We start from the raw sequence: 144,179 nt of genomic DNA, 5'->3' as shown, positions 1-144,179 counted from the left end.
GCTTTCAATTTTTCACCATTGAGGATAATGTTTGCTGTGGGTTTGTCATATATAGCTTTGATTATGTTGAGGTATGTTCCTTCTATTCCTGCTTTCTGGAGAGTTTTGATCATAAATGGATGTTGAATTTTGTCAAAGGCTTTCTCTGCATCTATTGAGATAATCATATGGTTTTTATTTTTCAATTTGTTAATGTGGTGTATTACATTGATTGATTTGCGGATATTGAAGAATCCTTGCATCCCTGGGATAAAGCCCACTTGGTCATGGTGTATGATCTTTTTAATGTGTTGTTGGATTCTGATTGCTAGAATTTTGTTAAGGATTTTTGCATCTATGTTCATCAGTGATATTGGCCTGTAGTTTTCTTTTTTTGTGGCATCTTTGTCAGGTTTTGGTATTAGGGTGATGGTGGCCTCATAGAATGAGTTGGGAAGTTTACCATCCTCTGCAATTTTCTGGAAGAGTTTGAGCAGGATAGGTGTTAGCTCTTCTCTAAATTTTTGGTAGAATTCAGCTGTGAAGCCGTCTGGACCTGGGCTTTTGTTTGCTGGAAGATTTTTGATTACAGTTTCAATTTCCGTGCTTGTGATGGGTCTGTTAAGATTTTCTATTTCTTCCTGATCGAGTTTTGGAAAGTTGTACTTTTCTAAGAATTTGTCCATTTCTTCCTCGTTGTCCATTTTATTGGCATATAATTGTTGATAGTAGTCTCTTATGATCCTTTGTATTTCTGTGTTGTCTGTTGTGATCTCTCCATTTTCATTTCTAATTTTATTGATTTGATTTTTCTCCCTTTGTTTCTTGATGAGTCTGGCTAATGGTTTGTCAATTTTATTTATCCTTTCAAAGAACCAGCTTTTGGTTTTGTTGATTTTTGCTATGGTCTCTTTTGTTTCTTTTGCATTTATTTCTGCTCTAATTTTTAAGATTTCTTTCCTTCTACTAACCCTGGGGTTCTTCATTTCTTCCTTTTCTAGTTGATTTAGGTGTAGAGTTAGGTTATTTATTTGACTTTTTTCTTGTTTCTTGAGGTGTGCCTGTATTGCTATGAACTTTCCCCTTAGGACTGCTTTTACCGTGTCCCACAGGTTTTGGGTTGTTGTGTTTTCATTTTCATTTGTTTCTATGCAAATTTTGATTTCTTTTTTGATTTCTTCTGTGATTTGTTGGTTATTCAGCAGCGTGTTGTTCAGCCTCCATATGTTGGATTTTTTAATAGTTTTTCTCCTGTAATTGAGATCTAATCTTACTGCATTGTGGTCAGAAAAGATGCTTGGAATGATTTCTATTTTTTTGAATTTACCAAGGCTAGCTTTATGGCCCAGGATGTGATCTATCCTGGAGAAGGTTCCATGTGCGCTTGAGAAGAAGGTGAAATTCATTGTTTTGGGATGAAATGTCCTATAGATATCAATTAGGTCTAACTGGTCTATTGTATCATTTAAAGTTTGTGTTTCCTTGTTAATTTTCTGTTTAGTTGATCTATCCATAGGTGTGAGTGGGGTATTAAAGTCTCCCACTATTATTGTGTTATTGTTAATTTCTCCTTTCATACTTGTTAGCATTTGTCTTACATACTGTGGTGCTCCCGTGTTGGGTGCATATATATTTATAATTGTTATATCTTCTTCTTGGATTGATCCTTTGATCATTATGTAGTGACCATCTTTGTCTCTTTTCACAGTCTTTGTTTTAAAGTCTATTTTATCTGATATGAGTATTGCTACTCCTGCTTTCTTTTGGTCCCTATTTGCATGGAAAATCTTTTTCCAGCCCTTCACTTTCAGTCTGTATGTGTCCCCTGTTTTGAGGTGGGTCTCTTGTAGACAACATATGCAGGGGTCTTGTTTTTGTATCCATTCAGCCAGTCTTTGTCTTTTGGTTGGGGCATTCAACCCATTTATGTTTAAGGTAATTACTGATAAGTATGACCCCGTTGCCATTTACTTTATTGTTTTGGGTTCGAATTTATACACCATATTTGTGTTTCCTGTCTAGAGAATATCCTTTAGTATTTGTTGGAGAGCTGGTTTGGTGGTGCAGAATTCTCTCAGCTTTTGCTTGTCTGAAAAGCTTTTGATTTCTCCTTCATATTTGAATGAGATCCTTGCTGGGTACAATAATCTGGGCTGTAGGTTATTTTCTTTCATCATTTTAAGTATGTCTTGCCATTCCCTCCTGGCTTGAAGAGTTTCTATTGAAAGATCAGCTGTTATCCTTATGGGAATTCCCTTGTGTGTTATTTGTTGTTTTTCCCTTGCTGCTTTTAATATTTGTTCTTTGTGTTTGATCTTTGTTAATTTGATTACTATGTGTCTTGGGGTGTTTCGCCTTGGGTTTATCCTGTTTGGGACTCTCTGGGTTTCTTGGACTTGGGTGATCATTTCCTTCCCCATTTTAGGGAAGTTTTCAACTATTATCTCCTCAAGTATTTTCTCATGGTCTTTCTTTTTGTCTTCTTCTTCTGGGATCCCTATGATTCGAATGTTGTAGCGTTTAATATTGTCCTGGAGGTCTCTGAGATTGTCCTCATTTCTTTTAATTCGTTTTTCTTTTATCCTCTCTGATTCATTTATTTCTACCATTCTATCTTCTAATTCACTAATCCTATCTTCTGCCTCTGTTATTCTACTATTTGTTGCCTCCAGAGTGTTTTTAATTTCACTTATTGCATTATTCATTATATATTGACTCTTTTTTATTTCTTCTAAGTCCTTGTTAAACCTTTCTTGCATCTTCTCAATCCTTGCCTCCAGGCTATTTATCTGTGATTCCATTTTAATTTCAAGATTTTGGATCAATTTCACTATCATTATTCGGAATTCTTTATCAGGTAGATTCCCTATCTCTTGCTCTTTTGTTTGGTTTGGTGGGCATTTATCCTGTTCCTTTATCTGCTGGCTATTCCTCTGTCTCTTCATCTTGTTTAAATTGCTGAGTTTGGGGTGTCCTTTCTGTATTCTGGCAGTTTGTGGAGTTCTCTTTATTGTGGCGTTTCCTCGCTGTGTGTGGGTTTGTACAGGTGGCTTGTCAAGGTTTCCTGGTTAGGGAAGCTTGTGTCGATGTTCTGGTGGATGGAGCTGTATTTCTTCTCTCTGGAGTGTAATGAAATGTCCAGTAATGAGTTATGAGATGTCTATGGTTTTGAGGTGACTTTGGGCAGCCTGTATCTTGAAGCTCAGGGCTGTGTTCCTTTGTTGCTGGAGAATTTGCTTGTTATGTCTTTCCCTGGAACTTGTTGGCCCTTGTGTGGTGCTTGGTTTCAGTGTCAGTATGGAGGCGTTTGATGAGCTCCTGTCAATTAATGTTCCTTGGAGTCAGGAGTTCCCTGGAGTCAGGGTTTGGACTTAAGCCTCCTACTTCCAGTTATCGGTCTTAATTTTACAGTAGTTTCAAAACTTCTTCTATACAGCACCACTGATAAAACATCTACGTTAAAGATGAAAAGTTTCTCTACTGTGAGGGTCACTCAGAGAGGTTCACAGCGTTACATGGAGAAGAGAAGAGGGAGGAGGGAGTTAGAGGTGACCCAAATGAGATGAGGTGGAATCAACAGTGGAGAGAGTGGGCTAGCCAGTAGTCACTTCCTTATGTGCACTCCACAACTGGACCGCTCAGAGATGTTCACGGAGTTATACAGGGAAGAGAAGAAGGAGGCAGGAGACAGAGGTGGCCAGAAGGATAAAAGGGGGAAATGAAAAGGAGGGAGACAGATCCAGCCAGTAATCAGTTCCTTAAGTGTTCTCCACCGTCTGGAACACACAGAAATTCACAGAGTTGGGTAGAGTAGAGAGGGGTTAGGGAGGAGATACAGGTGACCTGGTGGAGAAAATGGAGAGTACAAAGGGAGAGAGAGCAGTCAAGCCAGTAATCTCGTACACTAGTGAAAAATGGGTCCTGAAGATTGGGTTCTTAAAGGTATAAAATTGGTAACAAATACATAAAAACAAAAATTAGAAATCTAGAGTAGAGTTTGGAATTTCAAAAATGCGATGTTAATGAAAAGAAGAAGGAAAAGAAAGAGAGAAAAAACGAACAAAGAAAAACAAACAAGGTCGTGAAAGTAATAAAGAAACTACAGGTACAAAATTGATAACTAATACCAAAAAGCAAAAATTAAAAATCTAGAGTAGAGTTTGGAATTTCAAAAATACAACGTTAAAAAAAAAAAAAAAGAAGAAGAAGAAGAAAAATAAAGAGAGAAAACAAACAAACCAACAAAAACAATGTCGCAAAAATTATAAAGAAAATACAGGTACAAAATTGATATCAAATACCAAAAAGCATAAATTAAAAATCTTGAGTAGAGTTTGGAATTGCAGATATACGATGTTATATAAAAGAAGAAGAGAAAGAAACAGAGGAAAAAAAAAAGTCACAGAAATTATGAAAAAAACTATAGGTACAAAATTGATAACATATATCAAAAGGCTAAAATTAAAAATCTAGAGTAGAGTTTGGAATTTCAAAAATACAATGTCAAAGAAAAGAAGGAAAAGAAAAAAGAAAAAAAAAAAAACACGGTCAAAAAATTATAAAATATATATATGAAGTTTGCTGAAGAAGAAAAAAAAAATAGGGTCTTTTTTTTTTTTGGCAAAGTAATAGTTATAAAAGTGAAAATTAAAGGACAATAGAGGACTTAAAAAAAATTTTTTTTTTAATTAAAAAAAAAAAGAAAGAAAGAAAGATTGATCGTAAAAATAGTAAAAATATATCTAGGTCTTTCTCTGGTTTTGTTGTGAGTATTGTGGGTTCAGTTCATTTTTGGCAGTTCCTTGGTCCGACTTATATTTCTCAAGATCTATAGGCCCCTTCCTATGTAATCCGTAGTAACCACAGGGTTTTAATCTATGGCCTGTAGCTTCCAAGGCGTTTCCCTCTGTTATAGCTTCTTCTGTTTGCTGGTCTCTTCAGTGTCTGGTTCCCGCCCTGACACAAAGGGGATGGTTGAGGACACTATTTTTTTTTTTTTTTTTTTATTTAGGCTCACTTGTTCAGCCGCGCTGTGGGGAGGGAGGGAGGGATGCTGCAAACAGATAACACTGGCGTGCGCTCGCAGTGCCTCAGCCACACTGGGTCTGCCCCCGCTCACGGCGCGTGTAGCCTCCCTGCCCACACTGCTTGGGCTCTAGGTTGTTCCGCTGGGAACAATCAGAGGCCGGCCCTGGGCTGAGCTCCCAGGTCCAAGCCGCTCAGGTTCAGGCACTCGGGTAGTCCTCAGAGGCGCAGACTCGGTTGGGCCTGCGTTTTGTGTTCTTCCCAGATCCGAGCAGCTCAGGTGATGAGGTGTTTGGCGGGCGCCAATGCTGCGACTTATCGCCTCCCCGCCACTCGGTTATCTGGGTGTAAAACCGGCGCACCTTCTCAGGCAGATGTTGACCGTGCAGACCCCCAAGAAGTTTTAGTTAGCAAAGAAGCCTGCTTACAGTTTTATAGACAGTGTCTCTCTGGGGCTGCGATGTCCCCCTTCCGGCTCTGGCTGCCTGTCACCGGAGGGGGAAGGTCTGCAGCCGGCTATAGCTGTTCAGTCCTTTGTTCTGTGCGCGGGCCTGGCGGTGTCTTAGGTTAGGGCTGGCTTTTCGCGTGGTAGATATCCCACAGTCTGGTTTGCTAGCCCAAATTATTTCGCTCAGATAGCGCTCAGGACATTCGGCCCGATTCTTACTCTAAGGGACACAGCCCGCGCCGCACTTCCCTGCCCAGCCCCCGCTTGCTAATGGCGTGTGCAGGCGTCTGCGCTGCTTCTCCGCTGGGGGAGTTACCGTAGGGCTCACAATCCGCGATTTTTAATTGTTTATTTTTTTTCCCCTCCCTTTTATGTTGCCCTCTGTGCTTCCAAAGCTCGGCACAGATTCGGCAGTGAGAGGGTTTCCTGGTGTTTGGAAACTTCTCTCTTTTTAAGACTCCCTTCCCGGGACGGAACTCCATCCCTCCCTCTTTTGTCTCTTTTTTTGTCTTTTATATTTTTTCCTACCTCCTTTCGAAGAGTTGGGCTGCTTTTCTGGGTGCCTGATGTCCTCTGCCGGCATTCAGAAGTTGTTTTGTGGAATTTACTCGACGTTTAAATGCTCTTTTGATGAATTTGTGGGGGAGAAAGTGTTCTCCCCGTCCTACTCCTCCGCCATCTTGGCTCCTCCTCCTCCAATCATAAACATTTTGACGACTACTATCCAGTCAACTTCCCTGGTGGCTCAGATGGTAAAGCGTCTGCCTACAATGCGGGAGACCCAGTTTCAATCCCTGGGTTGGGAAATCCCCTGGAGAAGGAAATGGCAACCCATTACAGTATTCATGCCTGGAAAATCCCATAGACAGAAGAGCCTGATAGGCTACAGTCCATGGGGTCGCAAAGAGTCGGACACGACTGAGCGACTTTCTTTCTTTCTTATCCAGTCAACAAATAGAAATAACCCAATACTCATGTACAGCAATAGAAATAAAGAAATTGTGTGGCTTTGTATAAAGAAACACTATAAGAATGCATGAATTACAACTACGTGGAAAACATGTATGAATCTCAGAAATATAATATTCACTGGAAAAAATAGACACATCACACAATTCTTTATAAAAGATTAAAAAACATTAAGATTAATCTATGGGTTGAAAAGGAGAGTAATTACCTTTTGAGGATGGTATAGTAACTGATTAGGTAAATGAGAAAAGCCTTAGGGTCTTAGTAATATTTTTAATTGAGTTATAGTTGCTGTACAATATTATATAAGTTATAGATATATAATATAACGATTCACAATTTTTAAAGATTATACTCCATTTATAGTTATTATGAAATATTGGCCATGTTCCCTGTATTGTATAATATATCCATGTAGCTTATTTTATACATAATAGCTGTACCTTTTATTCCTCTACTACTATATTGCCCTTCCTCCCTTCCCTCTCCCCACTGGTAACCACTAGTTTGTCCTAGTAATAGTTTATTTCTTGATCTTAGTGCTAGTTCCATAGGTTTAGTCATTTTGCAAACATTATTATTTGCAATAATTTTTAAATTTTCCTGTATTTGTGTCATTTTAATAAATATGTGAAATAAATAACAAATATGAAAACATTTTGTATACTAAAAACAAAGCTTGCCATTTATAGAAAAGACAAAACATTAATTCATAACTGCATACAAGCACGCTAAGTCTCTTCAGTCTTGTTGAATGCTTTGCGACCTCATGGACTGTAGCCCACCAGGTTCCTCTGTCCATGGAATTCTCTAGGCAAGAATACTGCAGTGGGTTGCCATGCCCTCCTCCAGAGAATCTTCCTGGCCCAGGGATCAAACCGACATCTGTTATGTTTCCTGCTTTGGCAGGCAGGTTCTTTACCATTAACACCACCTGGGAAGCCCAATTCATAATTAGCAAAATTTTAAAAACTGAGTAATGCTCAATGTTTGAAAGAGTAGAGTGAAATAAACATTCTCGTACATTTTTGTGAAAATGGTAATCAGTTCCAATGTTCTTTATAGAAATTATGACACAAAATTTAATTTTAAGAGACTGTAGAGGAGCCATTAATCAATACAGCATCGTAATGACAGAAGACACACAGACCAATGGAACAGAATAAAATCCCACATATAAAATTACAGAAGTACAGCTAAATTTTGACAAAATTGCAAAGGCCATTACATCAAGAAAAATAGATTATTCAGCAAATGATGTTGTAATAACTGGACATTCATAAACAAAAACAATGACATTTGATTTAAATATTATATCTAATAGAAATTAACTCAAAGTCCATTGTATATATAAATATAAAAGACAAATCTATAACACTTTTAGAAGAAAACATAGGATAAAATATTCATGACTTAGGCACAAAGTTCTTAGCCATGAAATCAAGACATCATCCATTCAAAAGATATAATGAAGTTGTTTAAAATTAAGGAAAAAACTCACACTGCAAATTATTTTCTTAGGAGATGCAGAAAGCTTTTTAATTAATGTAGTATTCCTGAATATTCCTATTTTAATAAAGCTGTTTATTTTCAAAAAAGAAAGAAAGAAAAGCCATAGACTGGAAGGAAATATTTTCAAATCACATACAGTATCTCCTGAAGGACTTGTACCCAGAGAAAATGAATTCTCTAAAATTCCACAGGAAACAATCAGTCCAATCAGAAAATCAGCAAAAGACTTGAAAAACACTTTATCATAGAGGACAAAGGAACGGTGAACATTTCCAACTATATGTGCCACCATTAGTCACCAGAGAAACAGAAAATAAAGCAATTGTGAGATATCACTGCTTACTTGTTTGAATCAATTTTATGAACTATTGGCAACATCAGATGCTGCCAATGATATGGAGCAAATAGATCTCTCTTACACTGCTGAGTAATACACAAAATGTCACAGCCACTTGGAAGACAGTTTTGGAATTTCTAATAAAATTAAATATATACTTAACATATGATTGGGCTTTCCTGCTGGCTCAATGGTAAAGAATCTGCCTGCCAATACAAGAGATGTCAGTTAGATCCCTGGATCAGGAAGATCTCCTAAAGAAGAAAATGGCAACCCACTCAAGTATTCTTGCCTGGGAAATCCCATGGACAGAGGAGTCTGGCAGGCTATAGTCCATGGGGGTTACAAATGAGTTGGACATGAGTTAGGGACTAAACAACAGCAACAACACCATGTAATTATGTCGGGAGCCATGTTAGGCATTACTGACAAAATGGAGGCATGGCCCCAAACCCCTCTCCTCGTTCCGCAGGCACGGTCCAGGATGAAGGAGTTAGCTCTTGTGATTCTGGCTTGTTTCTTCCTTTCTTTGGTTGAGTTGGCTGGAAAGAATGTTAAGGTGCTTATTGTTCTTGAGAGGAGCATGAGAAAGCACAAAGCCTTGTGCAGCTGTGCCCAGAAAATAATCTATAAAGTAACCATTGACATTTGTTCAAGGATCTTTACAAAGAATTTCCCAGGATGACCATGTAGTCCGCAGCTTGAGGCCATGGGAAGGATTGTTATCTGAGACCTGTTTGTGAGGGAAATGTTTATTGGCAAAGGAAGTTTGCTGAGTTTAGGGTTTAGGAATAATTAAGAATAGCTAGAAGCCTTTTTAGGAGTTAGTGATCTTAAGATGCTAGGGGCAAACAGGATTTAGAAAGATAAGATATAAACTGAGGAATGTGGCTGGAGACAGTAAATCTGGGTGGGGGAAACTGAAAATGTCAAACCTCTGACCTAATGCTTTGGTCAAAGTATAAAAGAGAAACTGAAGGTTGAAATAAACATGTAGTTCTGTACTATGAGTCAGAGACTACATCATTGTCTGCTGATGTAGTTCTGTACTATGAATCAGAGACTACATCATTTGTCCTCCGACACCGCTAACCCCTTCAGGCTGATTCCCTGGCTGCCGGAGCTGGTCTCTGGCATAATTAAGCAATCCCACTGTTGTGGATTTATCCTAGAGAATGAAACTTTTATTCACACACAAAGTTGTTCATGAATTTATTACACCTGTTTGTAATAACCTAAACTAGATGGTATCTCAAATGTCCCTACAGTAGGTGAACAGATAAAGACACCATAGTATAGCCATACAATGGCATTTCACTCAGGAATAAAAAGAAATGTACAAAACATAATAACTTAAACAGATTTCAAGGGCATTTCCCTAACTGAAGAAAGATAAACTCAAAAGGTAACATAGTTTATGATTTTGTTTTCATGACATTCTCAACCTGACAAAATTATAGTGATGCAAAGCAGCTAAGAAAAATCCAGGTGCTTAAGTAGGTGGGTGGGTATAACTACTAATGGGCAATGACAGGAGCTTTCTTCGTGCTGATGGGGCACTTTGTATCTCCTAACTGTGCTGAAGTTTACATGAATCTACATGAGCTAATGTTTCATAGGAGTATAATTACCTTAGCCCCCAAAACAAGTACATGTAAAAACTGGTGAAATCTTAACAATGTCTGTTTTTGAATTAATATTTTACTAAAATCAACTTCATGCTTTTGATAATGTATTATGGTTATGTAGGATATTATTATTGGAGGAAACATGGAGAAGGGAACTTCTCCATGAGTTTCTGTATTATTTTTACATGTTCTTATGGAGCAAACTCTTTCCAAATAAAAATTATAAAATAGAACATCAGTTTAACAGTCCTTAAAGAAGAACAAAGCTGAAGAATTCATCCTAGACAGTTATCAAGATCTATTTTCAAACCTCTTTATTTTTAAATAAGTAGATCTACAAAAGTTTTTCAAAGACAGTGTATAGTCCCAATGTTCCCTCTTTCTCTTACACTAAGAAAGTGATCTCTACAATCCACTTGCTTATATAGTCAACACTAGTACACATGTAAGTAGTATAACAATTGCTAAGTCATATTTCTATAAGAATAAATTTACCAACTGGATTACAGTATTGGTATTCAGTTCTTTTTTATTTTTAGCCTTACAGTGTATGGATAAATTTTGATTTCTACAATTTATTTTTTATTATATATTTTTAATTGGAATATAATTGATTTACAATATGCTTGCTCCTTGGAAGAAAAGTTATGACCAAACTAGACAGTATATTAAAAAGCAGAGACATTACTTTGCCAACAAAGGTGCATAGTCAAAGCTATGGTTTTTCCAGTAGTCATGTACAGATTTGAGAGTTGGACTATAAAGAAAGCTGAGTTCCAAAGAATTGATGCTTTTGAACTGTGTTGTTGAAGACTCTTGAGAGTCCCTTGGACTGCAAGGAGATCCAACCAGTCCATCCTAAAGGAAATCAGTCCTGAATATTCGTTGGAAGGACTGATGCTGAAGCTGAAACTCCAATACTTTGGCTACCTGATGCAAAGAGCTGACTCATTTGAAAAGACCCTGATGCTGGGAAAAATTGAAGGCGGGAGGAGAAGGGGATGACAGAGGATGAGATGGTTGGGTGGCATCACTGACTCAATGGACATGCTGCTGCTGTTGCTGCTGCTAAGTTGCTTCAGTTGTGTCCAACTCTGTGTGACCCCATAGACAGCAGCCCATCAGGCTCCCCCATCCCTGGATTCTCCAGTCAAGAACACTGGAGTGGGTTGCCATTTCCTTCTCCAATGCATGAAAGTGAAAAGTGAAAAGTGAAAGTGAAGTCGCTCAGTCTTTTCCAACTCTGTGTGACCCCATAGACAGCAGCCCATCAGGCTCCCCCATCCCTGGATTCTCCAGTCAAGAACACTGGAGTGGGTTGCCATTTCCTTCTCCAATGCATGAAAGTGAAAAGTGAAAAGTGAAAGTGAAGTCGCTCAGTCTTGTCCAACTCTTAGTGACCCCATGGACTGCAGCCTACCAGGCTCCTCCATCCATGGGATTTTCCAGGCAAGAGTACTGGAGTGGGCTGCCATTGCCTTCTCCATCGATGGACATGAGTTTGAGTAAACTCAGGGAATTGGTGATGGACAGGGAGGCCTGGGATGCTGCAGTCCATGGGGTCGCAAAGAGTTGTACATGACTGAGAGACTGAACTGAACTGATTTACAATGCTTTTTACATATATGTATGCACATACGTATGTACATATGTGTGTATGTATATACGTATATATGTATATGGCTTCCCTGGTGGCTCAGTGGTAAAGACCAGCCTGCCAATGCAGGAGATGTGGGTTCGATCCCTGGATCAGGAAGATCCCGTGGAAAAGGAAACGGCAACCCACTCCAGTATTCTTGCCTGGACAGAGGAGCCTGCTTGGGCTATAGTCCATGGGGTCACAAAGAGTCAGACACAACTTAGTGACTAATTGAGCACGCATCCTTCACCTCAGTACCTTTATAGCCTTAAAAATCTAGTGTGGCTAGTCCAGGTCCAACTGCAGTCTCAGCCTACACTGCTGAGCTTTTCATTTGCTATTCTACAGCCACTTTGTCTCCTATCAGTTTCTACAGAGCCACAGTTTCTTTGACCAATAGTCCTTTCACCCACATCTATATTCTCTCTAAGATTTCCCTGATTTCTTAATGTGGTGTAGATCACACAATTAGTATTATTGATTCATTTACTTTTTCATATTACATTTATTGCAGTCTACAGTTCTATATTTGTGTATTTTATTTAACACTTCTTCTCTCTCCATTCTTCGTCTTCTTTTTTTTTTTAATTTATTTTTGACCACACTGCCTGCAGCATGTGAGATCTTAGCTTCCTGACCAGGGATTGAATCCACGCCCCATGAAGTAAAAGTGCAGAGTCCTAACCCCTGGGTCAGGGAAGTCTCACTCCACTCTCCACTCTTATGCTGGGAGAATTAAATACACTGTGAGAAAAGGGACTGACTATTTTCTATTATTTCACAGGGCTTGGTACATAGCAATCACACACACACACAAATTGTTCAGTGATTTAACTCTCAAAGGAGTATAAAATTAACTAGGCAGACAAAAGAGGGAAATTATTCCTGGGAAAACAAGTAGGAAGTATGAAAACTCACAAGATGAGAAGAGTATTGATGCTTTTGTGAATCGCCAAATAGTTTGATGTGGCCAGAGGTCAGTATGCACACAGTAAAGGACAGACAATATACAGAAAAGGTGGATTTGAGGACAAATTCCCAGAAAATCACCTAAGGATTACAGGATAAAAGGAAAGGGATAAGAAAAGTTAGTAAACACATAAGCATGTCCAGTAATGCATCTAATTCTTTCAAAAAGAAGGAAATACTAATATTTCCACTACTGTTTTCTAACTTATGAATGGATCTTCAAGTGAACAACAGACCATGAAAAGTGCATGTGTATATGAATGGAGAGTACTGTTAAATGTTTTTAATCAAAATAATTCTGGCAAAATTGCTGATGTGTAGAATCACTTGTGATCTTCATAACAATTATTTCTAAACAGGAATCATTTAACTAAACAGACAATTTCTTCAAAACCTTGGACAAAGGAGAATCTATTGTCTCTATATGATCTTGCCCCTGACAGAACAGCTTCTGCTGTAGCCCATAGCAGGTTCACTAATGTGTGTGTGGCAGGGGGTGGGGGTGGGGAGTGAGGAGTGGGGGAGGGGTAGGTAACTACTGTAAACAATCTAATTCCATTAAACCAGACGTACATAGAGGAATAACCAGACCAAGTCCAAGTCTAATGATTCAGTGATACAACCATTTAATTGAAGCTTTTCCACAAGAAGAAAATAGGTATTGTATAGCAAAGTTCAGTTCAGTAGCTCAGTCATGTCCGACTCTTTGCAACCCCATGAATTGCAGCACGCCAAGCCTCCCTGTCCATCACCAACTCCCAGAGTTCACTCAAACTCACGTCCATCGAGTCGGTGATACCATCCAGCCATCTCATCCTCTGTCATCCCCTTCTCCTCCTGCCCCCAATTCCTCCCAGCATCAGAGTCTTTTCCAATGAGTCAACTCTTCGCATGAGGTGACCAAAGTATAGGAGTTTCAGCTTTAGCATCATTCCTTCCAGAGAACACCCAGGACTGATCTCCTTTAGGATGGACTGGTTGGAACTCCTTGCAGTCCAAGGGACTCTCAAGAGTCTTTTCCAACACCACAGTTCAAAAGCATCAATTCTTCGGCACTCAGCCTTCTTCACAGTCCAACTCTCACATCCATACATGACCACTGGAAAAACCATAGCCTTGACTAGACGAACCTTTGTTGGCAAAGTAATGTCTCTGCTTTTCAATATGCTATCTAGGTTGGTCATACTTTTCTTCCAAGGAGTAAGCGTCTTTTAATTTCATGGCTGCAGTCACCATCTGCAGTGATTTTGGAGCCCAAAAAAATAAAGTCTGACACTGTTTCCCTGTTTCCCCATCTATTTCCCATGAAATGATGGGACCAGCTTAGAATGATGGTAAACATGAGTGGCTGCTGATCCTGGAGTTACTTCACTGTGACAATCTTTTCTTTCTCATCAAAGGAGAAAAGAGAGAATCATTGAGAAGCATACTACCAGAGAGAAGACTGAATTGTAACTGAGGGACCGTATTCATGAAAGGATCCTATGGAAATATTCTTTCCACCAGTCCCATTTTTCTCTCCTGGTAAACAGGGTATGGGAGTTTAAAATAGTCTGTAAGTTAAGCAGTAGGAAACGTGTCTCCTCTAAGTAGTCAAGGTCAAAATTTACCCCATCTAGTCAAGGGGAAAAAACTAGGCCCAAAATTAAATTCAAAGCTTAAAAGAAGCAATGTAGAGCAAAATATTTAAAAAATCAAGAAAGTACCTGCATTGTTTTACATATCTGTGTCATTCTAATGCACAAATATCATAGGTGATTTTCTGTTGCCTTGAATTTAAAGCTCATTATTACCCCCAGATAAACTCAATAGGAATATTTTTCATCTTTTCCTGAAAAAAAAAAGTCATGATTTTGTTACTGTCAGTTGCCAATAACCACATGTAACAGAGGAGGAAATAGTAAAAAAGTCAGCTGCAAGTGAGTTTTGCACAAATAACACATATTTTGTTGAAAGCTTCAAATCTCTGAATAATTTACTGCATCCTGACCACTTTTAATTTAGAGAAGTGTGAGGTAGGTGGCTCAGATGGTAAAGATTCTGCCTGCAATGTGAGAGACCTGGGTTTGTCGATCCCTGGGCCAGGAAGATCCCCTGGGGATGGGAATGGCTACCCACTCCAGTATTCTTGCCTGGAGAATTCCATTGTCAGAGGAGCCTGGAGGGCTACAGTCCATGGGACTGCAGAGTTGAACACGACTAAGCGACTAACACATACACACATGAGGTGATACCTGGGTCAAGTCTACAAAGCTACCACTTCATTTTAATTATCCCAAGTTAACAACTGGCCACATTGTCACATAATGTCAGCGAAGTCTGGACTCTAAATTATTTTAAATGATACTGAGATTTATATCTACTATATTCTTAAACTTCAAAATTGTTCATTATACCTACATATGCATAAAATAAACTTTACGGCCTTATTTAAGCAAACAAAACATAATTTGGATCATCCTAGTTGATAAAATCAATTTAATAAAATAATAATGTTAAGATATTTGAAATACATTTCTACAATGAATTACCAAACTCCTCTGTATTCTGCTATGTCAGCGTTGCCCTACAGTTTATGCTCTCTGATTTATACCTTTTCCTCTTGTTTCCCAGAAGCACAATTTCAACATCAGACATGGGTCTCCTTTGTGCCAGCAGGATCTCACTGAAAGTGGTTAGCCTCTCTGAGATTGGCCTGTTTCAAATAAGAATGTCCTCCCTGGACTCAGTTCAACTCTTTTTTCCTCAAAGATATCTCTTCTGAATGCTCTGCTCTTTCATAATGCACAGATTTCCTCTCAACAGTCCATAACGTACAGGTCTGAGACATTATCTTTCTCATTTGGCTCATACCAAATGTGATCATATGCATATAACACAATAAACTAGAATGAAATTAAGCTTTATCTCCATTACAAATGACTCACCTCTAGCTCTTAATAGTTGGGAGATGTTCTTCATATCATTAATTTCCAGCTGTGTGACCTTGGGGTCAAATGTACCACTCCAACTTTACATTTCTGAGATATGTTAGGAAGAAGAGATGTACATTATAAAATTCATGTAAATAAAAGTAAGATTATAATTTAACTTTAAATAGCTATAGGGAAAATTATCAGCATCACCGACTCAATGGATATGAGTTTAAGCATGAGTTTAAGGGGCCACAAAGAAGACAGGACTTAACAACTGAACAACAACAACAATATTTGCATTTTGTAGCAAATTTAACCAGCAAACACTAGGTTTGCAGAAGGTCAAGGGCTCACTGCTAGGATCTCTGTGGTTAAAAGAATGGGGAAGTCATACTATTACTTCCATAAACAAATTTATACTCTAGTTAGGATAATGAGGTAATGATTGAATTTAGAATGCACATTCCAAATGAGGTCAAATTGAATTAAATAGGATGATGAATGTAGTAGGTAATAAATTTTAAAATGAATTATAAACTTATAAGATACACAGGTCAGTAAGAAGTAGACATAGAACACAGAAAAGGAGGAGTCAAACGTTTGGTTAGTAAAGAACCTTGACCAGAGGCTGCAGCTCTGGACCAAGCTCTCTAGATATTTTAGATATTGAGAGAGAACTTAGAGGTTTCCAGTTTGAACTCTCATAAAGTAGGAACCGCCCCCCTCTGCAATCTCCTAAAACATCACACTGCTTCTCATTAAACTCTAACATTCCAAAGAGCTTATCACTCCCAAAATCACTGAATCAGTGTTGAGACAACACAACCTACAAGAGAGCTGTCCCCTGTAAAATGAGCCAAAATTTAGGAGTGAAATGCCTTGATGTCTTTGAACATATTTTGCCCTTGATCATCATGTCAGGATTTAAGCTTTATTGAGGGCACCTGCTATAAGCAAGTATAAATGGAAATTCTATGAAATTGACTAAATGAAAACAAAGAATGTAATCTAATCTGCTCAATCTAAATAGTTTTAATGGTAAAGGATATGGGAGTTTACTAGAACTGGCTTAAGAAAATAACAAATACAGCCAATAATCTGGTGATTATCAAAACAACAGCAAACGCACATGTTAAAAGAGAGATTCCATCAAAAACAGGGCAGTCTCCCAGAAGGGGAAGGCAGATGAAGGAGAGGTGCCGGGGCAGCCCACCGCGTGGTCAGTCGGCCGTTGGGTGGACGCCCTGGCCTTGGCGCCTCCGCCCGCTGTGTGGCCACGGGCAAGCTCCGCGCCCACTCAGCGGGTTATCGTGCCCACTCGCACCAACGTGGTTGCTAGCATGCCCAGCGGCAAAGTGAGATACGCAAAGCTCTCCAGCCCCGGCGGCGGACATATTAACAGTCAGAAGGAAACTTCACCTGCCAAAGAGAGCTTAAAGCCGAAAAGATGCCCAGGTGTCGTAAGACCTCATGTATTGGAGAAAAGCCGTACTGACATTCCTTTTAAGGCCATTGCCTGCGCCTTCTCACAGTTTTTGGTTGGTGCTTTTCTCATTATTACTGGCTGCCTCCTGCTGGCAGGCTGTATCAGCAAAGTGGGCGCCAATCGAGCCTTCCCAATCCTGACTGTCGGCATCCTGGTGTTCCTCCCGGGGTTTTACTACCTGATCGTCGCCTACAGAGCCTACCGAGGCTGCCCGGGCTGCTCCTTCCGTGACCTTCCGGACTTTGATCAATAGCCCCCACCCCAGCCAGAGGAGTCACAGGTAGGGGTGAGCAGAGTTGGAGGCATTGGACAGAAGTTGTGGAAATCTATGCTTAAGAATTAAGGAAATCTACCGTTTTGCAAATAAATACTTGGCACAACTATGGCCAGATTTTATAAATGCATCCTCCAAATGTTAATTGAATTTACAGTTAGCCAACTAGAAAGTTAAGAGAGGACGTGTTCTTTTTTTCTTTTCCTGGCCCTTGCAGAATCCCATGACAAATTTTTCCACTTGGATATGTATGGAGGAGGAATAGCAATGTTAATTGTGTGAGGAAATGAAAAGTTATTCTGTGAAAGCAAAATGTTGCCACCGCCACCTATTTAGAGCTGAATGTTTCTTTTAAATAGTCCTCACGGACAATTTTATTATGTCTTGTGGCAAATAGAAAAAATGCAATACATTATGTTAAATTTATTACCAAGTGATTTATTTGAAAAGTTTTTATTTTATCCCTCATATTAATCTCAAACTTTCTGTTTTATGGATGATCTTGATAAAACCAAATATCAATTGAGGAAAAATTAAAAGACCACTACAGTTTTGTTGTATGGAGGCCCTACAAGCTTTAGGGTCACACAAAGCTCCATTTAAATCCCAGAGGCAAACTTGCCAGCTGTATAAGCTTGGACAAATTAATACTCTGAGGCACAGTTGGGGACCATAATTCCTACAGTTTTGGGTTCTCAGTTCAGTTCAGTTCAGTTGCTCAGTTGTATCCAACTCTTTGCAACCTCATGAACCACAGCACGCCAGGCATCCCTGTCTATCACCAACTCCCAGAGTCCACCCAAACTCATGTCCATTGAGTCGGTGATGCCATCCAACCATCTCATCCTCTGTCATCCCCTTCTCCTCCTGCCCTCAATCTTTCCCAGCATCAGGGTCTTTTCAAATGAGTCAGCTCTTCACATCAGGTGGCCAAAGTATTGGAGTTTCAGCTTCAACATCAGTCCTTCCAATGAACACCCAGGACTGATCTCCTTTAGAATGGACTGGTTGGATCTCCTTGCAGTCCAAGGGACTCTCAAGAGTCTTCTCCAACACCACTGTGCAAAAGCATCAATTCTTCAGTGCTCAGCTTTCTTTATAGTCCAACTCTCACATCCATACATGACTACTGGAAAAACCATAGCCTTGACTAGACAGACCTTTGTTGGCAAAGTAATGTCTCTGCTTTTTAATATGCTGTCTAGGTTGGTCATAACTTTCCTTCCAAGGAGTAAGCATCTTTTAATTTCATAGCTGCAGTCACCATCTGCAGTGATTCTGGAGCCCAGAAAAATAGTCAGCCACTGTTTCCCCATCTATTTCCCATGAAGTGATGGGACTGGATGCCATGATCTTAGTTTTGCGTTCTAGTGGGGGTTAAATAAAAAATTCCATATCAACAACATAGCACATACGTGTTTTCAAAAGTATTAATTTCTCACTGTAAAATAGGGTTCTATAGAAGAATGCACTAAGCCATAAATGAATTACATCTATTCACCTCAAACAACATAGAAGAGCTGGCCACCAGAGAGAATTAGACTGCTAATCTGCGAAGTTACAAGTTTAAATCCAGACACAGCATTACTTTTTATTTGCATGAACCTTCTCTTGATTCCTATAAAAGAATAGGGCAGATCAAGGCTTTGTGGTGCCTAAATTTTCTATAATTTGGATTAAGCGGGGGGGGGGGGTCTCTTAAGAAATAGAATGCAAATTTGTGAATTCAGAATTAAATAGAGGGCTTATCAAGGGGCATATACAAGGGTGGGGCCCTGATGGGTAAGTCTCATTAGCTTCCTGATAAATTTGGCTGTTAGAGAAGGTGAAGAAAGGATCTAGAGAAGAGGACTGAATATGGAGTCAAGGCTGTGGCTCCAGAATAAAGGTAATATTGAACAAACTAGTAATATTTTCTAGAGAAAAGTATATCATCATATAAAAACAAATACTTTTTGAAGTGTTCTAATAAAGAACATAGATTGTGAAAGATAAGGAAAGGAGTATATTTTCTGGACAAAGAATATTGTCAATTCATAAAAGAGAAGGAAGATACTCTAGATGTGTTACTGTTAGAATAAACAGGATGTAGTCAAGTTTAAAAAAAGAATTTGGTGATCTTCCATGAGTATTATATTATTGTTCATACCTAGACATATACATAGTGAATGTGAAAAACAAATAAAGCTCCAAATATTAGTTTTATATTTATCAAATTTTGCTAAATAAACAGAGATAATATGAAATGTAATTTGTTTGGGCTTGGAGAGCATCATCATAATCCACTCTCTTATTAGAAACCACAGAATATACAGAAGAGTATATTGGGAAAGTAACTGGTAAAAAGTTCACCACAGCTTCAATATGAGTAATTAATATCAAAGAACAATAAATCTGTGCAACGTTAGCTAAGGAATGCCAATTCATGAAATCAAAGATCCAAATAAAGTCAGTAGTGGTAAACCTTTGTTTAGAGATGAACCTTATCCCAAAGAACACAGTTAGGCCAGTAAAGACATGCTATGAGAGCACGATCATACCCCAGAAGATGATACTAGAAATCCAAACATTGTCTTAACTCCACATGGTATGGATAGTATATGTGGTAACTTTATAATTTTAGTTTACCAAGTCACATATCTAACAACTCTTCTTGAATTGTACTTATATTTATGTGTCCTTTCTTTTGTTATACAGAGTTTAGACAAATTTCCTAGAACAACATCCTTTTGAAATGACTAGATTTCCAAGCAGTGCCTGACAGCCATCTGATAACAGTTAATTGGCTCACCAAGCTGAGTCATTGGACACAAGAGATGAGAGAGTGTAAGAAGCAAAACCCATCTCCAGACAGAAGGATATTTCTAACAACATTCTGATAGTAGGAGTTTATCTTTGATTTTGAAACAGAGCACAGTACTTCATTAATTTTTGGAAGAAAATCTTATTTCTCTGTCCTCCCAAGAGTGTGGGCCACAAATTCATAATTTACTCTGAGGTCTTCTTCTCTGGTTTTGAAAGTAGCCTGTTTCATGGTGGATTCCACAAGCTCATTCATCAGCTGATTTTCAAGAAATTTGTGGAACATGTCAAGTTTTAAAACCCGTACTGAATTGAGAATATTACCTGTCAAAATTTTAAACAGACTAGATGCACCTGCCCAGTAAACTTGAGTCCCATCATCAAGATTTGTGTGGGAGACACAAAGACAAACATCTATCCTGTGACAGCACGTTCAGCTTCAAATATATCATTTAAATGAATGTGGGGAAAAAACAAGACACTGGTCCTGGCTGAACAGGTGCTAGTATAGCAGTCAAATGAGCTTTTTTTCTATGCCGTCTCCTTTCTGCCTTTCCCTCCTCAAAATACGTTATGAAAGGCTCTATTTGACAAAGTCGTCAAGTAAAAGTATTGGAAAAACAAGAACAGAACAAAACAAAAAAGCAGAAAACAGGATCATATAGAGCTATACCTGGAAAAAGGAAGTGGGAAGTAGAGGAAAATGTTTCTAGACTTGAGTAGATCCAGCTCACACTCTAAGATCTTTCAAGTTAGTCATCAGTGATTGGGAATTTTGGGGCTCCCTCAAGTTAAGAAAGAATGGTTTGTGCATTTAACAATGAAGTGATATATTCCATTAAAACTGATCAGGATACACATCCTTTCTTACACCTTTCCTCTCTTGGGACACGTTTGGGAAAAAATTATTCCTAAAAAATGATAATAAATACTTATAACAATATTTTCTAGTGATTATTGATATATACACTGCTGCTGCTGCTGCTATGTCGCTTCAGTTGTGCCCAACTCTGTGTGACCCCATAGACGGCAGCCCACGAGGCTCCCCTGTCCCTGGGGTTCTCCAGGCAAGAACACTGGAGTGGGTTGCCATTTCCTTCTCCAATGCATGAAAGTGAAAAGTGAAAGTGAAGTCGCTCAGTCGTGTCTGACTGTTCGTGACCCCATGGACTGCAGCTCACCAGGCACCTCCGTCCATGGGATTTTCCAGGCAAGAGTACTGGAGTGGGTTCCCATTGCCTTCTCCAGATATATACACTAAAATATATTCCCTCCTACTTTAACAAAAAAGATAAGCTAAACAGTGGGAAAATATTTTTCTAAGTTCATGCATTTTTATCAATTGGCTTAGAAATCTACACTATTACAACATTCATATTTGATTAATGGATTCAAAATTGTATGTGCATAAATTTTACATTATACTAATACTGTTTAAATGTTTATTATGAGCACATATTATTTTTGTGTTTGAGAACTACTTTTAAGTACCCTGAATAATGAAAGTTTATCCTATCAAAAATAAACTATGTGTCAAATCCTGGAAGATGATGCTGTGAAAGTGCTGCACTCAATATCCCAGCAAATTTGGAAAACTCAGCAGTGGCCGCAGGACTGGAAAAGGTCAAACTACTGCACAATTGCACTCATCTCACACACTAGTAAAGTAATGCTCAAAATTCTCCAAGCCAGGCTTCGGCAATACGTGAACCGTGAACTTCCAGATGTTCAAGCTGGTTTTAGAAAAGGCAGAGGAACCAGAGATCAAATTGCCAACATCCGCTGGATCATGGAAAATGCAAGAGAGTTCCAGAAAAACATCTATTTCTGCTTTATTGACTATGCCAGAGCCTTGGACTGTGTGGATCACAATAAACTGTGGAAAATTGAAATAGATGGGAATACCAGACCACCTGACCTGCCTCTTGAGAAACCTATATGCAGGTCAGGAAGCAACACTTAGAACTGGACATGGAACAACAGACTGGTTCCGAATAGGAAAAGGAGTACGTCAAGGCTGTATATTATAACCCTGCTTATTTAACTTATATGCAGAGTACATCATGAGAAACGCTAGGCTGGAAGAAGTACAAGCTGGAATCAAGTTTGCCGGGAGAAATATCAATTACCTCAGATATGCAGATGACACCACCCTTATGGCAGAAAGTGAAGAGGAACTAAAGAGCCTCTAGATGGAAGTGAAAGAGGAGAGTGAAAAAGTTGGCTTAAAGCTTAACATTCAGAAAACGAAGATCATGTCATCCGGTCCCATCACTTCATGGGAAATAGATGGGGAAACAGTGGAAACAGTGTCAGACTTTTTTTTTTGGGCCCCCAAAATCACTTCAGATGGTGACTGCAGCCATGAAATTAAAAGACGCTTACTCCTTGGAAGGAAAGTTATGACCAACCCAGACAGCATATTCAAAAGCAGAGACATTACTTTGCCAACAAAGGTCCATCTAGTCAAAACTATGGTTTTCCCAGTAGTCATGTATGGATGTGAGAGTTGGACTGTGAAGAGAGCTGAGCGCCAAAGAATTGATGCTTTTGAACTGTGGTGTTGGAGAAGACTCTTGAGAGTCCCTTGGACTGCAAGGAGATCCAACAAGTCCATTGTAAAGGAGATCAGTCCTGGGTGTTCTTTGGAAGGAATGATGCTAAAGCTGAAACTCCAGTACTTTGGCCACCTCCTGTGAAGAGTTGACTCATTGGAAAAGACTTTGATGCTGGGAGGGATCGGGGGCAGGAGGAGAAGGGGACAACAGAGGATGAGATGGCTGGATAGCATCACCGACTTGATGGATGTGAGTTTGAATGAACTCCGGGAGATGGTGACGGACAGGGTGGTCTGGCGTGCTGCGATTCATGGGATCGCAAACAGTTGGACACGACTGAGTGACTGAATTGAACTGAACTGAATTAGATCTATAAAGATGTGAGAATGCTGAAATAATAGTAATTTGTGTCATTAAAGCAATCAGGTGAAAGTACTTTAGAGTAAGTCTCCAAATACTAAACTCAATATAAGATTAATATCTAACTGTATTAAAAATAATGATGTTAATCATAATACCACTATTTGACCACACATCCTGAAATTCTTACCACAACCCTTTATAGATGTTAGTCCCACATTTTTATGGATAAAATCTGAGGCAATAAGTCTTTAAGAAACTTACCTATGTTTAGCACATAACTAGTAAGTAGAGAGCCAGGACTGGAATTCACAATTCCATGTGTTTAAGTCCTGGCAAAAAGAAAAAAAGCAATACCAAAGACGGCAGTGGAATCACAACCAAAATCACCAGGCCCATGCCAGAAAATTAAACAGAAAACTGGACAGCTTTCTAAGTTTAGAGGGCTAACAACATTTTTCAGGTAATAGATTTAATTAATCCTGTTTTTACATAAATACCCAATAGATTTTTATCTTGTGAACAAACCCAAATGCCTCTGCAACCCTTCATCTTAAGAATTGCTAGCATTGTCTAAGATGATAGTAATGACATGGTAGAGAAGGACAGTGGGCAGAATGAAAAAGCATATCTTTAAATGGAAATAGTTTGTGACTATATTGTTAAACTATATCCCACATTAGCAAGAGCTATTTCAGGGAGTTATTAATTGTAAAAGTGTAAAGTGGCTCTCAATAAAAAGTTTGAGAGCCAGGAATCTATTTCTATAAGAAGTTCCCCAAAATAACCTGGTATCAAGTTGTATATTCATTGTCTGCAAAGGTGTTTCTTTCAGAGTAATTTGAGAATTATAAAAGAAATAGAATCCTCCCTTCAAGAGTTAAACAGTAATCTGGCCCTAATTTGAGAGTCTGTAACTCAGGAGCATTTCTCACAGAAAGACAAGACATATCACTATCAGGGAGCAATTGGTTTGTTTGTCTGAGATAACAGTGAGATCTGATTGAGCTAATGTGATAGGCTATTATGTATGTCAGAGGTTATTGAGATGCAATATTAGTTCTTTTTGTCTTTTTTGCATTCTTCCAGTATTTTTTATTCTGCAATGAAATTGGTCTACTAAATTGGCAGTTAGTAGAAACAGGAAAGCGAGAGGATAATGATATGTCCGTTTTTTGTCTACTTGATACTCATACTCCATACCATGGACAAGGAATAATGATGCTGAACTAAGCTCAGGTAGTTACGGTGTTAGCTTCCTGTACATACCAAAGGTTTTGTTTGTACACTGGGCATGTCAGTTCAGTTATAAAAGATTTAACAGTCAATTATATCTTATCTACAAGAAACCCACTTTAAATATAAAGACACATATCAGTCACTTCAATGGCTCAGTCATGTCTGACTCTTTGCAACCATGTGGACTGAAGCACGCCAGGCTTCCCTGTCCATCACCAACTCCCAGAGCTTACTCAAACTTATGTCCATTGAATCCATGATGCCATCCAACCATCTCATCCTGTCATCCCCTTCTCCCACCTTCAATGTTTCCCAGCATCAGATTTCCCAGTCTACTCCAATGAGTCAGCTCTTTGCATCAGGTGGCCAAAGTGTTGGAGTTTCAGCTTCAGCATCAGTACTTCCAATGAATATTCAGGACTGAGTTCCTTTAGGATGGACTGGTTGGATATCCTTGCAGTCCAAGAGACTCTCAAGTCTTCTTCAACACCACAGTTGAAAAGCATCAATTCTTTCGTGCTCAGCTTTCTTTACAGTCCAACTCTCACATCCATATCTGACTACTGGAAAAACCGTAACTTTGACTAGATGGACCTTTGTTGGCAAAATAATACCTCTGCTTTTTAATATGTTGTCTAAGTAGGTCATAGTTTTTCTTCCAAGGAGCAAGAATCTTTCAATTTGATGGCTGCAGTCACCATCCACAGTGATTTTGGAGCCCAAGAAAACAACATCTCTCACTATTTCCATTGTTTCCCCATATATTTGCAATGAAGTGATGACCCTGGATGCCATGATTTTAGTTTTTTAAATGTTGAGTTTTAAGCCAACTTTTCCCCTCTCCTCTTTCACTTTCATCAAGAGGCTTTTAGTTCTTCTTCACTTTCTGCCATAAGGGTGGTATCATCTGCATTCTGAGGTTATTGATATTTCTCCTAGCAATCTTTATTCCTTCTTGTGCTTCATCCAGCCCAGCTTTTCGCATGATGTACTCTGCATATAAGTTAAATAAGCTGGGTGACAATATACAGCCTTGATGTACTCCTTTCCCAATTTGGAACCAGTCTTTTGTTCCATGTACAGTTCTAACTGTTGCTTCTCGACCTACATACAGATTTCTCAGGAGACAGGTAGGTGGTCTAAGTATTCCCATCTCTTAAAGAATTTTCCACAGTTTGTTGTAATCCACACAGTCAAAGGCTTTGGTGTAAGTCAGTGAAGCAGAAGTAGATGTTTTTCCTGAACTCTCTTGCTTCTTTGATGATCCAACAGATGTTGGCAATTTGATATCTGGTTCCTCTGCCTTTTCAAAATCCAGCTTGAACATCTGGAAGTTCACAGTTCAGGTACTGTTGAAGCCTGGCTTGGAGAATTTTGTGCATTACTTTGTCAGTGTGTGAGATGAGTGCAATTGTGCAGTAGTGTGAACATTCTTTGGCATTGCCTTTCTTTGGGATTAGAATGAAAACTGACTTTTTCCAGTCCTGTGGTCACTGCTGAGTTTTCCAAAATTGCTGGCATATTGAGTGCAGCACTTTCACAGCATCATCTTTCAGGATTTGAAATAGCTCAACTGGAATTCCATCACCTGCACTAGCTTTGTTCGTAGTGATGCTTTCTAAGGCCCACTTGACTTCACATTCCAGGATGTCTGGCTCTAGGTGAGTGATCACACCATCGTAGTTATCTGGGTCATGAAGACCTTTTTTGTTTAGTTCTTCTGTGTATTCTTGCCACCTCTTCTTAATATCTTCTGCTTCTGTTAGGTCCATACCATTTCTGTCCTTTACTGTGCCCATCTTTGCATGAAATGTTCCCTTGGTATCCCCAATTTTCTTGAAAAGATCTCTAGTCTTTCCCATTCTTTTGCTTTACTCTATTTCTTTGCAATGATCACTGAGGAAGGCTTTCTTATCTCTCCTTGCTATTCTTTGGAACTCTGCATTCAGATGGGTAAATCTTTCATTTTCCCCTTTACCTTTAGCTTCTCTTCTTTTGTCAGCTATTTGTAAGCCCTCTTCAGACAACCGTTTTGCCTTTTTGCATTTCTTCTTCTTGGGGATGGTCTTGATCACTGCCTCTTGTACAATGCCGTGTACAATGTCTTGTACCTCTGTCCATAGTTCTTTGTGCAGTCTGTCTATCATATCTAATGCCTTAAGTCCATTTGTTCCTTCCACTGTATAATCATAAGGGATTTGATTTAGGTCATACCTGAATGGTCTAGTGGTTTTCCCTACTTTCTTCAATTTAAGTCTGAATTTGGCAATAAGGAGTTCATGATCTGGGCCACAGTCAGCTCTCAGTCTTTTTCTTTTCTTTTTTTTTTGCTGACTGTATAGAGCTTCTCCATCTTTGGCTGCAAAGAATATAATCAACCTGATTTCAGTACTGACCATCTGGTGCTGTCCATGTGTAGAGTCTTCTCTTGTGTTGTTGGAAAAGGGAGTTTGGTATAAACAATGTGTTCTCTTGACATAACTCTGTTAGCCTTTGTCCTGCTTCATTTTGTACTCCAAGGGCAAGTTTGCCTGTTACTCCAGTTATATCTTGACTTCCTACCTTTGCATTCCAGTCCCCTAGAGTGAAAAGGATATTTTTTAGGGTTAATAGTTTTAGGAGGTCTTGTAGGTCTTCATAGAACTGTTCAGCTTCTTCAGCATTACTGTTCGGGGCATAGACTTGGATTACTGTGATATTGAATGGTTTGCCTTGGAAACAAACAGAGATCATTCTGTCATTTTTGAGATTGCATCCAAGTACTGCATTTCGGACTCTTTTGTTTACTATGATAGATACTCCATTTCTTCTAAGGGATTCTTTCCCACAATAGTAGATATAATGGTCATCTGAGTTAAATTCACCCATTCCAGTCCATTTTAGTTCACTGATTCCTAAAATGTTGATGTTCACTTTTGCCATCTCCTGTTTGACCACTTCCAATTTGCCTTGATTCATGGACCTAACATTCCAGGTTCCTATGCAATATTGCTCTTTACAGCATCGGACTTCACTTCCATCACCAGTCACATCCACAGCTAGGAGTTCTTTTTGCTCTGGCTCTGTCTCTTCATTCTTTCTGGAGTTATTTCTCAACTGATCTCCCGTAGCGTATTGGACACCTATTCACCTGGGGAATTCATCTTTCAGTGTCCTATCTTTTTGCCTTTTCATGCTGTTCATGGGGTTCTCAAGGCATGAATACTGAACTGATTTGCCATTCCCTTCCAGTGGACCATGTTTTGTCAGAACTCTCCACCATGACCCGTCCATCTTGGAGAACCCTATAGGGCATGGCACATAGTTTCATTGAGTTAGACAAGGCTGTGGTCTTTGTGATCAGTTTGGTTAGTTTTCTGTGATTGTGGTTTTCATTCTGTCTGCCCTCAGATGGTTATGGATAAGAGGCTATGGAAGCTTCCTGATGGGAGAGACTGACTGAGGGTGAAACTGGATCTTTTTCTGATGGGTGGGGCCATGCTCAGTAAATCATTAATCCAGTTTTCTGTAGATGGGCGGGGCTGTGTTCCTCCCTGTTTTTTGACCTGAGACCAAACTATGATGGAGGTAATGAAGATAATGGCGACCTCCTTCAAAAGGTTCCATGCATGCACTGCCACACTCAGTGCCCCGGACCCTGTAGCATCCCACTGTGGACACACGCCTCTGCCAGAGACTCCTGGACACTCACGGGCAAATCTGGGTCAGTCTCTTGTTGGGTCACTGCTCCTTTCTTCTGGGTCCTGGTGCACACAAAGTTCTGTTTGTGCCCTCTGAGAGTCTGTTTCCTCAATCCTGTGTAAGTTCTGGCGGGTCTATGGTGGGATTAATGGTGACCTCCTCCAAGAGGGCTTTTGCCATACACAGATCTACTGCACCCAGAGCCCCTCCCCTGCGGCAGGCCATTGCTGACCCGTACCTTTGCAGGAGACACTCAAACACGGTCCTGGCTCAGTCTCTGTGGAGTCTCTGGGTCCTGGTGGGCACAAGGTTTGTTTGAGCCCTCTGAGCGTCTGTGGCAGGTAAGAGGTTTGAAATTTCTAAACACAATTTCACCCCCGTACCATCTTGCTAGGGCTTCTCATTTTCCCTTGGACATTGCATATCTTTTTTGTGTGGGGGGGATCCAACATTTTCCAGTCAATGGTTGTTCAGCAGTGAACTGTAGTTTTCGAGTTCTCGCAGAAGAAGATGAGCGCACGTCCTTCTACTCCGTAATCTTATGCCACGAACATCGCCAAAGACACACACAGGATAAAGTAAATGGATGAGCAAGAATGCCATGCTAACACTCAAACTCGGAGCAGCTATATTAATTTCAGACAAAGCTAACTTCAAAGCAAGGAAAATTATCAGAGATAAAGAGGGGTATCACATAATAAGGGATCAGTCGTCCAAGAAGACATGTGCTCAGTTGTTCAGTCATATCCAACCCATGAACGATAGCCCACCAGACTCCTCTTGTCCGTGGAATTTTCCAGGCAAGAATACTGGAGTGGGTTGCCATTTCCTTCTCCAGGGGATCTTCCTGACCCAGGGATCAAACCTGCATCTCTTGTATATCCTGCATTGCAGGCAGGTTCTTTACCACTGAGCCACCTAGAAAGCCCCCAAGAAGACATCAGTTCAGTTTGGTTCAGTCGCTCAGTTGTGTCTGACTCTTTGCAATGCCATGGACTGCAGCACGCCAGGCAAGAAAACATAACAATCATTAGTGGCTTCACACCTACAAGCAAAAAGTCAAAATACATGAGGCAAATACTGATAGAACTACAGGGATAAATAAGTGAATCCACTATTGGAGTTGTAGACTTCAACACTTCTCTATCAGAATAGATACAGCAGGGAGAAAATCAATAGGCACATAGTTGAAGTCAATAATACCATCAATCAACAGACTGTAATTGACAACTATAGGCCACATCATACAACAATAGCAGAACAGGCATTCTGCTTAGGCCCAGGGGAGAAGGCGATGGCACCCCACTCCAGTACTCTTGCCTGGAAAATCCCATGGATGGAGGAGCCTGGAAGGCTGCAGTCCATAGGGTCTCTGAGGGTTGGACATGACTGAGCAACTTCACTTTCACTTTTCACTTTGATGCATTGGAGAAGGAAATGGCAACCCACTCCAGTGTTCTTGCCTGGAGAATCCCAGGGACCGGGGAGCCTGGTGGGCTGCCGTCTATGGGGTCGCACAGAGTCGGACACGACTGAAGTGACTTAGCAGCAGCAGCAGCTTAGGCCCAGATGGAATATTCGTTAAGGTAGACCACATTCTAGGCCATAAAAGCATTTTAACAAATTTAAAGGATATAAGAAAATAAATATTAAAATCATATAGACCAGAATGGAATTAAACTATAAATCAATAACAGAAAAATAGGTGGAAATCTCAAAATATTTTTGAATAAATGAAAATATAACATCAAAATTTGGGGAATGCAGCAAAATCAGTATTTAGAGGAAAATTCATAGAAGTGAACACATATCAGAAAAGAAGAAAGATGTAAGTCATCTAAGCTTCAATCATCTAAACTTCCACCTTAGGTAACTATAAAAAAGGAGCAAATTAAATCCAAAGTAAGCAAAAGAAGAGAAACAATATAAATATAAATTAGAGCAGAAATTAATGAAATTGAAAACAGAAAATTAACAAGACCGAAAACTATTTCTATGAAAGAGTCAATCAATTAATAAGCCTCTAGCAAGGTTAAGTAAAAGAAAAAAAAGAGAAAAGTTGCAATTACTAATTCAAAAATTAAAGATATAATACCAAATGGCACCCCACTCCAGTACTCTTGCCTGGAAAATCCCATGGATGGAGGAGCCTGGTAGGCTGCAGTCCATGGGTCACGAAGAGTTGGACACGACTGAGCGACTTCACTTTCACTTTCATGCCTTGGAGAAGGAAATGGCAACCCACTCCAGTGTTCTTGCCTGGAGAATCCCAGGGATGGGGGAGCCTGGTGGGCTTCCGTCTATGGGGTTGCACAGAGTCGGACAGGATTGAAGCGACTTAGCAGCAGCAGCAGTGATCCTATAGACATTAAAAGGATAATAAAAGGCACTATGAACAAATCTATGTTTGTAAATTTGATAACTTAGGTAAAATGGACCAATTCCTTGAAAAAATCAGTCTGCCAAAACATACATAGACTTGTATATATAGGCAATTTCCTCATATATATATGTGTGTGTGTGTGTGTGTGTGTGTGTGTGTGTGTGTGTGTGAATCCATTGACTCAATAATTAATAATCCTCAAAAATAAGCCCAGATGGTTTCACAGGTGAATTTTACCAATTCTCTACAATCTCTTCTAAAAAACAGAACCAGAGAAGATACTTTCTGATTCATTCCATGAAGCTAGAATTACTCTAACAACAAAACCAGACAGACATTACAAGAAAAGGAAACTACAGATAAATACTTCTTGAGAATATAGATGCAAAAAACTCTTCCTTATCATCCCTTTCTCCTGGTCTTACCATCCTGCTCTGGCTTGTCAGTCCAAGGAAAAAGCCTCCATCACTTCTTCCAGCTTCAAGGGTGGAGAGAATAGAACTATGAAGGGGAAAAAAAATGCTATCCCCCCTTCAATCCTTGTACCAATTACAAAAAATAAAATCTCCAATTTATAATTCTAGCTTATCTTTCATTTTGTTTTTTGAATCTACTCCAAGAGCTCTAATCTGGGGCCTCTGACTTCAAGGAGTCCCTCAACTAGAAGAAATTACATACAACATTCTGTGTGTGCACACCCATGTACATTTTGGGAGGGGTAAAGATCCACAGCTTTGAATAAAGTATTGAAGAGGAGTTCTGTTCTTTTGAATTCATAACTTCTTCCATGAAGTTAGAATTTATGATCAACAAGTTGTTAATTAGAAGTTATACCAAGTATTAATTGGCTTGTTTTAAAAGAGAGATACAGAACAAATTAACATGAAAGACTTTAAATAATTTAGTTTTTAGTCAAGGCCAGGTATGTTTGATTCCATCCTCTATACATTCTTTTTGTTGGGGATGGAATAATTAATAGTCATAATCATGACCTTGCTGCTGCTAAGTTGCTTCAGCCATGTCCGACTCTGTGCGACCCCATAGACAGCAGCCCACCAGGCTCCCCTGTCCCTGGGATTCTCCAGGCAAGAATATTGGAGTGGGTTGCCATTTCCTCCTCCAATGCATGAAAGTGAGAAGTGAAAGTGGAGTCACTCAGTCGTGTCCGATTCTTAGCCACCGCTTGGACTGCAGTCCACCAGGCTCCTTCGTCCATGGGATTTTCCAGGCAAGAGTACTGGAGTGGGATGCCATTGCCTTCTCTGAATCATGACCTTAGATACTGCAAAATTATGAAATCACAGGTGTATTATAAAAGAAAGATTACATTATACTAATATAGTTTTAGGGTTAATTTGAATTTCAGTTATTAGAAAACAGGTAACCCATGAATTATCTATTTACATAGGGTAACCTTCTCATTGCCTTCTCCTTGAAGGTAATTTTCTGCCTACTTATCTGGCAGATTCCACAGGAGGGAGAAGAGGAAAATCAGGACTCCTTTGTTTATTGTCCAAAAGTCGCCAGTTTGGTTGGCACAAACGAGACACCTTTGATTTCTGAGTTTTGGACTCTGATGTTCTGCACAATGTAGTCTCCTTGTCACCTGAACCTCCAGATTTCCAAGGTCTTCACCTCGCCCTGACCCCCGTCAGTCTCTTCTTCGTTACACACACACACACTCTCTCTCTCTCTCAAACACACACAAGCTCTGTAAACGCATTCTCCCCCGCCCCCATTAATGTAAAACTCCCCCCTCAACGCTCAACTTGAATAAAAATATTAGTATCAGACCCTGAAAATTCTCCCGGGGCTCCTCCTCTGCGTCGGCCCAGTTCTCAGGTTTCCAGGCGGGCCTGATGGAGGGCAGATTAGATTGGCTGAGCTACTGGAGGAGCAGAGGCTCCACCAAATCACAAACCCAGGATTTTCATCCTTCTCGGCCTCCTCCCTAGACTCCTGGCAACAGGCGTGCGTTGTTTGTCTTAGGGGAACCCAGCCTGGGGTTGCTATGGAGACATGACGCTGCGACTTGCAGAGCAACTAGGACCCAGATATCGCCTAGCAAACCTAAGCAAAGCCAGTGCCCTGCGTTGCTGCCTTCCATATCTGCACGCCCTCTTCATCAAAACTTTTTTTTTCTCTTAACTCCTTCCATGGAAGATTCCATCCCCGTCAACCAAAAAATAGAACACCAAGAACTTGTGGAAACAGGGCGGCCGTGGGAAGAAACGGTAACTACTTCCCAAGCTCCTGAGCTTGGATTATCCGAGGCCCTAGAGTTGGAGCAGGGGCCAGAAACTGGACTCCAGCCCAGGAGCAGCCCTCCTAGGATGCCCCTCTCTGGAGCCAGAACGCCGGATCAACCTGTGGATGACCTCGTAGGACTACGCCCATCATTTCCATCTTCCGCATTTCAGGAGCTCCCTTCCACTCTTTCTCCCCTGGCTCTGGCCAGGCAGGACTTTATGGCACCATGGCAGTCAGACAACACCACTAGTGTTATTTCTGAAGCGGAGACACCTCATTTTGGCCATTTGGAACAATTATCTGATAAAGGTGGATCAACTCCTCATCAAACATGTCAATCAAAGGGAAACACCTTTCATCAATCTCAGCAAACTAAATATCCCCTGTATGAACTGAGGGATGTGAGCGACCACACCTCTAAACAGAAAGAGCTGAGATTTGACATTTTTCAAGAAGATGACTCAGACAGTAACTGTCATCTAGATCAGCCTGAGTCTGGGGCTTCTCAAGTGGCCCCCAGCATGCTTGAGATTGCCATTCAGAATACTAAGGCTTACCTACTGAAGACCAGTAGCAAGTCGGGCTTAAATCTGTAAGTCTTGGAGGAAAAGAGAGAGGAAAATTTGGCAAAGGGAGGGGTATGATTATCTTTGTGTGAGGATGTGCTTCTGTGGGTGAATGAAAATATATCTGAAAAGTCTGAATTAGTGAGAGAGTGACTTCATAACTCTTTGTATTGTAGGACTCAAGACAGGTCACTGGTGGAGTTTCTTTTAGCTTCTTTAAAGGTCCTAGATACACAGAAATAAAATCTAGGAATTATGGAATCTGGGATTTGAAAGAAACCATGAAGTATCTCTCCAGGATGCTTTTTTAAAAGGACTGTCTACCAAAATCTAAGCATTTTCAGTGCTTGTATGATGTGGTTTCAAGTCCCTACCCAGGCCAGTGCTGGAGGGATAAATTACCTGCTTCACCTGGGACTGTCCCAACTAAGCATGGCATCCTGAGAAACTTCTCAGTCCGAGGCAAATCAGGAGAATTCCTTGCTATACAGGCCACCCAAGTACATGCCATTTTATCCAGATCTCTTTTAAAATAACCAATGACCCAGGAATTTTCTGACCATCCTATTATAGCTAAGATTCAGATCTCATCATTGAGTCCAGATTTCTAGAGGTTCTTGCTTCCAGGATTACATAATCATAGGGTCAACAAAATTACAGGGCTAGAAGGGACTTGAGAAAACATCTAATATAATCCGCTTGCTTTTTAAATGAGGGGACTAAGTCATGGAAAAATTAATTTGCTCAACATTTCTCTGGGTACAACACCCTCTGACTCTTACCTTTCCTCCATCACTCTGCTTCAACCACATGGCCTCGTCAGTTCCAGTGTTGCTACCTTAGCCCAGATGGCTTCTTCCCTAAGTCCTTCTTAGTTTTTGCTGGCTGTCTTCACATCTTAGGAATCAGCTTCCATAGAACTCTATTATAACTGCCTGCTCTTTGCTTCATAGTACTTAAGGTCATTTATAATTGTATAGAGACTTACAGACTTATATTTAATGTTTGACTCTCCCACTAAAGTGCAGGTCCCCAGAGTACAGGGACCACTTGATTTTTGAACGCCACTATATATTTAATGCCTCGGAGAAGGCAATGGCAACCCACTCCAGTACTCTTGCCTGGAAAATCCCATGGATGGAGGAGCCTGGTAGGCTGCAGTCCATGGGGTCGCTAAGAGTTGGACATGGCTGAGCGCCTTCACTTTCACTTTTTACTTTCATGCATTGGAGAAGGAAATGGCAACCCACTCCAGTGTTCTTGCCTGGAGAATCCCAGGGACGGGGGAGCCTCGTGGGCTGCCGTCTATGGGGTCGCACAGAGTCAGACACGACTGAAGCGACAGCAGCAGCAGCATATATTTAATACCTAGCACAGTGTTATCAGCTATTTACTGACTAAAGAATTAATTAATTAATTAATTAATGGCAGTACAGGAGACACAGTCTAGACCTTTTAAATCTAGTTAATTCTCAACATGGGGGCTTCCTTGGTGATTCAGCGGTAAACAACTCCTCTGGCAATGCAGGAGATGCAGGTTCAATTCCTGGGTTGGGATCTCCTGGAGAAGGAAATGGCAACCCACTCCAGTATTCTTGTCTGGTAAATCCCATGGACAGAAGGAGCCTAGCGGGCTACAGACCATGGGGTCGAAACAGAGTTGAACACAACTTAGTGACTAAACAATGACAACAATCCTCAAAACAATTTGCTGAGATGCCTACTGATTAGTCAGCAAACATTAAATGAATGCCATTCAATATACGTATGTGGCAAAAGCTTGTAACTATTACTTGGCTTTTAAAAATATGAAGTATAATCTTAAAGTCTGAAGAATAAGATATCAGTTAATATATAATGTGAGAAGTCTTCACAAAACCCAAATTAAAATATTATTTATAAATTACTGTCTTTAACTATAATTTACTTAAACTTCAGGTATGTGATTTGCTGGATTCTACTTGAATTGCTGATATAAACTTCTTGTCACAATTCCCTGGGTTAAATAACAAGCAAGAATTTACAAACTTTGATAAAATGTCAATAAAGCTCATTATAAATACTTGAAAGTTCACAATTTAAAACTGAATACAAAACATAAAATGGGAAATTTTCTTTTACTGAATTATTTTATAACTGACATTGCTTAAATAGCTAAATTTAATTTAGTGTCCAAATGCTAAGTCTCTGAGGTGGTAAATGAATTCCGTCCATAATATTCACTATTACTTTCTAAGTGCTTTATAGCCTGTAGTTAAAAGTGGCTCATTGAAGATGAACTAAACTCCATATCTTATACACAGCTCTTATTTAACAACCATGAAAGCTATTTTTTATTGAAGTTAAGACAATTTTGACTAAAATACAAAATTGGTTCTCATTTTGTGGAATAAAAAGCTGCTTCCTTCTTTTCTGCCAGTCATAACATTTCTGTTCATTTATAAAAATAGCAATTTTTGGAGAAAGAAGAAGATATTCTTCATATATAATATTTGCAAACTGTCCTTCACATTTGTTGTGCATATAATTTACCTATTTTCCTTTGACATTCTTAAGATCCATTAGACAAATACAGATATTAAAGAAAGAATTAAATAACTAGGGCAGGGTAAAGATAGTAGGAATTTATTGAACATCCATTTTGTTTCACTATGATAAGGAAAGAGATATATTAAAACAACAAACAAAAACCTAATTTCAGCCCTGGAAGAACCTACTGCAGTTGCTGAATGAGAAATATGTAATGTACACAATCACACCACAGTGTATCAGTGATCTTAGAAAGGCCCAGTCCACACTGAGGAAAAACAGTTTCAGGAATAACCTGAGTGGTAAGGCTTTGAAGATTAAGTGTATTTTAAATCATTTCTTGAGAAAAATATGTATAGAACACCACAAGCAAAGGCTCTCAAGTCAGACAGCAACAAGATGCTGGACAGACATCTACCTTGCTGGGCAGACATTCTAACTGAACTAATTGTTAGAAATGAAAGTGGAGAGATATAGTGCTTATCCACTAGAGAGGTAATTTATGCAAGTCCTCACACTGGACAGAGGAATTTCTATCTCGCCTGAGAGCAGTTTGACAGGCATTTTGGGTTCTTCAGTAGTAAATTTCACGTTGAAAAACTGGTATCTTAAAAAGCACCTCCTAGCAGTTATGTGTAAAATGTAATGAATTAATGAGAGATTAGAGATTAATTAATGAATCAATAGAGAGATTAGAGGCAGCTTCACTAACTCAGTTATGAAATAAAAAGCTACAGCAGTGGTTTTAACAGAAAAGGACAAAAAATATTAGAGTGCATCACATTTTAATAAACGTGAGAACATCAGATGACATTTTGCTCTCCATTCGTTTGTGTGGGGTGGGTTAGGATTGCAATATGAAATGTATTTCTTGTAAAACATTTCTAAAAACACTGAAGTATATAACTGGCTTAGGAAATGTGAAAAGAGAATTGATCTTAAAAGAGTCAGCTGGATTTAAAAATCAAGTTGGATTTGATGAGGGGTAGGAAAGGGGGATGGAAAAGAAGTTATGTTAAAAGAATGAAAAATAAGCTTAGTCACTTTTAAATATATAACTGAGAGATTTTGATCTGAAATAAAAAGTAAAAATTGTAGCTGATGTAGAACATGTATCTTGCTGTAACATGTTTTTCTTTATTAAGCTAAATATTCATATCATATTGAAGGAATTTCTTAAAAAGTTCTAGGATAAGTTATTCTTGACAATGGTAAATCTCTCGTCTTTAGGTTGTTGAAGTTTCCTAAAAACCCACTGAATATGTATAAAATATTTCTTCAAATGCTTTAGACAGGGATATTATCTGGAATTTTCTCTTTTCGGGTAGATATGATCATCTTTCTGAAATGCTGACCAAGGTCTTAGATAAGCGTCCTGAAAATGCTGTGGACATCATTGAAAATATTAGCCAAGATGTCAAGATGGAACATTTTAGTAAAAAATTAGATACACTCCAAAATGAGAATGAGATGCTTCCAACCTATGAAATGGCAGAGAAGCAGAAAACTCTTTTTCTTCAGGGAAATTTAGAAGGAGCTGACCAAGAACTGGAAGATGAAATAGTAAGTCACTCTGTAAAATTGAATAGGTCAATCTTAACGGTTTTTTTGAGGTGAATGGGGTGTGGCTTTAAATTCATACCCACTGCCTTTTTATAGCTTACTAAATAGTATTTGCAACCTCATTTCACACCACTCATTTCCTTGGTTAGAGTTTCTTATGTTTTCACATTGTGTTTTAGTATTTCACAGATTTAGCTATTTTATGTTTGTGGGGCTAAATTCCTTGGTATCAGTGAAAATGGTTTCTTCATCTTTTATATTTTCCAAAGTGCCTGGGACAGCCCGAGTGCATAGCTGTTTTTTATTAAGTATTGTTGAATGAATGAATAAATGGCACAAATTTAAAATTTGGTTTTAAATCAAGATGCATATTTTCCCCTTTAATTTACTGGAAAAATTAAAATAGCTTCTAATGTCATTTGCATTTTCTTCCAAGGCTACTTCTTCATATTGTAACTTGACAGTATGTATATCAATGAGACATAATAGCAGAGAAATAAAAGGTTTCTTTTAATCCCCAAAGATAAATTGTTGAAAATATTTACCGAGAAAGTTGACAGAGATTAAAAGCTATCATTCAAGAATGAAATCAGCTGTATTACAGAAATTTTACCTTCAAATATTTCAAATCAGTATCTGCTTTGTTTCCTAATGCCTGCATATTTGCAATTTATTCTACTGAGTAATTTATACTGTACATCTACTGAGCTTCTATGTTCCATTAGTGTTAGGCTATTTAAAACTATTTGTAAGTCTACATACTTACATTTGTAAGTCTACATACTTACAAATATGATGTTTGGAGTAAGATACGTTCAAAAAAGGACACAGAGTTCAGTCAAGGAAAGATAGGAGGGGTAGGGATATACCACATGGAACTAATGGTAAAGAACCTGCCTGCCAGTGAGTTAGAGACGCGAGTTAGATATCTAGGTCGGAAAGATCCCTTAGAGGAGGGCATGGCAACCCACTCCAATATTCTTCCCTGGAGAATCCCATGGTAAGAGGAGCCTGGAGGGCTACAGTCCACAGGGTCACAAAGAGTTGGACATGACTGAAGCAACTTAGTAAACACACACACACACCCTCTAAAGCTCTGTAGCCTTCATAAGGAGACACAAATGACACAGTGAGATATAGAAGAGTCAGAAGGGACAAGTGATAGGTGTCAAGGATTTGACATTAGCTGATCTTTTCTAAAAATATCTTATTCAAAACACTTGGTTATGGAGCTGTATATAGCATTGACAAGTCTGGGGACAAACAGCATGTGGGGATCAAATATTTGTTATTTTTGCTTTTATTTCTTTTGCCTTGGGAGACTGATCTAAGAAAATATTGCTATGATTTATGTCCAAGAATGTTTTGCCTATGTTCTGTTCTAGGAGTTTTATGGTGTCATGGCTCATAATTAGGTTGTTAAGCCATTTTGAGTTTATTTTTGTAGATGGTGTGAGGGAATGTTCTAATTTCACTTATTTGTATGTAGCTGTCCAGCTTTCCCAAAACCACTTGTGGAAGAGATTGTCCTTTCTCCACTGTACACTGTTCTTGCCTCCCTTGTTGTAGATTAATTGACCACAGGTACACAGGTTTATTTCTAGGTGCTCTATTCTGTTTCATTGATCTATATGTCTATTTTTGTGCCAGTACCATGCTGTTTTGATTATAGTAGCATTTATAGTATTGTCTGAAGTCTGGGAGGGTTATACCTCCAAATTTTTTTTCCCCCTCTGGATTACTTGGTCTATTCTGGGTCTTTTGTAGCTCCAAATAAATTTTAGTATTAATTGTTCTAGTTCTATGAAATAGGGATTGCATTAAGTCTTCGGGTTGCAAGCAGTTCTCTTATGGATAAAATATTAATCACAATGCTTGTATTCCTAGGCAGAACACGCTCTTCCAAACATTATGGAATCAGCTTTTTATTTTGAACAAGCTGGAGTTGGTTTGGGCACAGATGAGACTTACCGCATATTTCTTGCCCTCAAGCAGCTTACTGACACCCACCCAATCCAAAAATGTCGTTTCTGGGGCAAGATCTTAGGTCTGGAAATGAATTATATTGTAGCTGAAGTGGAATTCCGTGAGGGAGAAGATGAAGAGGAGGTGGAAGAGGAAGACGTACCTGAAGAGAGGGACAACGGAGATAGTGAAGCTGATGAAGACGATGAAGATGAATTACCAAGGCCCTTTTACAAGGCCCCACAGGCTATTCCAAAAGAAGAAAGCAGAACAGGTGCCAACAAATACGTCTATTTTGTTTGCAATGAACCAGGAAGACCATGGGTGAAGTTACCAGCAGTGACACCTGCACAAATCGTTACTGCAAGGAAAATCAAAAAGTTTTTCACTGGGCGATTGGATACCCCCATTATAAGCTACCCACCCTTCCCAGGAAATGAGAGTAATTACTTACGAGCACAAATTGCCAGAATTTCAGCAGGGACCCATGTCAGCCCACTAGGATTCTATCATTTTGGTGAAGAAGAAGGAGAAGAGGAAGAAGAAATAGAAAGTGGGCGAGATAGCTTTGAAGAAAACCCTGATTTTGAAGGCATCCAAGTGATCGATCTAGTGGAATCCCTATCCAATTGGGTTCATCATGTACAGCATATCCTCCCTCAGGTAGGGGTTTTGCAATTCTCAGCCTATCAGCTAGTCAGTAAATATGTATTAAATTCTGTCTATAATGCACACAGTATATTCAAGACAAAGGCCTTCAGACTGTAGACAAAGACAGAGACAATTAAAAAATCTAAACACAAAGTAGTATATAATTGCCAAGTCATTTAGACCCAGGATCTTCAAACAGATTTTATTTCCAAATGGAAGTAAAATGGGCTTTATTTTATTTGGGCTTCCCTTGTGGCTTAGATGGTAAAGAATCTGCCTGTAATGCGGGAGACCTGGATTTGATCCCTGAGTTGGGAAGATGCCCTGGAGGAGGGCATGGCAACCCACTCCAATATTCTTGCCTGGAGAATCCCCATGGACAGAGGAGCCTCATGGGCTACAGACCACGGGGTCGCTAAAAGTCAGACACAACTGAGTGACTAAACACACATGGAGTATTTGGCAAGTTATGGAAGAATTTAGGTTTAGGTGTGTTGTGAAATTATTTTTATATGTTAAATATAAATGGGTACATTAATTTTGGGAAGAGTTCTTTTATTCCATTCTTATTAGCCAAGGACATTTTTTTGCATGAACAATAAAAGATTTTAACAAAAACAAGTAAAGTGTCATATAGTAGTTACATAGAACCTATTCTGCCAGTTTTTAATAGCACTTTATATATAGTAGCTCATTTAAAACTCACACTTGTATAAAAGACTAATTTCCTTATTGTATGGATGAGGAAACTAAGGCAGAAAGTTTAGGAAATGTCACAAGGGAAACAGATCTAATAAGTTTCAGATGTGAATGAGCAGAATGAATCCAGAGTCCACACTCTTAAAAAATCCGGTAAACGGTCTCATTGGCAGGTAGAATATCTTCACTATACTTTGATGTAGATAAGAGATATTCTTAAATATTTCTAGATGAGTTAATTAAATGAGAAATTATAACCTCAAAACTCCATACCTAATCTTATTATCACATTGTTGCTATTAATAATAATAGTACCTTACCATCGTATAAATTAGTAAAATGCATTATTACCTTTTTCACTAAGGTTTGAATAATTTTAATATATAAATACCCTGTAACAATATTTTGCTTGAAATAACGTAGATCAAAATAGCATTTGGTAAATATACATTGAATGAATGAATGGTCAATATGCCACACAGTGGAACACCATGCAGATAAATTATTTCAATCCAAAGGAATATTCTGGCATTTTAAGGTCCTCATTAGACCACTAGATCTTGCAGTATTTTTGCCTAGGGTCGCTGTAATTGGTTCAACCCCATACAAAAAAGTGAGGAGGAAGAGGAAGAAGAAGATGAAGAAAAAGAAGAAGAAAAAGAAGAGCCTGACGACACAGAACAGGAAGTGGGGCCTCCACTCTTGACACCAATCTCTGAAGATTTAGGTAATTTTACATATGCTACATATATATGTGTGTATATATATGTGTGTGTGTGTGTGTGTGTACACAGGAATACATAAATATGTACATGTGTATATACAAGCATGGAAGTGAAAGTGAAGTCGCTCAGTCATGTCCGACTCTTTGCAACCCCATGGACTGTAGCCCACCAGGCTCCTCTGTCCATGGGATTTTTCAGGCAAGAGTACTTGAGTGGGTTGCCATTTCCTTCTCCGGGGGACCTTCCTGACCCAAGAATCGAACCCCGGTCTCCCTCATTGCAGGCAGACACTTTACCCTCTGAGCCACCAGGGAAGCCCATTTACGAGCATACCTTGGAGACATTGTAAGACAGATTCCAGACCACTGCAGAAAATGTGAATATTATAGTAAAATGAGTCAACTTTTTGGTTTCCCAGTGCACATAAAAATTATGTTTACACTTTACTACAGTCTATTAAATGTACAATAACATAATATCTAAAAAATGTACATGCCTTAATTAGAAAATACTATATTGTGGGGGGATGAGAGAATTAGGTGAGGGAGATTAGGAGAGACAGATTTCTAGTTACAAGATAAATCACTCATGGCTATGAAATGTAGAGTGTGGGGAATATAGTCCAAATAACATAAGATCTTGGCATGGTGACATGCTGCATGCTAAGTTGCTCAGTCGTGTCCGACTCTTTGTGCCCCCTTGGACTGCTGCGCACCAGGCTCCTCTGACCATGAGGATTCTCCAGGCAAGAATACTGGAGTGGGTAGCCATGCCTTCCTCCAGGGGATCTTCCTGACCCAGGCATCAAACTGGGGTCTCCTACATTGCAGGCTGATTCTTTACTGACTGAGCTATGAGGGAAACCCATATATGAATATATACACAGGTATTTCTGGCTTTTCAAAAAATCACTTTACAGCACTTTGCTTTTATGAGAGAACTACATTAGTACCAATTTTCACTGATAGAAATTAAAAAAATAAAAAGGCAAAACAAAAGTAATGTTCAGCATTTTTGCAGTGAGCAGTTATAGGGCAGCACACACTTCAGGCTGTCAGAGGGGCACCTCCAAGCTCCTTCCCCAGGAACTACACTCAGCATCAAGTTGTCATAGCTTTGCATTGTGTTTGGAGCTTCTGTGCTTTATCTCAGTTTATCTTGGCAATCTATTAGCAAGGTGTGTCCTAAGGTAATTGCTTCTTTGCTCTATGTCATTTTGGCTTACAAAAGGTTTCATAGGAGCGCTCTACTTTTGGATAGTGGGGGAAACCTTTACACACACAAACACACACACACTGTAGTTAATGGTGGGAGTAAAGACAGAGGTTGCAGGAGTGTATTGCAGAGGGGAAACATAAGTTGGCTCTCTTACTAGAAATGCTGACAGTTACCTTTTTTTTATATACTTGTTTTGCATTCTATAGATCATAAACACATGACATAGAGTAAAATATCATGAAGTACTATTTTTTTTTTTCCAATATACTCTTGTTCTCATATTCTTCTTTTCTTCCTGTTCAGTTTTGGAGTGTTCATGCTCCAAACCCTAGCTCTCTTTCATAATACTGACTTGGTCATCACATATTTTTCCCTCTACCACACAGGCCTCCTGCCCCTTGGTAAAACTTATTTTCTCTGTTGTTCAAATGTACACACATATATAAACACAAGACAAATATATATAAACACACATTTTTTTCAAATTTCATTGTTCCACAATGTTCAAATAATATCCTCCTGATTCTATGTTAAACAGATGTTTTAACTTTTCTATGTCAAGTGTGTGTGTGTTTTAAGGTTTATAAATATAGCTTTTCTGTTACACAGTATATGCTTGTCTATTTAGGAGTTAAATCTATTTGGAATTTCTCTTTGGTTTACAGAGATTCAGAATACATCGCCTTGGACAACACGGTTATCCTCAAATCTCATTCCTCAATATGCGATTGCCGTCCTTAGATCCAACCTTTGGCCTGGGGCATATGCCTTTTCCAATGGCAAGTAAGTATGTGCCCACTTGTAAGGCTGTTATTTTGATGATTTAACTTCTAGAAATTATAAGTTATCACTGGAATGTGAAGTTACTACTGTTTTCACTCTTCTTTGGCATGTCAAGTCTGTAATGGCATAAGATGAATTCAAACAACATCCATCTTATCCAACAAAGCATCAAATTCAGAACATTAGAGCAATTCAGACTTCTGTGTTTTCATCTGAATTATCCAATTAATGGAGCTAAAATGTTTTTTATTCTGCGTTTTATTCTGGTTATTCGAGTAACTGATAATCGTTTCATGTAGGTAATTCTAAGCAGTGTCAAATTGAGTCTTATCATTTTTGTTAGGTATCTTGAGAAAAGATAATTTAAAATATGTATGATTTAGGCCATCACTTTCGAGAGAATTAGGATAAGAGGATAGTCAACATCTGTCACCCAGAGCACATACTTCCATTTGTCTTATGCTTCCATTTCTTACTTAATAACCTAGGGTCAGGAACTTGGCTGAGCTGGAGAACTGAGTGGTCAAATGTCAGAGTAGCTATGAGATCAACAAGCCAAAAATGAAAGTGTTTTCAAGCCGTTAATCACTTGCTGTGACGGCATAAGCAAGCTGAAGCACTGATTCTACTCGCTGTCCGCCACCTCATTCCATTTGCCCACGTGGAACAGCACACTGGTGGAAGGTCAGATGGGTCAGCACAGATGTGAGGGCATCCCACTGACAAGGAAGTCCTCAACATAAGGCTTTTGCAGTTTTATGGACCTGCGACCAGAGGAAGGTGGGGAGGGCTAGGAAAAAGTACTGGGGACTGGGACCTGCCTGGTGGTTCAGTGGTTAAGACTCTGACTGCCACTCCAGAGGATGCAGATTCGATTCCTGGTCGAGGAACTAAGATCCCACGTGCCATAATGCCAAAAATCAAGAACAAAACAAAAAAACTACTGGGTACTGAGTCAGAGTAGGGGAAAGCATCTGTAAGATCTCCTCTTCTCTTACTCAACCCCCATTAGGAAGGCTTGGCAGAGGGGCCTGAAGACTTCTGCTGAAGGCCCCAGATGAAGAGGCTTGGGAATAAAGGCACCTGGGCCAAAAATACAATTCTATCAAGAGCATGACAGGCCAGAGGGGCCAGAGTCCTTGCCCACAACTCCTCTGAAACGGCAGTGCACTGGCTCTGCACCACGTCTGTTGCGGAGAGAGCACTTTTCTCCATGAGGTCTACCAGGGAAAGCTTTTGTGATCGCCCAAGGTTGGACCTGAAAAATCATGCATAGGTTTCTAACCACAAGCCCAAAGCCTCATGCAGCCAAGTTTGCTAGATTGGCAACTTAATTCTTCCTTACACTAAGGAATGTATGCAACCTTTAACTTAGTTGTTTTGTTTTTCTGAAAATAATTAAAAGATCAAAGGCTGTGGTCCAGTCCAGGTGTAGGGTTCATCTTGAGAGTCTGGCCCTATGTTTTCTGAACCAGGTTGAGCAGTTGGGGTCATAGTAACCCGCTGTGGGCTTCCCAGGTTGTGCGTGGTAAAGAATCCACCTGCCAATGCAGGAGACGTGAGAGATGTGGGTTCAATCCCTGGGTCAGGAAGATCCCCTGGAAGAGGTTATAGCAACCAGCTCCAGTATTCTTGCCTGGGAAATCCCATGGACAGAAAGGAACCTGGCGGGCTACGGTACACGGGGTCGCAAAGAGTCGGACACAACGGAGCACACACGCACAGCTCCCTGTGGTAGAAGAATCATTTAGGGATAGTTCATCTCTAATGCATTTTAAATATACTGTACTGTTTTAACATTATGGGGCTATGATACTCTTAAGTACTTTATTCTTTAGAAAAGGATAAGTTTTTCTTACTGAAAACTTATATATGATCTACATTTTATTTTTAACTTACAGAAAGTTTGAAAATTTCTACATAGGCTGGGGTCATAAATATAGTCCAGACAGCTATACACCTCCAGCTCCACCACCTGTTTATCAAGAGTACCCCAGTGGACCAGAAATTACGGAAATGGATGATCCTACTGTGGAAGAAGAGCAGGCTTTCAGGGCTGCACAAGAAGCAGCAGCAAATTCAACAGAGGAGAATGAAGAAACTGAGGAAGAGGAAGATGAGGAAGATGATTATGACTAATACAAGTAGAATTAGCCCAGTCTCATGAGACTGATACACACATACTCCTTATTTGGGACTGATTTATATATATAAATTACAACTATTCATGTGTAGAATATCATTCCCTGAAAATAAAAATTTGTAATTTCACATTTGGAACTATTAATATGTACTTTTAGAAAGATGCTCAACAGATTTTTCAGAGGCTAAATGACATTTTCTTAATTACTGTTTTGATGGCTTCAGCTAACCGAATATGTACTTCTGCATTTTTTAAGCCTCAGGTTGAATTTCTAATAGGCAAACAAGATAATATATACTCTACAAAAGCTACTTGGGGGGCTTAAATATTTTTTGAGTGTCAAGGAATACTGAGATCAAAAATATTGATAACTAAATTAGAGCATGTGTTCTTCAGCAATTTGTGATACTGTTGCAAATACTGTATGTATATACATCTATCTATCTATATATTTATATTCCCCCCAACCCTCTGTATGGAGAGGGTATACAATTCTATTACCTGCTCCAAGACTGTAGGAACATTCAAATTTTTTAGCTTTTACCTGTTACTTCTTAAAGAAACTTCTCAATGTAACTCTTCTTTCATCCTATAGAAATTGGTTTTACCTGATTTGGGGAAAAACTATTTGCAGAGATGGCTAGCTGGGACATCAAAAGACTTCAGACTGATATTTTCTATCACTGCTTTTCTAAAACTAGTTATTTTTATTCACTAAGAAAGTATTTTTAAGTCCTATATCCCTGGCACTCCAAGGCTACTGTTAAAAACTAGGCATTGCTTCAGAAATCTCAGGAGCTTACATTCGAGGGAAATATTTTGTGATACAAATATTATGTCATAGTACAGTGTCAAGCCCTGTGGTGAAGAACCAATTAAAAAATAAAAATAAAAAACCCTTCACCTCCATGGTTATTATGTGTAAAAGCAAAGTATCAGTAATTGTAGTTTCTGTAATTTTCTTGTCATAGATTGGCAGTTTGCAGATCAGTGATCTTACCTTCAGGCAACATTGCTTATCAAACCCTTAGAAAGGGAAGTCGCTCAGTCGTGTCCGACTCTTTGCGACCCCATGGACTGTAGCCCACCAGGCTCCTCTGTCCATGGGATTTTCCAGGCGCGAGTACTGGAGTGGGTTAGAAGGTATATTTAATCTAAACCTGAGCAGTTCAGGAAGCACTTCTAAGAGAAGAACTAAGGAGGAAAGGATCCTAGGCAGCGCCAGCTGTATTTTGGCAAAGGACTTTAGGCTGAAAAGAGTGAAACTTTGAGCATGGTGAGAGATGAAACTGAAGAGGTAAGCAGAGCCCAGATTGTGTAGGACGTTTGGATTTTAATCATGAGCAATGAAGGGGACTCAACTAGGCAGTCACAAAATCGTATTTGTATTTTAGAACAATTTGGCTTCTGTGTGGAAGATGGACTGACAGAGGATCAAGACAAGCAGACCAGTTAGGAGGATATTACACTGTCTAGGTAAGAGATAATGATGGCATGAAGCACCATAACTGCATGGGGATATAGAGTGGAAACCTGTTTACCAGTCTGAATGACAGTATTAGAAAGGAGGTTTTCCAGAATTTTCCAATTGGCAATACTATTCATTCCAAGAGTGCAACACTTAGTATTTAATACAATAGATAATATTCATAGAACTTCATTCAAGTAAGTTCTTGTTTGTTTTTTAATGGGGTAGCAGCCCCTTACTGCTTCTCCTTTTTAATTTAATATCTCTTTTTTCATCTACCCAGGTTTCTTTTTGAGAAAGTGCCTCTGACTCATGGTAGATGGTCACATGCTAATCAGATGTGCCCTCTATGGAATCTGAAATCTAAGCAGACATTCTACCTCAACTCCTAACCTGATTGCCCTTGCTATAATATTAGGCCATATTCTAGCCTCAACTGTTGCCTTTGTTCTAGAATAGTTCCCTAGTTACCTGTGGATTCTGTGAACTTCTGATAATTTGAACAAATTCTCTTCTGCTTAAAACTGGCCAGAATAAGATTCTTGCCTCAACCTTAACTGGCAAATCTAACGTGAAACTGAAAGATTCCTTCTTACAGGACACATTAAACATATGACTCTCACAGTTATATAAGAGTGTAAATATTTAACAAAAGCAAATTACTCTTTTCAGAACTATGCCTATGAAGTATTAAGGTTCTTTCTATCTAGTGAGGAGGGAATTTCATTACATATATAATAATAACAGAATAAAGCAGAATGCTATAATGGTAAGAGCTTGGAGGTGAGACAGTCTGGGTTCACATCTTGGATTAGGGCCACTTTCTTGGGAAAATTACTAATCTCCAAAGTTTCAGTTTCCTCACAGGGCTAATAACACTATTTGTCTCACAGAATATAAAATATTTTGGAAATCAAACTAATTAATACATGCAAAATACTGAGAATACCTAACACAAGTTAGAACTCAACAAATAGTCATATGACTATAACACAAAACTAGTTTCTGAAACATGGATAAATCAAGAAATGCAAAACTCACAATGCAAACAAGATATTTTATTGGAATAATTACTGAACAATGAAGCACTAAAGGTATAATTTAGACATTTTAGAAATTAAAATATAAATGGAGTATTTAGAAAATTCACAGATTCATGTGTTGTATTAAGGTTAATACCGGAATTTGGAAAACAAAGAAAAATTCCACAATCACTGAAATGCTGACTTCTTCAAGGGATCTTCTCAGCTGTAAAGACTTGAGAAGCTTGTCTCCTAGCCTTGAAAAGAAATTTTAAAAATGTTAAGTAAGTGAGAAGTCAATTAATTAAAATATGCATTATCATCTAATGTCAAAAAAACTAAAATCTTGGATTTTTTTTCAAGATAATGAAAATCCTGTAAGGACTAGTACAACTTCAAATTTAGGAAATTAGGAAATAATTTTTAAAGTCAATGAAAAAATAGAAAGAGAAATTAAGGAAACAATTCCATTCACCAATGCAACAAAAAGAATAAAATACTTAGGAATATATCTACCTAAAGAAACTAAAGACCTATATATAGAAAACCATAAAACACTGGTGAAAGAAATCAAAGAGGACACCAATAGATGGAGAAATATACCATGTTCATGGATTGGAAGAATCAATATAGTGAAAATGAGTATACTACCCAAAGCAATCTATAGATTCAATGCAATCCCTATCAAGCTACCAATGGTATTTTTCACAGAGCTAGAACAAATAACTTCACAATTTGTATGGAAATACAAAAAAAAACCTCAAATAGCCAAAGCAATCTTGAGAAAGAAGAATGGAACTGGAGGAATCAACTTGCCTGACTTTAGGCTCTACTACAAAGCCACAGTCATCAAGACAGTATGGTACTGGCACAAAGACAGAAATATAGATCAATGGAACAAAACAGAAAGCCCAGAGATAAATCCACACACCTATGGACACCTTATCTTTGACAAAGGAGGCAAGAATATACAATGGATTAAAGACAATCTCTTTAACAAGTGGTGCTGGGAAAACTGGTCAACCACTTGTAAAAGAATGACACTAGAACACTTTCTAACACCATACACAAAAATAAACTCAAAATGGATTAAAGATCTAAACATAAGACCAGAAACTATAAAACTCCTAGAGAACATAGGCAAAACACTCTCCGACATACATCACAGCAGGATCCTCTATGACCCATCTCCCAGAATATTGGAAATAAAAGCAAAAATAAACAAATGGGACCTAATTAACCTTAAAAGCTTCTGCACAACAAAGGGAACTATAAGCAAGGTGAAAAGACAGCCTTCAGAATGGGAGAAAATAATAGCAAATGAAGCAACTGACAAACAACTAATCTCAAAAATATACAAGCAACTCCTGCAGCTCAATTCCAGAAAAATAAATGACCCAATCAAAAAATGGGCCAAAGAACTAAATAGGCATTTCTCCAAAGAAGACATACAGATGGCTAACAAACACATGAAAAGATGCTCAACATCACTCATTATCAGAGAAATGCAAATCAAAACTACATTGAGGTACCATTTCACACCAGTCAGAATGGCTGCGATCCAAAAGTCTACAAGTAATAAATGCTGGAGAGGGTGTGGAGAAAAGGGAACCCTTTTACACTGCTGGTGGGAATGCAAACTAGTACAGCCACTATGGAGAACAGTGTGGAGATTACTTAAAAAACTTGAAATAGAACTGACTTATGACCCAGCAATCCCACTGCTGGGCATACACACCAAGGACACCAGAACTGAAAGAGACACGTGTACCCCAGTGTTCATCGCAGCACTGTTTATAATAGCCAGGACATGGAAGCAACCTAGATGTCCATCAGCAGATGAATGGATAAGAAAGCTGTGGTACATATACACAATGGAGTATTACTCAGCCATTAAAAAGAATACATTTGAATCAGTTCTAATGAGGTGGATGAAACTGGAGCCGATTATACAGAGTGAAGTTAGCCAGAAAGAAAAACACCAATACAGTATACTAATGCATATATATGGAATTTAGAAAGATGGTAACGATAACGCTGTATGCGAGACAACAAAAGAGACACAGATGTATAGAACAGTCCTTTGGACTCTGTGGGAGAGGGAGAGGGTGGGATGATTTGGGAGAATGGCATTGGAACATGTATAACATCATATATGAAACAAATTGCCAGTCCAGGTTCGATGCATGATACTGGATGCTTGGGGCTGGTGCACTGGGACGACCCAGAGGGATGGTACAGGGTGGCGGGGGGAGGGGGGGGTGTTCAGGATGGGAAATACATGTACACCAGTGGCGGATTCATGTTGATGTATGGCAAAACCAATACAATATTGTAAAGTAATTAATCTCCAATTAAAATAAATAAATTTATATTAAAAAATATAATGAGAAGTAATACCAAGTAAAAATGCAAAGCAAATTTGAAAAAAAAAATTAAAGAAAATTTGAGATAAAGATAAAATGCAAAAAATTTAAAAGAAAATATTACCTTTTTATGGAATAATGAATCAAAAGTAAAAATCTGGCTGAAACTCAGAGAGAGACAAGTAAAAACAGGGAAGGAGAGATAAAGATGAGACTATGAGCAGAGAAATACCACCAATGCCTCACTTTCAAGATCAGAAAGATAAGAGCCAAATAAAATACTCAGCTAAACTCCATCTTAGTATCTAACCTCATCTATGATCTCAAGTTATCTGTATACTGGTAAGCAAGCATCTTGCTTTTTCTAACAGTTAAAATTAACCTCTAACTTCATTCAGCCAAATAAATGATAGGGTTAAAAAAAAGGAATGCAATTTTGGTATTTAAGTCATTGCAAAGAAACCTCTTTGCACAAACATTTGCAAAGAAACTTATCATAATTTAATTGAAGAACTTCTTCAACAATCCTTGCCTTTATACCCCAAGTTGTGAGGCTAAAAAGATTACTCTAGCTCTCTCTCATTTCAAACAACTTTAGTCCTTTCCCTCATGATCCTATTATTCTTCATAAATGCGCTTTCTACTGCGGTGTCTCTTCTCCCTGTGAAAGTGAAAGTTGCTCAGTCTTGTCCAACTTTTTGTGACCCCACAGACTATACAGTCCATGAAATTCTCCAGGCCTGAATACTGGAGTGGGTAAGTGTTCCCTTCTCCAGGGGATCTTCCCGACCCAGGGATTGAACCCAGGTCTCCCACATTGCAGGAGGATTCTTTACCAGTTGAGCCATAAGGGATGCCCTTCTCTCTTTAGAGGGAAACAAACATGGAGTACTTAAGAGGGACTTTTTTTCTTCAAGATTAGAGAATTGTGCATTTTCTAGACTTGATATGCTACCATATAGCTTCTGTTTATACAAATGGAGGGGATCCACTTCTTAGGAATTTTTCTATAATGTACTGCTCATCACTTAAATGCAAGGGATAAAGAGGCAACACTACTGGAGTTAATTTCTGGAACTGTATATATCCAGTAAGTATTATGTGTATGAACAGTTCTTGAATCTGAAAGAAAAACATGTCCCTCAGAGTACTTAACTCTCTCAATAGTGTGATAATTATATCTCCAATAGTACATCCAATATATCCAAGTGCCTAACATAGAGCCTCAGGAATCGCTAGAATCACATTTAATCAACCAAGACCAATATGAGCTGGAACTCCTTGATTAAGTTAGACTTTCTTATCATACAGTTGCCATTTTCATTACTCCCCTGATAATCAAAATTAAATTATGTATTATAAAATTAAATATTTTTATGAAGCTCTGAGCAAAGTATTTGACAATATTTGGGTATCATCTGAAATTTAAAGATGTCCATTCTGGAATTAAATGAACAACAACATATCTTTGCCAATCTAATATTATAGAATGGGGTGTTAGGAGTTACAAAGGAATAACATTGATTTTTAACTTAAAAATTTTACACTTTGAAGTGCAACCTGTCCAAGCGTCACATGAAAAATATTTAGATACTTACAATTTTCTCCTCTGAAGAAAGCACACCTTCTACTGCCACTATCTGGTACTGCTTATGTTTTAAATTCCCCACAAACTTCCGTAGTTGCTTGAGACTGCTAACTTCCATGTCTTGCTTTAAGAGTTTCTGCATTTCTCGAGAAGGACATCCAGGGTCAAATACTAGTAAACATAATGTTCGGTTTTTTTTCTCTTCAATTCCAACAACTGTTCGACTATGACCTATAGAAAAATCAAAAAAGAGTACATATATAAATGTGAGAGAGACACTTATTTGAGCAGGTACATACAGGTGTAAGTTACTATACACACACACACACACACACACACACACACATATATAGACACCTTATATATACTTTTTATGTGTGTTTCGAATATAAATACAGTCAGTCCCTCTGACATATTGCTTATCTGAGTTCTTTCAGTTCTCAGACACAAAACTTTAGTTCTACTTCCTAACCTCCAGTTTTCTTTCGTTCAATTTTAGTTTTCCAAAGGCTTCATGGCAAAATATTCTACTTCTACTACGCCAAATATTTTAGTTTCCTTTCCTAATCCCATAGTCCTTTTTATTCAAGTGATCTCAGATAAAAGGATTTGAAATTTAACTGCTGGGGAACAAAAACTCATGGTTCCAAGAGGTAAACAAAAGTTAAGCAAAGTAATGCAGGGAAGAGGGAAAGGAAATGCCAGTGCTAGAGAGGGATAGAGTAATGAGTTAAAAAATTTTAAAGGGTGGCCAGGGAAGGTCTCATTGAAGTGAGGAAAAGCCCTGAAAAAAATTAATGATGAACAATAAAGGAAGAGGTAGCCCTGAATCAGGTAGCCCCAAAGATATCAAAGATATCATCTATTACTGCAATGTACTATGATGATGCTATAGCTCTAAAAATCAGAGTAATGTCAGTGTACTTCTCTCCTCTCATTATCAGAATCTTAACATACTCTAAAGCAAAAGCTAATTAGTTGTCTTATATAAATAAATCATGTTATAAGTTACACTCAGTATCTATAAATTATACTAACCTTGATGCTGAAGATAGATAGGAGGTTTAGATGTACACACTACTTTTGGACTTCCTTCTCTCTCTGAAGCATAGTAGCTCAATATCCACTCAAATAAGCGAGGGTGTGTACCCAAAGGACCAGTTGACTTGTGAAAGTCAACAATACGGCACCTATAAAATAATTTACAAAATGGATTATTTAGAAAATATTTTAAAAACTTTTTTATAAATGGAGTTATAAACTGCAAACATTTTAATTTTATTTCATCATTATTTTCCTAAGAAGAAATAAAAGTTTATTATTTATCTGAAAACTGTTATTTTAGGAGGAAATTCTTTAATAACTTAAGGTTGATGACAGCTATCAGAGTTACAAAAATTTTCTCACACAGAAAATCTCCCTTCATAGTAAATGAGGATCATACCTGGTTTTAAAGAGTCTACATATAACCTGAGACATGGGGACTTTTATTCTAAAGTCTCTAAACCTGATGATTAATTAGAAGTTGATTTTTAATTCCTCAGCAGCCATAAGGAGCTATCAAAAATATCCCAAATATTTTTCCTGTCAGATCTCTCAAATTTCAATAATAGACAAGAAAAGAATACCTGTAAAGATCACAGAAAACGTGTGTGTACCCCCATCTATACATCTATCTATCTACTATTTAGCAACAGACCATGCTGGTACTGTTTCCTCAAGAGGAAGTCAACCATGAATAAATCAAATTATTTTAACCAGGAGCATTATTTACACTTTTCAACAACTATTTTAAAAAGACTGAGTATAAAGGAAAGGAAAAACAATTAAAAGCTTTATTTTCACTTTAAAGTATAGCACAGATATCCTATTCTTGTCTTTCTTGGCCATAAAGTTTCCAAACACACCCACATTGCGCTAGTTGCTATCTTCAGCCTCAGCAAGTTTAATGTTGATAACTTTCAGCTGATTACTCCTGAGCTTTAAATACTGAAATGAACTTCTGGAAAAGCTATCAAAATGTAAGAACAGTGATCTTGGGTTAGCAGTTGACTACAAGTTTAGATTGAGAATTTGAATAGTATTCTATGGATAAATTCATAGAGAGCAAAAGGAAGACATTTAAATAACTAGTAAACAAATTGAGGGTATAGTAATAAAAAGGCTTTACAAAGAACTAACTTATTTCAGGTACCAAGAAAACAGCTTGATATATCAGGTACTTTAAACAAAAATTTTCCTTTCCTTAAAAATGACTTAAAAGCTCAAAACATGATATAGTATAAACAATCTGAAGGTGTGAACAGACTGGCAAAAAGGAAAAGAAGAAAAATTTAAAGGGCATTAAAACAGTCCTTTGAATTTAATAATTCAAGAAAGTTATTATACACACAGTCATTTTTCTATTTAAAATTCAAGAAGTATTTTTATCTCTGAATATAACTCATATATAGAAATGACATAAAACACTGGCAAAATGACGTGGAAACAAACATAAAAGGAAATATACAGTCATGAAGCTTAAGGCAAACTTTCTATTAAAGATGATCATAAGCATTTATCTCTGATGCCTCTTGAAAGCCCAACAACATAATACTGAAGGAGAAAATGATTTAAAATAAAAGTGAATGCAAAGAAATAGAGACAACTTTCTTAAAACCCAAAAGAGGACAGAAGTTTAATGAACACCAGGTATTGGGTAGAGTAGTACTGAGGCTGAAAACAGAGATTAACTCGAAGGTTGAATAAATAGAGCAAATCACTAATCAACTCCTCACCTAGTGGAGGAACTATAGGCAAGAATGGACTCTGAGAAAAGAGCTCTCTCTTATACTAATATTTGAGAGTCCCCAACCACACAGCAAACTTACACCTAAGAAATGAAGTTTTCTCAACTACAAGCTCCATGAAACCCTACAGGACTGCCAAATCAGCTTTTTTAGTGCCTCATTCTTCACTTTAGGATAAACAGTAAGGATTTTTAAAAGTTAGAAGAAAGTCTTCTAAATGAACAGACTAAAATAAATAGACATGAAACTAATTTAACATGGAGGAAACAGAAAAATGCAAGGAATAGAAAAATTTTACAACCATAAAAGGCTATGATGCTATGAAATTACTCCTTAAAATCAAAAAACATTATTGTTAAAATAAAAATTTCAATACAGTACTGAGGAGATAAAGTTGAGAATCCAAATAGTAAAACAAAAAGCAAAGATCAAAAAGTAAGACATGACCAGTGAACTCAAAAAGTCAAAAAAGTTCAGGGGCCAACAAACAGGAGTGCCATAAAAAAAAATAAAGAAACTGGAGAGATCATACTCATGAAACAACAGTGAGTCCTTAAGCTCTTACTACATGCCAGTCATAGTCTTAAGCACTATATCATCACTACAACTCTATGAAGCAGTCACTATTTATGTGTTCTTTTTTCAATGGTGGAACTAGGGTACGAATAAGTTAAGTCATAGAGTTAATAAGCAGAGAGCTAGAATCAGTTGTAGGCAATTTTACTCCCAAAAGTCTAAGCTCTTAACCACAATGTGCTTAGTCCCTCAGTCATATCCAACTCTTTGTGACCCCATGGACTGTAGCCCACCAGGCCCCTCTGTCCATGGGATTCTCCAGGTACGTCTTGCCTTCTCATTAAGTAATACTTATTGTTAGAAGCTAGTAGAGGAACAACTTGAAGAAGTGAAGTCGCCCAGTCATGTCTGACTCTTTGCGACCCTGTGGACTGTGGCCTCCCAGGCTCCTCCGTCCATGGGATTCTCCAGGCAAGAAAACTGGAGTGGGTTGCCATTTCCTTCTCCAGGGGATCTTCCCAACCCAAGAATCGAACCCAGGTCTCCCGCATTGGAGGCAGACGCTTTAACCTCTGAGCCACCAGGGAAGCTTAATCTAATCCATAAATGATTTTGAGTTAAGAATAATATAGCAACACAAACTATCACTCAGTAATAAGACTAGGCATCCTTTCTTAGGAAGCTAATAAAGGAAGTGTTCAAGTAAAAGAGAATAATCCAAAAACGAGAAAGATATGGAATCCAGGAAAAAAATCCAGGATCTAATTCAACAGAATGAAGAACTGCAACACGATTAGAGCTATGGAAAGGATCTAGAAGCAAACAATCCAGACTAGAGAAGAGGACAATTGGGTTCAAGAAAAACGTTTCCAGGAATAAAGAGTACCTCAGATTACATAAATGGAGTTTCTGCAAAAACTTTACCATGATGCAGTCAAACAGTAAAAGGGAAAAGGTAAGGCAATTCTTAAGGAAAACTTTAAAAAGCTTTTCAGGAAAGATATAAAATCATTAGTGAATAATATTTACATAGTTATGACTCTAACTTAATAAAAACTGGAGATTTAACCGTATTATAAAAAGTCAGGAGAAACAGGTGGGAGATATAAGGAGAATGCAACAGATAATGTCTAAAGCTGACAAACCAATAAAAAGCCATGAAAGCATATTATTTAAAAACAATGAAAGTGACATCCATCTCTAAGAAATAAAACTTGAGAATAGAGAAGAGCAAAAAACAGGGTACGTGTGGTTGGTTTTCATTATAAGTCTTTAATTTTATTAATGCTACTTAAATTTTAAACTATCCCTTTGATAAAAAGCGCAAACAACAAAAACTTCCGAGACATAACAATAACTTGGCTTTTTAGGTACATACTTTATCCTTAGGGAGGTGAGAAGGGTATATATTTCACATGCTCCAATCCAGGCCTTCGTTCCCTGTAACTTGTCATTAAGCTGAGAGGCACCCTGTGGATCAAAACCTTCCTTCCATGCATCTTCAATCATAGACTGAATTTTTGGAATGCAAGGAACTGACATACCTAAAATTATACAAAGCAAACATGTAATATGACAGTTACTCAAGTGTTGAATAATATTAAGCGGTACATCATATATTCTACAAGAACCTAACATTTTTAAGACAGTTATTTCTGACATCTACTATATCATTTTCTCTTCCTACAACCAGAATGAAGACTTTTAATGCAAATATCCACTAAAATACATCTTTATTAAAGCTATCAATTTTAATATGCATACTATATATTAATTCATTCCACATCATATGTACTTTATTAGATGGTAAATTCAGAGTCTGTATTTTACATACCTTTCAAGCTATCATCATAAGCATCATTTTGCAATAATGATGAAAGCAGCATTTGGAAATTTCTGTAACCACAACCCCAACCTTTATCACCAAAAGATGAATGAAAGTGATCCACTCCTGCAGAAAGCCACACACGCCTCACATCTGTGGCAGCATTCTGATAATACCTATAAAGTGCTTCCATAATTCCTAAAGTGGAAAAGAGATTTAGAAGTTTTAGAAGGGTATCACCTTTCTATGTCAGTCTCACACATTTCCAGTATCAATCTCTTTCTCAAGGACACATGTAAATCCTGCCAATTCCATCTTCTACCTTTTTACTGACATAGTCTTATTGTCCTGCTTGTTTTACACAATGCAAGGTTCCTAATACTAGCGTATTACTTATGCTGAATTGAAATTGTTTGCCTTTTTCATTTCTGCATCTGCAGGGCCTAGCACATAAAAGTACACTGCTGAATGAATGTTCTTATCTCTCCATTTTATTATACATTCTGCTGGATATCATTCTCTCTCAAGCTCGGTTCTAATCAGTTTGCTCCCAGTTTAAAAATTTCATTATGATTTATCACAGAGAGTTGATTTTTATGTGATATAACTACTTCTGGTTGGCATAAAAAGAATACCAAGATCTACATGAAGGAATTGTTTTTATGTACATCAGATCAGATCAGATCAGTCGCTCAGTCATGTCTGACTCTTTGCGACCCCATGAATCGCAGCACGCCAGGCCTCCCTGTCCATCACCAACTCCCGGAGTTCACTCAGACTCATGTCCATCAAGTCAGTGATGCCATCCAGCCATCTCATCCTCTGTCGTCCCCTTCTCCTCCTGCCCCCAATCCCTCCCAGCATCAGAGTCTTTTCCAAGGAGTCAACTCTTCGCATGACGTGGCCAAAGTACTGGAGTTTCAGCTTTAGCATCATTCCTTCCCAAAGAAATCCCAGGGCTGATCTCCTTCAGAATGGACTGGTTGGATCTCCTGGCAGTCCAAGGGACTCTCAAGAGTCTTCTCCAACACCACAGTTCAAAAGCATCAATTCTTCGGTGCTCAGCCTTCTTCACAGTCCAACTCTCACATTCATACATGACCACAGGAAAAACCACAGCCTTGACTAGATGGACCTTTGTTGGCAAAGTAATGTCTCTGCTTTTGAATATGCTATCTAGGTTGGTCATAACTTGCCTTCCAAGGAGTAAGCGTCTTTTAATTTCATGGCTGCAGTCACCATCTGTAGTGATTTTGCAGCCCAGAAAAATAAAGTCTGACACTGTTTCCACTGTTTCCCCATCTATTTCCCATGAAATGATGGGACAGGATGCCATGATCTTCATTTTCTGAATGTTGAGCTTTAAGCCAACTTTTCACTCTCCACTTTCACTTTCATCAAGAGGCTTTTGAGTTCCTCTTCACTTTCTGCCATAAGGGTGGTGTCATCTGCATATCTGAGGTTATTGATATTTCTCCCAGCAATCTTGATTCCAGCTTGTGCTTCTTCCAGTCCAGCGTTTCTCATGATGTACTCTGCATATAAGTTAAATAAACAGGGTGACAATATACAGCCTTGACGAACTCCTTTTCCTATTTGGAACCAGTCTGTTGTTCCATGTCCAGTTCTAACTGTTGCTTCCTGACCTGCATACAGATTTCTCAAGAGACAGATCAGGTGGTCTGGTATTCCCATCTCTTTCAGAATTTTCCACAGTTTATGGTGATCCACACAGTCAAAGGCTTTGGCATAGTCAATAAAGCAGAAATAGATGCTTTTCTGGAACTCTCTTGCTTTTTCCATGTATATATATAATTTTTTTAACTTTTTATTTTATATTGAGTATAGTTGATTAACATTAACAATGTGATAGTTTCAGGTATACAGCAAAGTGATTCAGTTATACATAATTCTGTTCTTTTTCAAATTCTTTTTCCCATTACGATTATTATATAATATTGAACCGAGTTTCCTGTGCTATACAGTAGGTCCTTGCTGGTTATCCATTTTAAGGGTATAAATATGTAAAGAATATAAAAGGATATGTTTATGATATCAAAGATGGAGGAATTTCTTAAATAAGACACTTAAAAGACACAAGTAAAGGGAAAGATTGAGAAGTCTGATTACATTCAAATTTAAAATTCTGCCTAATTAAAGACACCATATACAAAATTTGGGCTTCCCTGATAGCTCAGCTGGTAAAGGATCTGCCTGCAGTGCAGGAGACCCCGGTTCAATTCCTGGGTTGGAAAGATCCTCTGGAGAAGGGATAGGCTACCCAACAGTATTCTCAGGCTTCCCTTGTGGCTCAGCTGGTAAAGAATCTGCCTGCAATGCGGGAGACCTGGGTTCAAGGCAAATTCTAGATTTGAAGAAGAAAACTGCTCCTCACATCATCAATGAATAATTAATATCTTGAATACTTAATGGACTGCCAAAAATCAATAAGAAAAAGACAAACAATCCAACAAAGACGAGAAAAGGGACTAGATTATTTACAGAAGAAGCGAAGTCAGGAGACATCAGAGAAATACAATTAAGAGGTGTATCTTACCATTAAATGGCAAAAACTTAAAAGAGTCACAATATAAACAAAGTGTGAGTCAAAAACACAATGACCTAATGTAGGTTACAACCATTCTAGAAAACAACTTCATAATACTCAATGAAATTAATTATGCAAATGCCCTTTAATCTAGTATTTCTAGTCTGGATGTTAGAGAAACTTTTGAGGAGGAAACCTATTCATAATTTTTAAGAATAAAACACTGGAAACAATGTAAGTCATAAAAGCAAATTCTATTCAGCAAAGTGAAAGCAGCACAGTTTAAGAATCAACATATTTAAGCAAATTCAATCAGAGCATACATATTGTACACCAACTTACACATAGTTTAAAATATAAAAGATTATATATTATTATGGAAACTTACATACAAGATAAAATTACTAAAACATATATGAGATTGATAAATACCAAATTTGGGATAATGATTCCCTTTGTGGAGGAGGGGAAATTAGAAATCAAAGAGGGGTATACAAGGGGTCTAAAATACATATAAAAGGTTTTACAGCTTAAAAACATTAAGTTTCATAAAAATTGAATGGCAGGAACAAAGCTGTTTCCATATAATCTTTTTTAACTATACTAACAGATGGTCATGTATGGATGTGAGAGTTGGACTGTGAAGAAGGCTGAGCACCGAAGAATTGATGCTTTTGAACTGTGGTGTTGGAGAAGACTCTTTAGAGTCCCTTGGACTGCAAGGAGATGCAACCAGTCCATTCTGAAGGAGATCAGCCCTGGGATTTCTTTGGAAGGAATGATGCTAAAGCTGAAACTCCAGTACTTTGGCCACCTCATGCGAAGAGTTGACTCCTTGGAAAAGACTCTGATGCTGGGAGGGATTGGGGGCAGGAGGAGAAGGGGATGACAGAGGATGAGATGGCTGGATGGCATCACTGACTCGATGGACATGAGTCTGAGTGAACTCCGGGAGTTGGTGATGGACAGGGAGGCCTGGCGTGCTGCGATTCATGGGGTCACAAAGAGTTGGACACGACTGAGCGACTGAACTGAACTGAACTGAACAGATATGTTTTTTTTAAATGTGGAAAATATCAGGAAAAAATACATTCTTTGGAACAAGGCAGATCTGATTGTGAATACCAACTGGGCTACGCAACCTCACCTTGTGCTACTTTGCTTCAGTCATGTCTGATTCTTTGCAATGTTATGGACTGTAGCCCTCCAGGCTCCTCTGTCCATGGGATTTACCAGGCAAGAATACTGGAGTGGGTTGCCATGCCTTTCTCCAGGGGATCTTCCCAACCCAGGGATTGAAACTGCGTCTCTTATGTCTCTTGCATTGGAAGGCAGGTTCTTTACCACTAGCGCCACCTGGGAAGCCCAACCTTACCTTAGGAAAGTAATTTAATCTCTCTAAGTCACAATTTTCTCATCCAGAAAAATATAATACACAAGGTTTTTCTTTTGAGAGTTACATGATACAATATATAAGGTCTTAGTGTCTAAAACTATACTGAATAATATGGCAGAAACTATTTGCATATGGTTATCTGAACACCTGAAATGTGGCTTGTCCAAACTCAGATGTTCTGCAAACTAAAATACACACTGCATTTTAAAGAATGTACAAAGATTGCAAAATACTGCACTGATAATTTTTAATACTGATTACACATTGAAATATATTTTGGACATACTGGAAAAATATTAAAATTAATTTCACCTAGTCTTGTTTTATTTTTCTAATGTGATTAATGGAAATTTAAAATTATTTATGTGGGTCACTTACATTCTACTAGACAGCAATTGTCTGGAAAATAGTAAGCTCTCAATAAAAACTATTCTCAAAGGTCCATTTTCAAATGTCAAGTAAATTGATACAAGATAAAAGTGAATCATTTACTATAAAAATAAAAGATCAGGAGTTTTAAAACAACACACAAAAAAATTATTTGCATACATGGTCTCACCTAAAACTATATAAACTGGGTTGTGAAAATCAAGCACAATTCAAATAATCCTATTACTTCAGTGATGTATGCAATATTAAAACCATGATTTGGATTACATACTCACCAGACGTTTTTGTTTTTCCATCATCAACACCAATAGCTAATGATTCCATCATATCAGCTTTTCTTCTATGAAATTCAGATGGATGCATTCTTCCCCTATTTACTTCTATCTCCATATTTCGTAGCTGCTGTTGTTTGTACCCTCCAGAATTATCTAAACCATATTGTCTCTATTGAACATAAAAACAAATGACTTAATTTTTATGTCCCTTTTCATCAATGAGGTGAGAAATTTACCACTATTTTATATATCTGGAAATATATTTTGAAACATTCTGGTTTATTGACTTCTATATGAGTCAACTTACAAATTTTTATGGAAAATAATTACACAACAAAAAAATCCCTGAGTTAATAACAGCCTTTCTCTACAAACAACCATCATGGCAAGAAACTTCTTTTCCTTGAAGTAGGGAAAGTAGAGAATCCAGTCTTCCTACTAATGGTAATGTGAAAAGCAGATGAGTTCTGACCATACTGCTGATTTTTTTCAAGACAACCTGTCAAGGAGCCTGTACTTGTTACCTGGTTCCTAGGCTAGCCTAAAAAGGCTTACTTAATCCACAATTCACTCAGGTATTCACTCTATGCAGTAAATGAACTATGTTTTTGCACACTGACAGAAAATCTAAAATAATATGTTAAAACAGCCCCTACAAAAATATTTCTGAGATCTAAATAACTAACCTGCAAAGTTACATAATAAACGTATACTCCCTTAAACATTGAAAACGTTTGTATTGATAATATAAGGTAGAGAAGATATAGGAAAAGTCAACTTTTTTCTCCTCTGAATCTTGGTGGGAAAATAATTAGGCAAATAGATGAACCACAGATGAGAAAAATAGCCTAGATGAACCACAGATGAGAAAAATAGCCTAAATTAGATATTCTAAAGAAAGAATAGCCATGTGCAAGAAATCAGAGGAAAAAAAGTTAGAGGTCAAACAAGTTCAGGAAGATTATGATATGTACAATGCATATTAGTATATTAAAGGCTTTAAGAAGACATCAGATACACAAACCTGTTCCATTGAACATTTTCAAACCTATTCATTCATAAATCCTTTTTATTCACACATTATCCTATAAGCACATAGAAAAAACATTTAAAATCTATGAGCATTATTAGCAAATGACTACATAGTCTACAGCAAGTTAGGACTGAAAAGAGTAGAAAAAGTTGTTAAAATATAAAAGAAGCTACCAGTTTAGTTCAGTAGATACTACCATTCACCTAAAATAGGCTCAAACTTCATAAAAAAGCATTTTCCATTAAAAATGGTTCTTTCTAAATTCCTGAACTGCAGTCACTAAAAGAATTTAAGACTCAGGAGACATTAATTCTAAGTTTCTGTTTTAAGTATTTATGCAAACATTTAAAATTCTGAGTCTCAATTTCTTAGTTTTCTCCATTAACATAGGTTTAAAAGTAGGCTTCACCATTTAATACTGCCCAATCCTGAACAAGTTAAGCTACATAAGCACTCTTTGTTTCCATTTCTTCCTCTGCTGTTCAAAAAAAAAAAAAAAAACAATCTAAAATAACTTTATGGAGTATGGAAGACTGTAAGATACTTTACATCAGGGTCCCCAACTCCAGGGCCACAGACTGGTACCAGTTCATGACCTGTTAGGAACCAGGCCGCACAGCCAGAGATGAACAGTAGGTGAGTGAAGAAAGTTTCATCTGTATTTACAGCCGCTCCCCATCACCTGCATTACTGTCTGAAACTTTCGTCAGATCATCAGCAGCATAATAAACGTAATGCACTTGAATCAACCTGAAACCATTCCCCCTGCCACTCCAGGTCCATGAAAAAACTGTCTTGGTCCCTGGTGCCAAAAAAGCTGGGGACTGCCGCTTTATAAGAAGTGTTTGCTCCAGTATGTAAATGCATACTTATGAATGGTGGTTGTTATGAACAATAAAAAATATATGTAGAAAAAATTTTGTATTATAATAAAGACAAAAATAATAAGCTGAAGTCTTAACAGCATGTTTGAAAAATAAGAACTCTAACTAAACCAAAATAATATAATTATTATTAATCTTTGTACCTGCAGCTTCTGAAATTCTTCCATTTCTTGTCTTGATTCTTCAGATCTCCTCTTTCTGTCTTCTTCTTGTTGAAGCTGTTGAGCCAACTCTAGATCTCTAGAACACCGGACTCTATTCACACCTATTATATATTTTTAATATTTAGAATAAAAGACTGAAATCAAGGCTCACTTATATGTTAGTATATATTTTTTAAATGGAGTAAAGGCTATTATTTTGCCATTTATTCATGACTATGATGTCATAGAAACACTGAGTATAAATCCAGCAGAACTTAAACTGTCTCTGTAAGGGTACAACCTCCACTTAAATCACTAATATTCACTGAGTGTTTAGGCTGTGACAAACACTTCTCATTAATTATCATTAATTATCTCATTTGGATCTTCATAACAGTTAGGAAGTTAAGTATTATCTATTGAAGAAACCAGAACTTAAGAGAAATTAAGTAGCACCCTGGAGTGGTGCCCCTCATTAATACATATAAGGCAGATTGGTTTTTAAGAGAAATACTTGGTGGGGGTGGGTAGGGTGGAAATAATTAAGGAATAAAAAAACAAGTGAGCAAAGTACAGATATTAGATAACAACCTAATGTCTGACCTCAAGCAAATAGTGTAACTTGCCCATTTTGCTCTCTATCCAGTGTGCTACACATCCATTATTCAGTGCTCTCTGGCTAGCATCTCCTTCACCTCCCAATTTGATGGTTTAATTATGTATCTAAATAGTCTTTCTTTTCCTTCAAATCTCTCAGCCTCTGATACCTCTTCCTAATTGGCCCCCACTTTTACTGGTGGAAATACACAATCCAAAACTGATTTTTAGCATACTTATAAGGCTATCTACAGTGATTCACTCAGACTCACCTCAGACTCCAGCCTATGGAGTACACATAGCCTATGTGTAAGCCTATGGAGGTTACAGAATAACTCATGTACCCATACAAAGCTTGGGTCTCCCTGGTGGCTCAGTGGTAAAGAATCTGCCTGAGACCCGGGTTAGATCCTGGAGTTGGGTAGATCCCCTGGAGGAGGGCATGGCAACCCACTCCAGTACCCTTGCCTAGAGAATACCATGGACAGAGGAGCCTGGTGGGTTGCAGTCCATAGGGTCACACAGAGTTGGACAGGACTGAAGTGACTCAGTAGCAGCAACAGCATACAAAGCTTATCATAAACAAAGAATTATCAGAAACTCAACTTCAGAGTTATTCTTCCACAGTAATTAGTAAAGAACCAACACAGTAAAGAACTGTTCCATCTTTACTGCAGCAATTCTCATCTTGGTATTAGGCTGAGTGATCAGGTAATGCTGTCCATGGACATCACTAACTGTACCAGGATCGCTGCTAATGAATACTAGAAACCTCTGCATAACAAGAGATATCTATGTACCTTAAGAAACTAATATCCAGTAGAACACAATTGGTTTCTCTTTTTGTCTACTTTATATTTTGTTTCAATGGAATTGTGAAACTCAAATAGGATCTTTCCACTTCTAAGACACCATCATGATTACTTAATCAATGCCACTAGCAAAAAAGATAGGGAAACAGAAGAAAACTTTAGAATCTCTTATAAAACTAGTCAGTGGTAATAAAGAAGCTAGAAGAGTAGTTGAAAATGTACTTGAAAAACTTTGAAGTCACATACTTCACATTCTTTTTAAAATTACATGTGCCATATGGCAGCTTCTGAGTTCATAAACAATTTTTACTGTTAAGATGTTAAATTCAATTACTTCCAGCTGCTGAAAGAATGGCCTCAACTTTTAAATCAAAAAGATTTTAAAAATGGTACAGTATTTCATTATCTTCTGATGTTCTGGGTCAAAACCCTAGATGCACACCCCTAATTCAATTGTTGGTCACACCAGTTAATCCTTTACAATCTTTTCTGTGAAAAATCTTTGACAAGTTGAAGCTGTATTAAAATTTTTTTAAGGGACAGATTTATTTTTAACCAGTGTGTTTTCTTCCCCTCTATAACACTAATCTAAAAAGTAGGTAAGTGTCTAGGAAGTAGAAATTAAATCATAACATCCTTATCTTTAAACATATAGTCATACCTTGTCCAAAGCTGCTTTCTTCCAAATGCAAGTCAACATGTTCCTGCAGAATATGGTAGTTTGTACAGACGAGCCCACACATAGGGCAGTCATACAGTAGTTGATTACAGTCTGTATTAGAGATATAATTTAGTTGGTTTTATTTTTAAAATCTTTAGATTTTTTCACATCAAGTCAAAGACTGTCTACTACTCACTAACTTTATTAAGTAAAAACTCTTTGTAGTTGGATTTAAAGCAATTTTCTACTTCTGGATGAAAGACTGAGCATAAGCACAAACCTCTTATCACTACAGTGAAAGAAAATATTAATAATAAATATTCAGCTCTGTAGTCAAAATAAGAAAAGTAGAAAGGAAAATCAAATGGTAAATAGTGGCCAGTCTAGATATGGATTTTGGGGGCTGGATTCTCAGTACCCTCCAAACTAGGTGGTGATGTGCAGAATTCAAGCATTTAGCATAAAGCTGGACATGGATCAAATGCCCTAGTTTGCAGCATAAGATCAAAGAGCTGCATCCATTAACCAGCACTGCAGACAGACAGGTACAACTTGCCCAAGAGAGAAATGGTACCTCTATAAGACCAAGACCTAGCTGATACTGGGTACAGATGTTATTAGAAAATTACAAATTAAAATAAAACAACACTACATATATATTAGAATGACCAAAATCTGGATAGTCAAAATCTGTACGATCAAAACTCTGGTTTTTCCTAGTCATGTGTGGATGTGAGAGTTGGACCGTAAAGAAGGCTGAGTGCTGAAGAATTGATGCTTTTGAACTGTGGTGCTGGAGAAGACTTCTGAGGGTCCCTTGGACAGCAAAGAGATCAAATCAGTTAATCCTAAAGGAAATCAACCCTGAACATACATTGGAAGGACTGATGCTGAAGCTGAAGCTCCAATACTTTGGCCACCTGATATGAAGAGCCAATTCTTTGGAAAAGACCTTGATGCTGGAAAAGACTGAGGACAAGAGGAAGAGTGGGTGACAGAGAATGAGATGGTTGCATGGCATCACTGACTCAATGGACAGGAGTTTGAGCAAACTCAGGGATATATCGAAGGACAGGGAAGCCTGGTGTGCTACGGTTCATGGGGGTCACAAAGAGTTGGATGTGACTTAGTGACTGAACAACAACAACAAAATCATAGACAACACCAAATGCTGGCAAGGACTTGAGCAACAGGAACTCTCATTCACTGCTGGTAGGAATGCAAAATGGTCCAATCCCTTTGAAAAAGTCTGGCAATTTCTTATAAAACCAAACATACTATTACTACATGATCCAAAATCACGAATTCCCTTGTGTTCACCAAAATGAATTGAAAACTTCTGTCCACACAAAAGCCAGTACAGTTTATAGCAGCTTTATTCATAACTGCCAAAACTTGGAAGCAACCAAAGGGACCTTCAGTAGGTGAACAGATAAACTGTGAAACATCCAAAAGAATATTATTCAATGTAAAAAAAAAAAAAGCTATTAAGCCATAAAAAGACATGGAGGAATCTTAAATGCACATTGCTAAGTGAAATAAACCAATATGAAAAAGCTACATGGCATATGATTCCAATTATATGACATTCTAAAAAAGGCAAAAACATGGAGACAGTAAAAAGATCAATGGTAGCCAGTGGCCACAGGGAGGGAAGGATGAATAGGTAGAGCACAGGGGATTTGCAGGGCAGTGAAGCTATTCTGTATGATACTAAATACTAAATGGTGGGTTCGTGTCATTATACATTTGTCAAAACCTGTGTACATCACCAAGAGTGAACCCTAATATAAACATGGACTTTGGGTGATATTGACATCAATGTAGATTCACTGACTTTGACAAATGTATCACTTGGTATGGGTTGTTGAATGCTGGAGGAGTTTAGAAGGATATACGGACAAGGGGGTACTTGGGTACTCCCTGTACTTTCTACTGAATTTTACTGTGAACCTGAAACGTTCTTAAAAAATAGCATTTATTAAAATTCAAAAAATGAATATACGCCCTCTCCTTCAGTTCAGTTCAGTCGCTCAGTCGTGTCCGACTCTTTGTGACCCATGAATCACAGCATGTCAGGCTTCCCTGTCCATCACCAACTCCTGGAGTTCACTCAAACTCTTGTCCATCGAGTCGGTGATGCCATCCAGCCATCTCATCCTCTGGCGTCCCCTTCTCCTCCTGCCCCCAATCCCTCCCAGCATCAAAGTCTTTTCCAAGGAGTCAACTCTTCGCATGAGGTGGCCAAAGTATTGGAGTTTCAGCTTCAGCATCAGTCCTTCCAATGAACACCCAGGACTGATCTCCTTTAGAATGGACTGGTTGGATCTCCTTGCAGTCCAAAGGACTCTCAAGAGTCTTCTCCAACACCACTGTGCAAAAGCATCAATTCTTCGGCGCTCAGCCTTCTTCACAGTCCAACTCTCACATCCATACATGACCACTGGAAAAACCACAGCCTTGACTAGACGGACCTTTGTTGGCAAAGTCATGTCTCTGCTTTTCAATATACTATCTAGGTTGGTCATAACTTTCCTTCCAAAGAGTAAGCATCTTTTAATTTCATGGCTGCAATCACCATCTGCAGTGATTTTGGAGCCCCCAAAAATAAAGTCTGACACTGTTTCCACTGTTTCCCCATCTATTTCCCATGAAGTAATGGGACCGGATGCCATGATCTTAGTTTTCTGAATGTTGAGCCTCAAGCCAACTTTTTCACTCTCCTCTTTCGCTTCCATCAAGAGGCTTTTGAGTTCCTCTTCACTTTCTGCCATAAGGGTGGTGTCATCTGCATATCTGAGGTTATTGATATTTCTCCTGGCAATCTTGATTCCAGCTTGTGCTTCTTTCAGCCTAGCGTTTCTCATGATGTACTTTGCGTAAAGTTAAATAAGCAGCGTGACAATATACAGCCTTGACATACTTATTTTCCTATTTGGAACCAGTCTGTTGTCCCATGTCCAGTTCTAACTGTTGCTTCCTTACCTGCATATAGGTTTCTCTCCTTAACCTTTCATAAAAATTATTCAAATGAATCAGACTTAAATGTAAAATTCAAAACTTCTAGAAGGTAACACGGGAAAGGTGACCTTGGGTTTGCCAGAGTTTTGATACAACACCAAAACATGAAAAAACACCAACCCATGAAAAAAGAAATTAAATAAGGCAAACTTCATTAAAAGTAAAAACTTCTGATCTGTGAAAGACACTGTTAAGAGAATGAAAAGAAAAGTTTCAGACTGGGAGAAAATATCTGTGAAATATTTGCAAAATCCAATAAAGGACTTGCATCCACAATATATAAATTATTCTTAAAACTCAACAGTATCAAAGAGACACATGATTCTAAATGTGTATGCACCAACAACAGAGCCTCACAATACATGAAACAAGTCTGATAGAGCCTAAAGGAAAAACAGACAAATATACTGGGATATATAGATATATATAGATCATAATTGGGAACTTTAACCTCCTTCCAAAAACTGGTAGAATTGCTGGACAGGAAATCAGTAAGGACATGGAAGATCTGAACACAAACAACACACTCTAACTGACAAATATAGAACATTTGATCCAACAACAGCAGAATATACATTTTTTTCCTCAAATGTCTATGGAACATGTGAACATGTGCTAAGACAGACCATATCCCGTATCTTAGGCCATAAAACAAGTTTCAATAACTTCAACAAATTCAAAGGAACTTAAATCATAAAGTTTGCTCTCTGATCAAAAACGAATCAAAGTAGAACTCAGTAACAGAAAATCAGAATCCCAGACAATCCAGATGCCACTGGCCTGGTGGTAAATAAAAGAATAAAACAATACCCTCTGGTCTTCCCTGTGGCTTAGATAGTAAAGAATCTGCCTGCAACGCAAGAGACCCAGGTTCCACGCCTCGGTTGGAAAGATCCCCTGGAGAAGGAAATGGTAACCCACTCCAGTATTCTTGCCTGGAGAATTTCATGGACAGAAGAACCTTGTAGGCTACAGTCCATGAGATCACAAAGAGTCAGACAGAACTAAGCAACTAACACTTTGATTTTCACTTTCTTCCTCTGGAAACTAGATTGTGAGTCTACTTCTCAGAAAGTTTCTACAGTTACTTTCAAAGTAAATGAAACATTTATTGTTTGCATCAAAACTCTTTTCCATTATAGTAGTTTCATATTATAATAATGGCAAATGAGCAATGCTATAAACTGAAATTAAATCACGTTAGTAGTGATCTTATTTACAAACCAACTTTTGGGATACTACATATTAAATTGAGACTCATGCTACTTATTATATAAAATGAATACTTTACCTTCTAACGGAGTGTCTAAAAGATCAGCATGCTTTGTTTTCACATGAGTTTCCATATCTTGACTATTATCTTCTATTTTTCCACAGAATGGACATTCAGGAGGACTGTACATTGTTTCATAAATTGATTCTTTAATTTTGGTGCGGTCAGACTGTTTTTCCGTACTTTTCAGGAATTTTCTAGATTCATTTAAGTTCTCTGAATAAAAGTCTTTATGTTTTAAAGTACCATCCTTAGGCAGGCTTTGAGCTGAAATCTTCGGCTGATTAGATGCACAAGCTGAATGAACACTTGAATTAATGTCTGCTCTGCACTGTAGGGTGCTGTCCTTCCTGTTATCGGAAGTTCCATACTGTACTGTATTAATCCTCTCAAAGTTTCTTTCTAGTTCACTTTGCTCAAAATGAGCAGTTTCAATATGAAAACACATTTCATCATAATTCACACCTGACAACTTGCAAAATGGACATATAACTTCATTTTCCATGTGAACAATTAGGAGGTGAGCCTTCATGTCTGGTTCTGAGGATACTGTTTCACCACAAATATCACAAGATAGCATGGTAGAGCAGGTAACTAGAAAAGAATACAATGTTATTTATGTTAGAAAGTAAGAGCTGAAGAAAAAGAAAATACATTTTATAAAAGGATTTGGAACAACTATATTTGTTATTTATAACTAGATTATTTAGATGAAGTAATTTTCAATGTCCTTACTGTTCCTCAAATATAATATTTATAAATCTCAACCAAAACTTCACTACTGTATTTCAAGTTTATGGTTTGGATAAAACAAAAGCAAAGCGCAAGTGAAGTTGCTCAGTCGTGTCTGACTTTTATGGCCTGTAGTCCATCAGGCTCTTCCATGCATGGGGTTTTCCAGGCAAGAATACTGAGTGAGTTCTTATTTCCTTCTCCAAGGGATCTTCCTGACCCAGGGATGGAGCCCTGGCTCAGACTCTTTACTGTCTGAGCCACCAGGGAATCCCTAAACAAAGACAATGATACAGCAAATTGAAATAAAAAATTTTTCAAAAATTTCAAAGTGTGTCTGGACTGAGGTGAAGAAAAAATAATGTATATAAACTCGCCCAGGTAAAATAAGCCAAATAAGAGAAAACAAAGAGAAGAAACCTTATCAACCAATATATCTAAATACAAAATTTTAAAGTTATTAACAATGAGTTGCACAAATAAATTTCATAATAGCAGTTGACAGTTGAAGAGTTTTACATGTCAAACTAATTTAAGCACCATTACTATCATTCTGGGCTTCACTAATAGCTCAGCAGTAAAGAATTTACCTGCAATGCAGGAGACGCACGTTGGATCCCTGGGTTGGGAAGATCCCCTAGAGGAGGGCACAGCAACCCACTCCAGTATTCTTGCCATGAAAATCCCATGTACAGAGGAGCCTGTCAGGCTATAGTCCATGAGGTTGTAAGGACTGAATTGACTGGGCACACATGATCAATCTAAATGAAGGAAACTGGCTCTTAGTCACCAGCACCAGAAAATGATTAGCCAAAATGCTAACGCAGTCAGGCTCCAGAGCTGCACTCTCCACCCAAAATATAAAAAAAGCACAGTAAACAGTTTTGGAGAAGGCAATGGCACCCCACTCCAGTACTCTTGCCTGGAAAATCCCACGGAGAGAGGAGCCTGGTAGGCTGCAGTCCATGGGGTCACTAAGAGCCAGACACGACTGAGCGACTTCACTTTCACTTTTCACTTTCATGCATTGAAGAAGCAAATGGCAACCCACTGCAGTGTTCTTGCCTGGAGAATCCCAGGGACGCGGGAGCCTGGTGGGCTGCCGTCTATGGGGTCACAAAGAGTAGGACACGACTGAAGCGACTTAGCAGCAGCAGCAGCAAACGCAGTTTAAAAGAGCACCGATTCCAGAGTCAAGAGAACTGGGTTATAATGTCAGGTTTCATGATTTTAGATGAGACACCTCACCTTTCTGAGGTTCGGCCTATAAAATGAGTTGTACTGAATCAGCAGTCACTTCTGGGTTTTACAAAGTTCTGGCTATGACACAAATTTTGCTAAGAAGTTTTTTAAAAGCAAGCACAGTCACAACCTTTCTACTATCTAGACTATCTTTCAGCTAGAAACTGTTTTAAAACAAACAGAAAGTGAAAATAAGGAAACTATCCCCACCATTTAAATAAATTTAGTTTCATAAGATCGCCCAACTTTGTCTCCCCCCACCGCCCCATCCCCTTTCCTCAGACAATTGAAAACAGTCTCTGATTTTGATGTAAATTATCCCAAACCATCAGTGCAAAGAACGTGATACCCAGAGAAGTTTCTTCTTTTCCCGGGCCGGGACCCAGAAGGGTGTGCTTGAGCTCCCCAACACTTAGATCAGAACAAGTGGATGACAGATGTGTAGAGGTCGGCGAAAGGTGCCGGAGCCTGCCCAAAGGTCCATGCCAACGTCCCAAGGCCAGGACATGAAACCAGTCCCGATACTAACTGGGTTAAAGCGTTGGGCCTAGGGATCTGGGGCTGGGACGGTCAGTTCCTACCGGCCTGCAGAGCCGGCCGCTGTCACACTTCCCTATGCTTGGCTTCCTCTTCGGATCCCGCAGCAGATGTCGTCTGGCTCGCGGGCAAAGGAGTGCTGCCCGGTGTCGATTACCTTTCCCGGCCTGAAAAACTGAGGTAGGCCCTTATTTTTACCCAGAGACTCACGGTTAACCGATAAGAGAACCGGCGACTCTGAAAAGCCTCAGCCCCCAGACGCAAATTCAAAAAAGCTTTTCCTCTCTTCCCCGGAAGAGAAGGAATCCCAGCATGAACCTCTGCACGCCAATCTGGGTCGTAGTGCATTGTGGGAGTCGTAGTCGTTTTCCCGTCAAGGTTCCAACGCCTAATTTAAGAGGAGACACTAGACTCAGAGGTCTCTATAAATGAATTCCCAGGTTGGGTCCTAAGGCATTACACGAATCCACAATACCCACTGTCTAGGGCCTGACTGAGTAGCACTCTATTACATCATCAATCAAGGGCTTATAATGTTACAGCGTGCCAAACTCCCAACTATGGAGGGTGGCAAAGACCTGTTCTTGCCTCAAGGTTTCAAGATAACGCTATTTTGACCCCTGATTAAAAATATGAAACAGCTCTTGGTACTTAAAAAATACAATATCAGAATTTTAAAAATCATATCAATAGAGAGCTGTAAGGTAACCCAAAAATTTTCTCAGAAAAGAGAACAAAAAAGAACACGAGATGGAAAACAGGAGCTTCTTTGGGGAAGGAATCATGTGTTACTTATCTTGCATATTCTGTGCCTTGCACTACATAAACAATCTGTTTTCCATACTGCTTGTTCAACCCCAAGGTTGAATCATGTGTTGAACAAGGCTATATGTGTGTTATAATAAATTAAGAATACTTTACTTGGAGTTATTTATTTCATACATCAGTGGCTACTATTTTGCAAAAAAAAATCCACAGATGTTACGGCATCCAAAATTTTTCAACTGAAAAGTTGAAACAAATGAGCAGAGAAAATAGGAAGAAGTGAATGAAGTTGAAGAAAATGAAGCTCCACGAGGTCAGGATTTTTATCCGTTGTGTACACTACTGTACCTCCAACATCAAATCAAGTCTGGCACAGATTAGTCCCTCCGTCAATACTACGTTGTAAAATGAATAAATGAATGGATGGAAGCTTGGATGGATGGATGAACAAAAGAACGAACGGGTGAATGACAGAATTGGCAGGGAGCGCTACTGCTGGCAGGGCAGTAGGACAGACTTCTGCCACAGCAACGCGCAGAGTTAAAATCCGAGTCCAGAAGTCGCCGGATCCTCCATGAGTGGGTGGGGCTGGGGCGTCCGCTTCTCTCCGCCCCTCTGCCTGTCGGTGCAGCAGCTTCGCTGCCGCTGCTGCCGCGTGCAAGGGCTTCTGGGAGCCCAGACTTGGGGGTCTAGAGTAAGGGGCGCAGGAGGCCGCCATCTTGAGTTGTGAGCCTGGTTGTCTACTCATCGCTAGGGGCGGAGTGCTGACCCCACAGTTACCGCAGCAGCCACCACAGCCGGGGACTGGGAAGTCAGGGCGCCGGCTAGTGCCACATTAATGGGTAAGTGGGAGTGACACACGCCAGGTGGGGTGAGCCTCGGCTTTGGTCCTTTCGGGAGCTACTAGTTCCTGAGGCCACTGTTTTTATCTTCCCCTACAATTGGAGAAGGAAATGGCAACCTACTGCAGTGTTCTTGCCTGGAGAATCCCAGGGACGGGGGAGCCTGGTGGGCTGCCGGCTGTGGGGTCGCACAGAGTCGGACACGACTGAAGCGACTTAGCAGCAGAAGCAGCAGCAACAAAGGGTTCAGGGCCGGGCCGGGTTCTCTCAGCTTCTCCAGAGGGAGACAGCAGTGGCGGGGGCGTGGCGGCCAGACCTTTCCCTTGAGGACGCGAAGCCGCAGGGAGCTCAGAGCCTCTCCAAGGGCCAGGCTGATGCTCAGGAGCTTTAGGCACAGGATCCTCTCGCCGCTCTGCTCCGCTGTCTCTCGGCAGTTTTTTTTTTTCGGTACATGGTCTTAGCAGACGTTGCCTGTCACTTCAGGGGCTCAGCAGTCTGTTCCGCAGCTCAGCTTGTTAGAAGTTCCTTCGTGTCCAGAATAAGGCAGGTTCAGCCCCAGGGGCCTACGTGTCGCACCCTCTACCTCCAGCGCTGCCGTCCACCTGGCGCAGATGCCTGGAAGGGCTCAGTCCTGACGCGGGCGAGCGCGGGTTACATGCTTCAGCTAGCTCACTTCCAAGGTGACAGTTTAATAGTGTCTCCTCACTAATGCACAAGAGATGAGAGATGAGAGGAATTTAAAGCTGTGAGAAAGGATAGTGCTACTTCAAAAGAATATGACACTGGCATTTACTCTTCGTCTTTTTGAACACTTCTTTTTTTTAACCTTCTGATGTCTCTTAGTTACAGCATTCCATGATTTATATTTTATTTAAAAAAGTGACTTTCTCTCATGGTAAACAGGAAATAGCTCTGTCCTTTAGATCTTCAAGTACTGCTTGTTTGCTTGTAGGGGCTCTGGTTGCTGCACTTTCCCCTTAGTACTGATCTTGTCGTTTTACTAACAGACACCCAAGCCCATAGAAACGCAGGCTTTATGGAGACAAGAAATGCCGTTAATATGTATTAGAAATTCCGTTAATATGTATTAGAAAAAGTTCAGATTCCAGTTGTTTGCCCAACCTCCGCACAGTTTTCTCAAAGAGCGGAGTCAAAAGCTAGCTTATTACTGAAAAAAATCCTCTGGCAACTTTATAGTGTTTGAATGGCATTTCTTATATTTGAAATAACTTGTATGAGACAGCAGGCTTTGAAGTACAGTCTTTTAAGCTATATTCCGGAGAAAGAAAATCCCCTTGGGTGAGGCAGCTTTAAAAAATCGTTTTCCTTGAACTTATCCCCTTTAAAGCAACTGCAGTGAGGATGCAGATGTTAAATAAGGGACAAGAAGTTAGTACTATAGAAGGAAAACAAACAAATAATATATGAGTTGCTGGGGTGAGATTTTATTTGGTTAGCATTTATACTGAAAGATTTTAATTTGTCGTTGCCTAGATTGATGGTCTTACGAGTACTGTCTGCTGTGTGTGTTGGGAGGCACAAGTGATTCAATCAGATGTGGGGAGAAAATATTAGAACTTCTGCTTATATTTTAAAACTATTTTTTTAATAAACTTCTGTGAATTTATAATTGGATAGTTTATTAAGTTAGTAATATGCATATATAAATAAACAAGCATATTGAGGGTGAATTCCCAAATGTATTTTGTGTGCATAGGATATGTGATCAAAAGTTTAGAAGCCAGTGGCATAGAAGATGCCTAATGTATAGGTGGTTAATATTGTAAAGAGGTTTATTGCTGCGAACATTTCATTTTGCTAAGATATTTTATACTGTTGAGTGTAATTCAACAATTAATATGAAGCCCGGTTTGCTCGGTAATTAACTTTGTTTTTCCCTTCCAAGAGCCTAAGCTTTTATTAGTGCAACAGAGCTTTTATATATAAAATAGAGAATAATGCTAAACATTGTTATTAAGAAAGTTAGATTGAACTGTTTCTAGACATAGGTATTTATAGGTGCACACAGTATTGCTAAAATTAATTTATTGACTTTTATAAAGAGATATTGGTTGATTATACATATATTTTAATTGCACAACTATCTACATGTGTTAAGAGGTGCAAAGTACTTTTTAAATCATTGTAAAGTCCTCAGCCCTTTCCATTCTACCTTTAGTTCCACCACTAAAGAAGTTTTTCTTACTTTACCAGTGACCTGATTATCAAGTCTACCTTCCTGTAGCACTTGACTTATTGTAGACACTTAAATATTTGCGGGATAAATCAATAAATGAATAAATTGAGTGACTTTTTTTTTTTAGGGTCACTGCAACTGAAATATTTCTTTATCTTTTAAATTCCCTTCTTTTTCAGGACTCTTATTTTCTTCTGATCCTTCTATTTATGTTTGGTTTCCTTTGTTTTCCATTTTCCATGGAAATGTGAGCATCCTTAAGATTTCTCCTTTGGGCGTCTTTCTTTTATAGCTCTAGTGCTCTTGTATGATCATTCAATACTCTTTTCCTGAGTTTGACTCATAATTTTTAACCATCTATAAAAACAAAACCTTCTGTTTATGCTCTATGTACTATAAATTTAACACATTTAAGATTAAAGTCACTATACATCATTAGAGTTGCTGCAGTAAAAAATAACAAAATTCTAACAAGGGTAGCCAGGATACAGAGCAACAGTAATAGCTAATAGAAATGCAAAGTGGTATACTTACTTTTCAGAATGGCAGTTATAAAATGTGAAGCATATGCTTGTCCTGTTATCCATAGATTCTACTCCTAGATATTTACCTGAGAGAAATGAAAACTTATATTTACACAACCTGTACATGAGTGTTTATAACAGTTTTATTTGTAACTGCCCTAAACTAGAAACTGAAAACTACCAGGGCTTCCCTGGTGGCTCAGAGGGTAAAGCGTCTGCCTGCAATGCAGGAGACCTGGGTTCGATCCCTGGGTCGGGAAGATCCCCTGGAGAAGGAAATGGCAGCCCACTCCAGTATTCTTGTCTGGAGAATCCCATGGACAGAGGAGCCTGGTGGGCTACAGTCCACCGGGTTGCAAAGAGTTAGACACGACTGAGCGACTTCACCTTCACTAAACTAGAAACCACCTAAATGTCCTTCAGCTAGTGAATCAATAAACTGTGGTATATCTGTACAATAGAATATTGCTAAACAATAAAGAATGAATTTTGATACATGCCAACAATATGGTGACTCACATATACACTATGTTAAATGAAGGAAGACAATTAAGACTATATACTGTTATAATTTCATTTATGTGAAATTTGGGGAAAGGCAGAGCTATGGAAATAGTGGTTGCCAGGTTTTAGGAGTAGGAGAAGGACTAAATAAGAGCAGCATGAGGAAGTTTTGGGGGGAATTATGAAGCTGTTCTGTATCTTAGTTGTGTTGGTTATACACCTGAGCATTGTGTCAAGTTTGTAGAAATGTGTACTGAGTGATTTTTGCTGTGTGTAAGTGAAAAAGAAAATAATTGAATTCATTGTTTTCATCTCAAAAACAAGGAGGCAAGAAAACAAAACCACTACGCCAATCCTCCATCTGTATTCCGTGTCTTGGGTTATTTTGTCATTATTCTGAAAGAGTTCATGCTTAAAACCATGAAATCATCCTCAACTCCTTTCTCTTTCTTAGCACATATTTCTTATCTTCACTTGGCCTCTAATTCTTATTGAAGCAATATCTGAAATGTTTCTGGAATCAGTCTGTCTTCTGTGTTTTTCAGTGCAGCTACTAATTTACTTTAGGTCTTTTATCATCAATGTTTGAAACAACCTTCTCTTTAATTTCTTAATTCTTCTCCTTAGGATCAAGACCAGATTTCTCAGCTAGATTGCAGGAAGTATATATTTCAACCTTACCTACCTTTCTGGTTTTATCTCCTGCCCCTTTTAAAATATATTTTATGTTTATATGTTTTGTATATTTATAAAATATTTATGTGTTAATTTTTAAAATATGTATAATAAAACTACTTAAAGTATAGAAATATTTCAGTATTTTAAATTAACTGATTATACTCTAGTACTGAAAATTGGTATTGTAGTCATAAGTCAAGTCCTGACCTGTGTGGTTTTAGTTCTTTAGGCAGTTCCTTAAGTAAATGAAAGAAGCCAGACACCAATAAATACATATGGTGTGCTCACTGAAACTTGATGCCGTATTTTATTGAAAATAAGACAGTTCATTGCTGATTATTTCTTGATCTTTCCAGAAGCTGTGATTTAGAAGTTTTTTATCCAACCGTTTCATGACTGTTTCCTGGCTAACAGTTATTTTAAGATGCACCTCACTTATAGAAAGGTTAAAATACCAGGGAATGGAGAGTGCCTCTCCGAATCAGTGAAATTATGGTAATGACTTTGTGTTTAGACCAAAATCTATTATCTGTTTGATAGTGAAGTCCTAAAACAGTTGATTATTTTCCTCCAATTTTGATGTGGAGGTGAGAGGATGTATTCATTGTACATAATTTTCAGGATGAGTTTTATTGGTGTATTTAATCCACGAGCCTGAATTTATTGCCCCAGAGTAAACATCTCATGTTATTTTGAAAGTAATTGATACCTATTTTCTTCACTCCTAATCTTAAGATGCCATGGCTAGTCCAGGGAAAGATAACTATAGAATGAAAAGTTATAAGAATAAAGCCCTAAACCCCCAGGAGATGCGTAGACGAAGAGAAGAAGAAGGAATACAGCTTCGAAAACAAAAAAGAGAAGAACAGGTAGGTGTCTTAAAATATTTAATTCTGTTATTGCTAATTTTTAGATAATTTTAAATGAAAAATTTTTTTCTAGGAAATTGAATATAAATATATTTTTATTAGAATCCAGTAATATTAGCAAATTCATGAATCAGAATCCTGTGCTATTTTTAATCGCTGACAAGAATAAGTTTTCTATTCCATTGATGAACCTTTTATGTCAATATTTCTACCCCAGTGCTAAGACATATTTACTCTTGAGCCTATTTGTATCACTTCCACTCAGCGTTGCAAAATTTGCCCCCTAGAAGAACATTAACTGTATTCGTCACTTTGTGGTTTTCATAACCCTTGCCCCTAAGTTAATTATAATCGTTTTCCTATGCTACTCATACTGTTCCTCCTATAGTCTCATCAGGCAGACCTCTTAGCCTTCTCTGTTTGAGCTTTATATATGGAACATAAGGAATAGAAAAATTCATTTAAAAGAATGCATCTCCACATGTTTCATTCCAAGATACACTGAAATTTGGAAGTATTCATCAATAAGTAGAAGGGTATGGTCCTCACATACATGAATTAGAACCACTATGTAAAAGGGACTAGCAATGTAGAAAGTTAAAAAAGGCCTGTTTTAGAAATATGATTATCCCCCCTATTTATAGCATCTAACATAGTCTCTACTATATTACAGTAGATACTTAAGAAAAAAAAGTGTTAAATAAATGAATAGGAAAAGAACTGTGTAGAGACTGAGGAAGAACAGAATTTTATTTAGCTATCAAAAAGATTATGATACCAGATTTTTTATCAGTTTTGATTTATGAAATATACCTGTAAATCTTGCTCAGTGACTTCACCATGTCTCTTTCTTCCTCTCTCTTTTTTTTTTTTCTTTATGTTCACTCAGTTATTAAGCATAGGGTCATCTTTTCTGAGAGTTGTTCTTGTTACTTGTTAGTCTGATATACTGGCTCTGTTAATATGTCACATTATCTCACTTATATAACAGATCTGCTTTTCTTCTTAGATATCTCATAATTCAGTGTAGGCATATGTGTTTTTCTAAGTGCTGTAAAATATAAATGTGTGTTCTGTTTATGGTACTGGAAATTGGTTAAAAGACCTGAGATTAAGAATGTCCCAAAGCAGTCTATAGGACAAGAGCTAGTCTAGCCCCAGATGTTTAACTTCTCTTGAATAATTTAGGTGTTTATGGTATGGTGATTACAAAATACTAAAATATTCAGAACTTTAAGTGATAAAATGATTGTTTTGTTTTGTTCACTTAAAGGAAAAAATAATTCTATGGGAATTTAGGGTTTTATGGAAAACTTAATGTATTATTTCTCTTTATTATAGTTATTCAAACGCAGAAATGTCTCTTTACCCAGAAATGATGAATCTATGTTAGAAAATCCTATCCAGGATCCAGACATCAGTTCCACTGTACCCATTCCAGAGGTAGATATTACAAATGTATTTCAAATTATATTTCTTCAGTATTTCAGAGATGTACTGCAAAATTATTAATTTAAAATATTTGGATAATAATTATATTTTCTGTGTTTTAGGAAGAAGTTATTACTTCAGATATGGTTCAGATGATTTTTTCTAATAATGCTGATCAACAGCTAACAGCTACACAGAAATTTAGAAAGCTGCTTTCTAAAGGCAAGAATTATTTTCAGTGTGCTTATTTGATGTTACTCATTTCCTGATGTTACAGGAATTTGTAGTGCAATTTTGTTAGTTTTTTTTTTTTAATTTTAAGACTCTTTGCCAGTACGTCTTAATTTTTTCTATAATCTCTTTTTTAAAACCATTATACTGTCAAAGTAACACATGTTGATTGTAGAATATCTGCAAATATAAAAGAATTTAAAGAAGCAAAATAGTCCCAAATCAGTCCCATTGCTAAGAAAGTTAGAGATACATATTTATAAATTCTTACAGAAATATTTTTCAGACTTTTTTAAAATGGCAGCATGACAGCAGAGCATGAATGTAAAATAATTTAATCAGATATTTCTTTTTTTTACAAATTTTAAAAAATTTAATTTCTATTTTATATTGGGTGGGAGTAAAAGCATTAATATTATGTATTATCTTGTTGATGTTTTATAACTGTAAGAACAGTTTAGGCTGTAGAATCCAGACTTTTCATGTAGAACACCAAAACAAAACTTTGTAGTATTTTACTAGCTTTGCAGAAATCTCCCAATTTTTGAAAAAGTTAGGATAGCAAATTTGTAGAAAAAAGAAAAGGAAAAACGTCTATTCCCTTTTTTTTTTCTTTTGACCACATTGCTTGGCTTGTGGGATCTTAGTTCCCAACCATTGAACCTGGGCCCCCTGCATTGCAAGTGCACTGGACTGCCAGGAAATCCCAGAAATACCTTTATTTTAAGTTTGCATTTATTTTAATTGCATTTACTTTTTTGCGTTTATTTTAAATTTGCATTTAAACTTCTTAGAGATTTTATTATTCTCTTAAGTCCTCACCTATCGTGAGAGTTTATCAAGAATTCTACATAGTTCAATAGCATTTTTGTAAATAACATCTTGAGAAGATAGGACTTGTCTGGCTGAAAGACATTAGGCAGTTCATGGTTGATAGTGAAAGGGACATCCCTGGAAATTGGAGTATGGTTATGAAGAATTAGAAGGACTGTTATCCTTAGGAGGGTTATTATCCTTTGATTGGTGTTATGAGTATTGGACTGAAATATTCCCATACTGTAAAGGTGACCTGCTAAATAGCCTTTAATTTATGAATTTAAATATTTGTTTAGGAAATATTTTAAAATTTTCTTACTGTTACACTAATGAAAAAGAATTTGCTTTTTTGTAGTTTTTTTTTTTTTTTTTTTTTTTGGCAGCAAACATTGCAGTTATGAGAGCATTTGTTTTCTTCAGTTACATCCAGCTAAGGGTTTCAAATCTGGGCAGTGAAATCTAGGAAAGAGTTATTTTGTGTGTCCTGTTCCAGATCATTGTGCTTTTGTATCTGCATAATAGCTTCATTCTTTTTTAATTTTTAGAACCTAATCCACCAATTGATCAAGTTATACAGAAACCAGGAGTGGTGCAGAGATTTGTGAAATTTCTTGAAAGAAATGAAAATTGTACATTACAAGTGAGTTCTGTAGTTTACGTTCTTAATTATCTTTCCAGAAATGACATAGGATTAGTTTCTAGTGAAAGCAACTTCTACAGTACTGAATATATTGTAAGCATTCAGTAAATATCAGTAGGTGGCGATTAAAGGTGGTGCTATCTGTCTTGCCCTGGTCAAGTTTACAGTGCTAATTTTTTCTAGGAACTATTACTTTCTCTAGAAATTATTATCATTAAACAATTTTTTTTGAAAAATATATTTCAAATCATTTGTAATTTTAAGAAAAATTTTATAGTTGTCAACCTTTAATAACTTTTGCTTTAGAAAATAATAAATCAAAATGTTAACTTACTTAATGGTTAAATTTATTTTGGCTCCTAACTAAAGTTGTGACTTTTTAGTATAAACTCTTGTACCTCTTAAAACATTTTTATCTGATTGATCAGTTCCTTTTTTTTTTTAAGAAAGAACAAATCAGTATAATCTACTTAAAATGTGACCAAAGTTAAGTGTGTCTTAAAGAGTGTTGCTTCTCAGTTATAGTGAAAATTTAAAGATGTCTTCCAAATAATTGGCTACTAAAAATATTGAAGTTTGCAAATATTTTACTGTTTAGGATTGTTCTTCCTGACTTTCATTGCTATATATATAACCTACACCTACTTTCTCAATGCTCTTATTGGTATAGGAGAACTGTTCCTGGTATTTGAATAATTTGAAATTACATCTTAGAATAGTGTTCCACTTAATCTGAGTAACTTGGGAAAGATCCTCTCTCTAGGTGTAAGCAAAGAAATGTGCTGCACTTCTGAATATTACCCATCATGAGCTTTATAAAAAATGCTGAGAATGTTTACAATAAGGATAGTCTTATGTCAATTAAGTGATAATGCTATAAGGACTATTAATCACCTAAAATCTATCTATCAACTAGGGTCTTCATGTAATAGTGCTATAAGGGCTGGAAATCATGGTTTGGTCATTCACTTTATTTGTAAGCTCTGAGTCCAAACTAAAACCTAAGCCTCCTGATAGCAGTTTATTATTTGGCTCTTTAATTCTAAGTGATTGAAAGAAGAAATGAATGGATAAAATTGAATGTTACTTTAAACAATACATTATATAAGGCATTGTAGTTACAGATTGGTAAGATATTTCTCTCTTTGCAGAAATTCTTCACTCTGCTGGGGAAGACAAACACCTAAACAGATCTATAGTACTATAGATGATACTATAGTACACTTAGTGCTAATAGAAAATTGTTATACAAAGTTCTTTGAGAGCAGAGAGAACATAGCAGCTTATGTTTACAATGTTACACAGCTAGTCTTAAGGGGGAATGAGACTTTAACAGGCTGAATAAAAGGAAAAGTAATTTCAGGTTGTGAAAATAGCATGTGTAGAAAGCACACAGTATTCAAGAACGTTGGGGATTTGAGAGTTTATCAATCATTGTGTGTGTGTTAGTCACTCAGTCGTGTCCCTTTGTAATCCTGTGGACTGTAGCCCTTCAGGCTTCTCTGTTCATGGAATTCTCCAGGCAAGAATACTGGAGTGAGTTGCCATTTTGTTCTCCAATTAATCATTATACTTGAAACCTAGTGAAATTCAACAGAGTGTTCTTGGGGCAGCTATATGGTGTGCCATATTATCCAAGTTAATATGAAATATATTGTTCAAACCATAGATCTAACTATACCAAAGAATGCTCAAACTACTGCACAATTGCACTCATCTCACACGTTAGTAAAGTAATGCTCAAAATTCTCCAAATCAGGCTTCAGCAATACATGAACCGTGAACTTCCAGATGTTCAAGATGGTTTTAGAAAAGGAAAAGGAACCAGAGATCAAATTGCCAACAACCACTGGATCATCAAAAAAGCAAGAGAGTTCCAGAAAAACATCTATTTCTGTTTTATTGACTATGCCAAAGCCTTTGACTGTGTGGATCACAATAAACTGTGGAAAATTCTGAAAGAGATGGGCATACCAGAACACCTGACCTGCCTCTTGAGAAACCTATATGCAGGTCAGGAAGCAACAGTTAGAACTGGACATGGAACAACAGACTGGTTCCAAATAGGAACAGGAGTATGTCAAGTCTATATATTGTCACCCTGCTTATTTAACTTATATGCAGAATACATCATGAGAAACGCTGGGCTGGAGGAAGCACAGACTGCAATCAAGATTGCCGGGAGAAATATCAATAACCTCAGGTATGCAGATGACACCACCCTTATGGCAGAAAGCAAAGAAGAGCTAAAGAGCCTCTTGATGAAGGTGAAAGAGGAGAGTGAAAAAGTTGTCTTAAAGCTCAACATTCAGAAAACTAAGATTATGGCATCTGGTCCCATCACTTTATGGGAAATAGATGGGGAAACAGTGGCTGACTTTATTTTTTGGGGCTCCAAAATCACTGCAGATGGTGATTGCAGCCATGAAATTAAAAGACACTTGCTTCTTGGAAGAAAAGTTATGACCAACCTAGACAGCATATTGAAAAGCAGAGACATTACTTTATCAATAAAGTCAAGGCTATGGTATTTCCAGTGGTCATGTATGGATGTGAGAGTTGGACTATAAAGAAAGCTGAGCGCTGAAGAATTGATGTTTTGAACTGTGGTGTTGGAGAAGACTCTTGAGAGTCCCTTGGACTGCCAGGAGATCCAACCAGTCAATCCTAAACGAACTTAGTCCTGAATATTCATTGGAAGGCCTGATACTGAAGCTGAAACTCCAATACTTTGGCCACCTGATGCAAAGAGCTGACTCATTTGAAAAGACCCTGGTGCTGGGAAAGATTGAGGGCAGGAGGAGAAGGGGACGACAGAGGATGATATGGTTGGATGGTATCACCGACTTGATGGACATGGGTTTGGGTGAACTCCGGGAGTTGGTGATGGACAGGGAGGCCTGGCGTGCTGCGGTTCATGGGGCTGCAAAGAGTCGGACACAACTGAGCGAATGAACTGAACTGAACTATACTAAGTTCTGTTCTGAGAGTGCATTTATCAGTCCAATAACGTTACCCTAGGTACCCAACTAACACAATTGGCTATATAGTACTGTGCTGTAAAAGGTTTATAATGCTTTCCACACAAATAATACATACAAAACAACCAAAAAATAAAGAAAACATTTTTAATCTCATAGTATACTACCTTGAAAAGTGCAGTAGTGTAGTACAGCAGCTGGCAGGCAGGGGCTGGCATGCCAGACGAGAAGAGTTACTGACTGGAGGAGGGAGAGAAAATGGGGATGGTACAGCTGAAGGATCGTCAACAATAGGAGATGGAGGTTAGGCTGCAGATACATATCAGTATATATATATGCAGTATATCTGTATCACTCTTGCCTGATGTTGATGGAACACACATTCACATCTTTGAAAGTTTGTATCTTGAAGGCTCATATGTAGGGGACTTACTGTAATTGAGAGGCCTCAAACTGGGGACCTACATGTTTGGCCTGCACATGTTTTAAAATATATGAATTCAGATATTAGGCTTTCAAAAGTTGAAGAATTTCAAATGGAAGTCTAGATTTGGGGCTTCTTTTTACAAATCAGAAGAATTGGCATTGTTGCCACATACTAAAGATCTAGTGGAGTCAAATAGGAGCTCTGCCTCTTTTTTTTTTCCTTTTAAAAAATATAACCATTTTCTCTAGTTTTATCTGTACTTTTCATGCCTTTCACTAATGCTTTTTATTACACTTTTATTAATCATAATATACCTACCTTAATGTGAGAAGCTGTCTAGGCCAAATATTTGTAAAGCCATTGCCATTATTGTCACTCCTTAATTTGCAGGTCTAATTTGCTAGTTGGTTAGAGAACCATGAGTTAAATTTTTCTCAATTGCGTCATTATAAATCCATCACAGATAAGTATATCTGAAATCTGATTGATATGAGTAACTTCCCAGAGGCTCTGCTACTTGAAAGAATACCACAAGTTCTTGTGGCTCTGCTAATAATGAACTCTTTCACCTTGAACTAATCACCTAAATGTATGGCTTTCTAGTTTTTCTTATTTAAGTGAGACGGTTAAGAATAGATGATCCTTAGGGAAACAAAAGTAACCTTTTATGATTCTGCTGCTGCTGCTGCTAAGACACTTCAGTCGTGTCCGACTCTGTGTGACCCCAGAGACAGCAGCCCACCAGGCTCCCCTGTCCCTGGGATTCTCCAGGCAAGAACACTGGAGTGGGTTGCCATTTCCTTCTCCAATGCATGACAGTGAAAAGTGAAAGTGAAGTCGCTCAGTCGTGGCCGACACCTAGCGACCCCATGGACTGCAGCCCACCAGGCTCCAACGCCCATGGGATTTTCCAGGCAAGAGTACTGGAGTAGGGTGCCATTGCCTTTTCCGTTTATGATTCTAAGTTCCATAAATATTCTATTAATTAAGTAGTGTGTATCATTTTGTTTTAAACTGCTTGATTTAGAATACCTGGCTCCCTAATAGTAAACATCAGGGGTTTTATGAAATATAAATTCAGATGTGTTCATTTATTGTTCATGATTTTATAAATTTTTATTCTTCTCAGTTCTTATTTTTCCAGATTGTAAAGTCCTTTTTAAAAAAAAAACATTTTTACCTATCAAATCTGATTTCACATTGAATCTTATTAATCGTAAGTGAATCTTTCTCTCAGACTTATTCAGCTAAGTCTTGACTCCCTCTCTTCTTCCTTTCTTCCTCTTTCTGGCATTTCTTTGGGGCTTTCATCTATTTTGCTTTTATTTTTCCTTAGTTTGAAGCTGCGTGGGCATTAACTAATATAGCATCTGGAACTTTTCTGCATACCAAAGTAGTGATTGAAACTGGGGCTGTTCCAATTTTTATCAAACTTCTTAATTCAGAGCATGAAGATGTTCAAGAACAGGTAAGTTTCTAACTTGAACTGTTATATCTACTAGATTTTAATTTTCTCTTGAAAGTGCCATTTGTGATTATGATTTGAAATTCATTTTTACCAAGTTGCCTGTGCATTACATTTGTTAGAATATAATAATTTCTGTTTAGTGTCAAATTGGAAGGAAGAATGAACTGTTTTAGGTATTATCCTGGCTCCTTTGTATATAGATTTCAGCTATTGAGAATTACTATTCCCATTTATAGAAGAGCATACTGAGACCCAGAAAAGATAGTAATTTACCCAAAGTCACAGTGAAGGGCTGAGCCAGGTTTTAAACCTGGAACAGTCTGACTCCTTGTTCTTTACATGTATGTAGATTATTTTATTGTTTCTTTTTAATATGTCATGTTATTTTTAATAAACCATTTTAGATTAGACTTTATATATAAATTATCATAGTTGTTGTAACAGGGAAAATTTAATCACATATAATTTTTACCATCTAGAGAAAGTCAAATGTTTTGTTATTTTTGTTTTGATTCATGTTCATGCAGATTGATCCGTAGATCTCGCTACCATTCCATTTGTTTGTTTATATATATATTTTTATATTTTTTCCCACTTAACAATAGTAATGAGAGATTTTTCTTATGGCATTAATTAATCTTGAATAAAATTTTACTGATTACTCATTATCCATTCAGGTAGCTACACAATTTATTCCTCAGTAGTTGTACAATTGAGTTATTTCTAGCTTATTGGTGTTAATATTGTGGTGAGCATCATTATATATCAATCTTGATAGTAATATGTCTTGACATTAATATATGCCTTGATTATTTCATTAGGGAAAAATGATTATACTCAAAGAAAAGCTTTTAAAGTGCTATTACTATTTCAAAGTTGACTTCCAGAATGTTATAAAAATTGATATCCCACAAACAAAATACTTCACAGGGTGCAAAATGTCATCACTTTAAAAACTTTTTCTTAAAAATGTAAAAAATAAACTTAGGTCTAGAGTAGATGTTAAAAATATTAGTGTAAATTTTAAATGTTAAAATATAATTTTCTCAGTTGAAAAATTAACTTAGGTCTACTTTTGTACTTATATGAGAAACTTGAAATGAAAATATAATGATCATTTGCATTTGTGTAATTTCTTATCGAATTGAAATTTAATACAAGAATAATTTGATCTTTTACTGTAATTTATTTAATCTGGACTATCTCTAAGCTTATTTTTAAGCATCAATTCAAGACAGTTGTCACATTAGCTTTACCTTATAGTTTACTATGCTTTATCTCTCCTTCCTTTTTTCTTTTACAAGTTAGTTCCTTCCCAGTGAGTGGATTCTTTGGCATAGTAGCAAACCTCTAGCATAGGTAATTGTAAAATTCCCTAAATAGATATACAGTTGACCCTTGAACAAAACAGGTTTGAATGTGTTGGTTCACTTACACACAGTTTTTTTTTTTTTTTTGCAATAAATACATACTGCAGTACTATACAATCTGAAGTTGGTTGAGTCTGCAAGTGATCTTGGGTAAGGAGGGCCAGCTTTAAAGTTATATATGGATTTTCGACTGTGCAGGGGTTGATGCCCCTCACTGCAAAATTGTTCAAAGGTCAACTATATTTTGTCTCTCCATGCAGATTCAAAGTAGACAAACTATCTCCTTCTTAAAGAGAATAAACATTTCACTATCATGTAAGAAAAAATTTTTAAATGCCCTGTGTTTTAATTTGACTAAAAATATTGTTAAAGATACTTTTGAAGTTTTCCTTTCTTGTCTACTAGTATGTTTTTTTTTTAACATCTTGAAAACTTACCAGTTTTTTCCTTTTACAATAAAATTTCATTCTTAAGAGAGAATCTTATTTAAGATACTGTCGTAAAAGAATATTTTGTATTGTTTTTTGAAGGCTGTTTGGGCACTTGGTAATATTGCTGGTGACAATGCAGAATGCAGAGATTTTGTTTTGAATTGTGACATACTTCCACCTCTTTTAGAGTAAGTACTTTAAGTTTATCACAATTAAATACTATTAACTTTTGGAAAAGCAAACACTATATTTCTACGTACACATTTACTTCTTCAGTGATACTTTTAAATTTTGCTTATGTTTGGCCAAGCCTGAAATAGCTTGAAATTACATAAAACTAACAAAATTTCTGGTTGTATAATGTTCCCTTAAGCCACACTTCACAGTATTCATTGCTTACTTGATGCCTACTGTGCTAAAACAATTATTCTAGAGAACAAGGATAAGTAGTAGTTTTTAATACACTAAAAATTTAAAAGTTACTAAAGCAGATGATATTGAGTTGATGAACAGATGATGTGTTGAACTTGTCAGATTTTCATATTTGATTTTGAAATGTTCAGAGAACGGAGAGATTTTTTCAGAATTAGAATTTTACTTAAAATGACTTAGCTAGTGGTTTCTTTTTCTAATACTTCACACTTTTTTTAAGAAAAGAAGCTCCCCTGTAATATAGGGTTCTTTACAAAGATGACATAAAATTATTTGAAAGATAGGTTTATTTATCCAAGTTGGTTATCATTTACTGAGAGAATTTTTATTTAGGCTGAATACCATTGGCAAATAGTGAAAAAGGAAAAAGTAATTGAGATATTTTCAAAGGGAAAATTTTACTCTTACCATTTCTGTGCCATTTGCCATCCTTTCCAAGCTTAGAAATTAGAATATGTTTTTAGATACAATTTTGTTTTGTTTTTAGATACAAACAGAAAGAATATGTTTTTAGATACAGTTTTGCAAAATATATTTTATTGTTTTAGAATGTGTAACTTTCCATGGACAAAATGGATTTCTCAGCATCATTTCACTCAACTCACACTGAGTACTTAACTATGTTCAGGCCACTGAACCACTTGTGATTTCATTTACTTTGGGCTTATTCAAAATAATATCTGAGCAGTTAGTCCCATTATAAAGGAAAATTCTGATTTAGGGTTCAATATCAGAATTATTTTGACGTTCATACTACTAAAAGTATCTCTTAAATTTTCAACTTAGGGTTTTTCTGGCCTGATTTTATGGTTTGTAGATTAACTGTGAGCACTTTGTTTCTCTTTTTACTTTGTCTCTAGGCCATATTCTTTGCTCTCTGTCTTTGGGTCATTTATTATTTGTTAATATTTAAAGTTGGTAATGGTTTATGAAATAATAAGTAAGCATTTCTTAGTTCTAATTACTCTAAATGTTCTGCTGTTAAGTCACTTCAGTCATGTCTGACTCTGTGCGACCCCATAGACGGCAGCCCACCAGGCTCCCCCGTCCCTGGGATTCTCCAGGCAAGAATACTGGAGTGGGTTGCCATTTCCTTCTCTAGTGCATGAAAGTGAAAAGTGAAAGTGAGGTCGCTCAGTTGTGCCCAACTCTTAGCAATATTTTAATTATGACTAAAGAAACCAAACTAAAAAACAAAGGTCTAATGAAAAACAAACAGTACCCAGCTATCTAATCATGGTTATAAACATAATAAATTTCAGAAAAAGAGTAGGTTTATAAGTTTTCAAAGTTTCATTAAAAAATTAAGAAAGGTGATAAGAAGGAAGGTATGTCAAGATGTTCTCACCATGGTTGGTCAAAAGGAAAAATGGTATTACCTTTAAGAAGATTATGGATAATCTGTAGTTCACATTGAAGTTAAATTAACATTTAGCTAATGTGTTAAGTGTGTATAAAATTTTTATTAATATAATACAGTTTTATCGGTTCTGCCTTTTGATTCTCAGTAAATGTAAAGCTTTTACTATTATGGACTTTATATTATTGATATGGTGATTTAGTCACCAAGTCGTGTCTGACTCTTGTGACCCTATGGGTTGTAGCCTGCCAGGCTCCTCTGTCCATGGGATTCTCCAGGCAAGAATACTGGAGTGGGTTGCCATTTCCTTCTCCAGTGGATCTTCCCAACCCAAGAATCGAACCTGGGTCTCTTGCCTTTCAGGCAGATTCTTTACTGACTGAGCTACGAGAGAATATCCCAATATACTGTTACAGCTTTGTTGTTTTAATTTAATGCAACTTTAATTTATAATATAGCAAATTTGGATAAGAAAAGATTTGTAATTTCTCATAATACTCCCATTAATACAAGGAGGATAATATACCTCACAGCTTAGCCAAGTACAGTCTTCATACCAAATTTGGCCTGTCCCCTGTTTTTGAAAATTAAATTTTACTGGATCACATCAATTTGCTTACTTAATGTCTGTGGTTGCTTTCATGCTGTATCATCAGAGTTCAGTAGCTGCAACACAGGAAGGCCTGTGAAGCCAAAAGTATTTACTGAAAAGTTTGTCATTTCCTGATGTAGTAAGTCAGTGTAACTAACTTATTTCTAAATGAGTTATGGTTTTAGGAGGTTTCAAATATTCTTTATAGCAAAACTTTTAGAGCATATTTTTGTGTGACAGAATATACACAATAAAAAATTTACCATTTAAAAGTTTACAGTTTACAGTTTACTGCCACTCAGTATGTTCACAGTGTTTCTCAACCATAACAACTATCTAGTTCTAGAACTTTCTATCATCCCAAACAGAAACCCCAATACCCTTTTTTCCAAGTACTTGGATACCTCTAATCTGTTTTCTGTCTCTTGTGTATTTGCCTATTCTGGATATTTTACATAAATGAAGTCATATACTGTGTAACCTTTTGTGTCTGCTTCTTTCACTTAGTATATGGTTTTCAGGGTTCATTCATATCTTAGAATGTATCAATACTTCATTCTTCTTATAATTAAATAATATTCCATTATATGGATATACCACATTTTGTGGTACATTCATCACTTGATGGTCATTTGGGTTATTTCCACCTTTTGGCTACTGTATATATGCAGTACTCCTGTGAACATTTGTGTGCAGGTTTTTGTTTGAACACCAGTGTTTTCAATTCTTTTTAGGTATATACCTACCAGTGGAATTTCTGGGTAATTTGCTAATGCTGTCTTTACCTTTTACCACCAGACTTTTTCCATAGTAGCTGCACCATTCTGTTTCTACCAGCAATGTGTGAGAGCTCCAGTTTCTTACCAACAGTTGTCTGTTATTCTTTTTTTTTTAAATTGATTTATTTATTTTAATGGAAGCTAATTACTTTACAGTATTGTGGTGATTTTTGCCATACATTGACATGAATCAGCCATGGGTGTACGTGTGTCCCCCCCTGACCCAAACCCCTCTCCCACCTCCCTCCCCATCCCATCCCTCTGGGTTGTCCCAGTGCACCAGCTTTGATTGCCCTGTTTCAGGCATTGAACTTGGACTGGTCATCTATTTCACATATGGTAATATACATGTTTCAATGCTTTTCTCTCAAATCATCCCACCTTCACCTTCTCCCACAGAGTCCAAAAGTCTGTTCTTTATATCTGTGTCTCTTTTGCTGTCTCATATATAGGGTCATTGTTACCATCTTTCTAAATTCCACATATATGCATTAATATACTGTATTGGTGTTTTTCTTTCTGACTTACTTCACGGTGTATAATAGGCTCCAGTTTCATCCACCTCATTAGAACTGACTCTAAAGTGTTCTTTTTAATAGCTGAGTAATATTCCATTGTGTATATGCACCACAACTTTCTTATCCATTCATCTGCCGATGGATATCTAGGTTGCTCCCATGTTGTGGCTATTATAAATAGTGCTGCAGTGAACACTGGGGTACACGTGTCTCTTTCAGTTCTGGTTTCCTTGGTGTGTATGCCAAGCAGTGGGATTGCTGGGTCGTGTGGCAATTCTGTTTCCTATTTTTTAAGGAATCTCCACACTGTTCTCCATAGTAGTTGTACTAGTTTGCATTCTCACCAACAGTGTTAGAGGGTTCCCTTTTCTACACATCCTCTCCAGCATTTACTGTTTTTAGACTTTTTGATAGCAGCCATTCTGACCTGCATCAGATAGGACCTCATTGTGGTTTTGATTTGCATTTCTCTGATAATGAGTGATGTTGAGCATCTTTTCATGTGTTTGTTAGCCATCTGTATGTCTTCTTTGGAGAAATGTCTGTTTAGTTTTTTGGCCCGTTTTTTGATTGGATCATTTATTTTTCTGGTATTGAACTGCATGAGCTGCTTGTATATTTTTGTGATTAATTCTTTGTCATTTGCTTCATTTGCTATTATTTTCTTCCATTCTGAAAGCTGGCTTTTCACTTTGCTTATAGTTTCCTTTGTTGTGCAAAAGTTTTTAAGTTTAATTTGGTCCCATTTGTTTTATTTTTTCTTTTATTTCCATTACTCTGGGAGGTGGGTCATAGAGGATCCTGCTGTGATTTATGTAGAGAGTGTTTTGCCTGTGTTTTACTCTAGGAGTTTTATAGTTTCTGATCTTACATTTAGATCTTTAATTCATTTTGAGTTTATTTTTGTGTACAGTGTTAGAAAGTGTTCTAGTTTCATTCTTTTACAAGCGGATGACCAGTCTTCCCAGCACCACTTGTTAAAGAGATTGTCTTTCTCCATTGTATATTTTTGCTTCCTTTGTCAAAGATAAGGTTTCCATGCTGCTGCTGCTGCTAAGTCACTTCAGTTGTGTCTGACTCTGTGTGACCCCATAGATGGAAGCCCACCAGGCTCCCCGTCCCTGGGATTCTCCAGGCACGAACACTGGAGTGCGTTGCCATTTCCTTCTCCAGTGCATGAAAGTGAAAAGTGAAAGGGAAGTCACTCAGTCATGTCCGACTCTTAGCGACCCCATGGACTGCAGCCTACCAGGCTCCTCCATCCATGGGATTTTCCAGGCAAGAGTACTGGAGTGGGTTGCCATTGCCTTCTCCGAAGGTGTCTATAGGTTTGTGGATTTATTGGGCTTTCTGTCTTGTTCCATTGATCTATATTTCTGTCTTTGTGCCAGTGCCAAACTGTCTTGATGACTGTAGCTTTGTAGTATAGTCTGAAGTCAGGCAGGTTGATTCCTCCAGTTCCATTCTTCTTTCTCAAGATTGCTTTGGCTATTCGAGGTTTTCCTAAGTATTTTATTCTTTTTGTTGGCAGTGGTGAATGGGATTGTTTCCTTAATTTCTCTTTGTTTTCTCAGTGTATAGGAATGCAAGGGATTTCTGTGTATTAATTTTATATCCTGCAACTTTATTATATTCATTGATTAGCTCTAGTAATTTTCTTGTTGTGTCTTTAGGGTTTTCTATGTAGAGGATCATGTCATATGCAAACAGTAAGTTTTACTTCTTTTCCCATCTAGATTCCTTTTTTTTTTTCTTTTTTTTCTCTGATTGCTGTGGCTAAAACTTCCAAAGCTATATTGAATAGTAGTGGTGAGAGTGGGTACCCTTGTCTAATTCCTTACTTTAGGGGCAATGCTTTCAATTATTTGCCATTGAGGATAATGTTTGCTGTGGGTTTATCCTATATGGCTTTTATTATGTTGAGGTATGTTCCTTCTATGCCTGCTTTCTGGAGAGTTTTTATCATAAATGGGTTTTTTAATTTTGTCAAAGGCTTTCTCTGCATCTATTGAGATAATCATATGGCTTTTCTTTCAATTTGTTAATGTGGAATATCACATTGATTTACAAATATTGAAGAATCCTTGCATCCCTAGGATAAAGCCCACTTGGTCATGATTTGTGATCTTTTTAATATGTTGTTGGATTCTGCTTGCTAGAATTTTCTTGAGGAGTTTTGCATCTATGTTCATCATTGATATTGGCCTGTAGATTTCTTTTTTGTGTGGCATCTTTGTCTGGTTTTGGTATTAGGGTGATGGTGGCCTCATAGAATGAGTTTGGGAGTTTACCTTTGCAGTTTTCTGCAAGAGTTTGAGTAGCATAGGTGTTAGTGCTTCTCTAAATTTTTGGTTGAATTCACCTGTGAAGCCATCTGGTCCTGGACTTTTGTTTGTTGGCAGATATTTGATTACAGTTTCGATTTCCATGCTTGTGATGGGTCTGTTAAGATTTTCTGTTTCTCCCTGGTTCAGTTTTGGAAGGTTATATTTTTCTAAGAATTCATCCATTTCTTCCAAGTTGTCCATTTTATTGGCATACAGTTGCTGATAGTAGTCTCTTATGATCCTTTGTATTTCTGTGTTGTCTGTTGTGATTTCTCCATTTTCATTTCTAATTTTATTGATTGGATTCTTCTCCCTTTTTTTCTTGATGAGTCTGGCTAATGGTTTGTCTATTTTATTTATCTACTCAAAGAACCACCTTTTAGTTTTGTTGATTTTTGCTGTATCTCCTTTGTTTCTTTTTCATATATTTCTGCTCTGATTTTTGTGATTTCTTTCCTAACTTTGGGGTCCTTTGTTTCTTCTTTTTCTAGTTACTTTAGGTAAAAAGTTAGGTTGTTATTTGATTTTTCTGTTGTTTCCTGAGGTAAACTTGTATTGCTATGAACCTTCCCCTTAGCACTGCTTTCACTGAATCCCAGAGGTTTGGGGTTGTCGTGTTTTCATTTTCATTCATTTCTATGCATATTTTGATTTCCTTTTTTATTTCTTCTGTGATCTGTTGTTTATTCAGAAGCGTATTGTTTAGCCTCCATATGTTTGTATTTTTAATAGTTTTTTTTTTCCCTGTAGTTGACATCTAATCTTACTGCATTGTGATCAGAAAAGATGCTTGAAATGATTTCAGTTTTTTTGAATTTACCAAGGCTAGATTTATGGCCCAGGATGTGATCTATCCTGGACAATGTTCTGTGTGCACTTGAGAAAAAGGTGAAATTCATTGTTTTATGGTGAAATGTGCTATAGATATCAATTAGGTCTAACTGGTCCATTGTATCATTTAAAACTTGTGCTTCCTTGCTAATTTTCTGTTTGGTTGATCTATCCATAGGTGTGAGTGGGGTATTAAAGTCTTCCACTATTATTGTATTACTGTTAATTTTCCCTTTCATACTTGTTAGCATTTGCCTTACATGTTGAGGTGCTCGTATGTTGGGTTCATATATATTTGATTGTTATATCTTCTTCTTGGATTGATCCTTTGATCATTATGTAGTGTCCTTCTTTGTCTCTTTTCATGGTCTTTATTTCAAAGTCTATTTTATCTGATATGAGTATTACTACTCCTGCTTTCTTTTGGTCTCCATTTGCATGGAATATCTTTTTCCAGCCCTTCACTTTCAGTCTGTATGTGACCCTTGGTTTGAGGTGGGGGTTTCTTGTAGACAGCATTTATAGTGGTCTTGTTTTTGTATCCATTTAGCCAGTCTTTGTCTTTTGGTTGGAGCATTCAACCCATTTACATTTAAGGTAATTATTGATAAGTTTGATCCTGTTGCCATTTTGTTGTTTTGGGTTTGATTTTATAAACCTTTTCTGGGTTTCCTGTCTAGAGAACATCCTTTAGCATTTGTTGAAGAATTGGTTTGGTGGTGCTGAATTCTCTCAGATTTTGCTTGCCTGTAAAGCTTTTGATTTCTCCTTCATATCTGAATGAGATCCTTGCTGGGTACAGTAATCTGGCTTTTTCTCTTTCATCACTGGTTCATCACTTTCATCACTTTCAGTATGTCCTGCCAATGCCCTTCTGCCCTGAAGAGTTTCTGTTGAAGGATCAGCTGTTAGCCTTATGTGGATCCCCTTGTGGGTTACTAGTTGCTTTTCCCTTGCTGCTTTTAATAGTTATTGTTGGTGTTTGATCTTCATTAGTTTAATTAGTATGTATCTTGGGATGTTTCGCCTTGGGTTTATCCTGTTTGGGACTCTCTGGCTTTCTTGGACTTGGGTGCCTATTTCCTTCCCTATTTTAGGGAAGTTTTCAACTATTATCGCCTGAAGTATTTTTTCATGCCCTTTCTTTTTGTCTTTGTTTTCTGGGATACCTGTGATTTGAATGCTGGTGCGTTTAACATTGTCCCAGAGGTCTCTGAGGTTGTCCTAATTTCTTTTAATTCTTTTTCCTTTTTTCCTCTCTGCTTCATTTTTCCACAATTCTATGTTTTACCTCACTTATTCTCTCTTCTGCCTCAGTTATTCTACTGTTGGTTCCCTCCAGAGTGCTTTTGGTTTCAGTATTACATTATTCATTATTGATTGACTCTTCTTAATTTCTTCTAGGTCCTTGTTAAACATTTCTTGCATCTTCTCAATCCTTGTCCGTAGTCTGTTTATCTGTAACTCCATTTTGTTTTCAAGATTTTGGATCATCTTTAATATCATTTATTCTGAATTCTTTTTCAGGTAGACTCCTTGTTTCCTCCTCTTTTGTTTGTTTGGTGGGTATTTATCTTGTTCCTTTACCTGCTGAATATTTCTCTGCCTTTTCATTTTGTTTAGATTGCTGTGTTTGGGGTGCCCATTCTGTAGGCTAGAAGTTCATGGTTCCTCTTTATTGTGAAGTCTGCTTCCTGTGGGTGGGGTTGGGCTAGTGGCTTGTCAAGGTTTCCATGTTGGGGGAGCTTATATCTGTGTTCTGGTGGGTGGAGCTGAATCTTTTCTCCCTGGAGTGCAATGAAGTGTCCAGTAGTGAGTTTTAGGGTATCTATGGGTTTGGCATGGCTTTGGGCAGCCTGTTTTTTAATGCTCAGGGCTTTGTTCCTGCTTTGCTGGAGAATTATCACTGTATGTCTTGCCCTGGAACTTGTTGACCCTTGGGTGGAACTTGGTTTCAGTGTAGGTATGGAGACTTTTGGGTGAGCTGTTGTCTATAAATGTTCCCTGAAATCAGGAGTTCTCTGATGTTCTTAAGTTTTAGAGTTAAGCCTCCTGCCTCTGGCTTTCAGTCCTTCTCTTACAGTAGCCTCAAGATTCTCCATCCATAAAGCACAGATGATAAAACATTTAGGTTAATGGTGAAACAATTCTCCACAGCAAGGAACACCCAAAGAGATTCAGAGTTACATAGAGAAGAGAAGAAGTAGGAGGGAGATAGAGGTGACTAGGAAAATTAGAGGGGGAGTCAAAAAGGGAGTGAGCAATCTAGCTAGTAATCAATTCCCTAAGTGCTCTCCACAATCCAGAACACCCAGAGAGATTCACAGAGTTACATAGAGAAGAGAAGAGGGAGGGAGATAGAGGTGACCAGGAGGAGAAGATGGGGAGTCAAAATGGGAGAAACCAATCTAGCCAGTAATCAGTTCCCCAAGTGTTCTCCACAGCCCAGAACACCCAGAGAGATTCACAAAGTAAAGAAGAGGAGAGGGAGTAAGGAGATTGAGGTGACCCAGGAGTGAAAAGGGAGAGTCAAAACGGGAGAGAGCAGTCAAGCCAGTAATTACATCCCTAAGTGAAAATGGATACTGAAGATTAAATTCTTAAATGTACAAAATTGATTAACAAATACCAAAATGCAAAGATTAAAAATCTAGAATAGAGGTTAGACTCTCAAAAATGTAATATAAAAATTACAAAACAAAATCAATCACAGAAATTTTAAAAGAAATATATATATGTGAAATTTGCTTTAAAAATAAGGTCTTTTTTTTGCAAGGTAATGGTAGGTTATAAAAATGAAAATTAAAGGTGTAATAAAGAACTTGAAAAAAATTAAAAAGTGATAATAGTAAAAATATATCTAGGAATTTCTCTGGAGCTGTTGTGGGCAGTGTGGGTCAGTTCAGTTTCAGATAGTTCCTCGTTCCAGCTTTTACTCAAGGTCAACTTATTCTCAAGGTCTATAGGCCCCCTCCAATGCACAGTTAATGTTAACTACAGGGTTTCTGGAGGAAATCAGCCCTGAGATTTCTTTGGAAGGAATGATGCTAAAGCCGGAACTCCAGTACTATGGCCACCTCATGCGAAGAGTTGACTCATTGGAAAAGACTCTGATGCTGGGAGGGATTGGGGGCAGGAGGAGAAGGGGATGACAGAGGATGAGATGGCTGGGTGGCATCACTGACTCGATGGACGTGAGTCTGAGTGAACTCCGGGAGTTGGTGATGGACAGGGAGGCCTGGCGTGCTGCGATTCATGGGGTCGCAAAGAGTTGGACACGACTGAGCGACTGAACTGAACTGAACAGGGTTTTAATCTGTTGCACCTGTCACTTACAGAGCGGTTCCCTCTTTGTTTATTTTGGCTTCCTTTGTTTGCAAGTCTCTTTAGTGTCTAATTTTTGCCCTAACACTAGGGGGCGAAGGTGGTCACTTATTTAGGCTTACTTGTTCAGTTGTAGGGAGGAAGGGACACTGCAAACAGATATCTGGTGTTGGGGGAGTGGTCTCAGCGTATGGACCACACTGAGCTTGCCACAACCCAAAGCAGCATGTGCTTCATGGGTCTACACTGCTCAGGCTCCAGGGCAGTCTGCAAGGTCACTGTCCCAAGTGGACCCTGCATTTCATGCACTTCCCAGGTCTAAACCATGTAGGTTCTTTGGTACTCCACAAGGGCACAGACCCAGTTGGGCATGCGTTTTGTGCCCTTCCCAGGTCCGAGCAGCTCAGGTGACCAGGTGCTTGGCGAGCACACTGTCCCAAATTGGCCGTGCGTGTGTCTGAATCACCTCCCTGGTCCCAGGTGCTTGGTGTTTTGGGTGCGCTGCAATGGCACCATTTCAGGTGTCATGTGTCTCCTCTGGGGAGTTGATCTCAGGCTGCAACCCTCCTGGCGGATGTCAACCACCCAGGATCCCAGGAAGACATGGTTAGCAACTGGGTGCCTGCTCAGTTTGGTGGAAGATGCTGAAATGTTGGTCTCTGGGGCTGCCCCTTGCCGTCTGGCTGCCTCTCCACCTCCAGGCTGGGTAGGGGTGGGGAGGGTCCTGTTTGCAGCTGTCTAGGAGGTAGGCCTTAGAGCCCCTCTTGGGAAAGTTCCTTTTTTTTTGTCTCTCTGGAGATCCCACAGTTTTGGTTGCTATCTCATGTTAGATCCTTCAGATTGTCCTCAGGGCATTCAGGCCCGGTCTGATGATATAGCCCAGCCTCAGCAAGCCCCTGGGCTACTTCTCCACTGGCAGTGGTGGTTAGGCGCATAATTTGTGGTTTTTTGGTTTTTGTTTTTTTTCCTCCCGGTTATGTTGCCCTCTGAGATTCCAAAACTCCCCACAGACCTGCCTCTGAGAGGGTTTCCTACTGTGGCAACTTCTCCTCCTTCACAACTCCCCCCCCAGGACGGATATCCATCCCTAAATCTTCTCTCTTTTTTTCTTTTATGCTTTATCCTACCTCCTTTCAAAGAGAATGGATTGCCTTTCTGGGTGCCTAGTGTCCTCTGCCAGCATTCAGAAGTTGTTTTGTGGAAGTTGCACAACATTCAAAGGATCTTTTGATGAATTTATGGGGGAGAAAGTGGTCTCCCCATCCTATTTCTCTGCCATCTTCTGTTGTCCGTTATTCTGATTGAAGCCATCCTAGTGGGTATGAGGTGGTATTTAATTTTGCTTTGATTTACATTTCCTAATGACATTGCATATCTTTTCATACATTTGTTCGCTATTTGTGTATCTTCTTTGGAGAAATATCTAAGTCCTTTGCATATTTTTAAATTCAGTTGTCATTTTGTTGTTGAGTTGTAAGAATTCTTCATGTGTTCTGGATAGATTCTTATCAGATAGATGATTTTAGAAGATCTTTTGCATTCTGTGGGTTTTCTTTTCACTCTCTTGATAATTTCTTTGATTCACATAATTTCTGAATTTGAAGTCCAGTAGTATCTATTTTTTCTTTTGTTATGTTTTCAGTGTCATATGTAAAAAACTATTGCCAAATTTAAGGTCATGAAACACTATGTTTTCTTCTAAGAGTTTTACCTCTTATATTTGCATTTTTGGTCCATCTTGAGCTAATTTTTTGTGTGACTCTAATTGAGATACATGTGGACATCCACTTGTTCCGGAATGGTTGCTTGGAGGCTATTCTCTCCTTGTTGAATGATCTTGATACCTTTGGTGAAAAGGAGTTGACCATCCATGTGTGAGTTGAATCTGCAGGCAGATTCTTTACCCAGTGAGCCACCATAATGTTGCATAAAAGTGGCGACATTATGTTTTTTATCACTCATTCACCATTGAGAATAATGTTAGCTGTGGGTTTTTCATAAATATCCTTTATCTTATTGTGATGGTTTCCTTGTCCTAGGTTGTTGAGTGATTTTATCATGAAGAGGTGTTGGGATCTGTTAAATGCTTTTTCTGCATCAGTCGACATGAACACATTTTGTTTTGTTTTGTTTTGTTTTCCTTTATGCTATTAATGTGGTGAATATATTGTTTGGTCTTTGTTCATTGAACCATCTTTGCATTCCCGGGATAAATCTCAGTAGTTCATAGTGTATAATTCTTCTAATATGTTCCTGGATTCAGTTTCCTAGAATTGTGTTGAAGATTTTTTTGTATCTGTTAGTAATACACACACACACACACACACACACACTCTTGTCATGTCTTTGGCTTTGGTATCAGGGTAATGCTGGCATCATAAAATAAGGTAGGAATGTTCTCTTTTATTTCCTAGAAGAGTTTGAGAAGGATTTAATTCTTCTATAATGTTTAGTAGAATTTACCAGTGAAATCGTTTCTTGTTTGACTTTTCTTTATTAGGAGGGTTTTGATTACTCATTCAGTATCTTTAATTGTTATATATCTATTTAGATTTTCTGTTTCTTCTTTAATCAGTTTGGTAGTTTATGTGTTTCTGAGAAATTGTTCATTTTCTTTGCATTATCCAATTTGTTGGCTTATAGTTCATAGTATTCTCTTATAATTACTTGTGTTTCTGAAAGATAAGTAGTAATATCCCTAACTCTCATTCCTGATTTAAGTCTTTTATTCTTTGTCAGTCTGGGTAAATGTTTATTCTGTTGATTTTTCTTTCAAAGAATCAACTCTTGATGGAGTTCATTTTCTCTAGTGTTTTTCTCTTCTCTGTTTTATTTATCTCTGCTCTTTATTATTGCCTTCTTTCTTCTAGCTTGAGGTTTAATTTGATGCAGATTTTTTAGTTTCTTAATTAAGATGAAGCTTTATGTTCTTTATTTGATATCTTGTTTAATGTAAGTGTTTTCAGTTATAATTTTCTCTGTGAGCTTTCGGTGAATTCTGTAAGTTTTAGTATGTTGGGTTTTCATTTTCATTTATTCTGAAATATTTCCTCATTTCCTGGTGACTTTTTTGACTTATTGGTTGTCTAAAATTATGTTACTTAATTTCCACATATTTGTGAATTTTCCAGTTTTTCTTCTTTTAGTGATTTTTAGCTTCATTCCGTTGTACTCTGTATGATTTCAATCTTTAAAAATATATCAGATTTACCTTGTGGTCTAATATATGGTATATCCTGGAGAATATCCCATGTGCACTTGAAAAGAATGTATGTTCTGCTGTTAATGAGAAGAGTGTTGTATGTGCTGTGCTTGGTCATGTCCACCTCATTGTGTCCCCATAGACTGTTAGGTGTCTAACTATTAGTTGATTTATAGTGTTGATCAAGTCCACTATTTTTCTTACTGATCTTCTGTTTAAGTGTTCTAGCTATTACTGAAAACTATATTAAGGCCTTTGTGATAGTACAGCTGTCTATTTCTCCCTTCAATTCTGTCAGTTTTTGCTCTGTACAATTTGCTTTGTTGCTAAATGTTAAAACGTCATGATGGATTGTCATTCTTATCAGCATGTAATGTTATTCTTTATCTCTTAAGCAATTTTCCTCTTAAGTCTATTTTTCTAATATTAATATAGCTACCCTGGCTCTCTTTGGGTTATTATTTGCAGGGAATATTTTTTCCATCCTTTCACTTTCAACCTGTTTGTATCTTTTAATCTAAAATGAGTGTCTTGTAGAATGCATTACAGATGGCTCATGAATTATTGTTTTTTTTATTTGTTTTTTAATGCATGCTGCTAGTCACTGCCTTTTAATTCTAATTCAAGAGTTCAGTCTGTTTACATTCAGTGTAACTACTCATGGGAAAGTACTTCTGCCTTTTTGTTGTTTTCTATGTGTCTTATGCCTTAAACCTTTTTTGTTTCTCACTTCCTTCCTTCTTGCCTTCTTTTGCATTTATTGACTTTTTAAAAATAATATACTGTATTTATTCCCTTCTCATTTCTTTTTTAGTATATTTTTTGGTTGTATTTTTTAAATCTAAGGAGTACAATGAACATCTTAAATTTAAAATAACTTTGAATTTATACGACTTTAGTCTTAGTATGCGGAGAAGGCAATGGCACCCCACTCCAGTACTCTTGCTTGGAAAATCCCATGGATGGAGGAGCCTGTTAGGCTGCAATCCATGGGGTTGCTTAGAGTCGGACACGACTGAGCGACTTCACTTTCACTTTTCACTTTCATGCATTGGAGAAGGAAATGGCAACCCACTCCAGTGTTCTTGCCTGGAGAATCCCAGGGACGCGGGAGCCTGGTGAGCTGCCATCTATGGGGTCGCACAGAGTGGGACACGACTGAAGTGACTTAGCATAGCATAGTCTCAGTATGATACAAAAGCTCTGCTCCCTTATATCTCTTACAATAAGTTACTGTTATTACAGATTACATTGTTTTACATTGTGTGCCTGTTAACATAGATTTGTAACTACTGCTGTAAATGTATATTTTTTAAATCATAGAAGAAATTATAAACCAAAAATGAAATAATATTGTCTTTTATAATTACCTGTATAGTTATTTTTAATGTTGTTATTTCTTCACACAGCCCTGAGTTATTCAGATCAGATCAGATCAGTCGCTCAGTCGTGTCTGACTCTTTGCGACCCCATGAATCTCAGCACGCCAGGCCTCCCTGTCCATCACCAACTATCTTATTTCAGGACATTTTAGTTATTTTAGTTATTTTTATAAAGTGAATATACTAATGATGGAATTTTCTCAGCTTTTGTTGTTCCTTCATTTTTGAAGGGTAATATTGCTGGATATAGAATTCTTGTTTGATAGTTTTCTTTCAGCAGTTTAAGTATATTATTGCCTCTGTTCTCCATGATTTTTGATGACAAATCAGCTATTGATCATAATGAGAGAACTCCCAGTTAGGCAAAACAAAGGCAAGCCCCCTTCATCAATCTTTCAGGGAGTACCCAGATAGGTTAAAACAGAGAAATACAATAATTACTTGGAAACAAGTCTCCATAGACCCTTTTGGAAACAGAACTCACAGTGGGAACTCCAGCTTTTGTCTTCAAGGCTGCTTCCAGGCTAGGGAGGGGATTGGACAAAAAGGTAAGTTATATTGCCAGAAAGCTCTCCTTCCACATTTCAGCCCCTTCCTGATTAAAAGTTTACTTCCTTACTATGAACATTTACTATCTTGGACAGTTCTAATTAAGCTAATACTAACAGAGTTTGCAAAAATTGGTGTTTTGGGGAAGGATAGGCCTCCAGGGTTATCTTCTGTACCATTTTTGCTGAAGTCACTCTAGAATAAGAATTTTTCCTGAATCTAGGTTCTCTGTACTTCTTGCAGTTTGCTAGCAGGCTGCAGATGGAAATACTAAGACAGACAGTCTGTTAAAAATAAAACAAAAACTATTTTTTCTTAATATCTGATCTTCATTCAATTTGACTCTGTATTCCTTACTTAATGAATTTGTATTGTGTATTATTTTCATGGTAAAAAACAAGTAATCTAATAATGTACTCTTTTAATTTTTTTTGGTTTTGCTTTTGTTTTTAATATAAATTTATTTATTTTAATTGGAGGCTAAATTACTTTACAACATTATATTGGTTTTGCCATACATTGACATGAATCCACCACTTGTGTACATGTGTTCCCCATCCTGAACCCCCCCCTCCCACCTCCCTCCCCATCCCATCCCTCTGGATTCTTTTTAAAATATGTAGAAATAACTCAATTTCCCATGGCACTCTTTATTTTGAATGTTTTTCTTTTTTTCTGGAAATATAATGAATCTTTAAAACTCACTTTTCCTTTTACCACATCAGTTTGATTCCTTATAAGATATATTAAGAATTTTTGTGTTATGATAGTAGAAGCTAGCTGAAAAGGAAAAATGAATATAAAGTGACAGTTCCTTTTTTCTTTTTCTTGGCAGGTTACTAACAAATTCAAACAGACTTACAACAACCAGAAATGCTGTATGGGCCCTCTCAAATTTATGTAGAGGCAAAAATCCTCCTCCAAACTTTAGTAAGGTATTTGTAAAGTACACAAATTAAGGAATCTATGTACAAAAATTTTAAAGTCTCCTTATAATAGATTTTTAGAGATTGAAGGGACTGTTCTCTTTTTAGTAATTATTTTTTAATTAACTGGACAGTGTTTGCACATACATAAAATCAAAAGATGCATAATGAAAAGGCTCACTTGTTTTATTTTCCGAAATAAAAAAGTCTGAGAAATATTTGACTGAATAACAATTAAGAGTCAGTCTTTTAAGTAAAAATGGTATTACTATAGGGAAAATAAAATAGCAAATTGAGCTTGTAACTCAAATGCATATATTTTCTGGAGATAATCATCATAGTTTTTTGATATGCAGAAGTGCTTGATGTGTACTTTCCATTTTATCTCACAATATTCAAAAGACATGTATTCAGAAGTTGAGGTTTAATAAAATTAGTAATATTTACTGCTTCTTTGGGGTTATTCTCCCTCCCAACTATTAACTATAAGTATGTGGATGTCAAGACTACAGCAATCTGTGGTACATTTTGGTATCACTGCCTTTATTTGTGTAAATGTGCTGATAATTTTACTACCCACCATTGTTTTTATACTTGTAGTGCAAATGTCAACAAAATAAAAAATGCTGATTGTGTTAGTATAAGCTAACACATAATAACAATGAAAATAGTTTTGGCATTGCTGCTGCTGCTGCTAAATCGCTTCAGTCGTATCCGACTCTGGGACCCCATAGACGGCAGCCCACCAGGCTCCCCATCCCTGGGATTCTCCAGGCAAGAACACTGGAGTAGGTTGCCATTTCCTTCTCCAGTGCATGAAAGTGAAAAGTGAAAGTGAAGTCGCTCAGTCGTGTCCGACTCCTAGCGACCCCATGGACTGCAGCCTACCAGGCCCCTCTGTCCATGGGATTTTCCAGGCAAGAGTACTGGAGTGGGTTGCCATTGCCTTCTCCGAGTTTTGGCATTATAGACCCCCTAAATACAGTGGAGGAGAAGGCAATGGCAACCCACTCCAGTACTCTTGCCTGGAAAATCCCATGGATGGAGGGGCCTGGTGGGCTGCAGTCCATGGGGTCGCTAGGAGTCGGACATGACTGAGCGACGTCACTTTATTTTTTCACTTTCATGCACTGGAGAAGGAAATGGCAGTCCACTCCAGTGTTCTTGCCTGGAGAATCCCAGGGATGGGGGAGCCTGGTGGGCTGCCGTCTATGGGGTCTCACAGAGTCGGACATGATTGAAGTGACTTAGCAGCAGCAAATACAGTGGAAGTGAGAAATAAATTTAAGAGACTAGATCTGATAGACAGAGTACCTGATGAATTATGGACGGAGATTCGTGACATTATACCGGAGACAGGGATCAAGACCATCCCCATGGAAAAGAAATGCAAAAAAGCAAAATGGCTGTCTGGGGAGGCATTACAAATAGCTGTGAAAAGAAGGGAAGCGAAAAGCAAAGGCAAAAAGGAAAGATATTCCCATTTGAATGCAGAGTTCCAAAAAATAGCAAGGAGAGATAAGAAAACCTTCCTCAGCGATCAATGCAAAGAAATAGAGGAAAACAACAGAATGGGAAAGACTAGAGATCTCTTCAAGAAAATTAAAAAATACCAAGGGAACATTTCATGCAAAGATGGGCTTAATAAAGGACAGAAATGGTATGGACCTAACAGAAGCAAAAGATATGAAGAAGAGGTGGCAAGAATACACAGAAGAACTGTACAAAAAAGGTCTTCACAACCCAGATAATCACAATGGTGAGATCACTCACCTAGAGCCAGACATCCTGGAATGTGAAGTCAAGTGGGCCTTAGAAAGCATCACTGCGAACAAAGCTAGTGCAGGTGATGGAATTCCAGTTGAGCTATTTCAAATCCTGGAAGATGATGCTGTGAAAGTGCTGCACTCAATATGCCAACAATTTTGGAAAACTCAGCAGTGGCCACAGGACTAGAAAAGGTCAGTTTTCATTCCAATCCCAAAGAAAGGCAATGCCAAAGAATGCTCAAACTACCGCACAATTGTACTCATCTCACACACTAGGAAAGTAATGCTCAAAATTCTCCAAGCCAGGCTTCAGCAATACGTGAACTGTGAACTTCCAGATGTTCAAGCTGGTTTTAGAAAAGGCAGAGGAACCAGAGATCAAATTGCCAACATCCACTGGATCATCGAAAAAGCAAGAGAGTTCCAGAAAAACATCTATTTCTGCTTTATTGACTATGCCATAGCCTTTGACTGTGTGGATCACCATAAACTGTGGAAACTTCTGAAAGAGATGGGAATACCAGACCACCTGACCTGCCTCTTGAGAAACCTATATGCAGGTCAGGAAGCAACAGTTAGAACTGGACATGGAACAACAGACTGGTTCCAAATAGGAAAAGGAGTATGTCAAGGCTGTATATTGTCACCCTGCTTATTTAACTTATATGCAGAGTACATCATGAGAAACGCTAGGCTGAAAGAATCACAAGCTGGAATCAAGATTGCCGGGAGAAATATCAATTACCTCAGATATGCAGATGACACCACCCTTATGGCAGAAAGTGAAGAGGAACTAAAAAGTCTCTTGATAAAAGTGAAAGAGGAGAGTGCAAAAGTTGGCTTAAAACTCAACATTCAGAAAACTACGATCATGGCATCTGGTCCCATCACTTCATGGGAAATAAATGGGGAAACAATGTCAGACTTTATTATTTTTAGGCTCCAAAATCACTGCAGATGGTGATAGCAGCCATGAGATTAAAAGATGCTTACTCCTTGGAAGAAAAGTTATGACCAACCTAGATAGCACATTAAAAAGTAGAGACATTACTTTGCCAACAGAGGTCCGTCTAGTCAAGGCTATGGTTTTTCCAGTGGTCATGTATGGATGTGAGAATTGGACTGTGAAGAAAGCTGAGTGCCGAAGAATTGATGCTTTTGAACTGTGGTGTTGGAGAAGACTTTTGAAAGTCCCTTGGACTGCAAGGAGATCCATCCTAAAGGAGACCAGTCCTGGGTATTCATTGGAAGGACTGATGCTGAGGCTGAAACTCCAATACTTTGGCCACCTCATGCGAAGACTGACTCTTTGAAAAAGACCCTGATGCTGGGAGGGATTGGGGGCAGGAGGAGAAGGGGATGATAGAGGATGAGATGGCTGGATGGCATCACCAACTCGATGGACATGAGTTTGAGTGAACTCCAGGAGTTGGTGATGGACAGGGAGGCCTGGCGTGCTGCGATTCATGGGGTCACAAGAGTCAGACACGACTGAGCAACTGATCTGATCTGATACCATCCCTAGCCACTGACCTCCACATTTTACTCTTTTTTGTCAATACCTTTTAATATAATATGTGTCTATTTGTTGATTTTTATATATTTAAAAAAATCTTTATTCCTCTAAAGTATAAAATTCTCAAAGTTAGGAGTCTTTTTCTTTCATTAGACTTTTGTTAAGTAAATTTTTTGTGATTTTCTATGAGAGAAATTCTTTTATAATGCAAAGTTTTTAAAATTTTATTTTTACAATTGTATTTTATATCTTCAGGAATAGTATTTTTTGTTCTTTGATTGCTCATCTTTATATAAATTTTTATTCTTTTATAATTTCAGCAAACTGTCTTATCTGTGTAGGTTTGTAATTTTTGAATTTTTCTTTTTTTCTGATGTCTCCTTCATTTTGTTTATGGTCTGTTTATTTTGATTTCTTCCCTACTAGAGGCTCTCATGGAGAAGGAAATGGCAACCCACTCCAGTGTTCTTGCCTGGAGAATCCCAGGGACGGGGAAGCCTGTCGGGCTGCCGTCTATGGGGTCGCACAGAGTCGGACAGGACTGAAGCGACTTAGCAGCAGCAGTAGCAGAGGCTCTCATACAGCTGGTGATCCTGGACACTCTGGAAATACTCCAGAGGCAGGCACTAAGAAGCTGATTGAAAGATGGGTATATAGGCTCATCGTCTTATGAGCTTCACTATAGACTAATTGGGTAGCAAAACCATGTTTTCTTTGAGGAACTCCAAATTTCAGTATGTTTTCTGAAACCGTTTTGTTTCTCTAGGAACAGATTTTCTACTCTCCTGTTGGAAGGTGGGTAGATTAGGTTGAGTAGGTAATACCATTAGAGATCTAGGACCTGGGAATTGGAAAAGGGCTGCAAGTTTTCAATTCAATCAGTATGTAACTTTTACTTAATCTCTCTAGTTTACAGTCCAGTGTTTCATTTCAGTCTCTTCTATGAACTGTATCCCAAAGTTCAGTTTCTGTAGCTCACCAGTTGTAGTCAGGATTATAAATGTCTACTGGACCCCTCAAAGATGGAATTTGTATTTCTATTTCTTCTTTTTCTAGTTTCTGAGAAGACAGTGGGGCAAAAATATTTTTATTTTGTTTTCTTAAAACTAGAACTCTGTAGGACTTCATTGTTTTTTAAATCATTGTGGGGGTGTGTGTATATGACTCAGACATAGGAGATCCCTAATACATAATTATTTTTACAAACTTTGCCAAATAACTTATTCAGTATAAGATAAATAGGAATCATAATCAGTTTCATGTTTATATGTAGTTTTCATGATCATAGTTTTAAAACAGTGGAATGTCTTAATTTCTCTGATATTTTTCTAGCTTAAATTTTGTGTTTAAAATTATTTTAATTTAAATATTTTATTTTTATTTAAAATATTTATTAAATATTTTTATTTAAATATTTTAGAAATTATTTTCCTAAAGAAACTGTTTTGGATAGAGAAAAATTTAAAAAACTGGTTCTTTGTTCCCTTCCAGGTTTCACCTTGCTTAAATGTCCTGTCACGATTGTTGTTTAGCAGTGACCCAGATGTATTAGCAGATGTGTGTTGGGCCCTTTCTTATCTTTCTGATGGATCCAATGATAAAATTCAAGCAGTCATTGATTCTGGAGTCTATCGAAGATTGGTGGAACTTTTGATGTAACTATAATTTATGGTTAATAAGTATATGATTGTGTTTTAAGTTTAGCAGTTAGAGTAATGGTCTTCTAAACATCTCGAGTTACAAACTTCAGGAAGGATTGAAAAGCTACCAAATCCACTCTGCAGAATAGCTGAAATACTGAGAATCTGACCCTTAAACTTAGCTTTTATATCCTCTATTTGGAACTAGTCAGTTTGTTAATGAATTTGACTAGTTTAATCTCTTCATGAATGGGCGGGACTTAATTCAGCAAGTATTTATTGAATGCCTGTTACCTGCTAGAGTGTTGTGCAATATGTTAATAATGTATGGAACACAGTTCTGCTCTCACAGAACCAAGAATCTAGTTAATTGTTCATTACAATAATCAATTTGTGTACGGGTCCATGCAGTGAAAAACATTTAGTATTTCACTTGTATTAAAGATCATGTTTTTCTTTGCTGGGCTATTGTTGCTACTTTCATTAAAAAGAACAGATTTTCTATAAAAGAAATTAAAAACTTGTAAGAAAACTTGTTTTAAAAAGATTATTTTAGCTTCCTCATCCTCTTCTTTTTAAAAAGTGTGTTATTTTTCTGCCTTTTTTCTTTTGTCAAAAAGTCATCAGGTAGGCTCAAACAAGGAAGATGGTACAAAAGAGAGGTTCAGTAAGAGGTTGTGGCTCTAGCTTGAAGACAGCATCTGAGGAAGAGGGGAACACAGTGCAACAGAGGGATCAGATCAGGGCCCACACTGATGATGACACCCACTAGAGCAGAGCAGATAAGCAGGCTGGAGCAGGAATTGGAACCAATACAGGATAGCAGTCTAGCTGAATCAGAAGACCGGTCATACATAGGGAGGTTGTGATAATGGAAGCCAGCTTCTTATTCTTAGAAAATGGAGATATATGTCTGGAAAGGAGAAAAGCCGAAATAATCTTATGGTGCTAGATCAGAAGTAAAGGTATCAATGTGAGCTCATGGCTTTCATCATAAAGAGATAGAAATAAATATATATGTAAATGTACATGTATGTGTGTATGTGTCCTCTTAGAGGGCCTGAGAGCAGTGACAAACCTATACTAACAAGATGAGCACACTGAATGCACAAATCTTGGTTTTTAAACACTACTCTCATCAAGTAGAGTCATGGGTTCTTGAAGAAATGACTAATACCAGGGCTGGGCCTAAAAAAAAAAAATAGCAAGATGAACCCAGAAAATATTGAGAGCTCAAAGAAGCTGCTGCTGCTAAGTCGCTTCAGTCGTGTCCGACTCTGTGCAACCCCAGAGACGACAGCCCACCAGGCTCCCCTGTCCCTGGGATTCTCCAGGCAAGAACACTGGAGTGGGTTGCCATTTCCTTCTCCAATGCATGAAAGTGAAAAGTGAAGGTGAAGTCGCTCAGTCGTGTCCAACTCTTCACGACCCCATGGACTGCAGCCTACCAGGCTCCTCCATCCATGGGGTTTTCCAGGCAAGAGTACTGGAATGGGTTGCCATTGCCTTCTCTGGCTCAAAGAAGAGAGAAATATCAAAAGGACACAGAAGGCCACTTGAAGGGACTCCTACAGTTTAAACCTGGAATGATTTGAACATTGAAATAAATTGTAGTAACATATTACAACTTTTTTGAATAAAATAGCAATCCATAAGTCCACACTTAAATAAGTAGATAGATCAATAGATTAAAAAAAAGGTACATAGTGTAAGTGATAGTATTAGAAAGTCATCATTGGCTACAATATTGATGATTATTATTAATTCAGACAATAAATATCAGAATATGCTAAAGCTAGTGGTGAAAGTGGATTAAGGAATGGTATTTTACATAGTCTAAAAGTATTATTTTCTCACAAAACACTAATTATAAAGGGAAAAACAGTAGTGAAGAAATCTGGTGGATACCATCTTATTTAAGTGACAGAGGCCAGTGCCACTATAATGGACAAAATAGATACCATATGCCATACAGTACCATGTAATGAAAAGACTATAGCATTTCTGATGTCTCAGCCAAAAGCATATAACTTCATCTTAATCACTGAACAAAACCAAATAATTAGCTTTTGATTGTCACAGGGAAAACAAAGGAATTCTTTTGACTTGAAAGAGACTGGAAAGACATGGGTACAACCCATGATTCTGGGTTAGATTTCTTTGTTAGAGGAATATTACTGGGAAAATTAGTGAAACTTGGAAGGGATCTCTGGGTAGAGTATGGAGGAATTTTTTGTACTATTTTTGCAAATTTTTTGTAAATTTTAATATAGAATGTAAGTTCATATTTTTATTACTTTTAGGCACAATGATTATAAAGTTGTATCACCTGCGTTAAGAGCAGTTGGTAATATTGTGACTGGTGATGATATTCAAACACAGGTGAGTTCAGACTTTAATATGATAAATTGGTAACTTAAGGAACTTTTAAGAAGTTTATCATTTTCATATGACTCGATTACATGTTAATCAAGATGTTAGTATTACCATAATTGTGCAGGCATCTGTTATATGTCAGTAAGCATATTCTCAGTAATAAGTAATCCATCTCAAATACCTCTATATGAAGGCACTATCCTAGACCTATATCAATGTAAAGAAGTATAGGATAGGAATTTGGCTCTTGAGGGGTTTACATTTCAATTGAGGAGACAATATATAATGAAATAAAGCAAATTACCTAAGGTAGTATGTTTCCTGAGAACTGATTTGTCCTTAAATACTATAAAATTTTTTTTTAAAAATCGGTGTGCTGAGAAATCTTTGTAGATTCCATAAAGGAGTTGGAATTAAAGCTGGAGAATTTCAGTAGACTAGAAGAAATGTATGTAGTATGAGGTAGAGGCACACATGTGTGAGTTATGGTTAAGAGGTGTTAAACTTGGCTGGAAAAGAAACTGCTTAGGAGATGGTGATTGATTATAAACAGGTTAAAAGTTGGGTTGGAAATGCAAGGGTCTTTGTAATAGATTGAAAACCTAGATTATGAGAGTTGAAGGAAGGATAGCAAGGAAACATTTTCCCAGATTGGTAACTAACTGTGTGTGTCTGTGTCTGCATGTGTGTGTGTCTGTGTGTGTCTACGTGTGTGTTTGCCTGTCTTGGATGATGGTGAGACTTAAAAAAAAAGATGTGATGTCAAACTGATTTCAGATCTGGAATATTTGTATCTTTCTTAAAGATACAAACTTTAACTCAGAAACATTAAATTATCCATTGCTATCATGAACTGTATATTCTAGTCTACATTCTTTCAGTTTTAGTCTTTTGAAGTCATATTTAGATATTTAGTTATTAAACAGTAGATCTTTAGTAATTGATAGTTATTAATTTAAAATAGGTCTTTAAAATAAAATGCACTTCCACACATACACCATTTTCAGCAGAATTTTGGTGCACTGCTTCATATATTCTTCACCAAGTAAACGTAATGTAAATCATTGTGGTTACTGTGAAAATGGAGCATAATTAATCTTGCCGTGAAATAAAGAATGTGAAGAGACAGAGCAAACTGTGCTGTGCTTAGTCATTCAGTCATGTCCCACTCTTTGTGACCCCATGGACTTGAAGCCCACCAGGCTCCTCTGTCCATGGAATTCTCCAGGCAAGAATACTGGAGTGGGTTGCCATGCCCTCCTCCAGGGGATCTTCCCAACCCAGGGATCGAACCCAGGTCTCCTGCATTACAGGCGGATTCTTTGCTGTCTGAGCCACTAGGGAAGCGCCTAAGAATACTTCAGTGGGTGGTCTTTCCCTTCTCCAAGGGATTTTCTGACCCAGGAATTGAACCAGGGTCTCCTGCATTGCAGGCAGATTCTTTACCAGCTGAGCTACCAGGGAAGCAAACTGTACTTACTTACAAAAGGAAAATAGGACAGTATAAATTTTAATGAAACAAATAGACTTAATATACACATTTCTTAACAGTTTCTTAATAGACACTATTTCTTAACAGTTATGGAATTGGATACATTGAAACTGTTTGAGGTATAGATATAGATATATTTCCCCCATTAATTTATTTGGCAAAACTTAAGTGGTTGGATCCTGACCAATCACTAAATCTCTGTTCAAATAGTTGTGTCAGTTGAACTCTGAATGTATTTGTAAACTTGAAGGGCACACCTCTGTATTCTGCATATTTTCAAATGAGTGGATTGAGAACAGGGCACTTCACTACACCAAGTTTTGGCAAATTGGGAGCATAGACAGCAAGTGCGTAACTAAGTTTTACTTTGAGAGAAATTTCTTTTTTCTTAATACAGTTTTCCATAATTATTGTGCTTCTAAATAGTATATTTTTGTATAGTTCTTTTCCAATAAAACTGTTTTCATTTTGTTATTGTTGTTTTAGGTAATTTTAAATTGCTCTGCTTTACCCTGTCTTTTACACTTATTGAGTAGCTCAAAGGAGTCAATCAGAAAAGAAGCCTGCTGGACTGTTTCAAACATCACTGCTGGAAACAGAGCTCAGATTCAGGTAAATCGCTTTCATATCTGAAAAAACAGGAGATCTCAGGAGTTATTTTGGACAAAGGTCAGCATTTTATCAGTGATTTTTTTTTTTTTAGTGAGTTTCTAAAAATGTTTTCTTAAAAGATCCTTGAAAAGTTTTTTATAGAACTGAATTTTCCTCCTCTAAAATAATAACATTTACTTGTTGTAGGTATTCTAGTACAGTGCCTGACACATAACAGTTAGTCATTAAGAAGAGCTTGAATTTCATTAGGTTTCAATATCAGCAATGATCAGGCTTCCCTGGTGGGTCAGATGGTAAAGAATCTGCCTGCAAGAGACCCCAGGTTTGATCCCTGGGTTGGAAAGAGTGGCTACCCACTCCAGTATTCTTGGAACGGCTACCCACTCCAGTGTTCTTGCCTGGAAAATCCCATGGATAGAGGAGCCTGACGGGCTACTGTCCATGGGGTTACAAAGAATCAGACACGACTGAGCAAGTAACACACTAGGCAATAATCTTCCTCTCAACACTTTTAAATAATGATTTATTAGTGTCCCATCAAGCTCCTTGAGTCATTTAATACTAATTTCATCTTGATCAATGACCAGCCTGTGCTTTATCATCTTTAAAATTTATATTCTGCTAATATATTTTCCAGTCTTTAAAGGAAAGTATGTGAAAGTTTGTTGAAAATTTAGAAATAAAGTATTTCTAAAGGTGTTTCCAAAAAGTCTGACATTTTAAAGCCAACGAGTTTCAAGATTCCTCTACTTCATAATATTTGTAAGACACTATTTGCATTGATTATGCTATATCTTTTTTTCTCCTCAGGCTGTTATAGATGCAAATATTTTTCCTGTTTTAATTGAGATTCTTCAGAAAGCAGAGTTTCGCACCAGGAAAGAAGCAGCTTGGGCTATAACTAATGCAACATCAGGAGGCACTCCAGAACAGATCAGGTGAAAAAAAATTTTTAATTGTTTTTTAAATATAAATAGGACAAAATTTGGAATAATACATACTTTTTATTTGTTGATAAAACTAAAACATTATTTCTAAGTTAGTTTTATAAGCATTTCTAATGTGAAATGATAGCATTTGTTACATCTTTTATTCATTCACAGTGGTTTATTTTTGTCAAAGTATAATTGATATTCTCCTAGGCAAACTATGAAAAATCAGAGATTAAAAATCTGAAAAAGAAGTGTATGTTAATTTGAAAACTATACTATTATGGGCATTAAGTATTTTTTTTACCATTAAAATCTCATGCGTGTAGCTTTATAAAATGGCTAATAAATTCAAATATCCACTTATTTAAAATAAAATTGAAATAGACATTCCTAGTTGGTTGTTAGCCTTGCTGCTGCTGCTGCTAAGTCACTTCAGTCGTGTCCGACTCTGTGCGACCCCAGAGATGGCAGCCCACCAGGCTCCCCTGTCCCTGGGATTCTCCAGGCAAGAACACTGGAGTGGGTTGCCATCTCCTTCTCCAATGCATGAAAGTGAAAAGTGAAAGTGAAGTCGCTCAGTCGTGTCCGACTCCTAGTGACCCCATGGACTGCAGCCTACCAGGCTCCTCCGTCCATGGGATTTTCCAGGCAAGAGTACTGGAGTTGGGTGCCATTGCCTTCTCTGAGTTGTTAGCCTTACCTATGTATATTATCTCACTTTTATTCTTTCATAAGTAAAATTTATTTTTTTTTTCAGGATACTTTTTGGTTCTAGGCTTTTTATTGTTTTTGTTTCTTTTCCTAACAACGTAAATAATAGGTATATGGACTTTGAAGTTAGCCTGCTTTCAAATCCTATTCAGTAAAAGATGCATGACCTTCCAAAGTCATTTAGTCTCTCTAATCCATGATTGTCTTCATTTTTTTAAATGGATAGTATGTTATGGTAGTTTAATTTGTACACTTCCAGTCTTACAGTGCTTTAGCATGGTGCCTAAACATTAAGCTCTCTACTAAGATTAGCTATTATCATTATTATTTGTAATCATCATAATTTTTATTATCGGTATTGTCTTTTCTGCTGTCACCTTTTTTTTTTCCTGCATTGGTGGTTTGTGGGATCTTAGTTCCTGGACAGGGATCAAATCCATATCCCCTTCAGTGGAAACACAGAATTCTAACCACTTGACTGCCAGAGAATTCCCTGCTTTCACTCTTTTTTCCTCCATAGCAAAGTTCTACTTTGCCATTCTATCTACAGAATCTTCTTTTTCTGAGGATCACTTCATGAAACTCGAGACTTCTTTGGTTTCTTGAAGTGCTAATTTAGGAGATATTGTCTAATACATATTTGATTTAATTCTTAATTTATACAAAAGAAGTTAGGCTGCTATGCCAATTTATAAATAACTAGGAGGATTTTGAAATCTACTTTTTGGGAGATCATTGTCTATTATTGCCTTCTTTTCTCAGATATGTTGATACCATCTGTCTCTGCCTTTTATTTTCCATTCCTCCTCTTTGATTTAATCAGTATTACTTCCATTTCATTTGTGTCATGAATACAAACAGTAATAAAATCTTTCATTTGTTCTAACTTGTATATTTTTTTGATGCTGATGTTATTTTTGTCTGTTTTGGGGCCCAAAGTTTGTAAACAGTTTATAAACAGTTGTATTTTATTTTTCAATTTATTTTCATCTTTGTGTCTGTTCCTTAAAATGTATTAGTATGAATCAGGTGTCCAAATTGAGATAATTATTTTTCTAGCCATTTCCACCATTTCACTAACTCTACATATAGGGGAAGAAGACTTGATCTCAGATAAAGGTTCAGCATTCATATCACTAATGTTTATTGACTGCTAGTTGTTATGCTAAGTCATTTCAGTTATTGAGCATCAGCAGTACATCAGATGCTTTCACGTATTTTATTTCCATTAACTTTACAACTATGAGATAGTTATTCATTCAGCAATTACATTTGATCAGTCACAGGTTAGTATATGGCAAGTGAGTATTCCAGTGAAGATATGCACATTTAAAAGAGGTGGGGATGAAAACTAACTTCTACTGAATGTTTGCAGTATTCTCACAGCAACATTCTAATTTAGTACTATATTATTTCCACTTTTGATGTGGAAACTGAGGCACAGAGAAGTTACACAAAATCACACAACTAAATAAAGAGTGGGATTAGGACTTGAAACCATGCAGTTTGGCTTCAGAGCATGTTTAATATGGACTTTAGAGCATGCTTAATATGGACTTTTTGCCAGGTGAAGAAATTAGCTATTTTAAAGATCTAATAACAACTAGAAAAGGAAAAAGCATTAGGAAATGAGTAGAATAATTTTTGTGATCGTTGTTTATTAAGATTATTCACAACATGGCCTGTTTTGCTTCTAAAAGCCTTCTGTGCTTCTGAAACACAGCTTATATTTTAGAACATTAACTACGATTGTTTCTGTGGAAAATTTCTTTCAGTTTGATTTAGGTGTCTCTTTTCGGTCTTCATTTCTGCCTACCCCAATATGGCTTCATGTGTTACATGGGCTAGAAAGAAAGGGAAGTCGCTCAGTCGTGTCTGACTCTTTGCGACCCCATGGACTGTAGCCTACCAGGCTCCTCCCTCCATGGGATTCTGCAGGCAAGAATACTGGAGTGGATTGCCATTTTAACCAACCTTTAAAACAAAAACAAACCTTGAGCCAACTATTTTCTGCACTCATATGCTATGCAAAAACAACTATAATTACCAATTTGCTTATATGTATTTTTTGTAATATTTGTAATACCATTAATTGCTAATTATGTTAAATTATGAAAATAAGAGAGTAAGAATTTTCAGGTTCCTATATAACTAAAAATTTAAGTATTTTTAATGTTTGAGATTGTTTAGGAATACTTAAGTGTTTATGTAACATTTCATTGAAGAATGTTTTCATGTCATTGCTATAAATATTTAAATCTTTTAAAATGTTTCTCCCCCACATTTTTTTTTAATTACTCTAAAGGTATTTGGTAGCCTTAGGCTGCATTAAACCACTTTGTGATCTATTGACTGTTATGGACTCTAAAATAGTTCAAGTGGCTTTAAATGGACTTGAAAATATTTTACGGCTTGGAGAACAAGAATCTAAGCAGAATGGAATAGGCATTAATCCATACTGTGCCCTCATTGAAGAAGCATATGGTGAGCATTCAGTAAAATTTATAGTTGGTATCAATTTTTTAATTGAGATCCAAGTGACACATTGGTTTCATGTATATAACATAATGATTCAATATTTGTGTATACTGCAAAATGAATGTAATAATTATAGTTCATGTCACCATAGTTAAAATTTTTTTCTTGTAATGAGAACTCTTCAGATTTACTCTTAGCAGCTTTCATATATATATTACAGTATTATTAAATGTAGTCCCCATCACTGTACATTACTTCCCCAAAGCTTATATAGAGTAGAAGTTTGTGCCTTTTGACAGCCCCTTTCACCCGTTTAATTCACCCCCTCACCTCCTGTCTCTGGCAACAGCCAGTCTATACCCTGTATCAATGCGCTCACTCCGAGCTCTTTGTTTTTGTTTGTTTAGATTCTGCATATAAGTGAGATTATAAGGTATTTGTATCTGTGACTTGTTTCACTGAGTGTAATGCCCCCAAGGTCCATCCAGGTTGTTGCAGATGGCAAGGTTTTCTTCTTTTTCAAAGAAACTGAATAATATTCCTCTGTATGTGTATGTGTTGTGTGTGTATGTACCACATTTTCTTTGTTGATTCATTCTTTGATAGATAAGGTTGCATCCATGTCTGGGCTGTTGTAAATAATGCTGAAGTGAACATGGGGTTTCATAATATCTTGGAGTTCTTTTTTTTTTTCATTTTCTTGAGATAAATATCAAGAAGTGAAATTGCTGGATTATATTTAAAAAAATAAATGTAAAAAGTTAAAACTAGAACTACCATATAATCCATATTGTTATCCATAGGGATTGCACCAGTTTGCATTCCCACCAATAGTGCACAAGGGTTTCCTCTTCCCATATCCTTACCAACACTTCCTGTCTCATCTTTTTGATGGTGGTCATTCTAACAGGTGTAAGGTGATATCTTATTGTGGTTTTGATTTCCATTTCCCTAATGATTAATAATGTTGAGCATCTTGTCATATACCTGTTGGGCATCTGTGTATCTCCCTTGAAAAAGTGTTCATTCAGATCTTCTGCCCATTTTTTAATCAGATAGTTTGGTTTTTGGGTGTTGAGTTATATGAGTTCTTTATATATTTTGGATATTAACCCCCTACTAGGCATATGATTCGCAAATACGTTCTCTCATTTCCTAGGTTATCTTTTCATATTGCTGATGTTTTCCTTTGCTGTGCAGAAGTTTTTAGTTTAATGTGGTCCCACTTGTTTATTTTTGCTGTTTTGTCCTTTGTGTTTGGCATCAGATCCAGAATTCAAACAACTGTCATCAAGACCATGGAATTTATTTCCAGATGAGGCATGAATCTAAGTCAGTTCTTTCTCCTCTCAGTATATTTCCATTAAATATTCACTTTCTGTCTTAAGTCCTATTATATCCATTCACGCTTTTATTTGCTATTCAACCAAGCCTGGGAGACCACTTTGCCTTTATTTCAAATTACATAATGTCACTGGTTAAGACATCATATAAACAAAAGATATTAATTGCTGATTTAAGAATATTTCCTACTACAATTATTATTTTGGCCCCAAGTTATACTAGAGTTTGAGCTATTCTATGAGTATATATAGATATGATTACTTGATATATTTATATCCTGCAACAAATTGAAGAGGTTTATCTGTAATTAAGTGAAAAATACTTTTAGCATCGTCCAGACTTACATGTGGATTATTTTCTTGTAAGCAGTAAAATAAAGCACTGTAGATTCTCCTTACACTATGCAAATGGGTTTTTTCAGTTTCACTTATAAACTCTTTTGGATTTACAAATAGTATTCATTTATTCCTTATTGATACACTTTGGCTTATTCTGTGAGAGAACTTATTGTTAGTTTGCTCATTAATTTTAGGGTTTTTTTTTGTTTTGTTCTGTTGCTTTCCCTTTTTGTGCTTTTTATTTAGCATGATTACTCTGGAAACAACTTGTGGAGTTTACATGATCTAAAACTGTCATTTTAAAATTCAGAAACTGAAGTACAGAGGAATCAAACTTACTTGGGAAAAATCATACAACTAGAAGGGTGGATTCTGTGATCTTCCTACTGCCCAGCCTATGCTTACTCTTCATACCCTATTGCCCAATATTTTTATTCCTGAACTATAAAGCATAAGTATTAACTGTCATTATATGCAAAAATCAGATAAAAGCTACAGAATCACTTAAATGTGTAATCTAAAAAATACTACAAACTAATGACTATAACAAAAGAGAAGCAGACTCATATAAACTAGTGGTTAACCAGTGCAGCCAGTGGGGGTGGAGTGCAAATTATTGGGTAAGATAGGCTCAAGGATGTGTTGTACAACACAGGGAATATAGCCAATGTTTTGTAATAACTGTAAATGGAATACAACCTTTAAAAATTATGTTTTAATTTTTAAAATTAGATTAAAAATAACAGTTCCATTGACAGTGGACTGGTGATACTATTGATTCATTATTTTAATTTAAATATATGTTGAAATCTGAGTAATAACTTTGATTTTATATATATGCTTTATATAATAGGTCTAGATAAAATTGAATTTCTGCAAAGCCATGAAAATCAGGAAATTTACCAAAAGGCTTTTGATCTGATTGAACATTACTTTGGTGTAGAAGATGACGACCCCAGTATAGTACCTCAAGTGGATGAAAATCAGCAACAGTTTGTATTTCAGCAGCAGGAAGCACCAATGGAAGGGTTCCAACTTTAACTTGGTAGGAGGTAAATTAATGGCTAAGAAGGGTAGCTTTACATACCTCCCCTTTCTTGCATTGTCAGTAGGAATATTTGATGTGTTTTTGTGTAGAAAAAAAAGAAAGAAGATGCACTTTTAGAAAGCAAAACAAGTTTCCATTCATATGCAACCTTTTATTATAGTTTTGTTGTTATGTTGGTCTGCCTGTATATATGTCTTTCATTGTTTTATCTTTTTTTGTATCTATTTGAGAACAGTTAAATACACTATTTAATAATTTAAGCCTGAGAAGGAGAATTTTGGTAAAGTATTACAATAATGGTTCTGAATTTTTCTAGCACTCGTGGAAACTGCACATCAACAGCACAGCTGTTGATAATTGCATTTTGGCAGTGTCTGACATTCCCACTCTCTACTAAATCTACCTCTCAAAGCAAAAGCAAAACAAAAAAGCTTCAGAAGCGTGAAATAGAGAAAAGGCTAAATTAGAATGTAAAGACAGATGTTACCAGAAATTATAAATCACTGTGCTGTAGGTTATACTTTGCAAAAAAAAAAAAAAAAAAGCTTAACAAAACCTGTAAGAGTTACTTATAAAACATAGAAAAAATATTGTACTGATAATCAATTAAAATGTAGCAATTTTGAAGAGAGAAGCTGTTCTTCATATTGAACATATTAAAATAATTACACAACATTTAAATATTTGTGTTTTTAACATATAAATGCTATATTTTATATTTTGACCAAATATACTAACATTTTTGAAATAGTTTTTTTTTTTATTTTTTCACTGCTCATTTTAGAGAGCATCATGATAGAGATGCCATTATGAATCTAAAGTAGTGCTGCATAGCAAAAATAATACTGTATTCCTTTCTCTGATTTTTCAGAGCAGTAATTGAAAAGTTTCACTTTCTGTATAATAATGAACTTAGGTATTTGAATGGCAAAATTGTCCTGAAGAAATCACCTTGTTATGTATTAAATTTTATTAAATGTACTTGTTTGGACACAAAAGGATGATATTAATGAAAATTACTAAGGATTCTTTAATTGGTTGAAACCTATATTAGGATTTTTTTTTCCCTTGGTAATACTCAGAGGGTCATACTGCTGCTTGTCAATGTACCATTGTATTAGATTACATTTGTATCAGATTGGTTAATATAATGTAAGTGTTTATGTATTAACAGCAAAAACCTCTTCATATTGTGAAACTTTTAAAAAAGTTTCAATAGAAAATTATATATATATTTATTTATAGATCCATATATATGCATGTGTCTTATGTGTTTTTTTTTCACAGTACTATATTCGGTAGTTTTCTAAGCAGATATGGTACTGTTGAGCTCAGTCTTTTCATTTATAGTTATATACAGGCTATTTACATTTCCAGTTATATATCTAAAATACTTATTTAAAAATTAGTTTATTGCTGTTTTAAGATAGAAACTAAAAGCATTTTTGATATGACTCATAGTCTATTCTATAAAGAAAGATTTCATTTATGGTATCATTTATAATGTTTCTGCTGGAAATCAGAGGCATATTAACAAGAAGAAAATGTATACAGAGGTACTTTTAAATAGTATGACACTTTGTAAAATTATATATCATGAAACTAAGCTTTTGGCAAGACACTTAAAACCTACAGGCTATAGACTACAGGTTTAAATGGTGTCCGTAATGCTGACTGCATCTGCCAAACCTCTTTTATATTGTTAAGTAGAGTATTGTATCTGTGCCCTTTTTATTGTAGTAGAAGTTATGAAGTTCAGTATCTGTATATTCAAAAGAACAGGGTAGTTATATTAAAGATTACCAAATTGATGGTGAATTTATCAGATCAACACTTTTTTGTGATGCTGATAGTCTAAGTATCAGGTGACAGGGTATTCCACTCTTTCTAATCAATTGAACTTGATAATGCAGCATAATTCATAAACTAACCAGCTGTGCCTGCTTTTATTTTGAGGACCCTGTAGTCAGTTTAGGAGATTTAGATTAATAAATCTCTAAGCCACGTCTTTCAAACAAAATAGTTCTTACAGAAGGAAAAATAATGGAAATAATAGAATGGCCTTTAATTTTAAATTTTTGCCAGTAAAGCAAGCATTATACCTCTAAGTATAGAATTTGACCATGTTTTAGGCATTTATATACAAAAATTATATTTAATTCATTGGATCTGTTACTAGGATAATTGATTTGATTAGATTTGAATGCAAGGGGCAATATGTAATTAATTGTTGGGACCAGCTATTGGTGTGGTAATAACTTTATTGAACCAATACTAGCAAATACTTTGTTTCTAAAATTTTTCTTAATATGACTACTCTTTTCAAATGTACTATTTTATTTTAAATGCTCCAAAATGTATTTTCCTTAATCTTCATTGGCCCTTGTGGGAAATTTTTTCTTTTTTCAACTTGCTTTCCTAAGATTTATTATATTTAAATCCGAGAGAAACTGTGCCAAAAAAAAGAAAAGAAAACATGTTCTAAAGGGCAATGCATGCAACATTAATGCAGAAATTTAAAAAAAAATACTTGAAAGAGTCCTTTACGTTTAATTAAATTTGGTGTTTTAGTTTTGTCTGAATTTGAATTTTTACTAGCTAACCTATGCAATTATGCTTACTTGTTTTATATTTGTAAGTACTTGACTCAATGACCTGGGTGTTTTTACTATCAGTTTTATTTTGAAAACTGTTTCCAGAATTTAATTTTTAGTGTCATTTTGTTCACTTATTGGTAGCACTAGAACAGGAAAGCAAAAAATAAAAACAAAAAAAATGTAATAAAATCTGCTGGCACAGAAACAGCATATCATTTGGTAACTGTAAAACCTATTTGCAGATAAAGATCGATTTGTTGATAAAGGACTTTTGTTGGACAAAACATTACCTTTGCCTTCATATTTTTTCTTCTCTTAAGAAGGAGCATTATGGAAAAAGTAATTACAATACAAAGTCTTAGTGGATTTTTGTTGCTGTTCTAAATTCAGCAGTCTACTTGCTGCTTTGTGAAACTGTGAAATCAAAGTAATTGTTAACCTTTACTCATTTTAGTTCATAGCATTATTGTTTTATAGAATGTAACATATTAGGAGCCCATATGATAGAGCTCTAGAAGGATAATGTGTCTTTAAGTTCTGATTGGGAAGTGGGATGGGGAAGATGTTCTTGACTAACTAAAAAAAAATCAACATTTGAGTAATATGCAATATTATGAAATGTTACAGCACTATATTAAAAACAATAAAATCCTATTTTACAACTGCATTTATATAAGTGTGTCTGTTTCATTTGTTCTCACTTAGGATTGTGTATTCCTAACAGCAAAAATAGATGCCCTCAATGATTAAAATTCCATCCCCTTTCTAAAACCAGTAAGATTTCGTTGGTAGGACTATCTGATAAAGTAGTATGTTGCTTTTATTTTAGAACTTATGTATTCAACTGTAATGGAGGATGTATCTAATTTATGTTTGTATCTCATGCCTTGGCAATTAATGGGACATTCACATGTTCAGCTGAGATTATTTTTCCTTTTCTATTATTTTAATGCAATACAGTGCATTTATTTAAGGCTTAGAGTTTTGGAAATAGAAGGGAATATCTGATTTAACTTTCTTAGTGTGCTCTGAAACACAAAATCACACAGTAGCCAAGCTTAGCCTCCCCCCCAGTTTAGTGTTTTTATTTTCTTATTCTACTACCTTTTTTTTTTTTTTTGCTTCATCTGGCCTCATTTCCTTCAGTATTTGAAACTTTGTTAATCACAGAGTAGTAAAAGTAGTTATGTCAGTTATTTTTAGGGTTTCTTGCTCCCAGTAAAGCAGTCTGCAATTTTAAGAGATATGTACATCATATCATTATTAGTCACTTTAACATTTCAATTTTCCATTCTTATGAAATAAAATTTTCAAATAGTTGCACTTGCAAGCATTGCTGTACAGCACCACCAGAACTAAAATGTTGGTTGGGAGCAACCCCACCAAGTAAAGAGCTTAAAATGCTCACTAGCTTTTGCATAAACATTTAAATTTGGAAGCAGTAGGCAGTTTGGGGAATTTAATGTGTAATGCTCAAAAGTACCTGTTATTTAAAAATTGGGAGTTCTAAACTTTGGACAGCTTTACTTTTGAGGGATCCCTCTTGTTCCCTTTCAGTCATGGTTGTTTTTTTTAAACTGCTGTCTAAAAAAGTGTGGCAAAATTTTAGGGGTTTAACATGACTCATTATTTTCTGAGCATTCCACCTTCTAAATTGTTTTATTATAAAATACACAAAGAGAATAATGTGTAAGAAGACAGTTGAATAATAAAACACCTGTGTATTCACCATCCAATTTAATTATTATCAGTCCCTTGTAACTATTACTCTGGATTTTATTAATAATCCTTGTGCTTTGCTTCATTGTTTCATCTCATGTGTATATATATCCCTAAGAAATATAGCCTTACTTATCTGTTCTAAATGTGTAAACTGGAAGTTTACATATATTTTCTATATCTGGGAATTTGGGGTTTTGGCTCAATGTTAACATTTTTTTGAGATTCATATTCATGCATATATGTGTGGTTTGCTCATTCTCTTTGCTGTTTACTATTCTGTTTTGTGACTACATCGTGATGTCTGGTAGGGGAAGTTTGTTTTACTTTTGTTCCCGAGGCATGTGGGATCTTAGTTTCCCAACCAGGGATGAAAACTGTGCCCCATGCGGTGGAAGCGCAGAGTCTCAACCACTGGCCCGCCAAGGAAGTCCCCAGAATGCTCATTTTAGCAACATCTCTAATGGCCAAAAACTGGACCAAATAACCAGATAAACTGGCATATTCATACAATGGAATACTGTAACAATGAAAATGAATGACTTCCTGCTACTCACAGTCTGTGGATGAATCTCACAGTACAATACTGAGTATAAGAATTTATACAAGTGTATATTATATAATCCTATGTATATAAAGTTAAAACAGGCAAAACTAGTCTACGGTGATAAAACAACATCTTTTTTTATCTGTGTGGTAATGACCGACTGAGGGCAGAAATGAGGCAGAAAGGAGATGTTTTACATCTTGATCTGAACAGTTATACAGTTGTGTTCACTAAAATTCTATCAAACCGTGTACACTTTTGTGCACTTTCTAAATGTATGTTCTACTTCAGCAAAAATTTACTAAAAGTAGAAATAAAAAAAGACTTCGCCATTAAGCCTTGACAAGTACTTTGTCAAATATTCTCTTTTACCTATCATTTATTGTTGCTGGTAATAGTGATGATATTCCGATGAACACTTTGTCAGTTAGAATATCATTTAGCCTTGGCCTGTGCAGCCAGTGCCGCTTCTTCACGCCATTTTGCCTTCTTTGCCAGGTTCCAACTTGTTAAAGATTCATGTCGTTCTGCAGCCTGCAGAAGCAAAAGGCAAAGCATTTTGACGCTCTGGAAAAATTTGTGTTTTAGAGATACACAGCAGACTCCATGAAAGAAGAAAAATAACAAAGCGTCAATCACATGTAGCATTTAGGATAAACGATCCTTTGATACAGAAAAAATCGGCCTAAGTTATTAGACTTCTAGACAACAGTACCGCTATATCAGAAATCTGCCCCCACCTCCTCTTGGCACACAAAAGATACAGTTGTTGGACAAAAAATAAATCACTTTCAAATAGTTAAAATCAAGAAAGGGAAATCCTCAGGTACCTTTTATGAAAAGAATGCAAAAGGCATAAGTTAATGGGGAATGAGAAGGACAAAAGCCAAGATAGATGGAAGTGGCTTTATTAGGGGGAAATAATGGCTTTAACAGCTGTGGGCTAGAAGTTGAATCGCTATACCAATAGGCAAGTTCAGGATTTAGATCATGGGCATGGAGCTGAGGTATTCTGTGGAATGACTAAAGCTCTTACCAGCCTGAGAACTGGCAAGGACACTAGGCATTTACCTGGGGGAGAAAAAATTACTTGTAAAAAGAGAAGATAATTAGCATTGTGATCAGGAGGAAAGAACTCTAGCTAGAAAATGGAACAGAGGAAATAATGTAAATGCGGCACAGAGATATAAGTACAAAAAAATAGAGAAGTTAAGAGACTTGGAGAATAGAATTAGAAATTCCAACATATATTCCCAACAGGTGAGTTATTAGAATGAGGGGAGAGGTCATATTTGAAGTAATAACAGCTTACACTTTTTCAGAAGTGAGCAAAGCTATAGGTCCCTCAGACTGAAGAACATACAAAGTCATTTGCAGGAAAAAAATAAAAATCTAATAGATACTGATGGAAGCCTAATACGCATTTCACACTTAACATATCCAAAATAGAGGACTTGATATATTTTGTCTGTCAGGGCTACCAGTTCTTTCCCTAGCCATAAACATAGGGAATGGCAACACCATCCATCTTAGATTCTCAAGTAGAAATCCAGGCTTTTTTTATGTCGTTCTTCCATTTTGTTTCCTCCTCCCACACTGAACTTAACCATAAAGGTCTATCCTTTTTACCTTTCCAAACACATCTCAAATTGCTACCCATTTCTCCATCTCTATCTGACAGCATCTTAGATAAGGTAACATATTAATTATTCAAAGTGACAGATGAATTGGAGAGAAGGAAGATGGATACAGTTCAGTTCAGTTGTTCAGTCGTGTCTGACTCTGCGACCCCATGAACCACAGCACGCCAGGTCTCCCTGTCCATCACCAACTCCCAGAGCCTACCCAAACTCATGTCCATTGGGTTGGTGATCCCATCCTCTCCTCCTGCCATCAATCTTTCCCAGCATCAGGGTCTTTTCAAATGAGTCAGCTCTTTGCATCAGGTGGCCAAAGTATTGGAGTTTCAGCTTCAACATCAGACCTTCCAATGAACACCCAGGACTGATCTCCTTTAGGATGGACTGGTTGGATCTCCTTGCAGTCCAAAGGACTCTCAAGAGTCTTCTCCAACACCACAGTTCAAAAGAATCAATTCTTTGGCGCTCAGCTTTCTTTATAGTCCAACTCTCACATCCATACGTGACTACTGGAAAAACCATATCCTAGGAATCCCTTAGAAGAAATGGAGTAGCCATCATGGTCAACAAAAGAGTCCCAAATGCAGTACTTGGATGCAATCTCAAAAACAACAGAATGATCTTTGTTCATTTCCAAGGCAAACCATTAAATATCACAGTAATCCAAGTCTATGCCCTGACCAGTAACGCTGAAGAAGCTGAAGTTGAACAGTTCTATGAAGACCTACAAGACCTTCTAGAACTAACACCCAAAAAAAGATGTCCTTTTCATTATAGGGCACTGGAAAGCAAAAGTAGGAAGTCAAGAAACACATGGAGTAACAGGCAAGTTTGGCCATGGAGTACAGAATGAAGAAGGGGAAAGGCTAATAGGGTTTTGCCAAGAGAACGCACTGGTCATAGCAAACACCCTCTTCCAACAACACAAGAGAAGACTCTACACATGGAACTCACCAGATGGTCAACATTGAAATCAGATTGATTATATTCTTTGCAGCCAAAGATGGAGAAGCTCTATACAGTCAGCAAAAACAAGACCGGGAGCTGACTGTGGCTCAGATCATGAACTCCTTATTGCCAAATTCAGACTGAAATTGAAGAAAGTGGAGAAAACCACTAGACCATTCAGGTATGACATAAATCAAATCCCTTATGACTATACAGTGGAAGTGAGAAATAGATTTAAGGGGCCAGATCTGATAGACAGTGCCTGATGACCTATGGATGGAGGTTCATGACATTGTACAGGAGACAGGAATCAAGACCATCCCCAGGAAAAAGATATGCAAAAAAGCAAAATGGCTTTCTGAGGAGGGCTTACAAATAGCTGTGAAAAGAAGGGAAGCGAAAAGCAAAGGCGAAAAGGAAAGATATTCCCATTTGAATGCAGAGTTCCAAAGCATAGCAAGGAGAGATAAGAAAGCCTTCCTCAGTGATCAGTGCAAAGAAATAGAGGAAAACAATAGAATGGAAAAGACTAGAGATCTCTTCAAGAAAATTAGAGATACCAAGGGAACATTTCATGCAAAGATGGGCTCAATAAAGGACAGAAATGGTATGGATCTAACAGAAGCAGAAGATATGAAGAAGAGGTGGCAGGAATACACAGAAGAACTGAACAAAAAGATCTTCACGACCCAGATAATCACAATGGTGTGATCACACCTAGAGCCAGACATCCTGGAATGTGAAGTAAAGTGGGCCTTAGGAAGCATCACTACGAACAAAGCTAGTGGAGGTGATGGAATTCCAGTTGAGCTATTTCAAATCCTGAAAGATGATGCTGTGAAAGTGCTCCACTCAATATGTCAGCAAATTTGGAAAACTCAGCAGTGGCCACAGGACTGGAAAAGGTCAGTTTTCATTCCAATCCCAAAGAAAGGCAACGCCAAAGATGCTCAAACTACCATACAATTGCACTCATCTCACACGCTAGTAAAGTAATGCTCCAAATTCTCCAAGCCAAGCTTCAGTAATACATGAACTGTGAACTTCCAGATGTTCAAGCTGGTTTTTGAAAAAGCAGAGGAAGAGATCAAATTGCCAACATCCGCTGGACCATCAAAAAAGCAAGAGAGTTCCAGAAAAACATCTATTTCTGCTTTATTGACTATAATGAAGCCTTTGACTGTGTGGATCACAATAAACTGTGGGAAATTCTGAAAGAGATGGGAATACCAGACCACCTCTTGAGAAGCCTATATGCAGGTCAGGAAGCAACAGTTAGAAAGGACATGGAACAACAGACTGGCTCCAAATGGGAAAAGGAGTACATCAAGGCTGTATATTGTCACCCTGCTTATTTAACTTATATGCAGAGTACATCATGAGAAATGCTGGGCTGGAAGAAGCACAAGCTGTAATCAAGATTGCCAGGAGAAATATCAATAACCTCAGATATGCAGATGACACCACCCTTATGGCAGAAAGTGAAGAGGAACTCAAAAGCCTCTTGATGGAAGTGAAAGAGGAGAGTGAAAAAGTTGGCTTGAAGCTCAACATTCAGAAAATGAAGATCATGGCATCTGGTCCCATCACTTCACAGCAAATAGATGGGGAATCAGTGGAAACAGTGGCTATTTTTCTGGGTTCCAAAATCACTGCAGATGGTGACTGCAGCCATGAAATTAAAAGACACTTACTCCTTGGAAGGAAAGTTATGACCAACCTAGACAGCATATTAAAAAGCAGAGACATTACTTTGTCAACAAAGGTCCGTCTAGTGAAGGCTATGGTTTTTCCAGTGGTCATGTGAGAGTTGGACTGTTAAGAAAGCTGAGCACCGAAGAATTGATGCTTTTGAACTGTGGTGTTGGAGAAGACTTCAGAGTCCTTTGGACTGCAAGGAGATCCAACCAGTTCATCCTAAAGGAGATCAGTCCTGGGTGTTCATTGGAAGGACTGATGCTAAAGCTGAAACTCCAATACTTTGGCCACCTGATGTGAAGCGCTGACTCATTTGAAAAGATCCTGATGCTGGGAAAGATTGAGGTCAGGAGGAGAAGGGGAAGACAGAGGATGATATGGTTGGATGGCATCACCAACTCATGGCCTTGGGTGGCTCTGGGAGTTGGTGATGGACAGGGAAGCCTGGCATGCTGCGGTTCATGGTGTCACAAAGAGTGGGACACAACTGAGCAACTGAACTGAACTGAACTGACTAGACGGACCTTTGTTGACAAAGTAATGTCTCTGCCTTTTAATATGCTGTCTAGGTTGGTCATAACTTTTCTTCCAAGAAGCAAGCATCTTTCAATTTCATGGCTGCAATCACCATCCGCAGCAATTTTGGAGCCCAGAAAAAGTCAGCCACTGTTTCCACTGATTCCCCATCTATTTGCCATGAAGTGATGGGACCAGATGCCATGATCTTAGTTTTCTGAATGTTGAGCTTTAAGCCAAATTTTTCACTCTCTTCTTTCACTTTCATCAAGAGGCTCTTTAGTTCTTCACTTTCTGCCATAAGGGTGGTGTCATCTGCATATCTGAGGTTATTGATATTTCTCCTGGCAATCTTGATTCCAGTTTGTTCTTCCTCCAGCCCAGCGTTTCTCATGATGTACTCTGCATATAAGTTAGATAAGCATGGTGACAATATACAGCCTTGATGTACTCCTTTTCCCATTTGGAGCCAGTCTGTTGTTCCATGTCCTTTCTAACTGTTGCTTCCTGACCTACATATAGGTTTCTCAAGAGGTGGTCTGGTATTCCCATTCTTTCAGAATTTCCCACAGTTTATTGTGATCCACACAGTCAAAGGCTTCATTATAGTCAATAAAGCAGAAATATATGTTTTTCTGGAACTCTCTTGCTTTTTCGATGATCCAGCAGATTTGGTAATTTGATCTCTTCCTCTGCCTTTTCAAAAACCAGCTTGAACATCTGGAAGTTCACAGTTCATGTATTACTGAAGCTTGGCTTGGAGAATTTGGAGCATTACTTTACTAGCGTGTGAGATGAGTACAATTGTGCGGTAGTTTGAGCATTCTTTGGCATTGCCTTTCTTTGGGATTGGAATGAAAACTGACCTTTTCCAGTCCTGTGGCCACTGCTGAGTTTTCCAAATTTGCTGACATATTGAGTGGAGCACTTTCACAGCATCATCTTTCAGGATTTGAAATAGCTCAACTGGAATCCCATTACCTCCACTAGCTTTGTTCGTAGTGATGCTTCTTAAGGCCCACCTGACTTCATATGTCTGTGGCATGCTGCTGCTAAGTCGCTTCAGTCGTGTCCGACCCTGTTCGACCCCATAGACGGCAGCCCACCAGGCTCCCCCGTCCCTGGGATTCTCCAGGCAAGAACACTGGAGTGGGTTGCCATTTCCTTCTCCAATGCATGAAAGTGAAAAGTGAAAGTGAAGGCGCTCAGTCGTGTCCGACTCTTAGCGACCCCATGGACTGTAGCCTACCAGGCTCCTCTGTCCATGGGATTTTCCAGGCAAGAGTACTGGAGTGAGTTGCCACTGCCTTCTCCGTCTATGGCATAGAATCACGAAATAGAAGTGCAAAATTTGGAAGTGATGACCACAGAGGCTAGTTTGCCTGTGTCCTGTATATGAGCCCTTTTCCTTGCCATCTCTAATATGTAGTTTCTGAAGGGAAATTATGAGGTAATAACTTTCTAATTTTGCTTCTTGCTTTTCCCCAATTCTTGCATCTGCTAATCAGTTTTTACCATGAAATGCAGCCCCACAAATATTGATATCTCTGTGAATCTTTCCTCTAGTCTGAATTTCTCCATCCCTGACAACTTTCCTCTGTGTTGAACTCTCCTCTGGACACACTCCAGTTTATCAGTGTACTTCTTCATGGTGGTACCTACAACTGAGCCCATTTGAGTGTGATTATAACTTCCTTGTTTTAGAACTATGTTTTAGTAACACAGCCAGGGGTGGAACTGGATTTTGGTAGCCTCATCACACAGAATAGTTTGCCTGGAACCAACTAAGCATCTTTGACTCTCTGTGATGCTATGGACTGTAGCCTGCCAGGCTCCTCTGTCCCTGGGATTCTCCAGGAAAGAATACTGGAGTGGGTTACCATGCCCTCCTGTAGGGGATCTTCCTGACCCAAGGATTGAACCTGTGTGTCCTGTCTCCTACATGTCTCTTAGGTCTCCTGAACTCTCATGCAAGTTCTTTACCACTAGTGCCATCTAGGAAGCTCTAATGTTATCTATATGTCTATTCTTTTATTTTGGCCATGCCACGTGGCATATGGGGATCTTAGTTCTCAGACCAGGGATTGAAGCCTTGCCCCTGCAGTGGAAGCATGGTCTTAACCACTGGACCACCAGGGAAGTCCCTATACATATCTATTTCTTTCTGTTGGCTTGGCAAAGAACTTAGGCTTTGAAATTATTCTTATCAAATGGAAATTTTAGTAAATGTTTATTGGAATGAACACTTAAACATAGAAATAAAGAAATTCAGTCATCTCTAGTTTTTAACCTACCTTAGTAACCTGCCTATCCAGTTGGTGATTCTCTAGCTCCTAAATGACAGATTGGATTCTGATATTGCCTGGACCCTTCGTGTTTCAAACTGTCTTCCCTTTATACTTCAGCCACATTAGTTCTGTTTTTTTTTTTTTTTTTTTTACATATACCAGACACTTTACTCTCTATAGGTTTTCCTCACTTCTCTTGGCCTTACCCTAAATGACTTATTCTCATTCTTCTCAGAGTGAGCTTCCCTGACCACTGCATCTGAAACACTCTCACTTAGGTACTATTTTATTATCTTCCCAGCTACTCATAAGTAAGTCACTATACACCAGCAATCCTCTTGGCTCTGCTTAAAAATATATCCCAGTTGGACTGCTCCACATCATCTCTCCTGATACCACCCTTGTCTGAGATAATCTGTTGCCTAGTTTATTGCAATATCTTTTACATAGTCTCAAGGCTATGGTTTTTCCAGTAGTCATGTATGGATGTGAGAGTTGGACTATAAAGAAATCTGAGCGCCAAAGAATTGATGCTTTTGAACTGTGGTGTTGGAGAAGACTCTTGAGAGTCCCTTGGACTGCAAGGTGATCCAACCAGTCCATCCTAAAGGAGATCAGTCCTGAATATTCATTGGAAGGACTGATGCTGAAGCTGAAACTCCAGTACTTTAGCCACCTGATGCAAAGGACTGACTCATTGGAAAGGACCCTGATGTTGGGAAAGATTGAAGGCGGGAGGAGAATGGAACGACAGAGGGTGAGATGATTGGATGGCATCACCAACTTGATGGACATGAGTGTGAGTAAGCTCCAGGAGTTGGTGATGGACAGGGAAGCCTGGTGTGCTGGGGTTCATGGGGTCGCAAAGAGTCGGACATGACTGGGCAACTGAACTGAACTGATGCCATAGCTAAACAGTTCATGATTTAAGGAAGGGTGTAGTTTGGATAACTTTCATACAAAAAAGTTCTTCTTTTGCCGATTTTTACCAGGTTATAAACTGTAATTTCTCATTTTTCTTTGTCTTATAAATGGAAACAAGCTTCTGTCCCTTCTGTCCAGATAGTTAATTTGTTGACTCAAATTTCCATGAACAGTGTTGTTTCCAGTACAATTGATATATGTGGATGGCTCAAGATGTCTGAGATGAGACTGTTCTTACATTGGAAAACCAGCAATAATCCCCCAAATGAGAACAAAGCTATAATCTTTCTTAAAATTCACAAGTCTATTTTTACTTTAAAGAGGTACTCACCCTTTTGGCTGATGCTATCACTGCAAAGCAGGCGATGATTGTGAGTCCAATCATTATGTAACAAGCTTTCACCCGAGCTTTGTTTCTTGCAGCATCTATCATTTCTGGCCTAAACCAAGATGTGTATTCTATTAATTACATTAAAGTAATATGATTTCCTGACTGGCATAATAGACAATGATTTTTTATGTAAATATTCAAAAAATTTCCCTGAATGCAGCTGGCAGATGTGAAAGCCTTACAAATTCTAGTACATTATCTTACTAATTTCAAATTAACAGGTATTTATTATTTATTGCTGCAGTAATATGAAGTGGCAGCTTATAAATAGATATAAGTAAAGAATGATTTTTGAGAAAGTATTCAGCAGTATTTTTTCTTATCTATGTCATTTGAATAGAATGCAGTAACATAAAAAAATAATTCTAGGAAGTAATTCCTCTTAAAAATTAAAAAATATATCTTTAACTTTCCACTAGTTGAAAGAACACAGAAAACCAACATCTAGCCTGTTTTCCTCAGGTTTTAGGCAGATTAATGTAAGTTTTAAGATATTAGTTGCAAACAGGTGAATATTAACACATTATTAGATTACACTTGTTGTTGATTTTTGTTCCAGATGGAACCTGAAAGATCTGATCTTTTTTACCCATCCATCTGGCTTTGAACTGCTATACCAAATTAGTTTAACACTGAAAAGAAAGGAAAAAGTACAGTCATTATTAAATATCATTAGTGTATGGTACAAAAATTATAGGTCAGTTGTTAATTATATGTCCATTAAAAGCATAAGAGTGAAAGCTGTTTACATTGTAAATCTAACACTTAGCTTAGGAGGCATATCTCTCCTAAATAGCAATGATTTGAAAATTATAGAAAATAATAAAAAATATTCAAATACTTTCATGTCTCCAACCCCAAACTATAATACTTTTCCTAGGCACCTTGCTCAAAGTTAATTTAACAGAATTTCTCCTTTTTACGATATTTCTTTGTGATCCTGGGGAAGAATTATTTCTGTAAAATGGGTCTCTTCACATATACAGCTATATTGCTATAATATTGGGTCTAGAATCTCTAGACATGCGTTAATTTACAATAATGCACGTTCTTTACATTTTTGATTACTCTGTCATATAGCCCTAGAATTTAAAATCCAAAAACACTGAGGGTGGTCTTTTTAAGCTTTTCTGGGGCTAATTTCTGCTCTGGGCTAAATTATAGATCTCAAGGAAAACAAAATTTGTTTCGTAATGTTAAAAAAAAACTCCATGGTGAATAAGTGCTGAAAACAGAGTTCAAATTCCATGTCCATTCCTCATTAAATCATTTAATCCAAGAAAGGAATAAAAATGTTTGAGAATTCATTACTGAACATTTTCCCATCATATTTTTTCCCATTTGAAATGCTTTTGATGACTAATAAATTGACAATCAATAAAAAGTGTGCACAATATGCACAGAACAAGGTGTAGACCCAGTTTCCATCATCCATTCTAACAGGCATCGATCACATCATATAAAATAATATTTGAACATCTGAAATCCTTGTTTGATTTTATAGTTCTAGTCTCACTTTTTTTTTGAGATCAGTTTAAAAAGTGTTAGATTGGTTTTGTCTTTAGTTTCCTTCCTTCCCCTTTTAACCACTTCCTTGTAAAGTGCTGGGAAGATTTCTGGGCTTTGCATAAACTGAAGCTGTAAAAAAATGTTTTTTACGGGTGACCTTTATTTTTGTTTTCGTAAAAGATTACATTTTCCCTGGGTTGAAGTTGTCAATTTAGGTTTTATCAAGCGAACGTCTGTCTTGGGTATGGGATGAGGAGGCCAGAGACACAGATGCGCCCTGGCTCCTAGTCCTAGAAAACCCGCGCTCAGAGGGCTACAAAACCGCGTACACCAGGCATCTCCTGCCCCAGAAGAGGAGGTCACATGGATGTGGCTTCTTCCCAGAGACTCTTCGGCCACCCCATGAGTCATGATCCTTCCTTGGGTGGATCAGGGAGCCGCAACTCCTCCCCTCCCCAGCCCAGGGCAGGGCCCCTCCGCCTCTCAGCCAGCAGGGCGTATGCGAGGACCCTAGTTTTGGTTTGGTTGGCTTAAGGGTTCCACTGCCTCCCGGCCTCTGAGCTCGCCCGGGGCGGTTATCTGAGCGACCGTGGAAGTACCCATTGAACTTGGGGATTTTCACCCGACTTCAACAATCTCCCCATAAGCTTAGCTTGTCTCTCACAGTCCAGTGAAGGAGCTTGGCATTTAACCGCACTAGGGGCGCGTGAGTAATTCCCTTAGAGTGGTAAGTAGTACTGTGAAGACCCGTGTGACTCTGCACACCTCTCCCGACCTCTGTGCGTCCAGGTCGGGAAGTCGGTGGACCCCGAGCCTTCCAGGCCTGGGGCGGACCCTCCAGGGCTCCCTCAACCCACGGGCCACACTTACGGAATCCGAGGCGGGATATCCTCCATTGCTTTGAAACGCCCGGTCCACAGCAGGATTCTCTTGTCAAATTGCGACGGCTTGTGCTCGGCGGGGACTCTATGGACCTTCTCGGCTGCGAAAGCGACAGGGACATACATAGTGACGGAGAGACCGACGGCCCAGTGATCGGGGCGCACTCACGCCTCCATCCCCCAGCCTCAGCACTCCACGGACCCGTCCCTCCCGGGTCGTTCCCAGCCCCTGCTCACCAGAACCTGGGGGCTCCGAGCTGCCGGGGCTCCCGCCACTGGAGTACTGGGGGTGACCCCGGGGCCAGAGAGACGCGACCGGCCGCCGCTCGACTTCTGGGGGCGCTCCCGGGGCGCAGCAGGGGATGCGCCCTAGGCGGAGGCGCAGGAGGCTCCCGACCGTGGCCAGCATGCTGCTGAGCCCTGGTCCAGCGCCCTCAGCCCAGCCAGGGCCGGAGCTCCCGGGACCCCTGCCGCCCCGCCCCGCGCCGCTCCCAGGGGAGCCCCGGATGCGCAGCTGGAGTCTGACGTGCGCACCCTGGGCTCCGGGTCCCCGCCCCCAGCCGGCGACCCCCGACCCGGGAGTCTCGACCCTGGGGCAGAGTCTGTCCCCTGGCGCGCCGCGGACGACTTTCCTCCCGAAACAGCTCCATGCCTTTTAAAGGCGATTCTTGGTATTGAATAGAAACGTGTTTCCATCGTGTGTGTGTGTGTGTGTGTATATATATATATATATATGTTTGTTTGTTTGTTTGATTTTAATTTCACTGTTTGGTGCTTAAGAGAATAAATTTAACCGCTCTCTCTTCCAGGGAAAGCCAACAATCAGACCTTCAAGAGCAGGTCGTTTCAGTTGTTTACCGAGTGAGAGTAAGGGCTTTCAACAAACTTCTGACTTTCCCATTAGGCGATTTTTTGAAGTTAGCTCTTCACCTCACCCTCCACTCCCATACTTTCGTCTTCTCCAGACAAAACAACCTCAGTTCCCACAGTTTTTGTCCACCTCTTCATTTCTTAGACCGCAAACTCTCCAAACACTCTTCAAAATGAGCTTTTCTACATTTCTACCATCTTCCCTCTCAAAAAGAGGGGAGAATCCTCTATTCTTTGGCATCTAAATGAGGATAGGAACTCAGAAAAAAAAAGGGCTTGTAGGAAAACTGTCAACTCTAAAGAAATATACTTATTCTATGTCCTCATATTCCCTGGTGGCTCAGAGGATTAAGAATCTGCCTGCTATGAGGAGATCTGGGTTCCCTGGGTGGGGGAGAGCCCCTGGAGAAGGGAATGGCAACCCACTCCAGGATTCTTGCCTGGAGAATTCCATGGCTAGAGGAGCCTGGAGGGCTACAGTTCATGGGATTGCAAAGAGCCAGCAGGACTGAGCCACTAACAACACAACTTCCTCAGATTCAAGGGACCACAGACCCCATCCAAGTTAAAGTGCTCCCCTGGGGGGAACCCCAGGCCAGTTCACCCTCTGGCTTTTTCTGTCTCTGAGGTTTTTCTGAACCCAGACACTGAGGTACTTTTAGTTGGGTCTCCAGATACTTCTTTCCTTCCTAACTAGAAGTGTCCAGCTCTTGAGGGCAATATCTCTGTAACCTTGCATCTTTGGTGTAATATGTTCAACAAAAGAAAACATTCATATCTCCCTAAAGAAACATGAGTTGAGAGATGTGATAATGGAAAGAACCATGAGCTTTGCGTTCACACCAAGGTTTAAACCCCTAATTTGTCATTTAAGAGTTGCACGATTATTAGCAAATCATTTAAGTCATTAGTCTTGGTTTCATTTGTAAAATAAGAATGGCTTCCTTTCAAGTTCATTCATGCAACAGCTATAAACAAAAACAAAAACAAACCCTGTTCTATCTACATCAGCTACTCCTCAGAGCTGGACTTAGAGCAGTGAACAATGTCCAGTGAGGATTAGCATATGAAGAGGGAAAAAAGACCAGGATGAGAAAAAGTAAGAAGACATGAGGTAGAAACTATTTAGAGAGGATGGTTAAGGATACCCTTCTAAATGTCCCTGGCCTGTTAATAACCTTTCAAAAATGTTTCCTTCCCTTCACATTCTTTAACTAGTTCCCAAGCACAAGTGCATTTTAATTCATGAAATCCCTTGTAGGGAACTGTAGGAGGCTATGAGATCTCTGAGGGTATAGCCGAAACACTGGCTCTTAATAGACACTTAATTTTAATCTTACACAAATGAAAAAATTAATGTGAATCTTCAATAATAAAATGGACTGCATCTGGGCTAGTTTAAGAAGAGACTGGATACTTAGGACATGCTGCATGATAAACAGAATGAATTCCTACCTGAAAAATTATGTTGCCATAGGTAATATTTCATGGTTGCAAGTATATGCCACTTGAAAATTCTCCCATTATTCAAATGTATTGTTTCTTCCTTTATTATTTTATTTTTCTTCATGTCACCGAGAATATCCATAGAGCTAGAGAAAAACATCTCTGTGAATCAGCTGGTCATTAATAGTTCACCAAGAAATATTAAACTAGTTAAATAAATTTATTTCCCTGAAGAGAACCAAATGTCAGGCATAGACACATGGTTTTCTATCTCAGGCTTCTCTAGCATTGCAGAACCACAGGGCAAGAGAATTGTGGCTTATGTCATGAGAGAAAGAACAGTTTGCATTCGGTTCTCTGTTCCTGATGGGATTAAAATACCACTATTTGGCAGTGTTCTCCATTTTTAAAAAGTTACAGCTGCATGAGAGATATTTTCTTTAGCTCTAGAATTGGGACAACCAAACAAAAACATAAACAAACAAACTCAAACGACTCCTAATAGAAAAAAAATGCCAATTATATTTCTTTCTTTCTTTTAAACCAGGACAGTTCATTTCTTCATTCCACAGATGTTCATTGAGTTTCTCCTGTGCACTGAGTACTGTTCTGGGCTTTGAGGTCATGGCATAGCAGGTAAACATACACAATTTTTGTTTCTCATAGAGCTTATTATTCATCCGTGGTGCTTTCAGTTTACCCATTCCATACAATATTATTTCTCAGTCCAATGGTTCATCTAATTTGCATGTACTGTTTTCAGTTCTGCTCCTTCAAAGCTTGTTTGAATTAGTATAGTTTACTTTCCCATTTCCTACAGTTAATTTACTTACTTGTGTTATAGATATATAACTTTTTAGAATAAAGTTATTACATAAAGTAAGTGGAAAGTGTGGGTAATTTTAACTTATTATCATTTTTTTATTATTAAAAGCTAGTGTGTGCTCAGTACAGGGCTAAGGCAGGAAATGCAAAGAGTGCCACAGTCCCAGAGAAGTTCCCAGTTTGGCTGGGATGATATTCCCTCATCAGGAAATGCCTTGCTCCCAAAGGAGGAGCTGGGAGGGACTTTAATCTGTTTCCCATCCCCTACTAGTCCCTCTGTAGGGAAAGTTCTAAAGTGACAGTTTCCTGGCAGACCCAGGTTACAGTGGTCTCCAGTGGTTCACGCAGCCTTGCCAAGTGGGTGGTAAAGTGTCGGATTACCTGCTCTGTACTACGTGTGTGCTGAGGACACCAGCCAAAGTTCAAAATGAGATCTCGAAAACCAGAAAGATCTATGTACTTCTCTTCATGTTATTCCTTTTAATTTCCATTTTCATTGCTGCAGTTCAGTCTTTTGTTCTCTTTCAATCATCCTATTGTAAGGACCTCCAAAGTATCTTCCCCATCTCTGGTCAGTTCCATTTCCAGTCCTTTCTCTGCCTAGTTGCCGGAAATACTCTTCTAAAACATGGATGTTATCGTGTAAAACTTTCATGGTGCCAGTCTCTTCCCTATTCCTTTTCTAATCCTGCTCCCCACTTCCTGATCCCCAGACTACAAAAAGGACCCTGAAAAAACTTATAGTGAGGCAGGGAGGACTCTTTTAAAGTCTTCTGCTTTGATATTTTGCCTAGTTTGATTCAAATCTATGCCCTTGTCATATTCCTAGACATTTAAAATGTCACTAAGCACAGGTAGGTAGATTACATTGAATTACTCTGTGCTAATAGTGATGCACAACAGCAATCAACTAACATCACGGTTTAGTTCTGGCTTATATAGCTGGGTAGGCACAGTACTCATCAGGGCACGGCTGAGTTCTGACTGGCTGAGTTGCTTGTTGTCCCATTGTTCTACACATTAGTCTGAGAAATACATTCAGAAGAAACCAGGCTGCATTAGCTGCTTCTGCACCAATCAAAGCCTTTTATATTTTCAGTAACACATAGCTTGCATTTTTTTCTAGAAATAGCAAGTCTGAGATATAAACATATTTATGAAGTACTATTTATGCAAACTGTCCCCTAGGGCAGTGAAGAGGCATCTGTAGTGGTCATGTCTCTCACTTTCTTTGGCTGAAAGGTTATTTTTGTAGCCTACTTCAATGTCTATAAAGACACATAAATGTCAGATTTTATGTAATTGCTAATCATTTTTGGCGGAGCAGCCTCTGGCACCCATGATCAATTTCAAACTCCAGAATTCCTAGTAACAATCTTTTATGATAAAAATGAGGATTTTATGGTCCCCTACCCTGAATTTGCTACAGACTTCACACCCTTGAGGCACAGTCATACCTTTATGTGGTTCAAATCTGTATCTTGCAATAGAAATTTATAATGACTTGCTAGTACTTCTCCAGCTCCAAGTCCCACATCCTCCTCCTTACACATGAATAGGAAAGTGGTTTTGCAAAAGTTAATGATGTCCATTATAAGTGTATGATATAATACCTTACTTATACAGTTACAATTGAAGAAGGTGTTTGTTTTTTATTTCATAATCATGATGTGAATGATGCCATCTCACGTTCTCTTAAAACAACTGCCTCTTTCCCTACATGCATCTACTCAGTTCTTCAGCTTCTCTCAGCTGCTTTTCTCTCTCTTGGTTCATGTGATCATATTTTCTAGGAAATGGGAAATTGGCCTATTTGAATGTTTTCCCTATTCAGGGATAAAGAGATCAGCTTATCAGAATAATTTTCTTTTTGCTATTGTGAACCCTTTTTCTTGGGACTACTCATACCGATTTCTAATTTCCAATGTGAAGTCTAATAATATCTGCTGCTGCTGCTAAGTCACTTTAGTCGTGTCCGACTCTGTGCAGCCCCATAGATGGCAGCCCACCAGGCTCCCCCATCCCTGGGAATATCTAGGCACAGCTAATTAAAAAGGTAGAGTCTCCAGATTTTTTTTTTTTGTTCGTATTTCTCCTTATACCACCATCTACAAATTCACACTAAATTATTATTTACTATTTATGATTGTGATAATGAAGATTAACAACAGAATTTGTTAAAGGTAATTGACAGGACACTAATACCACAAGTCATTTAAATTATCAGAGCTCTCCTACAAGAGAGCTAGGTAAAAAAAATCAAAATCTAGGGAAATATTTTAAGGTCAAAACTAGATGGCCCAGGATACATAATGTTATATAGGTTAAAAATCAGCTATTAAAAAAAAATCAGCTATTATTTGTTTATTGTTCCTTCATTCTTTCACTCAACCAAAAAGTATAGATTAAACATCTATTCTCAAAAGCTTGATACTACTAAACATCCGAGAGTCAACCCTACTAGACTATCCAAAAATAAAACATTAATAATATTAAAAAAGCTATCTCCTTGAATACATACTTGTTATTGGAATTTCCATGTGTATTTTGACTAAATGGAAGTTCTAAAACAAAAAAAAATTATGACACTGAGAGGCTGAAACATATTGATTCAATAACAAAGTTTTGTTTAGATCATGCGAAAAAAAAAAAGTTAAATGGAAGCAGAGACAGAGGTACCTGAATGTTAAATACTCTTTACTTCTATTACAAACATCATGTTCTGAGTTGGAAATGCTTCCTGGCTTCCTCTGCTAAGTCGCTTCAGTCGTGTTTGACTCTGTGTGACCCCATAGACGGCAGCCCACCAGGCTCCTCCGTCCCTGGGATTCTCCAGGCAAGAACACTGGAGTGGGTTGCCATTTCCTTCTCCAATGCATGAAAGTGAAAAGTGAAAGTGAAGTCGCCCAGTCGTGTTTGACTCTTCGTGACCCCATGGACTGCAGCCCATCAGGCTCCTCTGTCCATGGGATTTTCCAGGCAAGAGTACTGGAGTGGGGTGCCATCGCCCTCTCTGGGCTTCCTCTAGTAGTCATCTAAAATCTTGAGAGCTGGTTCATAAAAAGCTAGACTGCTCTAAGAGGCCATTAAAGTACTTACTAGTTGTGTAAGCATTGTATTTAAAAATTGAGTTATAAGGCCAGAAGGGAGTGGCATGATATATTTAAAGTACTCAAGGGGAAAAAAAAAAAATCTATACTTTACCCAGGATGGTTGTAATTCAGAATTGAAGGGGAGAGAAAGCTTCTCAGGCAGAAAAAACTGAGTGTTCATCAATCCTGAACCAACTTTATAGAAGTGTTAAAAAAGAGCTTCTTTAAATACAGAAAGAAAGGCTACAACAAGAAATGCTGAGTGAATGAATAAATGGTGGGAAACTTTAAAAAAAATTTGTGAAGATTTTGTTCATATGTGTTATAGTTTGACTTTTTAGGGAAAAAAGCAATTTCCCCAAAGAAAAAAATGTTTAAAAGTTGAAAATAAGGGATCATTGCCCTGACAAAATGAAAACTTGTAATTTTTTTGAGTCAGTTTAAAAGCAAATTCTTTGCTCCAAAGGATATATCTTTACATTCAGTTCAGTTCGGTTCAGTCGCTCAGTTGTGTCCAACTCTTTGCTTCCCTGTCCATCACCAGCTCCTGGAGTTCACCCAAACTCATGTGCATCGAGTCAGTGATGCCATCCAGCCATCTCATCCTCTGTCATCCCTTTCTCCTCCTGCCCCCAATACCTCCCAGCATCAGGGTCTTTTCCAATGAGTCAACCCTTTGCATGAGGTGGCCAAAGTATTGGAGTTTTAGCCTCAGCATCAGTCCTTCCAATGAACACCCAGGACTGATCTCCTTTAGGATGGACTGGTTGGATCTTCTTGCAGTCCAAGGGACTCTCAAGAGTCTTCTCCAACACCACAGTTCAAAAGCATCAATTCTTCAGCGCTCAACTTTCTTTATAGTCCAACCCTCACATCCATACATGACCACTGGAAAAGCCATAGCCTTGACTAGATGGGCCTTTGTTGGCAAAGTAATGTCTGTGCTTTTGAATATGCTATCTAGGTTGGTCATAACTTTCCTTCCAAGGAGTAAGCGTCTTTTAATTTCATGGCTGCAGTCACCATCCGCAGTGATTTTGGAGCCCCAAAAAATAAAGTCTGACACTGTTTCCACTGTTTCCCCGTCTATTTCCCATGAAGTGATGGGACTAGATGCCATGATCTTAGTTTTCTGAATGTTGAGCTTTAAGACAACTTTTTCACTCTCCTCTTTCACTTTCATCAAGAGGCTCTTTTTTTTTTTTTTTTTTTAAACTTTACA

General features: G+C 37.7%; 5 protein-coding genes across 8 annotated transcripts; 3 read left to right on the top strand and 2 right to left on the bottom strand.

The window, feature by feature from the left end:
- The first annotated feature begins 8,670 nt into the window (after positions 1–8,670).
- Positions 8,671–20,561, top strand: LOC129619560 (transmembrane protein 230-like). Its single transcript, XM_055534736.1, has 3 exons — positions 8,671–8,762; positions 16,581–17,187; positions 19,879–20,561. The coding sequence occupies exons 1-2, from the start codon at positions 8,671–8,673 to the stop codon at positions 17,158–17,160; spliced, it is 672 nt and encodes a 223-aa protein (XP_055390711.1). The 3' UTR covers positions 17,161–17,187; positions 19,879–20,561.
- An 11,799-nt stretch (positions 20,562–32,360) lies between these two features.
- On the top strand, positions 32,361–45,390 carry RSPH4A (radial spoke head component 4A). The gene is made up of 6 exons (XM_055534735.1): positions 32,361–33,046; positions 36,878–37,112; positions 39,000–39,740; positions 41,007–41,154; positions 43,036–43,153; positions 45,055–45,390. Exons 1-6 carry the CDS (start codon positions 32,361–32,363, stop codon positions 45,290–45,292), a joined length of 2,166 nt encoding a protein of 721 aa, XP_055390710.1. The 3' UTR covers positions 45,293–45,390.
- Positions 45,391–47,803: 2,413 nt separating this feature from the next.
- On the bottom strand, positions 47,804–72,723 carry ZUP1 (zinc finger containing ubiquitin peptidase 1). Of its 4 annotated transcripts, none has more exons than XM_055535103.1 (10): positions 72,407–72,723; positions 69,922–70,497; positions 65,610–65,720; positions 63,540–63,661; positions 61,480–61,648; positions 56,880–57,068; positions 56,424–56,589; positions 52,779–52,930; positions 51,751–51,971; positions 47,804–48,043 (listed from the first exon to the last, which is right to left on the bottom strand). In XM_055535103.1, exons 2-10 carry the CDS (start codon positions 70,481–70,483, stop codon positions 47,996–47,998), a joined length of 1,740 nt encoding a protein of 579 aa, XP_055391078.1. In that variant the 5' UTR covers positions 70,484–70,497; positions 72,407–72,723; the 3' UTR covers positions 47,804–47,995. The 4 variants fall into 4 exon arrangements, with proteins under 4 accessions (XP_055391078.1, XP_055391079.1, XP_055391080.1 ...); XM_055535104.1 differs by having other exon boundaries at positions 72,459–72,723; XM_055535105.1 differs by lacking the exon at positions 72,407–72,723 and adding an exon at positions 72,227–72,380.
- A 136-nt stretch (positions 72,724–72,859) lies between these two features.
- On the top strand, positions 72,860–121,700 carry KPNA5 (karyopherin subunit alpha 5). Its single transcript, XM_055535106.1, has 14 exons — positions 72,860–74,021; positions 78,660–78,793; positions 80,135–80,236; positions 80,347–80,446; positions 81,817–81,911; positions 86,656–86,787; positions 88,688–88,776; positions 104,720–104,819; positions 109,587–109,750; positions 112,039–112,117; positions 114,090–114,215; positions 115,026–115,153; positions 118,164–118,342; positions 120,872–121,700. The coding sequence occupies exons 1-14, from the start codon at positions 74,018–74,020 to the stop codon at positions 121,057–121,059; spliced, it is 1,620 nt and encodes a 539-aa protein (XP_055391081.1). The 5' UTR covers positions 72,860–74,017; the 3' UTR covers positions 121,060–121,700.
- Positions 121,701–124,311: 2,611 nt separating this feature from the next.
- Positions 124,312–137,152, bottom strand: FAM162B (family with sequence similarity 162 member B). The gene is made up of 4 exons (XM_055535107.1): positions 136,962–137,152; positions 136,714–136,825; positions 134,275–134,383; positions 124,312–126,463 (listed from the first exon to the last, which is right to left on the bottom strand). The coding sequence occupies exons 1-4, from the start codon at positions 137,131–137,133 to the stop codon at positions 126,365–126,367; spliced, it is 492 nt and encodes a 163-aa protein (XP_055391082.1). The 5' UTR covers positions 137,134–137,152; the 3' UTR covers positions 124,312–126,364.
- Between the last annotated feature and the right edge of the window lie 7,027 nt (positions 137,153–144,179).

Source organism: Bubalus kerabau, chromosome 9 (genome assembly GCF_029407905.1).
Source record: "Bubalus kerabau isolate K-KA32 ecotype Philippines breed swamp buffalo chromosome 9, PCC_UOA_SB_1v2, whole genome shotgun sequence".
Classification (NCBI taxonomy): domain Eukaryota; kingdom Metazoa; phylum Chordata; class Mammalia; order Artiodactyla; family Bovidae; genus Bubalus; species Bubalus kerabau.
The sequence above is the reverse complement of the archived record's forward strand: the minus strand, read 5'-3'. Positions and strand labels throughout refer to the sequence as shown.

Excerpts from the sequence above, each read along its gene's own strand:
- RSPH4A (XM_055534735.1), top strand. The coding sequence starts at position 32,361 with ATGGAAGATTCCATCCCCGTCAACCAAAAAATAGAACACCAAGAACTT. Across the intron at positions 39,741-41,006 it reads TACAGCATATCCTCCCTCAG|GGTCGCTGTAATTGGTTCAA; the intron begins GTAGGGGTTTTG and ends ATTTTTGCCTAG. Across the intron at positions 43,154-45,054 it reads TATGCCTTTTCCAATGGCAA|AAAGTTTGAAAATTTCTACA; the intron begins GTAAGTATGTGC and ends TTTAACTTACAG.
- ZUP1 (XM_055535102.1), bottom strand. The coding sequence starts at position 71,355 with ATGGACTATAGCCTGACAGGCTCCTCTGTACATGGGATTTTCATGGCA. Across the intron at positions 65,721-69,921 it reads TTTAGACACTCCGTTAGAAG|ACTGTAATCAACTACTGTAT; the intron begins GTAAAGTATTCA and ends TCTCTAATACAG. Across the intron at positions 48,044-51,750 it reads TTTCTTCAGAGGAGAAAATT|GCTAGGAGACAAGCTTCTCA; the intron begins GTAAGTATCTAA and ends TTTCTTTTCAAG.
- KPNA5 (XM_055535106.1), top strand. Across the intron at positions 81,912-86,655 it reads ATGAAAATTGTACATTACAA|TTTGAAGCTGCGTGGGCATT; the intron begins GTGAGTTCTGTA and ends ATTTTTCCTTAG. Across the intron at positions 114,216-115,025 it reads GAAACAGAGCTCAGATTCAG|GCTGTTATAGATGCAAATAT; the intron begins GTAAATCGCTTT and ends TTTTCTCCTCAG.
- FAM162B (XM_055535107.1), bottom strand. The coding sequence starts at position 137,133 with ATGCTGGCCACGGTCGGGAGCCTCCTGCGCCTCCGCCTAGGGCGCATC. Across the intron at positions 136,826-136,961 it reads CTCGGAGCCCCCAGGTTCTG|CCGAGAAGGTCCATAGAGTC; the intron begins GTGAGCAGGGGC and ends TCGCTTTCGCAG. Across the intron at positions 134,384-136,713 it reads GATATCCCGCCTCGGATTCC|GCCAGAAATGATAGATGCTG; the intron begins GTAAGTGTGGCC and ends ATCTTGGTTTAG.
- LOC129619560 (XM_055534736.1), top strand. The coding sequence starts at position 8,671 with ATGTCGGGAGCCATGTTAGGCATTACTGACAAAATGGAGGCATGGCCC. Across the intron at positions 8,763-16,580 it reads GCACGGTCCAGGATGAAGGA|GGCAGTCTCCCAGAAGGGGA; the intron begins GTTAGCTCTTGT and ends CATCAAAAACAG.